This window comes from Dendrobates tinctorius, unplaced genomic scaffold (assembly GCF_039654945.1).
Source record: "Dendrobates tinctorius isolate UK_male_01 unplaced genomic scaffold, ASM3965494v1 ptg000070l, whole genome shotgun sequence".
NCBI classification, from domain to species: domain Eukaryota; kingdom Metazoa; phylum Chordata; class Amphibia; order Anura; family Dendrobatidae; genus Dendrobates; species Dendrobates tinctorius.
Window position 1 is genome coordinate 100,121,257 of NW_027361738.1, and position 124,519 is coordinate 100,245,775.

The 124,519-nt window shown below is 46.4% G+C and overlaps 3 protein-coding genes across 6 annotated transcripts; 1 reads left to right on the forward strand and 2 right to left on the reverse strand.

The window, feature by feature from the left end:
- Nucleotides 1–5,238: 5,238 nt before the first annotated feature.
- Nucleotides 5,239–37,631, reverse strand: CDC25A (cell division cycle 25A). 2 transcript variants are annotated; one of them, XM_073582241.1, is made up of 17 exons: nucleotides 37,396–37,631; nucleotides 37,027–37,222; nucleotides 35,560–35,639; nucleotides 35,054–35,105; nucleotides 33,641–33,679; nucleotides 32,829–32,865; nucleotides 31,038–31,136; nucleotides 30,456–30,575; nucleotides 29,710–29,844; nucleotides 29,353–29,424; nucleotides 29,137–29,271; nucleotides 28,973–29,068; nucleotides 21,382–21,444; nucleotides 21,206–21,304; nucleotides 8,048–8,178; nucleotides 7,736–7,847; nucleotides 5,239–7,374 (listed from the first exon to the last, which is right to left on the reverse strand). In XM_073582241.1, exons 2-17 carry the CDS (start codon nucleotides 37,185–37,187, stop codon nucleotides 7,234–7,236), a joined length of 1,572 nt encoding a protein of 523 aa, XP_073438342.1. In that variant the 5' UTR covers nucleotides 37,188–37,222; nucleotides 37,396–37,631; the 3' UTR covers nucleotides 5,239–7,233. The 2 variants fall into 2 exon arrangements, with proteins under 2 accessions (XP_073438342.1, XP_073438341.1); XM_073582240.1 differs by having other exon boundaries at nucleotides 37,391–37,629.
- Nucleotides 37,632–37,837: 206 nt separating this feature from the next.
- On the forward strand, nucleotides 37,838–77,649 carry LOC141095861 (uncharacterized). Of its 2 annotated transcripts, XM_073582238.1 has the most exons (6): nucleotides 37,838–37,984; nucleotides 38,334–38,381; nucleotides 73,910–74,036; nucleotides 74,462–74,587; nucleotides 75,110–75,211; nucleotides 76,140–77,649. In XM_073582238.1, the coding sequence occupies exons 3-6, from the start codon at nucleotides 73,910–73,912 to the stop codon at nucleotides 77,588–77,590; spliced, it is 1,806 nt and encodes a 601-aa protein (XP_073438339.1). In that variant the 5' UTR covers nucleotides 37,838–37,984; nucleotides 38,334–38,381; the 3' UTR covers nucleotides 77,591–77,649. The 2 variants fall into 2 exon arrangements, with proteins under 2 accessions (XP_073438339.1, XP_073438338.1); XM_073582237.1 differs by lacking the exons at nucleotides 37,838–37,984; nucleotides 38,334–38,381 and adding an exon at nucleotides 43,608–43,765.
- Nucleotides 77,650–106,740: 29,091 nt separating this feature from the next.
- LOC141095863 (uncharacterized) lies at nucleotides 106,741–114,408 on the reverse strand. Of its 2 annotated transcripts, none has more exons than XM_073582242.1 (3): nucleotides 114,273–114,408; nucleotides 108,857–108,936; nucleotides 106,741–108,723 (listed from the first exon to the last, which is right to left on the reverse strand). In XM_073582242.1, exon 3 carries the CDS (start codon nucleotides 108,671–108,673, stop codon nucleotides 107,528–107,530), a length of 1,146 nt encoding a protein of 381 aa, XP_073438343.1. In that variant the 5' UTR covers nucleotides 108,674–108,723; nucleotides 108,857–108,936; nucleotides 114,273–114,408; the 3' UTR covers nucleotides 106,741–107,527. The 2 variants fall into 2 exon arrangements, with proteins under 2 accessions (XP_073438343.1, XP_073438344.1); XM_073582243.1 differs by lacking the exon at nucleotides 114,273–114,408 and adding an exon at nucleotides 114,097–114,228.
- Between the last annotated feature and the right edge of the window lie 10,111 nt (nucleotides 114,409–124,519).

A 124,519-nucleotide genomic window follows, 5' to 3' on the forward strand; every position in this document is an offset into this window, starting at 1 on the left:
TTCCACTTCTAATAGCAGAGTTCTCAATAGCATTTGTCAGGTGTATGGCTTTTTCTGGTCTTTTGCTTCCCTTCCCATGTTGTTCTAGTTTAAAGCTCTCCTTACAAGTGTAGCAAGGCGACTTCCAAATACCTGCTTTCCAGTCTTCGTAAGGTGCACCCCATCTCTAGCAAGTAGTCCATCGTATAAGTAGTTCACTCCGTGATCCAGAAATCCAAATCGTTGCTGACGGCACCATCGACGTAGCCAGTTGTTCACCTGCAGAATCTTATTCCACCTCCTTGTTCCATGGCCATCCACTGAGTCATGAACTGAGTAATGAGTCATGAACCCAGGTGTCAAATTCAGTCCCATTGTTAGCGATTGGAACATATTTAAAAATTTAAACTCCCAAATCTTCCTTTCTCTGTCACTATTAAAAAAAAAAAATGAAAAATGACCTTTCAATATTAGGACTTTTAGATCTGCCAAGCTGTGTCCAGGTCTAGAGAAGTGTATCCCTACAGGTGTGTCCAGCTCAGTCTTTATCGTATGTCTGTGCAGATTCATCCTTGTTTGTAGCTTTTGCTTAGTTTCCCCGATGTATGTCCCTGCATTGCACCTTGTACACTGTGTCATGTACACGACATTGAAGGATGGACATGAGAAAGAGTCCATGATCTTATAGTCCTGATTTGTGTTGGGTATGGGGACTTTATCTGTTGGTGATATGTGGGGGCAGGTCTTGCATTTCTTACTGTTACAGGGACTGTGCCTGTCTCTGAAGGTGATGTGAGGGCACTTCTGACAAGGATATTCCTTAGGTTGGGAGGCTGTTTGTAGGAGAGAAGTGGCAGTTCCGGGAATATTGCTTTCAGTCTGTGGTCTCTGTGGAATATGGGTTGGAGGTCTGCGATGTTTTTCTGAGTGATTATTATTATTTATTGTTATAGCGCCATTTATTCCATGGCGCTTTACATGTGAGGAGGGGTATACATAATAAAAACAAGTACAATAATGTTAACAATACAAGTCATAACTGGTACAGGAGGAGAGAGGACCCTGCCCACGAAGGCTCACAATCTACAAGGGATGGGTGAGAATACAGTAGGCGAGGGTAGAGCTGGTCGTGCAGCGGTTTGGTCGGTCGGTGGTTACTGCAGGTTGTAGGCTTGTCGGAAGAGATAGGTCTTCAGGCTCTTTTTGAAGGTTTCGATGGTAGGTGAGAGTCTGATTTGTTGTGGTAGAGAGTTCCAGAGTAGGGGTGATGCGCGAGAGAAATCTTGTATGCGATTGTGGGAAGAGGAGATAAGAGGGGAGTAGAGAAGGAGATCTTGTGAGGATCGGAGGTTGCGTGCAGGAAAGTACCGGGAGACGAGGTCACAGATGTATGGAGGAGACAGGTTGTGGATGGCTTTGTATGTCATGGTTAGGGTTTTGAACTGGAGTCTTTGGGTAATGGGGAGCCAGTGAAGGGATTGACATAGGGGAGAAGCTGGGGAATAGCAGGGGGACAGGTGGATTAGTCGGGCAGCAGAGTTTAGAATAGATTGGAGGGGTGTATTGCTCTGAATATGCCATTATACTACTTTCTATTTGGATACGGACATATATGTAGTTTCTGGTTTTCTTGCAATATTATTGGCTTATAAAGTGAAATGATGCTATTGGTACTTGAGAACCTTGCATAATTAAGCAAAAGATTATAAAAGATGTGACTAAAATAAAGGGGCTTAGTGATCTGCCTCGATCCTCCCGTACAGAGACCCCGTCTCCGTGTGGTCATTTGAGTTGCTAGCAACACTGGAATAATTTGGAAATCACTGGCTCAACCGTGAAGGGTTAATTTAACTCTCTCCTTATCACACTGAGCCATCGTGCTGCTATATATAACACACACACACACACACACACACACAGGTGCTTCTCAAAAAAAGTTGATTTCAGTTCTTCAACCACTGCGCCACCGTGCTGTAATATATTGTACAGTGCTAGCCACTGAGCCACCATGCTGCCAATTGAAACCTGGGCAGGGTGAGTGCTTTTGCGTGCCTTGATACTTAGAAGTCTTTTTATTCTACATGACAGGTGGCACATGCTCCATAGATTCCCACTTTTCTTCTGTAGTGGTCATCCTCGTTACTTTACAGTGATATTGCACATGCGTGGTTGTACTGTCCCCACTGCACAGGGTGGACATGTGCACTGATTCCAGTCAATGGAAGAACATCCCCCTCCTCCCCACTGACTACACCTTTCGATTGTGTAGTCAGACCTTTAATTCTGTGTGTTGCTTGGTGCAGCCTGCACGGATCAAGCATCTTGCTTGTGATCAAGTGAATGGAGATTTGGGAACATGGAGACACGCAGTCCTTGATCTTTCCATCAAACTATTATCCTGCCATTGGGGAATCCCACTGATGTACAATGTTAAGTAGGTGGTCTCATTACCATGATGCATGTAGAACATTGCACCGCTCCCCCTGGCAGACCTTCATCCCATAGTGGATCCTAGCACCATCTCATCACAGATGTGTTGTGCATAGCCAGCGCCACCCACATAGATGGGAACCATAATCCATCAGACCGGGCCACCTTCTTCCTTCGCGCCATACTCAAGTGCCCATTGTAGGTGCTGACAAACATAGATAAGGCTCAGCATGGACGCAGTGACCGGCCCGCACCTGCACAGGGGAAGTCACTCTTCCGTAGGATTGGACGAGACGTCTTTCCTCTAGACACACGAATGATCCCCAGAACTCTGTCCCTGCTTCTTTGGTAATCCTTCCATGGTCTACACAAACTACTGCATACCAGGAAATTGACTTAAGACGCCCCCTATACACCAGAAGCCCCCCACAACACCTGCTCTTCTGGAGACAGACCCTCCTACCAGTCTAGTCATCAATGTTTGATGCAAGACAGATCCTTCCGCTTGCTCATATTTCCTGCTTCCAATAAAACGTCAAGAAGCAATGCCGTCATCCCTGCGGCTGATGGGTGTTATGTTTTTCTGCATTCTAATGATTATTCTGCTGTATTCTTATTTATAAACTCTTTCTGAACAGCAAACAGTGCAAAATGTAATTGTGAAAACTATCTTTGCTCAAAATAAATGCATTAAAGAAAACAACAAAACGGTGTTCAGATTATTTAACCCCTTATAAAGCCATTTAATCCATAGGGTAAATATCAAACCGTTAACATCAGAAATCTCAGGTGAAGGTGATTGATGACCACAGTCCATACACCCCACCCTGGCCCCTGACGTGAGCTCGTGAGTAATGTCATGCTGGTGAGACAATTCTTCAGAATGGACCAAGAGCCGTCTCAAGCAATCTACTCCGATAATTGGAGCTTTGTATGAGCACTGCCCAGAGGGAGCAACTGCAAGTATGCCAAAGAGGGAGAAAATATATATTATCTGACCTGTATACATCAAGAGCACGAGACTTCACTTGGGAACTGATTGCAAACTTCTGGGAGTTTCACAGTGGCAAAACATTTCCCCGATTGGCAAGTCCACCATCACTACCAAAGTTTGGAAGCAGGATAAAAGTTCTTGTTCTACAAAAGGGCTCTATTAAAAACAGTTGTATGGGATAAGAAACTCACAGTGATCTGAGGACAGCGGTGAGATCTATGGCACATTCAACACCACTGGAGGCTCCACAGACATCCAGGAATATGAGAGGACAATCGAGAGTCCATCATCATTGCCACCAAGGGAAAGATCTGTGAGCTGGTAAGATAAGAACGTGGAGATATGGAGGTGTAGAAGGGCCATAAAGTAGCCTGGGTGAAGGCTAGACATTACTGAGATGATGGTTCCTAGCAAACTTCTCAGCAGGAGCTTTTACAAGTAAAATACAGTACACGTCGTCTTCAGTCGTGGCGACCACTTGAGCTCTGCTCAAAACCCTTATCAGGAACAGGTTAGCGGAAGAAAAACAAAACTAATTCCTGCCCCTATTGGCGGTCAGAGCACTGGATTCTGAGGACTTAGAAATCTGGACTTTAGATTAGAGACCATCTTGTCTATTATGAATAAAATCCAAGACTATGAAGTGTTTAGAAAAGACCAAGTGGATAGGAGGGGAAATAAACCCTGCTCAGCCATCCACCCACGTGAGTCACAAGTTGTTAGATTCTGCTTGGTCGGCTTTTTTTGTGCATATTGGAGTCCACACTTTGGAGTGGACATTCCCCATCCTGAGAATATTTTTCTGCCTCGTCTCTGTGCCTTAAATTATCAAAAGCTGGATTAAAAAAAAAAAAAAAAATTGTGAAAATATCTGTGAAGATACACAGGGCGTCTGTCCCTCATACACCGGGGTGATATGAACACAGATTTGCAAGTAAAAAATAAATCATGTCTCCAATTTAAGGAAACACTTGTCTAAGTCGTAGAGGTAATTTCTATCATTAACTATTTCTTCTGTTGATTATGGGGCAAAGATGATCACCCATCATGATGTCCAGGGAAAGTGAAGGCTGGGGCAAAAAGAAAAGAGTTGCCGTGTGTTTCAAAGAAGGTTGGTCTCCAGGATGTTGTCCAGGTATAGACTGACAAAGTCGACGGCTGGAAGGATGGAGGTGCAGACGTCAGCAGGACTGAACGATGAGAAAAAGCCTGTTCTGAGTGGATTGGAAAAGTTTTAAGATCTGAGAAGCAGAACCTTCACAGCTGGAGTAAAGTTCAAGCGGTCTCAATCGGGATCAGCAATAATCCTGTCCACGATGGAGACTATATAGGGTTTTTCCCTCCTCAATCTCTAGGTCTTAAGGTCAAAGATCTCCTGATACAAGGACATGCAAGTGGAAAGTGTAGAAATCAGTAGAAGAGGGGAAAATGAGTGTTCAGCAGTGAAACCTCCAGGTAAAATTGTTCAGGTAGTCCAGCGTTTCCCCAAACGCCAGTCCTCAGGATCTCCCTAGTATCACACAGGGATGACAGTCTGCAGCAAGATGTGATGCCTCGCTGGTACTTCTATCACCTGTCCAATACTATGTGAATCTTGAGAACTGATCTGTTGGGGCTGTGAGGACTGGAGTTTTGGAAACACCAAGCTGAAGTCCAGACTGCTCCACCACCAACAATCATTTCTAGACCCATCCAGGGGTGCTGGGTCTAAAGGTGAAGCCACAAGAGGAACAGTGGGGGGGGGGGGGGGGGGGGGGAGAGAAGGTGGTCTCATTAGGAGCCTGGACCGGCCAAGTTATGCCATCCCAGTTATTACAGAGATGCAGACACATGAGTGGTGTTTTATGTTTTTTTATTTTCCTGTAAGAAAAATTATAAAATATGCAGAGATACAAGATTGCATATTCCTACAGGACGCTGCAGACCTCGAGCAGTCACCGGACAGACATGAACTCCGTGACATCACATACAGACTAAACGTACGCAGATCAGCAAAACCCAGATTACTCTTGGGAGAAAAAAAAAAAAAGTTACTAATCATCCATAAAAGTTAACTTAATCAGCTAAACCGGGGCAGTAATATCGCTGCCGACATCCATCTAGTGGCGTTCACCAATCCTTGTGTAGGAAAGATGGAAGCACCGACATGGATAACCGCAGCTCACACGCTGCACGTGCTCATCAGGTAAAGTGGTTACACAAAAGATGGGTGCCTATTCCAAAAAAAAAAAACTGGTAAGTGAATGTGGTTACAGCAGGAGTCTGCACAGAACGACCGACCAAACCAAGCACAGGTGCTCAAAGCTCCCAACAGCCACACACTTACATGCACCTTCCCACTCGCTTGTTTTCCATTTATCTCCGCTCATAAAGTCAAAGAGGAGGAACATGGGGGGGATAAATGGAACAACAAGTGGGAGTGTGCACTTAAGTGTTTGTTGGTGCCATGAAGCACTGAGTGCCTGCAGCGAAAGGAACAGTCGTTCTGTGCCGACAGAGTCCCTCTAAGATGCAAAGTGACCGCACACCACAGTGCAAACAGGTGGTGCCGTTTCTGGATGAGAACAGCCATGACTTTTTTCCTGGACTTTTATGGAGAATACAGCAGTTTTCTGCAAGTAGTCAAAAAAAAAAAAAAAAATCCCCAGTATAGGTAAACTTCATGTAACAGCATGATAACCGAGTCTACACAAGTGGGCACTACTTGTACCCTGTACTGATCCCAAGATACAGTCTGTATTATACCCCAGAGCTGCACTCACTATTCTGCTGGTGATGTACCGTTGCACATATCACAAATAAGATCAGGCAGAAGTTTTTTTTTGCACTAGGGTATGCTTTTTGGCCACTCAGAAGGAAAAAAAAAAAAAAAAGTAAGTGCACTGGATTAGACAATGACTCCACTAGCAGAATAGTGAGTGCAGCTCTGGCGTATAATACAGGATGTAACGCAGGATCAGTAATGTAATGTATGTACACAGTGACTGCACCTCTGGAGTACAGTACAGGATGTCACTCAGGATCAGTAATGTACACAGCAGAATAGTGAGTGCAGCTCTGGAGTATAATACAGGATGTAACTCAGGATCAGTAATGTATGTACACAGTGACTGCACCAGCAGAATAGTGAGTGCAGCTCTGGGGTATAATACAGGATGCAGCTCCAGGTCAGTGCAGGATGACTACAATGCACAGCAGTTCTGTTTATGTAGGTTAATATATAAAGTGGATGAGACCCGAAGATTAAGTGCACAAAGTAAAAAGCAATTTGCTTATTAAGAAACCCCATAATTAAATTTGGAGACCTTCTCTGGCCCTGGGTCACACACAGTTTGAACACATCATTACTACATAAGCAGGACTTCAGATTTATCCCCCCCACCCTAATCTAAAAGGGGTATAGGTTAAAACCTTAAAAAACCTTGCCTATAACACGAATCCTTGATTCAATAAGAACTCCCAAACTGAGAAAGGGTAAAAAAAGATAAAAATATATAAAATTTGAATACAGGATAAAACTAGCAAGACCTCCACACGTGTTCCCTTGTGGGTCTCTGCACTAGTCACAGCTAGTTAAAAAACAGGATGGATCCCTGAAGATCCCACTGTGCGTCGTGTGATTGGCAGGCTTCACAGGACGAAACGGGTCAAACAGGAGTCAGCGGTAGTTCAAGAGTGTAAGGTGCAGACAGAACAGCCCAGAGTTTAAAGATTTACACGTGGCTGCACCAGGTAGTCCCAAGTAACTCCACTTTCTCAGCTCTGTGCACCTCCGGGGTCCGTTCAAGTCTGGAACATTTGTGAAGGTTCCCGGGCAGTGGACAGTGCGCTCAGAGCTTCTTCAGACGGCTGTATAGCTCCCGCTTACTCTTCTCTCCTGCCCACGTCCGGCTCTTCATGCGAAACCTCCGCAGATCTTCTTTAAAGTCTTCGTGGTGCATGGGACGGTAATTTTCTGGATCACAATGAGCCTGAAGGGGAAAAAAAAAAAAAAAAAAAAGCATTAGGCAAGAAAAGATAGTCCAGGAGGGCCGACGATGCACCCTGATCAAGGGGACTTGCACTATATGTAGCAGATCTATGGTAGACTGGATGACTGTGGATGTAAAGTACTGGGGGGGGGGGGGGGGTTCTAATCCACACATTACATTCTGCAAGCATCAGAGCAGACAATCCTCACTGGGCAGAACCTGATCAGAAATTGCATTTAAAAGGCAACCTGAAGATTTTAGAGATTCTGTACAAAGACAAGATTCTAAAATAGTCAGAATATCCATGATAAAGTTCAAAAGCTGAAAAACCAGAAACGCTGAGAACTACAATAAAAGTTACCCTGCACTTCTGGAAGAAGTCCTTGTAGCCCCCCAACAGGATGTACAGCTCGGGGTAGTGCAGGTGGGGGTACTCGTTCAGGTCTCGATCTTTCTCGCGCACAAACTTGCACCTGTTAAAGAGACGGAATATTCAGATTATAAACTGGAGAAGAACGACAGACTAACAGCAGGCGATGACGCATTAATCTACACAATGACCCAGATACAGGACTAGATCTGCAGGCAGCCTCGGAGAACAAGATACTGCAACCACATTCACTGACAGCAAGATCCTGAAAACAGCAAGGAATTGGAAAAAGCCACAACTCACATTCTGGGTCCTCGCTCAGAGGAGAACTCGCAGTGGAAGATGATAATCACTCGATTGGATCCTTGCGGCAGGATGGGATTCTTCAGGAGAAGATCTTCCACCTCTTGTTCCATATACAGATTGATTGCTCCCTGCAAAAGAATGATTTATTTTGTGTTTTTTAATCCTGAATCGGCCAAGATCTACAAAATGCTGACATCCGGTACCACAACTATTTATGCTAGATTCAGTGTCCTCCTAAGACACTATGAACATTGCTCTGCTTTCACTAATAAAGCTTATTGTGCATCTACAAATAGAAAAATAGGCAACGACTATTGCTTGAACCAAAAAGGTAATGACTGCAGCCATCAGCAATGATCTTGAAGACAAGCAATGGTCTATATAAACCTGTAACTTCATTAAGGAGCTCCTTCTATAATCCGACATTGACAGTCGAGTGGTTATTTTCTGTATACATGCATCATTTGAAGATTGCAAATCCCTTGTGTGCCCCCAAAACATCTGGCGCCCAACGTGGGACTAGGATAAGTAGTCTAGAACGGAGGGGGAGGGGGAGTTGAGACTGCAGCTCTGCATGAGGCAAGAAAATGCTTTATCTTGCCTAGCAGCCTCCTGTGTCTCCGTGCAGGGATAGAGACAGTAGGCTGTCACTGACGAGTCCTAGTCTGAACCCGGTCATAACAGTTTCCTTTTCTGCACAAGTGAATGTCGTCTTCTCCAGCCTGAAGACAGAAACGTTCTAAGTAGATAATCCACAATCACTGGTTCCAGCCTCTGATACGGCTGATAATGTTTCCCACTGGAAAATGCTCAACTAAGGTCTGTGTCCCAGCTGCAGTAATAAGGGTGGAAGGATTAAGATGTAGTGACTGCCATTTCCCCGCTTTAGGAGGTGTATGTTGTGCCGGCAGGATGCCGAACTTGTTACTTCAGCCCCAAACTGGCGGATAGCGAGGGCTCCGGACACATCTTTTGCAAGAGAGGAGACCTGTTATAAACGGTTCTCAGATAAGTATCCAGGACTAAATGTTCAGAGTCCATAGTTACACCCGGATAATGTTAGTGAACCCAAAAGGGACAAGATCCAAAGAACGTGCCAAGATACCAGGTCTAAGTCCAGAGGGAACTTCACTACAGAGAGATGATAGATATATGACCTCGGAAGCCGTTCAGAGCGGAAACTGCCTTAAAAGCAGAAACACTGTCCTTAGGACTCAGATAACATGGCGGCAACAGCCAGTCAGAACCCAGAGTACATGCCAAGTGCACTAGCGGCAGAAAGAAGGGAGGAAGCTTGTGACAATTGTAAAGACCCTCCTCCTCACATTGTCAGGGCCATTACCCCCTGGAGGAGGGCTAGATAAGGAATAGAAGGTGGTGTTAATAAAAGGGGACTCCTCTTAGGGATCATGAATCTCTAGAGGAAGCCAAGGGATGCAAGACGACAGAAAAAGATGTTCCACTTATCAGCCAGAGAATGGCACTGGCTGCACAAGCTGCACCCAGTCCAGACTGACCCCACACTCCCTGGAAGGCTGGACACGGTCTGCCAAATGCAGAACCCAGACTGGCGTGACACCCTCTCCATCTGTGGGGTGCCACATGCACGCAGACCTGCCTCCTTGTACCCAGTTATCAACGTACATGGCACACCTTACACCCCGGCAGCCATTGTAGCTGATGGCACATCCGCCCCAGCAGTTCTTAGCTCCGTGACTACCACAATGATGAGGTCTCTAGCACCGTTGGAGAAGATTACAAAGACAACAGCAACCTAGGGCTATAAAGAAAAGGGAAACCGAGAACAGGCAGCTCAGGCTGACAAGTCACCCCTGCAGAGGCTACTACATTTAAAAAGGTCACCACATGAGGTTACGTGGCCCTCCTCACGGCATTAAACATAGTGTCAAGGTGAAAATATATTTTCTTATATAACTTTTATACTTTTATACTGTGAAACAATAAGTTTTTCCTAATTGCTTGCTAATGCAAATGTAACTATTAAAGATGGCTGCCAGTGTTCACTTTCACTTAAATTCAGTGTCTAAAGAGTTAAGTTTCATTTCTCCTAAAAAAGATAACTCAGGAATGTGAAGAAGTAACCATCGGGAGACGTTTTGACGAATCAGAGAGAGACTGGACACTAGATGTATACTGCATAAACCCCGCCTAATGCACGCCTTCCCCTAACACTCAATATAGTATTGTGTATTTGTAAATAAAGCCAGTTGTTGTACTGCTCCTGACAGGTGTGGATGCAGGACATTAGCTAAGACTGAATCAGCTGCGTGTCTGAGTCATTCTTAATTGGTACCAGATGTTTTGCGCTCGCACAATGATTTGGAATGACTGGTGAATGAGGATTTATTGTCGTTTACGACCCCGACAATTGAGCCCAACGGGGGGCGTGGACAGTGATCCGAGGCTCCTCTGGACCCATGCCTGGATGTCTGTGGATGATACCTGTAGTGGCTGACCTCAAGGACTGATCACCCTCCAAAACACGGTAAGTGAGATCATATACACTGTATGTGTCACACTTGCTAGTGTCTCAGCCGTTATTGGTTTGTCTGTGGTCTCCTTGGGTCTGAGGGGGTGACCGGTCGAGTGGTGAGACTGAGTGCGATCCTGTGCCACGCTCTGAACCAGCAACTGAGAGACGTCGCATTCTGCGCGTCCTCGTGTACACCACACCTCCTCCACCGGTCATTGTACTCCATTCAACCACCCTACCCGTGACTATTGTCTAGTAGTGAAGTGGAGTGATAAATTGAGCTAGTTGCAGATTGTGGGGCAACCTAGAGGAAGGGATAGGAGACGCAGCCTCTGTGATATTGTACCAGCTAGGTAATTAAGACGTCCCGAGAAGGGACCACCTGTATTTCTGTGGAGGGCTCTCACTAGGAGACCGCCTCCCGACTGTTGGAATATCGTGGCAGGATAATCTGTTAATCACTGCTGTTCAAGGTTAGGGAAAGGAAATATTGAGCGCGAGGCTCTTTTCCTAGTACGTCGAACGTGAGGCTCCGTACTGTGGAACATCAGTGTTGATATCGCTACCAGTGGTTTTTCTGCAGAGAACCATAGTATTCTGTAAGAGTCATGCTGCGTATCTTAAAGCAGAAGAAGTCTGTGCCCCACAAGTTAGATGAGGATGCTGTGGAGGTCAAGGCAATAGTAGCGTCACGGGAAGGCAAGAAGGCAGTCAAGAATGTTGAGAGATTGTATAAGCATGTAGGATTGCCCTCGTCAGGGAGATTACAGCCGGCTATGTGGCATAATCTCATAGAGAACAAACGAGGCATGTTGAAAGATAAAGGATTGTTAGAACAAGCACAAGCTCATCTGCGAGTTGCGCGAGGCTTGAAGAATGAAGGATGGAAAGAGATTGATGGGGAAGGAGGATCAGACAATGCGGAACCTGTGTTTGGTTATAAAATGCCTTTGAACTGTGATAATAATAATAATAAATCTTTATTTTTATATAGCGCTAACATATTCCGCAGCGCTTTACAGTTTGCACACACATCATCACTGTCCCCCGATGGGGCTCACAATCTAAATTCCCTATGAACTGTGATCTTATAGATTGTAAAATGGCCGCCGTGCCACTGATGATGAAAATGCAGTCCCAACCACCGCCCTATAATGGCGACAAGACGAGCTCTCCAGAAACGTGGGTGTGTCCTGTTTGTGGCGTGCAGAATCCAACCTGGGTGGAAACCTGCCGTGTGTGGGGCGGGCCGTCCTTGGGGTTCCGCCCAGACCATGGACGGAAGTGGGGCATGCCACGCCTCCACCGGCAGCCATCTTGGTGCACCCGGAATTCCTCCCCAGCCACTATGTCCGCTGGTAACACTTTCCGGCGAGTACTATCAGGGACCACCACTTCCTGAGAAACCTCCGGCACCGACCGATGCTGTTCCCACCTCTAATGTTCCTGTTCCGGCCTCTGGGCCTAGTCTCCCGGTGCAACCCACTGTGATATTTGTAAATACACCTGGTCAAGGTCCCTTCACTCTTGATGCCCTGACCTGCAGTACGGCTTTCCGGTCCGTAATGCGTATGAGGCGCCAAGCTATCGGAGATGATGAGGGATCAGAAGATTCTGACAATCAGGTTGCTACAATTCCCCCTGCCCCGCCACTGCTATTAGGTCCGTTCGAATCCCCCCGGCCCGGAAGGAGCCCACTACCTACCCCTCTCAACAAATCCTCTAGGTTGCCCCATGACCCTGAAATCTGGTTCCCCTGTCATTCACGCTATTACATCACACCTCAGGGCTCCCAGGTTCTTTTCTCAGTGGGGTATGGGGACATAGTTACCCACCAGGTAGGAGCCATAGTGAACCCAGCTAACTCTACCCTGTCGCATAGAGGTGGTTTGGCCCAACAGATAGCTAAAAAGGGAGGCCCAGCCATAACCCAAGAGTGTCAGGCCTACCTTACCAATTATGGCCCCTTGCATCCAGGAGACGCTATGTCCACCCAGGGAGGGAATTTGCCCTGTGATATAGTGTTACACACTGCAGGCCCTATATATGATTACAGGACACCCGAGCATTGCCGTACAATATTGCAGACCGCCTTACAGACAGTGCTTATCTTTGCAGGACGGCTAGGGAGAGATACACTTCCTCGTAGAACTTTGGCTATACCATTGATATCTTCAGGACTCTTTGGATACCCACTGGGCCCCTGTATGAAGGAACACGTTGAAGTCATCAAGAATTGTCTCCAATCAACCCCAGATCTCGATTTACAAGAAGTTAGGATCGTCTGTTACCATGAATCCGGATTAGAGGGCATCATGCCCTTGGTAGCTGAATACATGATACCACTGATGCACACAGGTATAAAGCCCCTGGATGAGGTAATACCCACAGCACCCCCAACTGCCCCGAAGGATGAGGCAGTGACACATGACGAAGAAGAAGAAGGGCTGAAGCTGAAATACAAACCCTTCACTCCGGTACAAATTGATGCTATTGTTAACAAGTTACCTGACCCGGACAAATTTCCCATGCAGTATGTAAGGAAACTGGAACAGACTAGGAGCATCTACGGGGCTACATGGTCTGATCTATCAGGCATCACCTCAATCAAAGCCTCCAAATATTTTCTCCCCACCATCATGAAGGAATTGAACCCCACTAAAGCAGGACCTCTCAACAAGTTCAAGTCTGGAAAGGAGTTTATCGCTCAACTCACAAAGTGGGCCCAGGATCGTCTCTGTGACGAAGCAGGATCAATACAGGATATAAAACAAGAATCTGGTGAAGCTGTGGAGAAATACACTGCCAGACTAACTATGCAGTTTGAAGACTTGGGTTATTCAACTCATGTGAAGACGCAGGCAGCCTTGTTGGTCCGTGCTTTTATTGATGGTCTGGAAGATCCACTGAAGGATAAGGTCATGAAGCTTCGTCCCGAATTACCTGATGGTCCCCTAAAACAGGCCCTCACTGTTGTGAAGAGTTATCAGAAAATGCTTCAAAGGGAAGAAAAAGAAGCAGAAAAGGAAGCAGAGAAGGAAGCACAGAAGGACAAAGGCAAGAAGAAACCAGCCATGTATATGGCAGAAGCCTCAGAAGTACCTGTTATGGTGTATCAGGCTCAGGATCGGTATGGATCACCACGCTTGAGGCCGAGAGGGTCCCAGGGCCAAAACTACAGGGACAGACCAGTTCGTGATGACCAAGGGAGACCTCTGTGTTGGGAGTGTGCCAGCCCTGGTCATATGAGAAGAAGTTGTCCTCGCAGGGGGCACCCTCAGAGACCTCTTCCTCCTCCACACTCATGAAGTTCAGGCCAACCGGTGCCCACTTTTCCCGCCACCTGTACTTCCTCGTCTTGTGGTACAGTGACCCTGGAAGTGGACAATCAACCTCTCAAGTTCTTAGTGGACACTGAGGCGGCCACCTCTGTTATCTCTTCATCTCAGCTGCCTCCTACAATCTCCCTGTCTTCAGATTTCCTCACATGTATTGGAGTTGAAGGTCAACAAACCTCATCACCACTCACTGTTCCCGTCCCAGCTGGCCCATTCTCTGGTGTCTTTGCCAAATTTCTGGTGTCTGAAACCTGCCCCGTCAACCTTCTAGGAGCGGACCTCCTTCAAAGGCTTCACGCTACCATCATCTTCGGTGATCAAGGGATGGAATTGCAATTACAAGATCCTGCCTCACAACAAGGCACTGAAGATCGTTGTGTCCTTAAGGCTTTCCCTCTGATGATGATGACTCTGCAAACGACACCTTCCCCGGATTTGCCCAATCTACCTACCACTCTGTGGTCAACTGGACCTGAGGATGTGGGTCTGCTCAAAGTGCCTCCAGTAAAAGTCCACCTCAAACCTGGGCACCCATACCCCAGACTACCTCAGTATCCGCTTAAGGCTGCCCAAGAGCGGAGCCTTGGAGTTCAGATTACCTCCCTCTTACATTCTGGAGTGCTAATCAGATGTGTTTCACCCTGTAACACACCCCTGTTTCCAGTGAAGAAGAAGACAGCTCCTGGAGACCCTCCGAAGTACAGACTTGTACAGGACCTCAGAGCAGTCAATTCAGCCACCATCTTGGAAACTCCTGTGGTACCCAACCCAAACACCTTGCTTTCTCAAGTGCCTACTTCAGCAACACTCTTCACCGTTATTGACCTGGCTAATGCTTTCTTCAGTGTCCCGCTTCATGAAGACTCACAGTTTTTATTTGCCTTCACGTTTCAAGGATCTCAGCTGACCTGGACCAGGACACCACAGGGTGCCCAGAACTCCCCTAACCAGTTCACTCATGCTATGAAGATGACCCTGGATCCGTGGGTGTTACAGAATCTTCATGTCACGCTTCTCCAGTATGTTGATGACCTACTCCTCTGTGGAACTGAAGAGAATCTGTTTGCTGCTTCTGAGTCCTTGCTCCTTTTTCTTCATTCTGCCAACTGCAAAGTCTCAAAGGCCAAGGTCCAGTGGTGCAAAGAGAAAGTCGTCTTCCTCGGACACTGCATCTCTCAAGGCTCGAGACACCTCACCGAGGACAGAAAACATGCAATCGAGGATATCACTTATCCAAAGACATACTCTGCTATGCAGTCTTTCTTAGGACTCATTACCTACTGCAGACAGTGGATTCCGGATGCCTCAAGACTCATGCAACCTTTGTATGATTGCCTCAAGACTGGAGGACCGGACTGGGATCATGCTGAAAATCCGTATATCTATGCTCAGCAAAAGGACTGTTTCCTGGCTCTCAAGGAAGCTGTTGTCAGCGCCCCTGCTCTGGGTCTCCCTGACTACACTCAGCCGTTTCATCTCTTTGTTTCAGAATCTGAAGGACATGCCTCTGGTGTGCTGGCACAGAAACATGCTGATCGTTTCCGTCCTCTGGCCTACTACTCAGCCAGGCTAGACCCTGTTGCCAGAACTGCTCCTTCCTGCCTCAAGGCTGTGCATGCAGCCCATGTTCTTCTGGATAAGTCTGCTGACATAGCACTTGGTCATGACTTGGTCATTCAAGCTGGACATGATCTCTCTGCTGTCCTCCAACAAACATCTCCTAAGCATCTAACGAGCCAAAGACATCTCAGACTTCACTGCTCTCTACTTCTGCCCTCCAACATCACCTTCCAGAAATGTACTACCATCAACCCAGCCACTTTGCTTCCACATTCTAGGGGGGAGTTCCCTGACGGGTATAAGGATTTACCAGACGGGAGGTCACCTGATGACCCGCATGACTGTGTAAAAGCACTGGAACAAGAAGCCTCTGCACCACAAAATGTGGTAACTCAAGAACTTCTCAACCCTGATTTGCAACTATGGACTGATGGATCTTGATTTGCAGACTCTTATGGCAAGTTCCACACTGGATATGCGGTCACCACTGAAACAGAAGTCCTTCTGGCTGAAGCCTTGCCACCTCACCTTTCGGCTCAAGAAGCCGAACTTGTGGCCCTACAACAAGCATGTTATCTAGCAGAAGGGAAGACGGCCAATGTCTACACTGACTCAAGATACGGCTATGGAATCTGTCACGATTTTGGATTCCTGTGGAAGTCCCGAGGGTTCATTACGGCTACAGGAACCCCTGTTAAACATGCACTAAGGATTAAAGCCCTGATGAAGGCATTGGAGCTACCTGTACAAATTGCGGTGATCAAGGTCAAAGCTCACGGGAAAGTCAATTCGAAGGAGACTAGAGGAAACCATTTAGCAGATCAAGCTGCCAAAGCTGCTGCCATAAAGAATGTCTCAGCAAAGTGGGAAGAAGAAGAAACAGCACCAGAAAAACCCTGTTGGGAAGGCACTGATACACCTGTGATGCCTGTGCTTACCAGAGCACAAACAAGAGAACAGGCAACCAAAGAAGCTACCCAAGCCGAAGAAGAACGAGACTTTGAGAAGTCCGAAGCCCGAAGAAAGAAGAGGGAGTTGATAGAAGACATGGAAATGGAATACCCTGCCACCGGATCTGTCTGGAAGCCAGCCCGACCACCTGAAGAGAGATTGTGGGAAGAACAAAAGTTGACCTCTAAAGAAGAAAAGAAGCAGTGGGAAGCTGCAGGAGCCATTCATGGGAATCGTAGTTCTGCCGGACAATACCAATTTCCTAGACTCTATAAGGTGGATGGGAAACCCTGTCTACCCAAAAGAATGTATCCAGCCGTTGCAGCATGGGCTCATGGATCAACTCATCGAGGAAAGAACCAAGCTCTGGCCTGTATCAAGAAGCTCTACTGGGCCCCAGGAATCTACCACTGTCACAGCCTACTCAAGAGCCTGCCCAGTCTGTGCCATCTGTAACCCAACAGCCACCGCCAAGGTTCCACTTCAGCATCTTGCCAAACCAGACTACCCTTGGCAGAGAATCCAGGTTGATCATATTCAGATGCCCAAGTCAGGAAAGTATGAGTACGTCCTAGTGGCTGTGGATATGTTCTCAGGATGGCCCGAAGCCTACTCAGTGACCAACATGACTGCCAAAACTACAGCTAAGAAGCTCATCACTGAAATTTCGTGCAGATTTGGAATTCCCGAAGTTGTTGAATCAGATCAAGGCCCAGCCTTCACTGCCAATGTCTGCGAGGAATTGTGGCACATGTTAGGGACAGATTTGGGTCTGCACACCCCCTATCACCCCTCCAGTTCAGCCAAAGTTGAGAGAATGAACTCCACAATTAAGACCCAGTTGCTTAAAATGAGCCAGGACCACCCACTCCCATGGCCAGATTTGCTCCCCGTGGTCCTATACCAAATCAGACACACCCCACAGGGAAAACACGGCCTGACTCCCTTTGAGATTCTTTTTGGTGCTCCACCTAAAATAGGAGACATTAGGCCACAAGAGTTGTCTGAGACAAATGATAAAGTTGTACAATTTGTGATTGCATTGTCTAAGGAACTGTCTAACACCCACTCTACAGTTTCTGCTTCTCTTCCAGAATCCACAGGTGACGTGGTCCATGACTTTGTGCCAGGAGACCTGGTGTATGTGAAAAAGTTTGTGCGCAGAGATTGTCTCCAGCCGAGATTTGAAGGACCCTACACGGTGATCCTGGTCACCCCCACTGCAGTAAAACTTGAAGGAAAGAGCACCTGGATTCACGCTTCACACTGTAAAAGAGACCGAACCTGTGTTTAGTCACAGTAGTGACTGAAGGGAAATGTTGCTGTTGTTTTTGACCTTGGGACTGGGGGCCATCCTCGCCCCTACCTCTTCGGCCCCTATTGTAAATAAGAATTCTGGTCCCTTTATTCTCTGGGTAAACCTGACAGCCCCGGTGAATATCTGGCGATTTGATTTCTGTGATGTAGTCAAGTGCCTTGAGACTGAACGGGTGGTAGAGGGGATCATCCAGTTCTATATGTGTGTTACCAGACAAAACAATAATTGTCATTATTGGACAGATGCTGCCTGGAGTACGGGGAATGATTGGGGATATAAACCTAGCGAAGCCATGTTCCCCAAGGATGGGACGGGTAGGAGTCTTCGTGAGAGAATGCATCTAACAGCCCTTCTGCAACCATTTAGGGGCTGTAAATGGGGTAGAAGCTGTCACCCCCTTCTCCTAAATCTTGAAAGCCCTCAATCTGCTGATCTGCAGACGTTCGTACTAGGAAGGCATTATAATTATGTATTTAGTGCTGGACCTTATGCGTATTTAGGCCATATACGGCTTCAGGATATTAGCTTCAGACCAACCAAGGCCCCCGTTACCAGTACACCTAAAATAGGCCCAGGTGAGCGTTTGCAAAATGTAGTTAATGAAGTGATCCCCATTCCAGGTCTCAGTTGGCAAGAGGTTTTCTCCATAGAAACACAAACAGCCCCAAGGAAAAATTTGTGGTTAGAATGGGTGAGGTACAATGTAAAAGTCCAGAATATCTCTGTAGGATGTATTGCTTGTGCTGCTGCGAATACACACCTATACACACATGCATTGCTTTTCCCTGATGACAACACCACTGCCTGTGTCATGAATTTGTTGAAAGGTTTGAAGCCCACTGATTGCCCAGATTACGTCCCACTAATTCATAAGGAACCCAAACTAAAGGTCCCAGGAGAAGTAACTGTATTAGCTGACAATTACACCTGCTATAATTCCCACGACACCACAGGTACACCAGTAGGGATCTTCGAGACAGGTTTCTGCAAAGAGAATAGTTCTCTAGATACTGACTTGTTAATCAAACATACACAATATATGTATGACATTTATTGGTTATGTGGAGATGGTAAGCTCCGTCCTAGGTTGCCAAATGCCTGGACAGGCCAATGCACCCTTGTTAAACTAGCTATGCAGTTCAAGATTCTACCCTGGGATCCAAAGATACCTGATGAACCTACCAGGAAAAGGAGAAGCCTCGATCAGCTCCATATGAGTTATGAAGATCCACTAATATATTGATGCTATTGGAGTGCCAAGGGGGGTGCCTGACCAATTTAAAGCCCAGAACCAGATCTATGCTGGCTTTGCTTCTATAATCCCACAGGTGCAGATGAATAAAAATGTTGAATGGATCAATTACATATATTACAGTGAACAAAGGTTTGTCAATTTCAGCCAAGATGCCTTCCAAGGTATAGTTGAAGAATTGGGCCCTAACACTAGAATGACACTCCAAAATCGACTAGCCCTTGATATGATATTAGCTGAGAAAGGAGGAGTTTGTGGGATGGTGGGAGAGGAGTGTTGTACCTATATCCCTCAGAACTCTGGAGTGAATGGAAAAACCATGATAGCCCTTAAAAAGATAACTGGGTTAGCAGCAGAATTGAAAACTAATGCTGGAGTAGGCACATCTTTCTTTTCCGGCTGGTTGGGTGGACTCAAGGGATTCCTTCAACAAGCTTGTATAGTACTGATTGCCCTCCTTGTAATTGGATCGATAACTCTTTGTTGTGTTATTCCCTTGTATAAAAAGGTTATTGCCAAAGCAACTCCGACTGGCACCTTCCTCAATCAAGAAGTAGACCCACCAGAGTACGATGGTACTGATCTAGGGGAGATCCCTAAGTATATTCCCCTCAAGAGAGTAGACAAAACCCCCCCATTCTCAGATGATGTTAAGAGACTTAGTTTAGGGACAGCGGGAGAACTCCATGTAAGGTTAGTGAAGGGTTCAGCTGCCTGGAGGCCTCTCGCTAGGGGAGAGCTTCTGAGGTGTCTGGATGAAGAAATCCACCTCCCCTTTTCCCATCGCATGGACAGTCTCGAAGGATCTTTCATTAAGGGAAAAACTTAGTGTTTAGGGGGGATTGTCAAGGTGAAAATATATTTTCTTATATAACTTTTATACTGTGAAACAATAAGTTTTTCCTAATTGCTTGCTAATGCAAATGTAACTGTATTAAAGATGGCTGCCAGTGTTCACTTTCACTTAAATTCAGTGTCTAAAGAGTTAAGTTAAGTTTCATTTCTCCTAAAAAAGATAACTCAGGAATGTGAAGAAGTAACCATCGGGAGACGTTTTGACGAATCAGAGAGAGACACTGGACACTAGATGTATACTGCATAAACCCCGCCTAATGCACGCCTTCCCCTAACACGCAATATAGTATTGTGTATTTGTAAATAAAGCCAGTTGTTGTACTGCTCCTGACAGGTGTGGATGCAGGACATTAGCTAAGACTGAATCAGCTGCGTGTCTGAGTCATTCTTAATTGGTACCAGATGTTTTGCGCTCGCACAATGATTTGGAATGACTGGTGGATGAGGATTTATTGTCGTTTACGACCCCGACAATAGCTCCCGCCATTTCCTCTGGACAACTCAGGAGACCAATACTCTGGTGAACTGTTCAGCAGCCCTGGACTCACATCCCATGCCTTTTTACAGGAAAATGACCCACATGCAGAAAACACGTTCTGCCTTAGGGATGGAATTGTTGAAATCAAGGCAGAAGTTTTTGCCCATTGATGCAACAGGCTCAGGAGCCGGACTATCCACAACATAGGATTTCCTTCGTAAACTTTATAGCTGGGCTAGGAACCACTTGGCGGACCAGGTCAATTTCTTTCCTGACCTGCAGCGGAGGAGACTGGAGAAGTTCCTCCACCGATTGAGATCTACTAACATCTGATTCAATCGAGTCAAGGACCGTGAGATTTCCCATAAATGAATCTGGATACCGGCTTTCGTTCAAGGCCTTCGCCATCCTATACAGAAAGTTACAGACTACAAGACCTGAATTCCAAAAACTGGATATGGACTTTCCTCTTCCAACTGGCAAGAGGGGTGGAGATGAACCAAACAGCCAAGCCTCCTCAACCAACCTACTGGTGGCACAAAATGTTCTGTGGATCATGGAAGAGTCACGTGCTATAACTGCAGCAAAGTAGGACACTGCAAGAGGAACCTGGACAGCAGAGACAAGGATCCCAGGGACCACAGGGCCCCAAAGCACAAATGCACATCCAGAGCTGCATTCAAAACGCATCCACTCACCATAAAACTGACAGATTTGGCCAAATAAATAAAAGTGAGCAGATATCTTAGCAGGGAGTGTTCACTAACGTGATGGCACAAGCCTGAAGGTGACCTGAGAAGAACCATCTCAAAGCTGCAGTTAACCCCTGGAACAATGGGTGAGGAGGGTCTAATAAAGAGGTTAAGGACCTAAAAGGTTACACAGCAAAATACTAGACCAGAGACTCACCCTTATGTGTCCCCCATCGTACTCGTACGGGTATCTGCAGTCAATGATCACACAGCGATCAATAAAAGTATCGTACCGCCCGCTCAGGATCAGCGCCATCTGCAGGAGAGAAGACGTCAGTACAGGAGCCACAATCCAGCTCACAGGTGCGCGCCTCCGCATGCCGATGCACTCACCATCTCCGGAGTAATGTACTTCAGCTCCTGATGTCTGCCGCTCACAGTTGGAAATAAAAAGGCCTAAAGCGTGGAGGAAAAAAAAAAAAAATAAACCGGGGAACAGGGTTATAAATCCAGAGAACAAATTCTGATAATAGTCATTGCCCGAGATCATTTGCTCTTGGACGTTTCATCACAAATGCGGGTAAGAAAAAGACTCAAGACAGTTAAAGGGAAAGGAGTCATCGGAAAGAGACCGACTGTATAAATCAAGTGTTACATAATGTGGTGAAGTTTGGCATTTCACTCTACCACCATCTTTAAATAAAGTAGTTTTCACACTATTACTGTTCAGTGAGATTCACATGTACATTAGCAGCAATGAACAGACTGACGCATCTAATGAGCATGTGCGAGGGAAAGGAAGGTGAGCTGTGACAACCCCTATTGTGACTGGTGGATCCTGTGTAATCTACTGTATATAGAGGTGTCATCATTGTACAGGAGGAGTAGGTGAGCTGTGACATTCCCTATTGTGACTGGTGGATCCTGTGTTCTATATAGGTGATGAATGACTATTATAATGCAATAAAGTTCCTGAGCTTTACAGGACAGGACGGTCTGTGAACAGAATGGTTCTTGGGACATCTTGTGAGAATATGTTAATATTCGTCTTTACATGTTATCTACATGGTCTGACCCCACAAATGGCAAAACTGCGTCTATCCAGACAGCCGCAAGTCCGTGCTTTGGGCCAAGGAGGAGAGCATTAATACAGGTTCCAGGGCAACCACTTTTAAAAGTGAATATACACATTTAATGTGATGCATCTACTGCTCCAACCACTACAAGCCAACTATCAAGTCTTCTAGAAAGATGCACGACTGTAGGATCAGAATATCCTGGGTGTGTTACTGTGGAACCTGACTTATCGGAGCAGCGAACAAAAGTGTAAGGATTTTACTGCCTGCCGAACACCAAGAAGAGACCATTACATTTAAAGGAAAGCCGTCAAGATTAGTGATGAGCGAGTATACACGTTGCACGGGTGTCCGAGTATTTTGGCGCGCTCGGAGATTTAGTTTTCGGTGTCTCAGCTGCATGATTTGCGACTTGTAGACAGGCTGAATACATGTGGGGATTCCCTAACAAACAGGCATTCTGCACATGTATTCAGGCTGTCCAGCAGTCGCAAATCATGCAGATGAGACGAAATCTAAATCTCCGAGCACGCCAAAATACTCAGAGGACACCCGAGCAACGAGTATACGCGCTCATCACTAGTCAATATATTTAGCATCTAAACTGTTCCCAGTGCGTTGTTAGTGAAGCAATCCTGCGCTGGTGCAATGTCGAGCGGGCAGTCACGCTTGCAGTGTGTAGTAAGAATGGCTGCATTCTACACAAGCGCAGGATTTTATATTGGATTCGAGGGACATTGGTGCAACCCAGAACATTAAGATGCACCGGCAGTGATGCCCTGGGCGGAACAGAAATGAGGCACACCCCTGTGCCTAAATAACGAGCAGGTCCAATAGAACTACGGTATTTTACGCATCATAAGACTCCCCCCCCCCCCTCCCCCACATAAATTAGGGGGTGAAATGGATGTGCACCTTATAATGCGTAAATAACTCACTGGTACCATTGCTGCAGGCTGGGATGAGGGGGTGCCCGCCGCTGCTGCCCAGGGTGTCCAACGTTTTGTGAAAGGCCAGAGCCCCCTGCAGTTCCATGGTTTCCTGTGTGGCGACTTGGGAAGATGGCCACTGGGGAGCGGCGCACGAGCAGATAGAGATCTCAGCGCTGAACTCTCATCTCTTGAGATGTCCATCTGCACATGCGCCCCAAAACCTCCCCCCCAGTTGATGAAATGTCGGCAGCACACTACATATCGGACACCCCCTAACCCCAGCCTGTGGCATCACCCCACTCCTGCCTCCTCCAGCAGCGACCCCACTTTGCAGCCCCCACCCCCAGTCAGCAATAAATCACATGGATTATAAGCAGCACCACCATTTTATTAAAGAAAATAGGTATTAGACCTACCGGTAATGATGTTTCCAGGAGTCCATCCTGACAGCACCATGGAGGACGTCCTCCTCCTCCTTACAGGGACAGGAAAGCACACGAGAGGTTAAAAGGCCATGTCCCACCCCCTTTCCCTCAGTGATTTGACAAGTACCACAAGGTGGATGATGCTAGTAACGGTTTAATGAAACAATCATATTACAGCATATGACATAACATAATACAACATAGTATAACATAACAGGGAGGGAACTACCCGTGCTGTCAGGATGGACTCCTGGAAACATCATTACCGGTAGGTCTAATACCTATTTTCCAGGACGTCCACCTGACAGCACTATGGAGAGTACCAAAGCACCTCCTCAGGGTGGGATTACTGCTTGGAGAACTTTTCTCCCGAATGCGGTTTGTTGGCCAGCTAACACATCTAGTTTGTAGTGTTTGCAGAATGTATTAAGACTAGCCCAGGTTGCCGCTCGACAAATTTGATCAACTGACGCCCCCGCCCGCTCGGCCCATGAGGCAGATACCGCCCTCGTAGAGTGGGCTTTTAAAGGAATCAGGCGGGCTGGCTCCTTCAGCCTGGTAGGCATCCGAGATTACTGAGGTAATCCAACGCGCGATGGACGCCTTAGAGGCCTTCTTCCCTTTATTCCTACCTCCAAAGAGAACGAACAGGTTCGGGTCGACACGCCAACTATTGGTGGCCTCTAGGTATTCTATAACTGCGCGCCTCACGTCTAGCGAGTGGAGCCGCCGCTCCTTCTCATTTCGGGGATTATCGCAGAAAGAGGGTAACACTACCTCCTGGTTCAGATTTCTTGTAGAGGCTACCTTCGGGGTAAATGCCGGGTCTAACCTTAGGATTATACTATCCTCTCTTATCTGGAGGTATGAATCCTTAGTGGATAGGGCCTGGATCTCCCCTATTCTTTTGGCCGTGGTAATGGCTACTAGAAAGGCCGTTTTACGAGTGAGAGCAGGGATGGCTATCTTCTCACTAAGGGCGAAAGTGTCCGAGCAGAGGAACCGAAGTACCAGGCCCAGGTCCCATGGCGGGGTGAGCTGCCTAATCGTGGGGCGCTGGCGCTGTGTGGCTTTTATAAACCTTATCACCCAGGGATGTGCAGCTAACTGATAATCGAAGAAGGCGCTCAAAGCTGAAACCTGGACTTTTAGAGTGCTGGGCTTGAGGCCTTTATTAAAACCTGCCTGCAGGAACCCTAGTATGTTAGGGAGATCAGGGGTGCCTGCCACGAGCTCGGACCTGCCACCCTCCAGACAGAATCTTTTCCATATCTTCCGATAAATTGCCGACGTCACCGGCTTCCTGCTGGCCTGTAGGGTGGATATGACCTGCTCCGACAATCCTTTTGCCTTCAGGATGTCCCTCTCAGGATCCAAGCCGATAAATGGAGTCTTGCTGGGTCCGGGTGGTGGATCGGGCCCTGGTGGATGATGTTCTCCCACAAGGGCAGCTCGACTGGATCTTCTACTGCCATGGCTCCCAGAAGGGAAAACCAGCTTCTCCTCGGCCAGTATGGCACTATCAATATCACTCTTGCGTGGTCCTCGCGTATCTTTCTGAGCACTGCCGGTATGAGGGCCAGTGGTGGGAACGCATAAGAGAGGGATTCTCCCCAAGTCTGACTCAGGGCGTCTACGCCTTCTGGATGGTCCATCGGATTTAGGGAGTAGAATCTGGGAACCTTCGAGTTCTTCCGGCTTGCGAAGAGATCTATACTGGGGTTCCCCCAGCGCTGACAAAGCTGGTCGAAGATCTCTACGTTCAATTCCCACTCTGTCGGGTGGATCTGTTGTCTGCTCAGGTAGTCTGCCACTTCGTTTTGGGAACCCTCTAGATGTACCGCGGTCACGGATCGAACTGTCCGTTCTGCCCACGTGAATATCTTTTCCGCCAGTGCCTGTAGTGGTTGATGTCTGGTTCCTCCTTGGTGTTTCAGGAATGCCACTGTCGTTGTATTGTCGGATAAAATGCGAACATGACGACTCTTTAGTACCGACCGGTTTCTCAGCAACGCTTCCCAGACCGCGAAGAGTTCCTTGAAATTGGAGGATCTGGCCTTGATACTTGCTGGCCACTTCCCCTGGAAGATCTTCCCTTCTATGTGGGCTCCCCATCCCCACGCACTTGCGTCTGTGGTGACTACCACGTATGGAGAGGTTGTCCAATGCACGCCCACCTGAAGGTTCCTGGCCTGTAACCACCAGCGAAGGAACTCCTTTACTCGTCCTGAGAGCCTTAGGGGTTTGTCTAGCGACGCCTGACTCCTGTCCCACCTCGCGAGAATCTCTCTTTGTAACAACCGCGAGTGGAATTGGGCCCAACGGACACACTGGATGCAGGCCGTCATGAGGCCCAGGACCTCCATTGCTTCCCTTATGGAGCATTGACGCTTCAACAGGCCTCTGGTTCTGGCCTGAATGGACTTCTGCTTCTGCTCGGGTAGCCAGGATATTCTGTCGGCTGAGTCTAGGAGGACTCCCAGGAATACCTTTCTGGTGTGAGGTCCGACTTCTCCCAGTTGATCACCCAGCCCAGGAACTCCATCACAGTAGTTGTTCGGATCCTGTCTCGGATGAGCGCTTCTTTGGATCTTGCCACCAGTAAGAAGTCGTCCAGGTACGGCACAATCACAATACCCTGATCTCTCAGGTAGGCCACCACCTCTACCACCAGCTTTGTAAAGATCCTGGGAGCTGAGGCCAGCCCGAATGGAAGACCCTGGAACTGGAAATGGCAGGTCCGGGCTGGTGAACTGATCGAACCTTAGTAGGCCTTGAGATGAGGGATGAATAGGAACCTGATAGTATGCCTTTTTTAGGTCTAGGGTGCACATAACTGCGTCCCTGTCTATCAGAGGAATTGCGGATCGGATTGATTCCATCCGGAACCTCCTGTATCTGACCCAAGCATTTAGTGGTTTCAGGTTTATGATGGTGCGGGCCTCGCCGGATTTCTTTGTGATTGCAAACAGGGAAGAGTAGTGCCCTTTCCCTCTTTCTGACGGTGAAACTGGTATTATGACCCGAGTCTAACATGTCCTGAAGATCCGACCACATTGCGGAGTCCTCCTGGACGACAGTGGGGGCAATATATCTGTCGGGGGGAGGAGAATAGAGCTCTATCCTGTAACCTTCCCTGATGGTTCTGAGGACCCACTGATTGTTGGTGACTCGTGACCAGTTTGCTGCAAAGTGGCGAAGTCTCCCCCCAATGCCTATGGCGTCATTGTCTCCTCGATCTAGATGTCGATGCAAATGGGGGACCTCTGTTCCTCCCACTTTGGATGAAGGAGCCTTTGTAGGAGCTTCTATTAGACCTCGCCCGGCCCCTAAACTCTGACTGTCCTCTGAAGAAGGAGCCTCTCCGAAAGGACTGGGACCGCCTGGGCTTTTCTTCCGGGAATCCCTTATTCTTATCGGACACCAGCTCAAGGATATTATCCAGGGCTGGACCAAACACCCTCAGACCCGAGAAAGGGATGGCACATAACTTTGCTTTAGAAGGGTTATCCCCCGACCAGGATCTAAGCCAGACTGCTCTCCGGGCCGCATTAGAGAGGGAGCTGTTTCTGGCCGCAAACCTAACTGATTCCGCCGACGTATCCGACAGGAACGCCGTGGCTGATTTCAAGAGAGGAAGAGATGCTAGTATCTCTGACCTCGGGGTCTTGTTGGTTAGGTGTTCCTCCAACTGCCCCAACCACAGGAACATAGACCTAGCCACCGAGGTGGCTGCTATGTTGGCTCTAATCAGGGCCGCCGACGTCTCCCATGCTCTTTTTAACAAGACGTACGCCTTTCTATCCATCGGGTCTCGAAGACCGGATGAGTCCTCGGCTGGGATAGCCGACTTCTTAGTAACCTTGGCGACTGGGACGTCGATCTTAGGGACTTCTTCCCACGCCCGAGTTTCCTCGGGATCGAAGGGCAGTCTATTTTTAAAGTCTCGGGAGAGTGTCAACCAACGCTCTGCTTCTTTCCACTCCTCCAGGATCATTGCTTTGATGTGCTCGCTTACAGGGAACACCACCTGTTTGCGGGACACCAGTCCTCCAAACATTAAGTCCTGTCTGGACTGTGGCTTAGGGACTTCTTCCATCTGCATGGTATTTCTGACCGTGTGTACCAGCTCGTCCGTATCCTCCAGTCTGAATAGGTACTCTGTTCTGCTCCTGACTATCCCCCAGGATCTCGCCTTCTTCCTCCTGATCTGAGTCCCGGAAATCGGATTCCTCGCTAGGGCTCGATACTGGGACTGGTTCCCACCTCGGACGCTTGCGACTTGGCCCAGGGCTGGGGGATCGACGCCGGGTTGTAGAGGCCTGAATCTCTTCCCTTATCAGCGACCTCATTTCGGAAAGTAGAGATGGCTGTTCCTCGCCTATGACCCTGGAGGTACAGGGACCGCATAGGTTCTTGCTATAGGTGTCTGGCAGCTTTACTCTGCACACCGGACATCTGACTGATTTGGAGGTGGCTTTCGCCGGGTCCTTCCCCGAGGGGGACTCTGCCGGGGTTCCCTTTTCCTGATAACATAAGGGGCACCTCATCAGATCTGGGCTGTGGGGACGGGTGGGGAGGGTGGTCTGCGCTATGCGCACTTACCCCTCCACCAGATGCAGTGTTGCCTTCCATCCCCTGGCGTCCGATGCAGTCACACAGCCTGGAACGACCTGTGACGACTCTGGAGAACGCTGTGGTCCAGGAGCGCGCGCGCCCTGGATTTGAAACCGGCGTCTGACGTCACCGGATGCGACGCTGGTAAGCCGCGCCTCCACTTCCTGCCGGGCATCAACGCGCGACCGCACTCGGCGCGTGCAGGGAGCCGCCTCCCCGCCTGCTATGGCGCTCCGGCCTCCAATGCCCAGCCGTCGGCGTCGTCCTGCGGGTACTCGGCCCGCCGCGGCCGATTGCGCCCACTTCTGACGGTGCCCGCACGGCCAGCCGCCTGCGGGGAGCCGACCCGTCCTGGAGCCGAGAGCCCCCCCACCGGGAGGAACAGCTCCCTCCAGGAGCGTCGTCCTGCTCCTGGCCTTTGGAGCCGAGGGACTCCCCACCGGGAAGTTTCGGCCCCGGGACCTCTTGACAGGGGAAGGATTGGACCGGCCGCACGATCCCCTGGGCCCCTCCGGTAAGCTCTCGCGTGTCCCTCCGTGCAGGGACAGGAAAAACACTGAGGGAAAGGGGGTGGGACATGGCCTTTTAACCTCTCGTGTGCTTTCCTGTCCCTGTAAGGAGGAGGAGGACGTCCTCCATGGTGCTGTCAGGTGGACGTCCTGGAATATTCCTATTTTTCTCCTCAAAATTTGGGGTGCGTCTTATAATCCTGAGAGTTTTATAATCTGAAAAATATGGTATAGAAAGTGCTTTATGGACATTACAGTGCTAGATGGGAAAAAAAAAAAAAAAAAAAACACACACATTGGTGAAGCAATGTGCATCACTAAAAATGCACTGGGGACAGTTTAGATGCCAAAAATGACATGATAGGTTCATATAAAACAACATACATATTTGGGGGCAGAGAAGATTGAACATCAGGTGTCTTTACCTTTGAGAAGTCTCCAATAAGATCCCTTTGGTCACCATCTAAGATGGTTTCAATAGTTTCTTTAGAGAAGGATTTGGAGCGCATTAGACACGGACCCTGCAAGATAAAGGAGGTCAGTCACCAAGTTGACCAGCAGCCCACCTACTATCATCTCAGACCCTCACCTTCTCAGGCTCATTATCTTCTGTCACCTCGAACATGCTGCGGCGCCTCTTGATTTTCTCTGGAATATCTCCGTGAGCAATCTCTGGCCTCTTTGTAGCAAGTCTACCAGAAGGACAGGACCCAACCTCGTAACACTGGAGGGGCAGAAGCGAACAACTTACAAATGCTCAACATGAGCGGTATGTAATAAAGAAAGAAGTGATGCAAGAACTTACCAACTTGGGGCGACTCAGAACCAAGGGAGCGGTCCAAAGACTGGCAACGCCGCAAGGGATCTCCGCATCGATCTGGAAGACATTTCAGTGTAAAAACCAGCTGCAAATCCATAACAATCCTGAAGAGCTTCCTTAAAAAAAATAACACCCCCCATCCTCTCAAAAAGCCGCTCCATAACTGTCCATAGCTTTATTGAAGCAAATGCAGATATGGCACTTTTATTAGATACTGCAAAACTTTGATTTGAAGCACTCCGGCTATGCTATGGATGAACATCTGCTCATTTACATACACAATGATTAATACCCAGTGCACAAGTCATTCTGGAGACTCTCGTACTACCTGCAGGTCCTTACCTCCTGATCATCTCCATCCAACATGTCCAGGAAGCCATCATCACTGCTCTCCGTTGTGGTAGATGTGCAAGAGGACTTTCTTGGCAAGGCCAAATCGTGCCTTCTGGATGCAGTGTCCTTCCCAGGAGAAGAAAACTGCAAATAAAACCCATGTTGTCAGACATATCGCAAGTGCCGAGACAGGCACATCCGTAGATTGCAGATGTGACTGGCTCCACATGCAGCAGTGCCCTTATCTACATGGCGGATTTGTGCAGGAGCCGCATGCCATGCACAATTGTAGCCTGGAAATCAGATGAGACTGACTATTGCATGCTGCAATGTTCTTCCACATGGACCCAAGGTCTGTGTGGAAAGAAGTAGGCCAACAAAGATTCTGTAATGAGCCTATGAAAGGCAAGCAGGTGGAAATACGCTCATACGGACTTAGTATAAGGCTGTGTGCACAAGCTGCAGAATCTGCTGCGGATTGATCCACGCGGATTTTGGAAAATCCGCAGGTCAAAAGACCTGCGGTTTATCATCTCCACAATGGAGATGGTAAACCGCTGTGGAATCCGCAGAAAGAATTGACATTCAATTCTTTCTGCGGCTTAGAAACCGCAGCAAAAACCGCATGGACAATTCTGCAGCATCTGCACTGCAGTTTCCATTTCCCATAGGGAATAATGGTGCTGCGGATCCGCAGGGCCAAAGTGTCCCAGCATTGGCGGGTCAGTCACAAGGAAGCATTGCCAGCAGCTTACCATACAGCCTGGAGCAGATTTCTGCCTTTGCACAAGCACTTCCTTGCCCTCTACCTGGCACAGAGGGCGTGTGAAGCTTTGGAAATTTGGTCTGGCTGGGATCTTGAATTGGAATGGTTCCTAAAAACAAGGGGAAAAAAAAATTAAAATAAAAAACCTGCAAAACACAAGAGTGCACAGTGTGAACCAGCATGGAGCTGTGAAGTCCGGCCATCTTTGTAGAAATACAGAACCAGATGAATAAATGGATTCTGTGCACAAAGAAGTGGTCGGTGTAAATGGTACGTTTGCAAGTAGCAGATCAGATACAATATATACTTATATTAATGCACCATCAGTATTGATCCTTGCTGTCAGTGATTGAAAAGTCAAAGCTGAAGGTTTGATGCAATACATCAGTAAGACAAAGCCTGGAGCACAGGATGAGATCCCTGCATTGCAACAAGATCTGTCATACAAGCAGGACGACACCAGAGTCTTCACGTGAACAGGAACGAGGAGATTCACCGACCACAAGCAGAGATCTTACCAGTGGAAAAACTGCAGCAGATTTCAGCTACTGTATTGTAACACGTTACTCACATTTTCTTTGTTCTCGTCATCACCAAAGTGAAACACTTCACAATCCAGAGAGTCAGACAGATTTCTCTTGAAGGCCGGGCTGGAACCAAGGAATTTTTGCTGCAGGAAGAAAAAGTAAATCAGAAACTCAGCAATGATTCACATAAGGAAAGTGGAGTCTCTACAACACAAAGCTGAGCGCCAGTCTAGCACTAAATGCGTAAGTGGCTCATGAAGAGTTTATTGTAGTGAAGATATCGGCTTTTACACAAATCTTAGACAGAATAGATCATATAATAAAACATCACATTTCCAGATCTTCAGGACTCCCTCCCAAACCAACCCCCCCCACCCCCCAACTTTTCCCCTTACCCATCTGATTATGCATTTGACTATCATCCCTCCTTGATGTACAAATACCAAGAGTATCATGAAGGCCACAACCCATAAACTACGGTACCTTCTATCCGGTCTATTGTGTTATATTTAATCTGATTGTTCTTTAAGACTTTAGTCAACTCATCCGTCAACACTATGGATTTAATGCAACCCCCCCTCCCTCTGCCAAATTTAGTCAGGCTCCCACTTTTTATATAGACACTCTAAAATAGTACTGTTTAGACCTCCCATCAGCTCTTCTACTAGGGGGACATTATTTGTCAACCAAAGCCTATAGTCCCTCTAGTCTGATAAAATCTGGACTATTGGAAGGAGTTGTATAGGAGAACCCCTAACCTCCCCCCCAATGGTATAGGAGGCAAACCCTTAACCCCCAATGTATAGGAGGAGAGTCAAACCAGAGATTGTCCCAAAGGTGTTAATTTCCATTATGATTGGAAGTGAATCTGATCTTAAAACAAGTCTTCCACAGAGTGACTGCTTTATTCCCATACCTAAACCCTTCCAGCCCAGGAGGTCTGATTTCACAAGTTAGGGACTCAACTGGCAGAGTAAAGGGGACAGCGGACACCCCCAGTCTTGTACCCCTAAATAGCTCTAGATTAAAAGCATCTCCTCCATTCACTTTGACCATTATGTTAAGATACTATACAAAGCTCCATTTAATGAAATTAGGTCTAAACCCCATTTTCTCCAGCGCCGCCCTGACGTAACACCACAGTAGTGAGAGCTTTAGTGGCATCCAGATATACTATTGCTTTTTGTTTAGGGTCCACCTGTGCCGACTGCAAAAATCAAAATAAGCCCACAGATTAATAGCTGTCTACTTAAATGGCATAAACCCTTCCTAGCCCGGATAATTAGTGACCCGACCACAGTGCTCAGCATAGAGGCAAGAATTTCAGCATCAATGCGAGGCGTGACCTCAGCCTGCATGAGTCAGGTAGCTCTTTATCTACCCCCAGAGCTTTATCTCTGGCCATTATCCCTACTGACTGCTGTACGTCTCCCAGGGAAAGTGTCTGATACAGGAATAGTCTATCCTTGTCCTTTAAGCCACCCCAGACAAAATACCCCAACGAGTCTCCCTGAGAATATTCAGCCCTAGATAAGTAATAAGAAGACTGCGCTCATCATCCAATCTGTCAGCAACATTACCGTCTGCACCTCAGATGTAGGAAAGCTCTCTTCTGGGGCCTGCGCCATCCTTGCAGGTAGCTGACCAGTGGTCTCGCCCCCCCCCCCATAGAAGTGCGCTATAGACATTCGTTTATTATCGGCTTGTTCTTTATGTAAAGATTTTAGTTGACCGAAGTTCCTTCAAGGATTTGATCATACAAAGTTAAACCGTCTCAGCAGAGCGCTGTAAACCGGGATAAAAAGATACGAGAAAAGTATATGACGACAACTTACCGGCAGTGAGCGTCTCCTTCCCAGAGGCAACTTTGCACTAGAGAAAAAAAAAATCATACATAAACCATCTTTAGATTAAGGGAAGAGGTCTCAGGCCGGAGTCACACATTTGTGTTTTACTGTTCCAAGCACAGAACAAGTCCCTCCTTATCACATGTGCCCACATTTCCAGGTAGACTATCATGGGGGTTTATGTAATTATAGGTACAAAGAGTCACATCCAGCGTCTCCCCAAGTGTCTTCAGATAGTGAAACCTATGTGGGCATCATGTGCACAGACCCCGGGGGACCTGGGGTTATAGGATGAGGCAGATAAGAGCGCCTCAGTGTAACACGAGGAGCATTGGCACGCTGCATCCATCCCTCCACATCTGGTTTGCCTCCAAGCAGTGGACATTGAGGATAACCCCCAGGCGCAGCGGTGTAGTTTCCTTTGGTACCTTGGAGGCACAGAGGACTGCACAGGAAAAAAAAAAAAAGTTTATGAAGGGACGCAATTTTAAAAAAGTCCTAACGCCAGTACAAGTGTCCAGCGATTGATCCTATGCCAAGAGGGCACAGGGCAATATGTAGGGCAGCCCAAGGACAATGATGCGCCCCAGAGCATCCTGTGAGCCACTGCCCTTTGTAAGGAACAGAAAAAAAAAAAAAAAAAAAAAAAAAAAAAAAAATATAGCAGCGAGATCAGCTCTGGAGGCACATGGTGGAGAACAGGAAAACTCAGTAAGAAACTCAGTAAGAGGGAAAGAGCAGGAATAAGACAAGAAACCGGCAACAAAAAAGCAAATTAAGACTGAACTTGTGTCACCTACTTTATAACTCGTCCAGAGTCGTGCAGAGCCTTATCAAACCTGGAAGCAGAGGACGAGTGTTAGTCACGAGCGAAGCGCTGGCTTACACGGCACCATAGGCCGCCCGCACTGATCAATCAGTAAATGGTGCAGCCATCATGGTGCCTAGCAGCACATACTGGTTACACAGGGCGACAGACCGGTCAGAGAAGGATTTGGGATGAACCAATAGTTTAACGTAATGAAGCTAGATGGGAAACGCGCGTCAGGTGCGACCTTCAATGACCTGGAGAAGTTCTGTCGCATTACTACCACTGTACTTCACACTTATGGACTTTCATTGCCTGCTACTCTAGGAGAATTGGTTGGAGGCAATACCTGTAAATATTAACATGTATTATGCGATTCCCTTATTACACTGGAATCTAACATCTAGATTGTATATATAGAATATTCTCTTTATTTTTCCTTTATCCTGACAATAAACCTTGTGAGGTATAGTAAGCTGCTTAGGCTAGTTTCACATTAGTGTTTAGCGCTGCGCTTCGTGCGCAATAGAAACACATGCAAAAAACGCATCATGCTTTTTGCATGTGTTTTAACCAGTTCCTAGCCATGTTAACTCTTAAAACAGGCATGCGCACACCTGCGTTCCCATAGACTAATGTGTTATTTTTGCGCACGCTTTTTTTTTTTAACACCGTTGGATGGACACAAAAATGCCTAAGTGCACAACAAAAAACGCATGTGCATGAAAACGCTTACGAACGCTAAACCATGCGCCCGCCATATTAAACATAGGGGCGCAAGGACGCGCTGCGCTAAAAATCGCTAATGTGAAACCAGCCTTACATCTCAGCCGTGAGTGCTAGGTAGGTAGATATGATGCATCCATATTCCCACATCTTGCACTTTCCTTCTGTCGCTTTTCTTAGTGCCACATCTTACTTTTTTTATCTGCAAAATTCTTCAGATCATTCAACTCCACTGGGAAAAATCTGCCCATAAAAGGCATAAAAACTAACCAGTGATGACCGGCACAGGGGTCTTCAGCAGACCCCCGTCATGACAAGCCATTATCACACCCATGTTTCCTACTAGGAAGTACTGCAGACCCGGCCAGGGACCATTTTGGGGGAGGGGGAGGCGACTAGTCCTAACCCCATCTCACTCCATGACTGACAGGCGACTGTAGGGGACGGGCCCTGAACTAGTTATCTGTACCGCAGTCCCCATCAGTCCTCCCTGAAAGCTGCAGCTTCCTACAGAGCCACGGCTGCAGTAATGCAGCTAGACCCGGATTCACACTGCCCGTGGTCAGGACGGCATGAAGATGACGAGATCCTTAGTTTAATTTGGGGGATCCACCACAAGTGTAAGGTGGATTTGACAGGAGGGGGGCACAGAAGCAAACCTACTTCGGGAGGCACTTACGTCTCTTCTAGCTCCTTTAAGTTCATTGTCCGGGGGGAATCAAGACAAAGCCCTAAAAGGAAAACAAAGGAAATCCACTGACATGGCTGCCAGGTGAGGAGACTGTCCATGTGACTGCAGCTCTGCAGGGATCCCTACAGGACCCACAGCAGCCATCCGCTAACACTGCACCTCAGGACACAGGTTACTTCTATTCCCTGGGAAACCACATGCAAGAATTACAGATATGATGAGAATTGCTGCAAAATAAATCTCCCCCTCACACATCTGCTGCTGCCCCAGCACCAGAGCCCTAGACAAGCTCACAGCCTCCGGGGTCCTGGAAGGCTCCACTGGTCACAGATCGAGGGATTCCCACAACGGCAGGAAAGCAGCAGAGACATCTACATCACCCCCCCACTCTGCATGATCGATGGGGAAGAAGATCCTGCACTAGAGCTCCGGCCGTCTACTGCAGAGATTATACCGAGCCCCTGGGAGAAAGAAAGAAAGTTATTAATTCTTACCGGCATCCACAGAGTCAGAGGAGTCCGTTCTATGAAAAGAAAAGCGGTCGGAGAGCTTCCTCTTAGGGGTTTCACACTGACTGCAAGAAAAATAAGAATATAGAGCTTAGAATAGTGAGTGCAGCTCTGGGGTCTAATACTGGGGGGGGGGGGGGTCTCTTGGGGGTCTAATACTGGGGGGGGGGGGTCTCTTGGGGGTCTCATACTGGGGGGGGGGGTCTCATACTGGGGGGGGGGTCTCATACTGGGGGGGGGGTCTCATACTGGGGGGGGGGTCTCATACTGGGGGGGGGGTCTCATACTGGGGGGGGGTCTCATACTGGGGGGGGGTCGGTCTCTTGGGGGTCTAATACTGGGGGGGGGGGGTCTCTTGGGGGTGGGGTCTCATACTGGGGGGGGGGTCTCATACTGGGGGGGGGGTCTCATACTGGGGGGGGGGGTCTCATACTGGGGGGGGTCTCTTGGGGGTCTAATACTGGGGGGGGGTCTCTTGGGGGGGGTCTCTTGGGGGTCTAATACTGGGGGGGGGTCTCTTGGGGGTCTAATACTGGGGGGGGGGTCTCTTGGGGGTCTAATACTGGGGGGGGGTCTCTTGGGGGGGGTCTCTTGGGGGTATAATACTGGGGGGGGTCTCTTGGGGGTATAATACTGGGGGGGGGTCTCTTGGGGGTATAATACTGGGGGGGGGGGTCTCTTGGGGGTATAATACTGGGGGGGGTCTCTTGGGGGTATAATACTGGGGGGGGGGGTCTCTTGGGGGTATAATACTGGGGGGGGGGTCTCTTGGGGGTATAATACTGGGGGGGGGGGTCTCTTGGGGGTATAATACTGGGGGGTATAATACTGGAGGGTCTAATACTGGAGGGTCTAATACTGGGGGGTCTAATACTGGGGGGTCTAATACTGGGGGGTCTAATACTGGGGGGTCTAATACTGGGGGGTCTAATACTGGGGGGTCTAATACTGGGGGGTCTAATACTGGGGGGTCTAATACTGGGGGGTCTAATACTGGGGGGTCTAATACTGGGGGGTCTAATACTGGGGGGGGGGGTCTCTTGGGGGTCTAATACTGGAGGGGGGGGGTCTCTTGGGGGTCTAATACTGGAGGGGGGGGTCTCTTGGGGGTCTAATACTGGAGGGGGGGGTCTCTTGGGGGTCTAATACTGGAGGGGGGGGGTCTCTTGGGGGTCTAATACTGGAGGGGGGGGGGGTCTCTTGGGGGTCTAATACTGGAGGGGGGGGGGTCTCTTGGGGGTCTAATACTGGAGGGGGGGGGTCTCTTGGGGGTCTAATACTGGAGGGGGGGGGGTCTCTTGGGGGTCTAATACTGGAGGGGGGGGGGTCTCTTGGGGGTCTAATACTGGAGGGGGGGGTCTCTTGGGGGTCTAATACTGGAGGGGGGGGGGGTCTCTTGGGGTCCACTCGCCTCCCCTCTCCCTGGAGCGTATAACATGTGCTGCACGTTACCTCCCGAGGCCTGCTAGCCGGTCCATGTTGAGAGCCAAGTTGGAGACGGGAGAGGAGGCGGTGTCCGCCTCACGGGAGAACAGCGCCTTCACCACGGGCAGCCCTGATAGGCGGCCGCCTTCCCGGACATGAGCTGGGGCCGAGCGGTACGTCGTCTCCATCCTTGCACAGAAAGCTCTGCGGCCGGGCACAATAACTATAAAGCAAAACATCCACGGAGCAGAGATAAATCTTTTGTGTCACATACACGCGGTCGGTCAGAAAAGCCAATTAAACATTTTGTTTCACAGCTATAAATAAGCTTATTTGGCAGTGAGGTCGGTCACAGAAAAATAAGGAGAGGCGGCCTCCGTGACACACGTACCTTACCGGTGTTAACCGCAACCTGTGAGGTCTCAGGTGCACCAGGACTCAGCAAAGCAACCACACGGCCGGACGTACGAAGACTCTACCGAGCTCGGCCCGCAGCTCCCTTCTTAACTCTCACCGACCACCATTTCCACCGCCCAGCCCGCCTTGGATTTGGCGCCATTAACGAGTAACCAATCAGAACTCAGAACGACAAAAACCTCCAGCCAATCAAACGCTAAATTAAAAGACATCCCTACAGCCAGGGTCTAATCGATGGCGGCACTCATCGAAGCCATTGATTGGCTAATCAAGGAGAAAAGTCTTGAGTGGCAGTCACTGTAGCCAATAAAATCTTAGAGCCTCTATCACGTGACTTGTGAGTGACATAACATTTATCCAATAGGTAATGTTGTAACAACGAGAGCCAGATAGCGTCACTGTCCAATCACTGCTCACGTCGCTTGGCGAGTAAACGCGTACTCCGAGGGTATGTGAAGCGTCTGCTACGGCCGCTGGGCCAATGACGTGTCAGAGGTTGCGATGATTGACAGAAGGTGGGAAGTCAGAGAATGCAAATAGGCCAGAGCCGAGCAGCTGTCAGCCTGAGGTAATGATAGATAAGCCATGAAGCTGAACAACCAATCAGATTTCTGCTCTCATTTTTTCACGCTCTGACGTGAAGATGAAAGCTGCCGCCTGATTGGTTAAGAAGAGCAACACTGTTTTCCTTTGTTCCCCCAGTCCCTTACTGCTCAGCAATGCCCCCTTGTGGTCTGAGCGATTAGTGACACGTTTTACCATATGGAAATAGCGATGAAATAACGGAGCGGAAACGGGGAGGAAACGTGCGCTGGAGGAATCCGGGCGGGAGCGGCGTGACGTAATAACGGCGTGACGTAACGATCGCTCTTCTGGTCACAGCTTCACTAATGAATCCTTTCTTTTGTGTTTTACAGAATAACGCAACAAATTCTGCTCCGCCGGCCGAGATAGGAGGAGGAGAGGTACGTAATGGTGCGACTGGTGCGCCAGGAGCCTAGGAAAGCGTAATAACATCGCCTGTAGGGCAGTAATCAGGGCCAAAGGCCGCACGGGGCCCATCTGGACAAGTCCACTATACCTGGGGGCCCCTCAGCACAGGCTTCAGTAGACGACGTCCCCCGCAGCGGTTTAACCCCTTAAATGCTGTGGTTAATCGTGACTGCAGCATTTAATAAGTTGGAAACGTAGGGGGGAATTGGTCCCTTATGATCCTCCCACAACATATGGCAGGGTGCAGATGGCGTTGTGGCAGCAGGGTGCCGATGGCGTTGTCGTGGCAGCAGGGTGCCGATGGCGTTGTCGTGGCAGCAGGGTGCCGATGGCGTTGTCGTGGCAGCAGGGTGCCCATGGCGTTGTCGTGGCAGCAGGGTGCCCATGGCGTTGTCGTGGCAGCAGGGTGCCCATGGCGTTGTCGTGGCAGCAGGGTGCCCATGGCGTTGTCGTGGCAGCAGGGTGCCCATGGCGTTGTCGTGGCAGCAGGGTGCCCATGGCGTTGTCGTGGCAGCAGGGTGCCCATGGCGTTGTCGTGGCAGCAGGGTGCCCATGGCGTTGTCGTGGCAGCAAGTTGTCCGCCGTGTTTTTATATTACATTACGACACGGTTTTGTTCTTTTGATTGCAGATTTGAAAAAATGTAAAAAAAAAAAAATATAGATATATATTTTTTTTAATCTAAACGTTCCTTTTTCGAAACATAAAATGAAGGTATTCGTCATCGTCCCCGGCATAACTGTCCCAAATAATAATATATCAGAAGATTAGTCACATACGGTGATTGCTGCAAGAACAGCAAAAAAAATGGAAATGGTAAAAACGACGCGTTTTAATCTCTTGACCTTTTTCTGAAAAAAAAATGAAAATGCAATAAAAAGAAATCAGAAAGTGAATCAGGCGCCAAATGGTAAAATAAGAACCGCAGATCGTCTCACAATAAAAGTCCATTAAAAAAAATAAGAGAAAAGGGGCCCTGTGGAGCCACGCGATGGCGGTCATATTGATTTTCCACTTTTTGGGGAGTCATTTCTGCAGGAGTTTTGCGGTTTAGGACCCTGTGGGTGTGTGCACACGCTGTAGATTCTGCTGCGGATCCGCAGCGGTTTTGGTCCTGCGTTGTACAGTACCATTAAAATCAATGAAAAATGAAAACCGCAGTGCAGACTGTGCAGATTTTTCCGCTCGGATTTGCTGCGGTTTCAAAACCGCAGCATGTCAATTCTTTGTGCGGATTCCGCTGCGGTTTGGCATCTGCTCCATGACAGGTGTTAAACCGCAGGCTAAAGCGCAGAAAACATGCAGATAAACCGCAGGTCTTTTGACTTGCGGATTTACCTGTGGTTTTTGAAAAATCCGCGCGGGACATTCCGCAGGACAACCACAGCCTGAGACGTCAGGATATGAGGTCGGGGTGACTTTTTAGAGTTGTGTAGCAGGGGCCCTGGTACACGTCTGTGTTGGGACCCCCAGAGTTTCCAGTTTATCAACATTTTTTTTTTCAATTCCCTTTGTGTCCTCGGATCAGAATGTGAATGTGATTGTTTTACATAGAAGGTGTCCAACATTGAGGTGGAAATACCTGGGCCCTGTTGTCGGGGTGGAGTGACAAGGCCGGGGCGGAGAGGGGGCTGCCACTGGCAATAGTACAAGGATTTATGTGCAAATCCCATTATGTTAAATCTCTGCCTGCTGTGCGCGGAGGCCATTAGATGCAGGAATTCACTAAAAAAACTCAGTCACCCCCCATGGTGTCAGCTTGTTAACTATTTACTGACAGACAACCACCAACATGGCTGCAATCAGTCCTCTCCCTCTATTGTCATCCAGCTTTCCTGGGGGGCTTAAGGCTGTGTGCACACGTAAGCGTTTTTTTCGCGTTTTTTAAGCGTTTTTACCTGCAAAAACGCTTATAAGAAACATCCCATTAATTTTAGTAAATTCTGCACTTTTTGTGCATATTGATGCATTTTTTTCCGCGAAAAAAAAAAAACATCGCGGTAAAAACTGCAGCAGGCTCATTAATTTTGCAGAAAAATCCGCATTTCTAGCTGTTTTCTGAGACTGGGAACTCGCGGAAAAAAACGCATAAAAAACGCTTGTTTTCTGGGAAGGAGTCCGGTTTTCATGCAGAAATTTTCTGCATACGTGTGCACATAGCCTAATGGTTAGTGGTGGGGTCTAATCACAGCCGGGTGTTCGGCGCTGTAACGTCAGCCATACTCGCCCTTGTTTCTTGAAGTTTCATCAGTACCGCTGCTTGTTGTCAGTGAATAGGAACATTCTGGTTCTTCTCAGTGCTGAGGGTTTGTTACAGTTGTATCCTGCCTAGACCTTCCTGTGTGATGTGAACACATCAGTAGCACAGATCTCTCCTCGCTGAGGGTGTGTTACATCAGTCTACGTGACCCATAAAAAAAATTCTAGAGTGGGGGATGCAATTGTAGCAAACCTTCAGCTGTGACAGACATTAGGGTATTTAGCAAAGATGAGCAGCAATGTTTTGAACTGCGGTGTACCAGCATCCGGCGTCGGCGCAGCGTGAAGTTATTTCTGCCGCTTACTGGGCCCCCGTGACGTCAGAACATGGCGGGGACTAGTAAGATGCAGAGGTTCCCAGGCGCCGGGCAGAGATCTTGGAAATGGTGAGGACATCAAGCACAAAAGGGAGAGTTTATCATCCCTTCTACGCCACAACGTGGTGCACAAAGCTGGATCAGATCCCCCGACATCTGCTGAAAAGTTGGAAAAGTTTTCAGGTTTCGACAATAAATTGGCATCAAAATAAAACCTGATTAAAGCTACAAGTCCTGTGCGTGCTCCGTGTCCTGCGCAGGGGTCCTGAGAACACTCCGGGGCACTGCAGCTTCCCTGGGGGATCCGGCAGGCGAGCAGCTGCCATCTGACGCGTCTCTCGGGAAGTGACTGCTAGTTTTTCCTTTATGAGTGACTACATGAAATAATAACGGAGGCGCAAGAAGATCCGGGACCGGCGACAATGACCGGCTACCGACAAAAACGGGTGGATCGTCAGGAAATGGGGAAAAGGGTGAAATCCTATTAACTACATACAGATCTGCAGATGAATACACCTCATATACAGCGGCGTCACAGCGTAGCAGACCCTTCACACTGCAGTGCGGGGGCTTTACTCCCCATCTTAGGCTTTTTTTAGCTTTTTACAATCCCGGTGAGCGGCGCTGTGTCGTCTTCGTCCAGGTGAGCACATTGGGCGATACCTCTGCCCGTTCACCAGCACAACGCTCCCCATCACTGTCCATATCTTCTTTCATCCTGACGCCTTGTGGAGTAAATCAATACCCGAGCATGTCGGCATCATATGTTTCTATGGCCTCGGCCAGTCCGAGCATTGCAGCCCGATCCCGGGGTGATTTATGCGGTTGTCTGACGACGCTCCGACCTGGAGAATCACAAGAGCCGGCCATTGTTACTGCACATCGCTTACCGTTAAAACCCAAATAAAAAGGCAGAATTGTGGGTTTTTTTTCACCATTTCACCGCCCCTAGAAATGTTTTTTTCCGCTTCTCAGCTCATTATATGGGTGAGTGAATGATGACATTGAAAATTAACTCTCGTCCTGCAGAAAAGAAACCTCGATCACCGATGGGGACAGAAAAATAGGGAAAAAAAAAACATACGGCTCTTGGAAGACAAAGACGAAAAGATCATAGGAAAAACATACTATGGGCAAACTATTGGAGCGGCTCGTCTCCTCCGCTCACGTCGACTCCATTGTTTCTGTGTTTTATCCATCAGTCACCCGGTGGGAGGTCGGACGTCTCGGTAGCGGCAGAAGCTGCTTTTCCTTTTTTGCTCATTTTTTTTTTTTTTGCATATTATTGCCAAGTTATGTGATTTTTTTTTTTTTTTTGTGTCACATCCAAACATGTAACTTTCTAAAGACTGGGATCTGTGCAAGACCCCCAGTAAGGAAGAGTCTCCCAGTATGTACTGCTGGCGTCCAGTGCCCTACTGGGGACGTGTACCACACCATACAAAACACGTGAGGAAAAGAGCATAGTCCCATCACATCGTCTCCACCTGTGGCGGATAATAAGATCCTGCACACCATATGGCGGCACAATGTTCTCGAGCCGTACGCCAACACTTTATAGTTAGTGTGAGCGGCCTGTATGGTGCCCCGATCATTAAATAGTTCAGTCCCGTAAGGGGTCGTCCACGCTGCATTGTGCAGCCGGATGCGCTCACGTCTGTTTTGGAGGCCGAAGAAAATGGAGATGTGATTTGGATTTAAGTCACAGATCACATTCTCAAATCAAAAAGCCTCTAAAAAAAAAAAAAAGAAGAGTACGCCGAGGATTAGGAACTTACTCACCGACCAACGATGGACGAACATGGGTCCTTTACGTCCTCATCTGCACAAGACCCTACAGGAGACCATCAGATCCGGATTCAGCAGATTGTCCATGGTTTCCCTGCAGGAGCAGCAGCTCCAGATCTGGATATGGCTGTGCGTGACATCTGGTGACGCCGGCCCCAGACAGACCTGGAGCAAAAGCAAAAACCGCTGCAACAGTCTGCTGGTGACAGATCTGAGGCTCCTGCTGACAGCAGGTCGTGGATAGTACGAGGGGCTAATCAATCGTCCAGCTTATGGTCCCAAGGCCGTATGAAGCAGACAGTATTGCACGCAATGGCTGGGGGGGGGGGGGTCTCGCGTGTATACGGCCATCTGACTGTGCCTTTAAATAGAAGCTCCATATGATTTTTCTGCAACAGCTAGCCTACTTTTTGATGGTTTCCAGATCTTGGCAGCTAGCCTACTTGTTGATGGTTTACAGGTATAAACACCAGGCTTGTGGTATTTGGGGCTGAACGAATACAAGGTGCAGAGACGAACCGTGGTCAAATGAGCACGTCGGATCATGGAAGTAGAGACGAAGACCCCTGAGAAGACACTGGCAGGCTGGAGGGATAGCCAGAAGAGTAGGGTAGTGTTTTTGCATTGTGGCGGTTACGATGATTGCAAACAAGACTGTATGGAAACCAACAAAGCTCGTCCACCTCCATTCAAAGCTACGACTTTAAGAAAATGGCCACCTGCTCTAGAGACGGCGCTGCTTTATATAAAGCCATACGTTGCATTAATATTCACACCCCACACAGACACCAGATCCTGCAGGCGTTGCTCCACTCTGTATATATACCCTCCCGCACGGTCGGTTGTAACGAGCACTCCACCCGCACGCTCAGTGGCAGTTGGAGCAGCTGCCGGTAATTGAGGCAGATTATATAGGAGACGGCTGGCCCTTGCTCCGTAACCCGGTGGAGTCGGCAGAGCCTGTGCGCCATGGCGAGAACGCTGCCGCTGCAGGTAACGCCGCCACTTCTGATGTCCTCACGTCTCGGTTAATTATTGGTACCCGGGAGCCGAGAAAAAAAAAGGGTTTTTAATGTGATGTATGCAGGGGTTATTGATTATTGGGGGGGATAAATATCATTAATATCAGCCAGTGTGACCCCCCGGCGCCGCTCTGGCCGGGAGGACGCCTCTGTTTGCCCTTGCGCCATCACTCCATCGGCGCCGGCTGGAGATGGTCGGTGCCGGCAGCGCGGTTCCTCCTTTTGCCCCAATTTATAGCGAATGTGTACGGAGCCTTATTCTGTTTTCGGATACTAATGTCACATTAAGTTTTATTTTCTGTATCTTTGGGGTATTTATGAAAAATGCAACTTTTCCGCTCCACCTGGATAAAACCTTTACTCAGTAATGAAGCGGCAATCTCCGATGTGCAAATATAACATTATGGGATTTTGCAGAAAAAAATGCCGAAATATCGACGCTGCTAATATTGGAGACGGGGATGATGTTACTCTGGTTTCCAGTCGGCGCCCCCTGCAGGAAGTAATCCAGCTATGTACAGTTAACACCCACAAGGGGAACATCCAGAGTCTTTGTTTTTATTTCTACCCCAAAGCTGCTTCCATCCCCCCCCGCGCGCCCGCCATGGTGCGGATTCAAGACCACCGAGCGGCTATATGTTCTGTGATTGACGGTCAATTAGAGGCCGATCACAGAGCAGTCTGTGCACATACGCTGCATTGTTCTCGGCAGCACATGCCGGTCCTACAGGATGTTGGGCTGCTGAGAATCAGGATTAGTATGCAAGCTTAAAAATTGTTGCATCCAACAAGCGAGGTTTGTGCTCGCTCTCCAAGTGATTATCATTCTGTCTGAACAAGTCCGCAATCGGGAAACGTCCTAGGAGCACTCGTCCTCAATTATCACCAGTGGAAATGGAGACTTTGCAGCACAGTGGCTCAGTGGTTAGCAGTGCATGATGGCTCAGTGGTTAGCAGCACTGAAGCTTTGCAACACTGGGGTCCTGGATTTATATCCCACCAAGGACAGCATCTGCAAGGAGTTTGTATGTTCTCCCCGTGTTTGCTTGGGTTTCCTCCTACACTCCAAAGACTGTGGGAATGTAGACTGTGAGCCCCGATGGGGAAAGTGGCAATGTACAGCATAAATAATAGGCACACACTAAGGGGGGGGGTAAAGTATCCTCTACTAAAAGACTTAGCAGACCGTCCCACGTGTGTGGGGGAACGTGTGTGGGGGGGCCCGGCAGAGTGATAGCGGACATATTGACCGGGAATATCAGATAATCTCCGACAGAAACAACTGGTGACGACTTTCCCATAGAGGACACCGGAGTGCTCGACCAAACAAACCTGTGTATGCGAGAGACGAATGAACGGACAAAGCTTTGTTTGGCCAATAGCCATTCAAAGTGTATGGTGGACTTAACGTCTTGCTTTTTAGTAGCACATCTAGGCTATGTGCGCACGTTGAGTATTTGCTTGCAGAAATTTCTGCACGGTTTTTGCATCTCTTGGCAGGAAAAACGCTGCGGCAAAAACACGAGTTTTTGTATGCGTTTTGCATGTACAGCAACGAAGGCTTTTATGAGCTAAATAAAGATATTTACAAAAAAGTTGTGATGTAATTTATTGGTTATACACCACCTTTTTCATGCTGATGCAGTGGCATCAGAATAATGGGATTTGGGCCTGGTGTCAGCAGTTGTCATTGACACCTAGCTCTAGGCTTATTAATGAAAAGGTGTCATTGTCACCGGCTTATTAATGAAAAGGTGTTATTGTCACCCGCATATGTAGGAGCGTAAACAGAACTAATGTACATAGGCTATAACCAGACAGCATAATTTTAAAAACCAGCAGAGGGAAAGCCGACGGCTGGGGGCAGATGTTTATAGCCTGGGAAGGGGGTAATACCCATGGAGCTTCCCAGGCTCACAACTGTATACATAGCCTTTACTGGCTTTCAAAATGGGGGACCCCCAAAAAATGACGTGGGGTGCCCCTATAATTAATAACCAGCAAAGACTAGGCAGACAGCTGCGGGCTGATATTAATTGCCTAGGGAGGGGCTATGAATATTGGCCCCTCCCAGACTAAAAACAGCAGCTCTCTGTTAGGAGTCTGAGTTCTCCCTTCCCTATGGTGAGATCTAGACCCTTACATGCTGCAGTCTCCTGCGTTTCATCTGCAGTAGAAGAGATTGCAGAGGAGAGTGCCTTGCGGCAACTCTCTCCAGAGGCTAAGTCCTCTGTTCCCTCCACTGAGCATGCTCATGGGATGAGCTCCCATTGAAGTTCGGGAGTCACATGCTCAGGTCCTGTGTCTAATCCTATTGGCTCCTCCTGGAGCCTTGGAGATTTCCGGAAGGTCCCGTTTGGTATAAAAAGTGCGCATGGCTGTTCCGCCATGCGCTAGTATTTCATACTTGCTGCTGTATGTATGGTGATGGATGCTTGGACTGGTGACTGACTTATTAAGAAACCCCTTCCCTCTGATAATACGATTGTGTGAGTGTTTGGGTACAGCCAGTAGCAGCGCTAGCGCCAGCGCGCATATACTCCATCTTGCTCAGCAGCTTAACGTCTGCATTGCGCCAGCGTTATTGCAGCGGCTCAGTGGTTGCCGCGCTGCAGTTGCAGCTTTACTCTGCGTCCGCGGTTGAGACGCTTTGCAGTGGTTGACGGTAGGTTTAGACGGAGTAGTCCTTCTGTTTGAGGCTACTCCTGTGACCGCGAATACCACGACTGTATCGCTGTGAGTCTGTGACTCTTAACAGACTCAGCGGCTAATTTAAGTTTATTAGCCTGCAGCTCTGTGAGTATAACAGAGCTTGCTTTTGTGCACTGGGTGTCGTTTAACCCTTGTGCACATTACCGCCTTGTGCTCTGCCTCTCTAGCAGCGTTTTTTCCATCCACCGCACGGTGGACCCCGGGTGGCGAAGGCACTTTATTTATTTTTTATTTAGTGTCTTCCGCCACTCCTAACACTCTCAGCCGCCCCAGAAAAGGCGCATCTATAAGATATGCCAATTCTGGCACTTAGCCTCGCTCTTCCCACTTGCCCTGTAGTGGTGGCAAGTGGGGTTGATGTCACCTTTGTATTGTCAGTTGACATTAAGCCCACAGTTTAGTAATGGAGAGGCGTCTATAAGACACCTCTCCATTACTAACCTCATAGTGATATTGTATAAAACTCATAAACCCAGAATAAAGTACTTAATTTGAAATAATGACAGACTCCTTTAATGAATCGTAATTAAACCGTACTCGCCGAATGCCAAATCCACCGAAGCCAACGTCTTCTGCAACAAAAATAAAATAATCACAATATTCCTCACCAGTCCACCGAGAAGATAATCCATAATGTCCCATGACGATCCTGATCACTTTGAGAGCAGTCTCATCAGTAGTGATGAGCGAGTATGCTTGTTACTTGAGTTTTCTGAGCATGATCGGGTGTTCTCCGAGTATTTTGGGCATGCTCAGAGATTATTTTTGTCGCCGCAGCTGCATGATGTGCGGCTGCTAGACAGCCTGAATACATGTGGGGATTTTCTAGCAAACAGGCAATCCCCACATGTATTCAGGCAGTCTAGCAGCTGCTAATCATGCATCTGCGGCGACACAAACTAAATCTCCGGGCACGCCCAAAATACTTGGAGAACACCTGAGCATGCTCGCTCATCAGTACTCATCAGTGATGTGACTGCTCTCAAAGACAGCCAGCGATACACTGACAGGAGGTAATCGCTCCCGCAGTGTATCACTGAGCTGCCGTGAGAGTTCACCAGAGTTCATCAACTGATCAGCTCCGGTGATCTCCCTTACGGCACCACTGCTGCATGGGAAAGTTCTCACGTAGCGGTGCCATAAGTGAGAGCACCAGAGCTGATCAGCTGATGAACCCCGGTGAACTCTCACTGCAGCTCAGTGATACACTGCGGGAGCGATTACCTCCTGTCAGTGTATCGCCGGCTGCCGTGTAGAGTGGTCACATCTCCCAATGTGACTTATACATGTGAGATCACTGTGGGACACTCGGCAATACGTAGACTACTGTGGACAGGTTGTTTATTATTTTACATTATTTCTAGGAGACGAGGGCGTCGGGGATTTGGTGTTAGGTGAGTATAATTAGTTTGTTATTTTTATTGGAATATGTATCTAATTTTACTTTTTTTTTTCTGTTAACTGTGAACATAGGAACCGGCAGATGAGACTACGTCTCCCATCAGCGGCACCTGCTGACCTGCTGTCACTGTTATCAGTGACAGCAGACGTAGCCCGATGGGAGCAGTAGTCTCTTCAGCCCATGGCTGCTGACCTGCGGTAAACTTTTTACCGCAGGTCACCGCTGAAGGGTCACGCTGACATCTGCCAGCATAATTCCGCAGTGCTCTGACCGACGGTCTTACCGGCGGTACTGTTACTGCCGATAAAAAACCACAGCGCCAGTGTTTCCCACACTGTCACACATATGACAGCGTGGGAAACCCCATAGGAAGATGGTAAAACGCAAAACAAAAACTATGCAAATCCGCAGCAAGTATTTTTATACCTGCGTTTTTGCTGCAGATTTGACTGATTCAGTTGAACTCAATGGGTGAAAAATGCTGCAGAAACACAAAAAGAATTGACATGATGCAGAAAAAAAACGCACAGCAAACATGGACGGAAATTTACTGGTCATATGCAAAACACTTTAGGATTGTCATTGAATAAGCTTGCATAAGGATTACATAACTCATTTTTAACATTTCCGCGCGGGAAAGAACGCTGCGAAAATGCATCAAAAATGCATTGTGTGCACATAGACTTAATATAAAAAATAGTCAAACCATCTGATATCTGCAAAGCTTACTGAGTTATGTGCAAAAAAAATAATGGATTAATACATAGCAGCAGTATTATAGTAGTTATATTTTTGTACATAGGGGGCAGTATTATAGTAGTTATATTCTTGTACATAGGGGGCAGTATTATAGTAGTTATATTCTTGTACATAGGAGCAGTATTATAGTAGTTATATTCTTGTACATAAGAGCAGTATTATAGTAGTTATATTCTTGTACATAGGGGGCAGTATTATGGTAGTTATATTCTTGTACATAGGGAGCAGTATTATGGTAGTTATATTCTTGTACATAGGGGACAGTATTATAGTAGTTATATTTTTGTACATAGGGAGCAGTATTATAGTAGTTATATTCTTGTATATAGGGAGCAGTATTATAGTAGTTATATTCTTGGACATAGGGGGCAGTATTATAGTAGTTATATTCTTGGACATAGGGGGCAGTATTATAGTAGTTATATTCTTGTACATAGGGAGCAGTATTATAGTAGTTATATTCTTGTACATAGGGGCAGTATTATAGTAGATATATTCTTGTACATAGGGACAGTATTATAGTAGTTATATTCTTGTAAATAGGGACAGTATTATAGTAGTTATATTCTTGTAAATAGGGGCAGTATTATAGTAGTTATATTCTTGTACATAGGGGCAGTATTATAGTAGTTATATTCTTGTACATACAGTAGGGGACTGTATTATAGTAGTTATATTCTTGTACATAGGGGCAGTATTATAGTAGTTATATTCTTGTACATAGGAGGCAGTATTATAGTAGTTATATTCTTGTACATAGGAGTAGTATTATAGTAGTTATATTCTTGTACATAGGAGCAGTATTATAGTAGTTATATTCTTGTACATAGGGGCAGTATTATAGTAGTTATATTCTTGTACATAGGGGCAGTATTATAGTAGTTATATTCTTGTACATAGGGGCAGTATTATAGTAGTTATATTCTTGTACATAGGGGGCAGTATTATAGTAGTTATATTCTTGTACATAGGAGCAGTATTATAGTAGTTATATTCTTGTATATAGGGGGCAGTATTATAGTAGTTATATTCTTGTACATAGGGGGCAGTCTTTTTGTAGTTATTTTCTTGTACATATGAGCAGTACTATAGTAGTTATATTCTTGTACATATGAGCAGTACTATAGTAGTTATATTCTTGTACATAGGGGGCAGTAGTATACAAGTTATATTTAGAGATGAGCGACTTTGCCTTTTTTCAGGTCGAGTCGAGTTTCATGAAATCCGACTTTCGCAAATGTCGGGTCGAACGCAATCGGCCGATTATCGTGAAAAGTCGAAGGCCGACTGAAACACGAAACCCAATGCAAGTCAATGGGGAAGAAAAGTCGGCAGTGAGTGGAGGACAGGAAACACACCTACAGTGCCCATTTTAATGCCAAAAACATCAATTCTTATTACTTAAGCTTGTCAACCTTAATTTACTTTATAATAATAGTTAGGCATTGAAAACTGGGGGTTATTTGGCTAAAGTTGTGTGGGGGAGGGGTAGGGCTGGCTCCAGATGTTCGTGGGCCCAGGGCCAGAGAGTGTCACTGGGCTCCTTTAACACATGCCACAATTCATGATCCTCTGATACGGCAGAGAAATAGCGGTATAGTACAATGAAAAATACTTCACTTTTTACATCTCATGACTGATGTCCATTTTAAATTCTCCAATAACTCCAAAAACGGACAGTATATTACTCCATACAGTATTATGGCCACCACATAGTGCGCCATACAGAGTAATGAAGCCCATATATTTCTCCATACGGAATCATTGGTCCCATATAATGTTCGATACAGTATATGATGAGCTCCACATAATGCTACCTACAGTATATGTTGGTCCCCATGGATGAAGCTCCACTGTCTTATGGGCCCAAATAATGCTCCATATATAATGGGCCCCATTTCTAATGCTCCAGTGTATAATGGGCCCTGTAAATGCTGCTCCAGTGTCTGATGTCCCCCATTTGGAAAGCTCCAGCATATGATGGGCCTCACGGATGATGCTCTAGTGTACGATTGGTCCAAATAATGCTTCATATATAATCTGCCCCATTTACAATGCTCCAGTATATGATGGGCCCCATGGATGATGCTCCACTGTCTTATGGGCCCAAATAATGCTCCAGTATATAATAGGCCCCATTTCTAATGCTCCAGTGTATAATGGGCCCTGTAAATGCTGCTCCAGTGTCTGATGTCCACCTTTGGAATGCTCCAGTGTATGGTGGGCCCCATATATCATTCTCCAGAGTATAGTGCTCCCCAAAAATTGCTCCCAACCTTTAAAACAAATAAGTCTCCTCGCTAGGAAATCCCTGTACTCTGGACTCCTCGTCGTCCCCATCTTCCATCTCTCTGCACTTGGACTGTTTAGGCAGAGGGCGTACAGACGTGATGTCGTCTCGCTCTCTGACCAGAATGTCACTGTCAGGAAACGCGGAAGACGTCACGGCGGTGGAGCAGGGAGAGGTAAGTATTTCAACTTTGCAAGTGCTGTGATCCTGAGCAAGCGGGGGGGGGGGGGCCCACTCGTTGGCGACGGCACTGGCACAGGGCCCCTCATAGTACGGCGGTCTCTCTAGCAGTTAAACCAACACACAACACAGTTCCCACTCCAGGCCAGCAGGGAGAGCTCTGAACCTGACTGCTGAGGAGCTGCTCTCTGTGGTCGGGAGGCGGGAATTTAGGGCAGTCTTTGAAGGGAAGGGGAAGTGTGTGGACGTGAGAAGGGGAGCTGAAGGATGAGCAGGGTTAAGGCTCACTCCTAGCTGGAGCGCATGGTCCGGATTCCGGTCTCCGAGTTTGTAGGGACACTGACGGTTCTGCAGCAGAAACCGGAGGAAGTAGCAGCTGTAAATGCTCTGTTCCCAACTAAGGCTCGGAGGCCCCAGCAGCAACATGTGGGAGCCTGAAGGAAAAGGCTACGGCTGCCTGCCATACGAGAAAGTTCCAAAAGAGAGTCAACAGGGGGAACTTCAGTGAACTCAGTACTGCGAGTACCTCAGATAAGTGCTAGAACGGAGGCCACACTACCTATCTGCAGAGAGAGAATTCCTAATTTGCTTCCATGCTGACCAACTCCTCCATCTGTAATCTGGGTCCTGGACGGCACTTAACAAGTACAGGTAAAGGAACTGCACGACTGTGTCTGTCATCTTTCTCCTGCGCCTGGCGCACGGCTCTGCTACATCCTGCACTGCACACCATCTACCAAGTCTTTCATCTGCCCTGTGACTACGGCTCTACCTGTGCAGGGCTTCTACATCTTAGCTGCACCACAACATCTGTCCCAGAGAAGCGACACTGCAGCGCTGGTCAATCTGATCAGAAACCACAGGTGGCGTCACATATCATTCACCTATAAACGTAATTCACCAATTTGCATGGACACCCAGGGCCACGGTCCGGGTCACCACCACCGTGACACATCCCTCTGAGACAACGGCCCGGTACCGATTAACCCCACTGCCCTGGCTGGCGACCCACACTCCATGTCAGATTCATCTTGGACTGGGGAATTCACGAGCTACATGGACTAATGTGAAGTGTGGCCTGCTGCATTAATCACTTTTGGTTGGGGTGAAGGACACAAGGAAAGGGGTTCTTCCTGACCAGTAGCCAGCACTTGACTACTCAGTGCTTGCATTTTTTGAAACTTCAGAAGAGGAGGGCATATTAGCTGGAGTCTGTTTCGGCAATGTAAGCCAAAACCAGTTCCTGATGCTCCGGCTTTAAAAGTGGTTAACCTACTCCCAGAAAAGGTAGCCTTCGAGGCCTTCCGGAGCCAGACCATGATGCAACACCTCCTGCCTTAGCTGCTATTGTGCTTTTGCCACTACCAGCAGATGCACCACCACCATCAGTACCAGCTGGCCCCCCCACGTCCGCGGCCTCTTCCACCATACTTCCAAATTTTGGAGAAAATGTACCCAAAATAACATCAGATATATGGTACTGTATCAGAAGCGTACAGCTGTATACCTGTATACAGTCAAAGGATAATTGTAAATCTCCTTATATATTTCATGAGTCACACAGACGCTCACAGGCTCAGTATGGATTAGACAAGAATATAAAAAGTAGAAAAAGGGTACAGTATCATCAGATAGCAGGTATATATAGTATAGTTTAAACATTCTAAATCTCTGTATATATTTCAGGAGGCAGACACAGACGCTCTCAGGCTCAGTATGGATTACAACACAATATAAAAAGCCGTAAAACGGTAATGGATCTGAAGAGTACAGCTGTACACAGTGTAGGGGTCATTGTCAATCTCAGTATTTATTTCCACAGTCAGAAACAGGCTCTCACTTGGTCAGTTTGGATTAGACCAGAATATAACAAGCAGTAAATGGGTAATGTATCACAAGCGTAGAACTGTATACAATGTTGGGGTAATTTTTAAATCTACATATAAATTGCAGGAGTAACACACAGACTCTCACAGGCTCAGGATGGATCACGCCACAATATAAAAAGATCCGCAAGAAATAATCACACATGTGGGCTAATGTTCCAGGTGTCAATGATACACTTAGTGGTGGGTGGAGGAGTCCTTTCTGGCAGAAAGGGTACAGTATCACCAGATACCAGGTGTATATATAGCATAGTTTATACATTAAAAATGTACGTCTATATATCAGGAGTAGTGTTGAGCCACCCCGCTAGTGTTCGAGTTCGGTTCGTCGAACAGGAGGCAAGTTTGTCGAATGTTCGACGAACACCTTTGAACCCCATTGAAAACAATGGCAGGCAAACACATACAAACACATACAAAACACCTTAAAAGGTGTCCCAAAGCAGACAAAATGCTCAGAAGACTTTTTTAACCTTGTGTGGTTATTGAATTCGTCTGGCAGCGCACTCAAAGTCCAAGAATTTATTCCTTATTGAACAGAAGACACAAATAACATATGGAAAAGGGCAATTACATATAGAAAAGAGGTGGAGGAGTAAAAGGAGGAGACACAGATATAGGCATGTCATGCCCTTATAAAGTCAAGAAAGGCTGGAATAAAAATCTAAAATACAAAAAATATTCTAAAATCGAAGACGATCATATACCGTCCGACTTCCCACCATAAATTTTGCCAACTGCCGATTGGGCAGCGTTATTCCCACGACCCTCTGAACAGCATCCATAAAGGCAAAGTGTTTGGTTTCCGTGGGCAGTATGGTTGCAAAGCTGAACCTTAAAGGAATGTCCAGAAGGGCACCACCACAAGGAGTGGAGCCTGCGGCTTAATTGGACTCCACACGGGCAACCTCAACCATGCCAGCCATGGAAAAGATGGACAGATTGCAAGCTTTCTCGATTCTGTGGGTGGTGGTGCATGGCCGTTTTTAGTTGTGCTAGAGATTTGTCAGCTTAGTTCCGTTAACGAACGAGACTCCGGCATGACCCCGCGGTCCGCGTCCAGCTTACTAGAGGGACACGCGAGGCTCTGGCACGCGAGATTGAGCAATAACAGGTCTGTCATGCCCGGGGCTGCATGCGCGCTACACTGAAAGGACCAGCGTGTCGCTTACAGGTGCGAATAACCCGCTGAACCCTGTTAGTGATGGGGATCTGGGATTCCAATTCTTCCCCACGAACGATGATTTCCCAGTAAGTGCAGGTCAACCGGAATTAGGCCTAACCGGCATTCCAGAAAGAATGTGCAAAAATTAAGTGTCCAAACCACAGGTGCTGTAGCTTGCTTAACAGCTGGGCCCCTCTGCTGAGTAGCACGCAGTTCTTACATAAACAGGTGGCATAGCTTGGTTCACGGGTGGGCAACTCTGCTGAGTAGCAGACAGTGCTTACATAAACAGGCGGCATAGCTAGGTTCACGGGTGGGCTCCTCTGCTGAGCAGTAGACACAGGTACTAGGCCCAAAGTATTTACTGGGCTAAATGGAGTTAAAAAATCGTTCTTAAATAAACAGGCGGTACAGCTTGGTTCACGGGTGGGCTCCTCTGCTGAGTAGCAGACACAGTTACTAGGCCCAAAGTATTAACTGGGCTAAATGCAGTCAAAAACTGGTTCTTTCATAAACAGGCGGCATAGCTAGGTTCACGGGTGGGCTCCTCTGCTGAGTAGCAGACAGTGCTACAAGGCCCAAAAGGATTTCCTGGACAAGATGCGGTAAAAAATTATTAGAAACACACACGGTGTAGCTCCTTGACAGGTGTACTACACCGCTGGCTACCAGACACCGCTACTATGCCATGAAACTGTCTATTAACATTAAAAACCATTATTAATGTGAAAATAAAGTTACGCTTTTGGTGAACAAACCGTTCTCGAACGGAACCTCGAACAGCCGAATTTTAAGGAAAGTGTTCGAGTTCGACGAACGGCTCGAACACCGCCCAAAACATCTCGAATTTGAACTTGGCAAAAAGTTCGACTCGAACACCGCTCATCTCTAATCAGGAGGCATACTCAGACGGTCTCAGGCCCAGTATGGATTCGACAAGATTGTTGAAAGTTGAGAAAGGCTACAGTATCACCGGATAACAGGTATATATAGCATAGTTTAAACATTACAAATCTCAGTGTATATTTCCGGAGTAAGATAAAGACACTCACAGCCTCAGTATGGATTAGACAAGAATCTAAAAAGTAGAAAAAGGGTAATGTATTCGAAGCGTACACCAGTATACACTGTTGGGGTATTTTTAAATCTTCATATATATTTCAGTCTCAGTAAGACAGTCCAGACTCTCCGCAAGAGGAAACGAGATGGATAAAAGTACAGACGGAAAGTCGAGTGATTGCAGAAATTTTGGAATTACTAATCACGGGAAAAACTCCTGGGAGAATTCTCAGAGGCGATGCTGACCCTCAATTTCTTTGTCTGTAGAGACAGAGAAAACAGTTCTTTGTGAAGAAAGGTTTGCTGTATCGCAGTACCGTGGATCCCATCACCGTTACTCATCTCCATCAAATTGTGATCACAGGGAGAGATGTAGACATGGTCCTCACTGCCTATCATGATCTGTCAGGTAACTTTGGAGAGCAAAAGACAGAAGCCACAGGCCGTAGGCGATTCTATTGGATTGGCATGAGAGGACACATTTAAAAATGTGGGCAGGAATGTCACACGTCTGTGAGTAGGAAAACTGTGAAAGCTGATGATAAACCACCACTGCATCTCATTGTGAGTCGACGTCCATAACAAATGGAAGCCATTGATCATCTGAAGATAGAGCCCAGCAGGACAGGGCATAGCTACATCTTAACCATCATCTATCAGTTCACCAAATTTGTAGTGGCAGTCCCAGTGAAGGATTTAACAGCCCAGACTACACAGTGGTGGAGCAGGGAGAGGTACGTATTGCAAGTGCTGGGGCCCTGAGCAAGCAGGGGGGCCCCACTCGTCGGAGGTACTGGCACAGGGCCCCTCATAGTCCTCCGGTGTGTCTGACGGTGGGTGTGCACCCCCACCGTCAGAGACACTTGATTGTACTATGAGGGACCCTGTGCCAGTGCCGTCGCCCAAGAGTGGGCCCACCCACCTGTCCAGGGCAGCGGCACTCGCACGGGTGCGTGCGCCAGGTGGTGACCTCGGCCCTGGGGGGGAGGCAGCCCAGTTAGGGAGGTTGAAAAAATGGCATATGTTGATGTTGGACATTCAGCAGCTGAATATGGATAAATTGGAGAAGTCCGAGGAAGAGGAGGACAAAAGCGAGCCATTTTTCTGGCAACCTATGTGTCAGCAGGGGAAGGTGGGACAAAATCCTTTGAAACCCATGCATGGTTCATTTTTATGAAGGTTAGATCATCAACATTTTGGGTCGACAGACGGGTCCTTTTTTCTGTCAGGATTGATCCAGCTGCACGGAAGACTCTTTCCGATAGCACACTTGCAGCTGGGCAAGCGAGCTCCTGTAAGGCATATTGGGCCAATTCAGGCCAGGTGTCCAGTTTAGAGGCCCAATAATCAAAGGGGAATGACCTGTGTGGGAGAACATCGATATGGGAGGAGAAGTAGTTTGTAACCATAGTTGACAACTGCTGTCTCCTGTCACTTTCAATCGATGCAGTATTAACTGTCGTGTGAGCGGTACTTGAAAAATCAGTCCACAACATGGTCATGAAACTCCTGTCTCCAACGCCACTTCGGATGTGTGCACCACGAACATCTCTTCCATGTTGCCCCCTACAGCTCGTGTGAGAACCATCACCGCCGCTGTGTGCTGTGAATGCCTCAAACAAACGGTTTACCAGAGTAGCTTGTTTGTTAGCCAATATTAACTCTAGGTTCTCCTGTGGCATGATATTTTGGAATTTGCCTTTATAGCGTGGCTCCAGGATGCTGGCCAACCAGTAGTCGTCATCGTTCATCATTTTGGCAATGCGGGGGTCCCTTTTTAAGGATCTGCAAGGCATAATCACACATATGGGCCAATGTTCCAGGTGTCAATGATGCACTGCGAGTGCTGGGTGGAGGAGCACTTTCTGGCAAATCCACATCCCTCCAGTCACGCACAAACCCTGTACCTGACATGCCAACATTTTCTCTTGCCCCGAGAAGCATCCTCCTCCCCTAAATAATCATCCCCATCATCCTCCTCTTCCTCCACCTCGTCCAGGAGAGTTCCCTGAGCAGACAATGGCTGATTGTCATCAAGGCATCCCTCCTCCTCTTCCTCCTCGGCTGCAGACGCCTGCTCCTTAATGTGCGTCAAAGTTTGCATGAGCAGACGCATAAGTGGGATGCTCATGCTTATGATGGCGTCATCTGTGCTTACCAGCCGTTTGCAATCCTCAAAACACTGAAGGACTTTACAGAGGTCTTTCAGCTTCGACCACTGAACACCAGACAACTCCATGTCTGCCCTCAAACTGCCTGCCCGTGTATCCTCCCACAAATGCATTACAGCCTGCCTCTGTTCGCACAGCCGCTCCACCATGTGCAGGGTGGAGTTCCACCTTGTTGCAACGTCGATAATTAGGCGGTGCTTGGGAAGGTGGAGCAATCGCTGCAGCTTCTGCATACGACTGGAGTGTACCAGCGACCGGCGGATATGCGAGCACAGTCTTCGCACTTTATGGAGCAGGGCTGTTAACTCCGGATAATTATTGCGGAAGCACTGCACCACCAGGTTCAAGGTGTGAGCCAGGTAAGGTATGTGTCTGAGTTTTGAAAGGGCTATGGCTGCCACAAGATTCCGGCCGTTATCACTACCTTGCCTGCCTCAAGATGTAGACTGCCCAGCCATAACTCAGTTTGTCGCTGCAAGTAGTCGGCCAGTACCTCCGCGGTGTGTCTGTTGTCGCCCAAACACATCATCTTCAACACAGCCTGCTGACGCTTTCCACTAGCTGATCGATAGGGGGACACCTCGTGTGCAACACTGGCAGCTGTGGATGGAGTGCCCGTGTGACTGCGCTCTGTGGAAGAGCTTTCGCTTCTGGAGGAGGAAGAGGGTCGAACGCCTACAGCCAACTGTTTCCTATACCGTGGGCTAGGCAGGCACTGTCCCACCTCCGCTGTCCCCTGTGGACCCTGAATCCACCACATTAACCCAGTGCGCAGTGATGGACACGTAACGGCCCTGGCCATGCCTACTGGACCATGCATCTGTTGTGAGGTGCACCTTTCCACTCACTGATTGCTTGAGTGCATGGACAATGCGGTCTTTCACCTGCAGGTGGATGGCTTTTCGAGAAAAGAAGTGCCGACTGGGTAGGTCATAGCGTGGTACTGCGTAGGCCATGAGCTCGCGGAGAGCTTCGCTTTCAAACAACCGGTAGGGCATCATCTCTAATGAGATTAGTTTGGCAATGTGGGTGTTGAAACCCAGTGTACGCGGATGAGAGGATGAGTACTTTCTTGTCCTACTTAGTCTCTGGTAGGGTGAGCTGGACTTGAGAGCTGCATATGCTGGAACTAGCGGTGGACATGGCGGACTGAGAGAGGGATGGTGATGGTGTTGGTGGTCTTGCTGATGGCCTAGATTCAGTCTTTCGTAGCAATAACATTGTGATTCCCTGACTGCTTTGGCCTTGCGATGACACCTCAATATTTGCTGCTGGTGGTGTGCTAACCGGTGGGCTTACAGTGGGGGAAGCGATGTAGCGTTGCTGACTACCTTCATTCGGAGCAGATGCACATGTGGTACGTGAGGTTTGGTGTTGTGTCCACGCTTGCAAGTGCATGGTGGTTAAATGTCTAAGCATGCAACTGGTATTCTAATTTCTCAGATTTTTCCCTAGGCTAAAGGTCTTTGCGCACTTCTTACAGATAACCTTGGCCTGATCATTAGGATTTTGTTCAAAAAGTGCCACACTGCACTCTTCCTACTATGGAAGACATTTTGAGGCCTTGCACGCTGTGCTAATTTGACCATCTGGCCAAGCTGTCCTGCAACTCTTTTGGTTTTTGTAACCCGGTTTTGCACTGCTACGGGCCTTCCAGCTAACAGCTGTTGCGATGTCGATGCCCGCTGCGGATCCTCCTCCTCTTCTGAGCTATTGGCAGCGGCACCCTCTTCCCCCAATGGATGCCAATCTGGGTCAACAACTGGGTCATCCATCACCTCCTCTTGAATTTCATGTGCACCTTCCTCTGTGTCACCGTGTATGGTGGTATAGTGTGCGGGAAGGGGCACCTGAGTCTCATCAGGGTCAGAATCTGGCTCATTACACTGCGAGGACAATGTAGTGCTCTGAGTGAATGTACCAGCAGAAAAATCTAGCAGTGGCTGTGCATCAGTGCACTCCATGTCAGATTCTTCTTGGACTGGGAAATTCACGATTTGACTTGATAATCCTGCAGCATCCTTCACTTTTGGTTGGGGTGAAGGACACAAGGAAAGGTGTTGTTCCTGACCATGAGCTTCCAATGACGACTCAGTGCTTTAATTTTTTGAAACTTCAGAAGAGGAGGCGATAAAGCTCCGGCTTTAAAAGCGGTTTACCTATTCCCAGAAAATGGAGCCTTCGAGGCCTTGTGGAGCCAGACGATGACGCAGGCTCAACACCTCCTGCCTTAGGTGCTATTGTGCTTTTGCCACTACCAGCAGATGCACCACCACCCCCACCACCATCAGTACCAGCTGGCAACCCCCGCCCACTAACACGGCCTCTAACACCACACTTCCTCATTTTTGGGAAAATGTACCCAAAATACCACCAGCTATATGGTACTGTAAAACAAGGTACAAGGTGTATATAGTATTGGGGAGAATTTGAATCTCCCTAGAGATTTTAGGAGGCAGAACTATTATCTCAGGCCCACTATAGATTACACCTCAACAGAGGTCGCATTAACGCCTGTCTGGGCGTCTATGACGCACAGGCAGGCGAAGAAACGCCTTCAGATTAGTACGATACGTCCACGGGACGCATCGTTCTATGCTACAGTGGCAGCGAGTTGGACAGAGCTGGGGAAAGGGCCCTGCCCCCGCCCGACCATGAATGTCACTGAACAAGCCCGCTTGCGGCCCGGCCGCTCATACCTGTGAATCAGATCATCCAAGTCAGTGGCGTAACTACCGGGGTAGTGCAATTACATACTCAGTCACCTCTCCCCCTGTGCTTATTCCATCTTCAATCTCAGCGATGTTCTATCTTCCTGTATTCAGCGGCTGCTCATTACCTATGCGCATAAGTAATGAGCAGCTCATTACATATGCACATATGAAATGAGCGGCTCAGCGGAACCACGTGGACGCTGAAAGCAGGAAGAAGAACAGCGGTGAGATTGAAGATGGAATAAGCACCGGCCGGGGGCTGCAAGAGACATGCTAGGAGAGGTGGTGAGTGCCTCTGTCCTATCCCTGCGCTCTGCCCTGTCCCTGCACTCTGCCCTGTCCCCTCAGCTGCGCTCTGCCCTGTCCCTGCGCTCTGCCCTGTCCCCTCAGCTGCGCTCTGCCCTGTCCCCGCACTCTGCCCTGTCCCCTCAGCTGCACTCTGCCCTGTCCCTGCAATCTACCCTGTCCCCTCAGCTGCGCTCGGCCCTGTCCCCTCAGCTGCGCTCTGCCCTGTCACTGTGCTCTGCCCTGTCCCCTCAGCTGCGCTCTGCCCTGTCACTGCGCTCTGCCCTGTCCCTGCAATCTGCCCTGTCCCCTCAGCTGCGCTCTGCCCTGTCGCTGCGCTCTGCCCTGTCCCCTCAGCTGCGCTCTGCCCTGTCACTGTGCTCTGCCCTGTCCCCTCAGCTGTGCTCTGCACTATCACTGCACTCTGCCCTATCCCCTCAGCTGCGCTCTGCCCTGTCACTGCGCTCTGCCCTGTGCCCTCAGCTGCGCTCGTCCCTGTCACTGCGATCTGCCCTGTCCCCTCAGCTGCGCTCGTCCCTGTCCCTGCGCTCTGCCCTGTCCCCTCAGCAGCGCTCTGCCCTTTCCCTGCTGCCGCTCTCTTCTCTTTGGGTATGTGCACACGTTGTGGATTGTGCTGCGGATTTGGCTGAATCCGCAGGTAAAATGACCTGTGCTTTACCTGCAGATTTAGTGCAGATTTTGTGCGGATTTCGCCTGCGTTTTTACACCTGCGTATTCCTATAATGGAATGGGTGTAAAAACGCTGCGGATTCCGTACAAAGAAGTGACATGCTGCAGAAAATAAACCGCAACAAATCTGCGTAGAATTTTCCGCAGCATGTGCACAGCGGATTTGGTTTTCCATGGGATAACATGGTACTGTACAACGCATGGAAAACTGCTGCGGATTCGCAGCCAAATCTGCAACGTGTGCACATACCCTTCCTCTGCCTGTGCCAACGCTCTCTTCTCTTTCTCTGCCTGTGCCAACGCTCTCTTCTCTTTCTCTGCCTGTGCCAACGCTCTCTTCTCTTTCTCTGCCTGTGCCAACGCTCTCTTCACTGTGCCGCTACGCTCTGCATGCACCTGAGTTTTGTACAGGCCACAATATGTTTTGCGCTGTACACAAGAAATGGCTGTCAGTGTCAGTATAACTTCAAGGAAATCTATCAGCAGAATTCACATTCCAATCTGCCTGCATTAGCGGACCTGATGAGGCTGGTGAACTGACTGCAAATCCATGTCTGGTTGGCTGGATAATCCTGCATGAAGGTTTCGCTGCCTGAATCTCCGCTGGGCGTTTTCTGAGCGCTAGTCGGGTTGTGAAATTCTCATCTTATAAGGTCCCAGGATTATACAATCATTCCTACAAGCCGTGCACCAACCGGAGGAGCACAGGAGGGAGCGCTGAGTAATTACAGGGGGTGGGAGGGTGAATGCACAGGTTACACAGCCTGGAGCTGTAATACTCCTATGTCACGGGGAGCGCTGCTCCTGCACCTGTACATTCTCTCATCCCACAAGGGAGAGACGGATGTGAACTACAGCTCTGGAATGTAATACAGCAGGTAGCTCAGGATCAGTAATGAAATGTTATAATTCTGTATGGAAGACTATGTGGTGCCCGTAATACTGTATGGAGGAATATGCAGTACCCATAATACTCTATGGAGGACTATGTGGTGCCCGTAATACTGTATGGAGGACTATGTGGTGTCCATATTTCTGTATGGAGGCCTATGCGGTGCCCATAATTCTGTATGGAGGACTATGCGGTGCCCATAATACTGTATGGAGGACTATGCGGTGCCCATAATCTGTATGGAGGACTATGCGGTGCCCATAATTCTGTATGGAGGACTATGCGGTGCCCATAATTCTGTATGGAGGACTATGCGGTGCCCATAATACTGTATGGAGGACTATGCGGTGCCCATAATACTGTATGGAGGACTATGCGGTGCCCATAATTCTGTATGGAGGACTATGCGGTGCCCATAATACTGTATGGAGGACTATGCGGTGCCCATAATTCTGTATGGAGGACTATGCGGTGCCCATAATTCTGTATGGAGGACTATGCGGTGCCCATAATTCTGTATGGAGGACTATGCGGTGCCCATAATTCTGTATGGAGGACTATGCGGTGCCCATAATTCTGTATGGAGGACTATGCGGTGCCCATAATACTGTATGTAGGGATATGTGGTGTACTGTATGCTATGCCAGGCCTGCCATTGCCATTAATGATCCCTCTTCTGGATTCTTCTGTTTGGTTCTTGTATGTGCGGTGATGGCGCTGACATCCTTGTGTTCAGACATCTTTTCGCCAAGTCTCTAAATTAAAATGTCCACTATTGTACTAATGTACGGCGAGGGGTTCCTTCGGTCCCCGCAGCTAATCGCATGGGTACCAGGAGGCTTTCGCCGCTAAGACCGGCAGGCAGCAACGCGAATTTTAGCCCCCCCTGCAGATCCGAACGCTTCGATTGGCTGGGCTGTGTAGCATCTACCATGGAACGCTTGTAGGGACAAAGTGATCACTATACCCCCTACGTCAATCATTGGGGGTGTAGATTCCAAAATGGGGTCACTTTTTAACTTCAAAGTAACACAGGTCAGATTTGCAAAAAATGGCCTGGGCATTAAGGTGAAAACAGGCCTGCGGCCCTAAAGGATTAAATGAATCGTAGTGCGGAAAGATCTGCAGCATATGAACAACGGTGCAGCTTTTAGTAGAATTAGGATGCTGAAATGATGCAAATTTGGCGTGGGATATACGGCAAAAGAACCCATGGTGTAATTCCGTGGTCTCAAAGCCTAAATGTTGAGTTGTACATTACTGTAGGTGGGCCCCTAAAATTAATTCCCTTGGTGGGCCCTAGACACCCCAGTCTGACCCTGATCTCAGCGTGTGTAGCATCAGTCGGCCTCTCCGCGGCCAATGGCAGCCGGCGGCAGGGCTTGCTGGCTGTGCGTTATTGGCGGCATGTGACGTGGGCGTCACTCGTACGGTGGTCAGCACTATTATGGAGATGGGGGTGCAGTATACGTTCTAATAACGTTTCCTAATGGGTTTTTTTAATAGCACGGTAATGTATACCCCTGTATGGCCAATTTTAATTCATACAAATTGCGTACTCCTCCGTGGTGAAAAATACTCCTCAGAAATATTGGGAGTATTTTTACTCCTCTGAAAAATATGTAGCGCGACCTCTGCACCTCAATTTAACAGGCTGAAAGTGGCTGGTAAAAAAACCTACAAAAGACAAAATGAAAAAAACTCTGCTATAATTAAATAAGTAAAAAGCAAAAGTGCATTTAAATCATACAGAGTTCTTAGTAATACTGTATTTGATCAAACATAGCATAAAAGCCGTCCCACCATCGACAAGGTGACTGTGGTCGGGGCAGTCCTACACTGTCTAGTATTAATAACCTTATCATGTGTCAAAGTTGATATCTGTGTGAATAAGGGCAGACAAGGACCCAACCACTGGACCCCAGTCAGGGGAAGCCTTTAAAAACAATTTCCAGCTCAGGAGAGGGAGGCCACACCCCGGCTTGCACAGAATGCAAAAATACAAAGAAAAAAACCCACAAAAATTGATCTTGATTTGATTTAAATGCACTTTTGCTTTTTACTTATTTAATTATAGCAGGGTTTTTTTCATTTTGTCTTTTGTAGGTTTTGTCTGCTTTTTGGCCATGTGAACATGCATGTATATGCTGCATGTGTACCAACTCAAACCAAGCTCAATTTTTGTGTTTTTTCTTTGTATTTTTGCATTCTGTGTAAGCTGGGGTGTGGCCTCCCTCTCCTGAGCTGGAAATTGTATTTAAAGGCTTCCCCTGACTGGTGTCCGGAGGTTGGGGCCCGGTCCTTGTCTGCCCTTATTCACACAGACGTCCACTCTGACACATGATAAGGTTATTAACACTAGACAGTGTAGGACCGCCCCGACCACAGAGTCACCTTGTTGATGGTGGGACGGCTTTTATGCTATGTTTGATCAAATACAGTATTACTAAGAACTCTGTGTGATTTAAATGCAGTTTTACTTTTTACTTATTTAGTTATAGCAGGGTTTTTTTTCATTTTGTCTTTTGTAGGTTTTGTACGCTTTTTGGCCATGTGAACATGCATGTATATGCTACATGTGTACCAACTCAAACCAAGCTCAGTTTTTTGTTTTTTTAAAGTGGCAGGTGTATGACAAAGTACAAGGTATATATAGTATTGGGGAGAATTTGAATCTCCCTAGAGATTTTAGGATGCTGAACTCTTATCTCAGGCCCACTATAGATTACACCTCAATTTAACAGGCTGAAATTGGCTGGTGTATGACAAAGTACAAGGTGTGTATAGTTGTTAGGAGTTGGATTTCTGAGTTTACTCAGGGATCCAGATCCTCACATTCTGCAGTCTCCTCCTATTTTTGCACTGCAGAGGAGATTGCCTTGCAGCAAATCTCTCCTGAGGCTGTCCTTCTGTCCTCTTACTGGGCATGCTCATGGGGCGATCTCCCATTGGAGATCAGTAGTCAAGTGCTCAGGTCCCGCTCCAGTTCTCATTTGTCCATCTCAGAGATCTGGAAGCATGCAGAAGGTCCCGGCTGCTATAAAAGGCACGCATGGCTGTTCCGCCATGCGCTAGTATAGACTTACTTGCTGCTGTGTGTATGAGGACGGATGTATGATTCTGGTGACTGACTCATTTGAAACCCCTTCCCTCTGATACTACGCATGTGAATAGGGACTGAGTTAGAATCCTCTGCTGTGACATCCACAGCTGCTAGCGTCCGACATTGCGCTTGCGCCTCGCCTTTGTCGTTTAGCGGCAGTGTCCACGCCGCGCTGCAGTAGCAGCCTTCTTTGCGTTCGCAGTTGCAACGCCGCGCACACGGTAGGTCTAGACGGACGTAGTGCCGCCGTCTTGGGCTACTCCTGTGACCTGATACCGTGTGTGTATTTATACTGAGTACTGTGACTACAACAAGCTCATCCATTTGTGTTTGTACTTTTTTGCATCTCTGTAAGTTAACAGAGATTGCTCTGCGCACCTGGGTGAAGTTTAACCCACGTGCGCATTACCGCCATATTGCTTGCCTGCCACCACTTAGCAGCAGTCATATCATCTACTGCACAGTGGACCCCGAGCGGCGAACGCACTTTATTATTAATTTTTATTTAGTGCGTTCCGCCGTTCCTAACAATAGTATTGGGGAGAATTGGAATCTCCCTAGAGATTGTAGGAGGCTGAACTATTATCTCAGGCCCACTATAGATTATACCTCAATGTAACAGGCTGAAATTGGCTGGTGTATGACCAGGCACAAGGTGTGTCTATAGTATTGGGGAGAATTGGAATCTCCCTAGAGATTGTAGGAGGCTGAACTATTATCTCAGGCCCACTATAGATTATACCTCAATGTAACAGGCTGAAATTGGCTGGTGTATGACCAGGCACAAGGTGTGTCTATAGTATTGGGGAGAATTGGAAGCTCCCTAGAGATTTGAGGAGGCTGACAATGATGCTCTCAGTCCAAGTATGGACGCAGGCAGCCTAATAAGCAGGACTGCTGCACACAAAAGGGTGGAAAAATGAACGCTTGGTAACTGTGCAGAAAAGAGGAAGAAAAGTATTTTTGCTTTTAAAAAAGCAGTTTGCACAGCAGTGTGCGAACAGCAAGGCAGCTATCAGGGAGCCTTATAAGGCAGCCTAATAACCAACAGAGCTGATGCACAAAAATATATCCTCCCCGTCACCGCACACAAAGTGTTGTGTTGTACAGTGGAAATCGCTAACAGCAGAAGCAGTTTTTTGGTTCTTCTTCCCTGCCTAACGCTCTCCCTTATTCAGCAGCAGCAGCTCTCCCTATGCTAAGAACGGCAGAAGTAAGATGGCGGTCGGCGTCCCCGCCCTTTTATACCCCCTGTGACGCCACACAAAGCAAGCCAATCACTTGCATGCCCTTCTCAAAGATGGTGGTGACCGATGCCTATGTCATCGCGTTGCCCACAGTGTGCGTCCTCCATCATTGGCTGAAAAAGGGCGCTGGAAGAATCTTTTGAAACGCGACTTTGGCGCTCTGGTCGCCGACCTCATGGCTGACCTCACGCTATGGTCGGGATTCGTTTCATGAAACTCGACTTTAGCGAAAGTCGGCAACTTATGAATTTGACCGACCCTTTTCGCTCAACTCTAGTTATATTCTTATACGTACCGATGAGCTTATCAATGGCCCCTATTTAGTTTCATTCAATATATCCACAACCCTCACAGTTTTGGGTTGTGTATATACTGACGCACTTAGGGTGGTTTCACATTAGCGCTTTTTAAGCGCACGCACGGCCGGGGGTAGCTCCGCCCCCGAGCCGGCTCTCTGCCCGACGTGCCCGCCCCTTGCTTGTAGCGCCGCCTCCTAGCGCACAGCGGCCCCTGCGATCGGCGCACCCTATCTTTAGCATAGGGTGCGCAGGCCGTGCGCTAGTTGCGCTTTGACCTGCGCTGCGCACTTTTGACGGTGCGCCGTGCGCGCCAAAATCCGAAAAGTTTGATTTTGGCGCGCACGGCGCACCGTCAAAAGTGCGCAGCGCAGGTCAAAGCGCAACTAGCGCACGGCCTGCGCACGATCTGCGCACCCTATGCTAAAGATAGGGTGCGCCGATCGCAGGGGCCGCTGTGCGCTAGGAGGCGGCGCTACAAGCAAGGGGCGGGCACGCCGGGCAGAGAGCCGGCTCGGGGGCGGAGCTACCCCCGGCCGTGCGTGCGCTTAAAAAGCGCTAATGTGAAACCACCCTTACCTCTAAGGCTGTGTGCACACGCTGCGGATTAGGTGCGGATTCATCCGCACGGATTTTGTAAAATCCGCAGGTGAAACCGCAGGTCAAAAGACCTGCGGATTGCTCTGCGGTTTTGCCCTGCGGTTTTCCATCTCCTCAAATGGAGTAGATGGCAAACCGCAGGAGAATCCGCAGAAAGAATTGACATGTCAATTCTTTCTGCGGATTGAAAACCGCAGATAATCCGCGAGGAAAATTCCGCACCGTCTGCACTGCGGTTTTTGATTCCCATAGGGAATCATGGTACTGTACACCGCAGCAGAAACTGCTGCGGGTCCGCAGCGGCCAAAACCGCTGCGGAACCGCAGCAAAATCCGCAGCGTGTGCACACAGCCTTATACTGATCAGTTGGATGCTGTGATTAAGATTGTATCTTAATTTTCCCAGACAACAACCATGTTTTTGCAAACCAAGAAGAATTTACTTGCAAGCTGTTATATCATATTCCGTAATGTGTTTTATCTTTGACCACACTGCGCAACAAATTTCAGGGAAGTTCTTTTCCCCTGAGAATATTTTATTGTATCTCATAGATATTTTGATATGCTGAACACGAATATGTGGTCCAAAAGTCTGTATCATGCATGTTTTTAACCCCTTCATGACCGAAGCTTTTTTTAAAAATTTTTGTTTTTCGCTCCCCTTCTTTTCAGAGCCATAACTTTTTTTTTTCCCATCAATATGGCCGTGTGAGGGCTTATTTTTTGCGGGACGAGTTGTACTTTTGAACTCCAGGTCATTACGAGTTCATAGACACTAAACATGTCTAGGTTCTCTTTTATCTATGTGGTGAAAAAAATTCCAACGTTTGCTTAAAAAAAATTTGCACAATTTTCCGATAACCGTAGCGTCTCCATTTTTTGCGATCTTGGGTTGGGTGAGGGCTTATTTTTTGCGTGCCGAGCTGACATTTTTAATGATACCACGTTTGCGCAGATACGATCTTTTGATCTCCCATTATTGCATTTTAATGCAGTGTCGCTTCGACCAAAAACACGTAATTCTGGCGTTTTTTGATTTTTTTATCGCACCGCCATTTAGCGATCAGGTTAATTTTTTTTTTTTTTCATTTATAGATCGGGCGATTCTGAACACGGTGATACCAAACATGTGTACGTGTAATTTTTTTTATATATATTTTATTTTAATTAGGGAGAAAGGGGGGTGATTTGAACTTGTATTTATTTATTTTTTTTGTATTTTTAAACACAGGAGGCTAGAAGCTGCCATAGTGCGATCGCCTCTGCTACATAGAGGTGATGCTCAGATCACCTCTATGCAGCAGAATTACAGGCTTACTATGATCACCAACCACAGGGTGGCGCTCATAGCAATCTGCCATCAACAACCATAGACGTCTTGAGGAGACCTCTGGTTGTGATGGCAACGCAGCAATGACCCCCGATCACGTGACGGGGGTCGTCGCTGCGCGTATTTCCGGACCGGCGTCCGGAAGTTCATTTAATTGCCCTCTGTCACTACTTAATAGGCGCTGGTGGATCGCGATTCCACTCGCGCCTATTGTGGGCACATGTCAGCTGTTAAAAACAGCTGACATGTCGCAGCTTTGAGGTGGACTCACCAACAGAGCCCACCTCAAAGCGGGGGATACTGCCAGCTGATGTACTATTCCATCAGCTGGCAGTAAGGGGTTAAGAAACAATAGTTTAGAGTCTACATTATGACGCCCGAGACACTACATACATGTGCATCGATGCCAGAAGCAAAAGCAATTGTTCAAAAGTGTTTTGCAGACGACTTTCGTTTATAATCCGTATCAGATGCTTCTCGAATAAGATTCCAGCAGTAGTCAGCCAGCATTGACGTACTCCACTTTCCCTGGTACCTTTTCTCCATCAGCGCAATGTCTTGGTGAAATCTTTCACCGTGTTCATCGCTAATGACACCAAGATTGTCTGGAAAAAAGTGCAAGTGAAAATGTATAAAATGCATTTTTAGTGACATATTGCATTTCATCAAATGATATGCCGTGAGCATGTTCTCCACGAGTTGTTCAAAGTTCGGTGCCCTGCTGTTACCAAGGAAGTTGAAGGCCATATCTTTAAAGGCTCTCCATGCCACTTGTTCAGCACCTTGGAAAAGACCATCAAAGCTACTGTCATTCATTATATTTCTGGTCTGTGAGCCAATAAAAATACCTTCTTTAATCTTTGCATCACTTATTCTTGGAAATTTCTGTCGCAAGTAAGAAAAGGCTTCTGACTCTTTGTTCATCGCTTTGACAAAATTCTTCAGAAGCCCAAGTTTAATATGCAAAGGAGGGAGAAATATCTTTGCTGGATCAATGAGAGGATTATGTTTAACATTCTTCTGTCCAGCAACCAGGTTTTCGTGGAGTGGCCAGTGTCCCACTCACAAATAAAACAGCAATACTTGGTATATCCAAGCTGCAGTCCAAGAAGAAGTGCAACAACTTTTAGATCACCACATATGTTCCAGTTATAATTTCTGTTAATGTGGGTCAACAGTAACTCCATATTCTCATACGTTTCTTTCATGTGTACGGCATGTCCAATAGGTATAGAAGGATAGATATTTCAGTTGTGTAGTAAAACAGCCTTCAGACTTAAAACTGATGAGTCAGTGAACAGTCGCCATTCCTTCGGGTCATGTTCGCATCCAAGAGCACCAAGCAACCCCAAGACATCGTTGCAAAAGGTTAAACTGTCGACATGGTTGAAAAATTGATTAAGGTCTTGACGACTGCGAAGAACAGGAACTCTTATTTCTCGTAATAAGAGATTCCGTTCTTGTAGCCTTGATCCCAATAATTCTGCCTGCCTCTTTTCAAACCTCTGACCAAGTCACTCAGATCAGCTTGACTGAACAGATGTGGATTAGATGTAGAAGGCTCAAAGTCTGGGTCTGCAGCAGTTTCATTTTCCACTGACATTGTTAGTTCATATTCGTCGTCCTCCATTGTCCATACTTTGGGCAGCTTTGGAACACAAAGACTTTCATCATGTGGCACTCGTCTTATGGCTGAAGGAAGATTAGGATATTCTGTTGATTTCTTGTTCTTTGCTGAATATCCTGTTACATTTGTAAGGCAGAAGTAGTAATCTGTTACATGATCTCTCTGCTCTCTCCATATCATTGGTACAGGGAATGGCATTGAAGGTCGTGATCCATTCAGCCATGCTCTAAAGGGGGCTTTACACATAACGATGTCCCAACGATCCGACATGGATGGGATTGCTGGGATATGTTAGGCTGATCGCTGGTGAGCTGTCACATAGACAGCCCCTCCAGCGATCAGGACCAGCGAGCAAGCTGGTTTCCAAGGTAAACATCGGGTTTCTAAGAGCTGCAGGGCTCTTAGAAACCCGATGTTTACCCTAGATACCAGCGTGCACTGCAGGGCGGGAGGTGGAGGCAGAGCGGCGCACAGACCGGAGTAGCTCTGCTATCAGTAGCTCTGTTATCTGCTACTCCGGTCTGTCAGACCGGAGTAGCTCTGCTATCTGCTACTCCGGTCTGACAGACCGGAGTAGCAGATAGCAGAGCTACTCCGGTCTGTGCGCGCTCTGCCTCCACCTCCCGCCCTGCAGTGCACTCTGGTATCTAGGGTAAACATCGGGTTTCTAAGATCCCCCCGCTGGAAGCTGGTATCCAATGTAAATATCTTCAGAGATATTAGATACCACGCTGGTATCTAAGGTACACAGCGGGTAGCTAAGCGACACGCGCGCTTAATTACCTGATATTTACATTGGATACCAGCGTCCTCTCTGGTGCTGATCGTTGGTGAGTCTGCTTGTTTGACAGCTCCCCAGCGATCATGCTACGATGCACCAGCGATCAGGCCCGGATTGGCAATATAACCAACCGGGCATTTTCCCGCTGGGCCGCTGTCATGTGGGCCGCGGGCGGCAGTGCCCGATCATCTGGCCGCTTGCCAGCGGCTGCGGCCACTGTGGCTCCTGCCGCCGGCCCTCTGTGGGCACGGCGGTGATAGTTTCCAAGTTCCTCCCGCACAGCAGGGACTGGGAGATAAGCCGCCACGCCTCCCCCCACGCACCCCATCCTCGCCGTAGCATGAGACGCCCCCGCCCCTGCAGCCACTCACAGTGTCGCTTGCCTTCTCTGTTCGCAGGACCTGTGATGAGGTCACAGGAGGGGAGGAGTCAGGGGGTCACATGATCAGGAGCCTTTGTCCAGACCCCTGATCATGTGACCCCTGACTTCGCCCCACTTGTGACCTCATCACAGGTCCTGTGCGCACAACCTTGCCTCTTGGTGTCTGCAAGACTCTGCTGTGCTGTTGCCTGTTGTCATGGTGCTGGATGAGATAAGTATGTGTGGGGTCAGGAAGGGTTTACAGGGTAGATGTAGCAGGGCTGTATGTGTATGGGGTGTACTGAGCGGAGCCGTGTGTGTACGAGGTGTACGGAGCGGAGCCGCGTGTACGAGGTGTACGGAGCGGAGCCGCGTGTACGAGGTGTACGGAGCGGAGCCGCGTGTACGAGGTGTACGGAGCGGAGCCGCGTGTACGAGGTGTACGGAGCGGAGCCGCGTGTACGAGGTGTACGGAGCGGAGCCGCGTGTACGAGGTGTACGGAGCGGAGCCGCGTGTACGGAGCGGAGCCGCGTGTACGAGGTGTACGGAGCGGAGCCGCGTGTACGAGGTGTACGGAGCAGAGCCGCGTGCGTATGAGGTGTATGGAGCGGAGCCGCGTGCACGAGGTGTACGGAGCGGAACCGTGTGTGTACGAAGTGTATGGAGAGGAGCCGTGTGTGTTTGGGGTATACGGAGCGGAGCCATATGTGTACGGAGCATACAAAGCGGGCTTTTCCCACGGACACAGGAGTACACGGCGGAGCCCCGAGGAGCATTTTAAAACACACACGTGATGTTCCACCTGAAGTGATGTGCTGGAATCTGACCGGAAATGAGATAATTTCTTGAGGAGATTGTAACAGAACCAGGAATGCTTCAGATCCATCACAGTGTCCTCCGACAGCGCAGACAGCAGGATCGCCTTGAAATCGGGGATGCCGGCCATGTGAGTGGATCATGATATGTCCTGCACAAGGAGGCTCTGGTGGGCACTACAATGGGTGCCGGGCTGCTATAGTATCTTTATAGAATCTTTCTTTATTTCTTTCTCTCTTTCTCTGTTCTTTCTCATTCTCTGTTCTGTCTTTCCCTCATTTTCTTTCTCTCTCTCTCTGTTTTCTTTCTCTCTCTAATCTTTCTTTTTTCTTTCTCTCTCTGTTCTTTCTTTCTTTTTCTTTCCTCTCTTTCTTTCTGTTCTTTCTTTTCTTTACTTTTTTCTCTCTCTATTCTTTCTCTGTCTCTCTCTGTTCTTTCTTTCCCCTCTTTCTTTCTCTCTCTGTTCTCTCACTGTCTCTCTCTGTTCTCTTTCTTTTTTCCCCTCTTTCTTTCTCTTTTTTCTTTTTTCTCTCTCTCTCTGTTTTCTCTCTTCCTTAGTGCCAGTCAGTGTGCCCATAATGCCAGCCACTGTGCCCTCAGTACAAGTCAGTGTGATCAGCAGTGCTAAATGGGTGCGATTAGGCGTGGACATGGGTGTGACTAGTTGCGGAATGGGTGTGGCCGGGCGTGGCCTAAAATTTGCAGCGGCGCGCAGTCTTTATCACTCTTACCCTTCCTCAAAAGTTGGGAGGTATGATAGGGGCGGCTATGACCAGGGGGTCTGGTTGCCCAATGGATAGCAGTTCTGCCAGGAATTCTGTCACCGTGTGTACAAAAGGGGACAGAGATTTGGGAGGAGTACTGTACCTAAAAGCAATAAATAGGACTGAGCTGAAATACTGGGCACAGCTGTGACTACATGTTATATAGTCGTGTTAATCTCCTCTCACTGCTTGTAACCTACAACTGTACAAAGATATTATATAGTCACCATGTGACTAGTGGGCCTGTGTAACTTCAAATGCCAGGGCTGAATTTTAGTCCCAGTCCGGCCCTGCCAGCGATCCTGACCAGGTCGTATCGTTGTCGGGATCGCTGGTGCATCGTTTAGTGTGACGGCACCATATCACAGTGTTATTGATGTTTGCTGATATGCTAATTGTGTATTGTATTCTGGAACCAGTTTGTTGACTTTGAAGGTAGATATGGAAAGGCTGTGAGGGTGGACTGAAGGACACTGGGTAAATCTAAGAATAGATCACCTGCCTCGGATATAAAAGAGACTTCTTTTCTTCTGGTTGGTGTCACTCAGGGTACTTTGGACTCCGCTGAAAGAACACAGGCCTGCTCTCGGTTATCTCCCTACGCTTGTCGTTACCTCCTCTCTGCGTCCGTATCACAGGTGGAGTAGCGGTCCTGGGAGCTCGGACATAACATCTATCATTATTCCGGCGAGTCAGCGGAAGGGAAGGGTCAGACCCTGTGGTGTGCACCATCTTGGGGTAATTGCTGGGACTGTTCTGTTTGCTGTTGGGTGTTGTGGTTCTATAAAGTATTGCCACACTGTTCTACCCTCACCCTGTGTTGTCTGTGTAGTGTTCTGCCCATGGGGAGAGAGCGCGGCCTTTCAGTGGTATAAGCCCTTGCTAAAGGCAGCCGTGCCAGCGGACGAGAGCACCCTCTGATCCTGTTTCTCCACAGACGCCATCGGTCGGTTTCTGTCTGACGCTTTTTCTCTTCTCTCCGAAGATGCATCTGACGTTTGATGACGTTGCCGTGTATTTCTCAGAAGAAGAATGGAGAAGTCTGAGCCGAGGCCAACGGGATCTGTACAAAGAAGTCATGAAGGAGAACTACATGAATCTGCTGCTCTTGGGTAACGATATCACTAACATAAGTCAGGATTGTGTATATTGGGGGGCGATCACCAGAACCGAGGTTATGAGGGGTTCTGTAGATAATTACACCCAAGGTGCAATCCTGAAAGGGTGAAGGTGAATTCACAGATGTCATCATCCACCACAGGGGAGCACTGATTAAGCCGCAGTTAGCTCTGCCCTCCATTAGTGGGCACTATTGTGGTGTTCTGATCTAGACGTGACACTGAGGATCGGACGCACCTAACGGACCACTGGGCTTAATGAGAAAGCAACGAGGAGCCTGGGATGCCGGCAGGTAGGAGCCAACTCGCAGGTCTCCCGTCTGGTGGACCAGGACCTGTGAATGGATCACTCATCACTAGTGCGTTACATCGTGATCCTCCGTCCCCTGGTGAATGTGAATCTGCATTATGTATCTCAGGATGTGACATTGACCTCCCAGACGTCTTCTATCAGATTGAGATATGGGAAAACTCGGGCGCCTCTGACATCAAGACACATGAAGGATCCCGATCCTCATCGCATGCCCGATCATCGTCACATGCAGGTATGGATGTGATCTGCCCCGATAGTGTCTGTATTGTGCACCGTTTCCTGGTTCCGGCCAATTATAGCGGTGTCATATTTTGATTACATTTGGTTCATGCCGCTAATTCTTGAGGTCGGCAGCTCCATCGATGGGGCTGCGTCGGGGCTTGATTTCACCTCGTCAATTGATTTATTTATTTTCCTAATTTTTATTCATACAATTCTGTTGCACACAAGGCTTTTTATCACATTTGATCGCATTTACTTCTGGCTGTGCGCTGACCAAAGAATCTGGTTTGCCCAATCCTTCTACTGTATATTTTGGGTGATTGGAGTTTTACAGACGCGACAATATCAAATATATTTCCTTATTTTCAGAGGGAGATTATTTTCTGTTTTTTTAATATTTCTTTATCTTTAAAAACTTTTATTTTGTGTCACTTTTTGCTTTATTTTTTGTCCCCCGGGGATGTGAATCTGTGATGATTTGTTCCCTTGTACTTTATATCTTATTGAATCCATATGTGTTTTTATTTCTTAGAAATCAAGAGGCCGAAGACAAAATCATTCCAGATATCCATTAGACCGCAGAGTAATATGACTTTCTTGGCCATACAGCCCGTCCCTGTTTACACGCTCATCCGTAAGTGACTCTAGAACAGCGGATCGGCGTTATCTGACATTCTGGGATCCTTTAGACGATGGGAGGGAATATTGTACATGAGACCGAGATATCGCAGGTCCAGGTTCCCTAAGGGGACTAAGAAAATAAAAAAAAATGTATAAACATTTGGACTGCCCACTCGTTCCACCTTTTAAAAATAATGAAATAATTTGTTTTTTCCTCACTTCCATAAAAGTTCAATCTTTTCAAATATCAATCAATATATAAAACAAATTAAACCATAAGGTAAAAAAGAAAAGAATCAAAAGACCAGAACTGCATTTCTTCATGTTGCCCCTCCTTAAAAAAAATCTGTAAAAATTTATTCTATTTGTTTTTTTTTCTACAAAGATCCAATTTTTTTCACCACTAAAATAAATAATAAAAAAAATAATGCAAGTTTTATATCGCTGTAATCGTACCGACCCAGAGAATCTTACTACTGTTGCCGCATAATATACATAGTTTAAGCGACATCTAAAAAACCAATGATAGGATTATATATATTTTTTTTCCACTATTTTAATATGTTATATGTGTTTCAGTGCAAAAATAAAAATTGGGCACGTCGGGAAGGGGTTAATATGATCATTTTGTCCCCATACTTCATGCGTAATGTCGGAAGTGCACCCCCTGTGTAACACGATCACGTCAGATGGGGAGTCAGCTGATCGGCGCCATGTTTCATGGTCGGTGATCGGGTTGAGCCCTTGTATGAACTCTCGTTCTCCGACTATCCCCCGTGTACACGGACCTCTTTTATCTTACGCCGCTCCCATCATATAGGCAATGTTATTAGCCGGTGAACTGGTAGTAATGTATCAGCATTTAATATGTCGAAATATCGGAATTTCACGGGGCACAATCACATTTTGATTTAATGGTGTCCTCCACATTTGCTTTTTAGAAAGTGTCTCCACCAATGAAGTCCAACCCCAGAGAGAAGCGGTCGGTGACTGTGAAATTCCAGCTCAGAAGATAAGATTAAAAGATCAGGAACCGCAATGTCTGACGTGCAAAGGCGTCTACAGATGCTACTGCAGCACCGCCAAAGGCAATAAACAGTTCGTCTGCCTCGACTGCGGCAAAGGTTACAACCACGAGGGGCATCTCCTTGCCCACCAGAAGACCCACTACCGCAAGCAACCCCATCAGTGCTCCTTGTGCGAGAAGAGCTTCAAGAAGCCTGGCCATCTCAAGAGACACAAGAGGACCCACCAAGTCATCGAGTACAAGTGTCACAAGTGCCAGCTGGTGTTCCATAGCGGCAGCGACCTGAAGAATCACAAGTCGACCCACCGTGAAGTGAAGATGTGCGAGAAGTGTGACGAGAAGTTCATGAGTTTCCAGAAGCTGAAGCTACACATGAAGGAAGCCCATTCACCGCTATTTGATTGTCACCTGTGTCACCAGCGCTTCCGTTTCAAGACTGCACTGGTGAACCACCAGCGAGAGCACATGGGAAATGAGGTCTACAAGTGTCATATGTGTGAGAAGGTCTACACTAGGCTTCCTTACCTTCTCAAGCATGCCAAGGTTCATTTCCAGGACCAAGGTGGTGACGGTGACCTTCAAACTACGAGTTCACCGATGGAACCAGAAGCAGATGAAAGCCGTTCCCCAGACTACATCCAGGATGTAAAGCCACTGCCTACCCAAGATGATGGGGCCACCAGTTGGTCATCTGAAGAAGTTCCCCCCTACATCATTCCGTCAGATCCCATAATGGCTGTGGACTCTGTAAAAGATCATGGCAAGAAGTTGAAGAAGAAGGTTCATTATTCAGAAGAGCTTCTTAATGGTCTTCATGTACATGGGCTCTTCATTTGCAGGACCTGCAAGAAATGTTTCCGTTACAGGTGCACGTTAATGAGGCACCGCCTGTCCCACAGCCAGGTATTTGTGTGTCATGACTGTGGGCAAAAGTTTGGAAAACTGCTAAATCTTTTCCTTCACCATTGTAAACGTGAAAGGAGGAGACCATACAAGTGCAAGTTCTGTGAGAGATCCTTCAGCTTCCAGTCCCTGCTTCATCTGCACCAGCACACACACAATTTTACCAAACCCGATCCTCCTGGGGCAAAGTCCTCCACACCCTCCGCGTTCCCATCCGAGAAGGACTCTCCAAACGTGAGGGAGATAACATCACTATCAGGTTGTCCTCTGAATCAGAAATCCCATTGGATCCAGGAAGCTAATAGCTCATCAGGTCCGGAATCACAAGACGACAGCAATATTCGGATATCTCCGACTTCTAGTAAAATTGGACAAAAGAGACCGCACCAGGAAATGGTGTCCTGCAAAGACTATGTGAAACGCGTCTGTTACCGGCCATGTGAGTCCAGTTCCACCATGTGACGTCTGACCCAGTCTATTTATTAAGAGCAGAGAAAATGTAATAAATACATAAAGCGCAATGTCTGTCCATCACCAGGTCATGTCTGTCATTACAGCTCTGTCCAAAAAGACGCCTGCAACATCCTCAACCACGACCCCGTCCATTTACTACACAATACTCATCTGATGTATGGAAAATTGTACGTAGTGAGTGCAGCTCTGGAGTATAATACAGGATGTAACTCAGGATCAGTAATGTAATGTATGTACACAGTCACTGCACCAGCAGAATAGTGAGTGCAGCTCTGGGGCATAATACAGGATGTAACTCAGGATCAGTAAAGTATGTACACAGTGACTGCACCAGCAGAATAGTGAGTGCAGCTCTGGGGTATAATACAGGATGTAACTCAGGATCAGTAAAGTATGTACACAGTGACTGCACCAGCAGAATATTGAGTGCAGCTCTGGAGTATAATACAGGATGTAACTCAGGATCAGTAATGTAATGTATGTACACAGTGACTGCACCAGCAGAATAGTGAGTGCAGCTCTGGAGTATAATACAGGGTGTAACTCAGGAACAGTAATGTATGTACACAGTGACTGCACCAGCAGAATAGTGAGTGCAGCTCTGGGGTATAATACAGGATGTAACTCAGGATCAGTAAAGTATGTACACAGTGACTGCACCAGCAGAATATTGAGTGCAGCTCTGGAGTATAATACAGGAGGTAACTCAGGATCAGTAATGTAATGTATGTACACAGTGACTGCACCAGCAGAATAGTGAGTGCAGCTCTGGAGTATAATACAGGATGTAACTCAGGATTAGTAATGCAATGTATGTACACAGTGACTGCACCAGCAGAATAGTGAGTGCAGCTCTGGGGTATAATACAGGAGGTAACTCAGGATCAGTAATGTAATGTATGTACACAGTGACTGCACCAGCAGAATAGTGCGTGCAGCTCTGGAGTATAATACAGGGTGTAACTCAGGAACAGTAATGTATGTACACAGTGACTGCACCAGCAGAATAGTGAGTGCAGCTCTGGAGTATAATACAGGATGTAACTCAGGATTAGTAATGCAATGTATGTACACAGTGACTGCACCAGCAGAATAGTGAGTGCAGCTCTGGGGTATAATACAGGATGTAACTCAGGATCAGTAATGTAATGTATGTACACAGTGACTGCACCAGCAGAATAGTGAGTGCAGCTCTGGAGTATAATACAGGATGTAACTCAGGATCAGTATTGTATGTACACAGTGACTGCACCAGCAGAATAGTAAGTGCAGCTATGGAGTATAATACAGGGTGTAACTCAGGAACAGTAATGTATGTACACAGTGACTGCACCAGCAGAATAGTGAGTGCAGCTCTGGAGTATAATACAGGATGTAACTCAGGATCAGTATTGTATGTACACAGTGACTGCACCAGCAGAATAGTAAGTGCAGCTATGGAGTATAATACAGGGTGTAACTCAGGAACAGTAATGTATGTACACAGTGACTGCACCAGCAGAATAGTGAGTGCAGCTCTGGGGTATAATACAGAATATAACTCGGGATCAGTAAAGTATGTACACAGTGACAGCACCAGCAGAATAGTGAGTGCAGCTCTGGGGTATAATACAGGATGTAACTCTGGATCAGTAATGTTTGTACACAGTGACAGCACCAGCAGAATACTGAGTGCAGCTCTGGAGTATAATACAGGATGTAACTCAGGAACAGTAATGTTTGTACACAGTGACTGCACCAGCAGAATAGTGAGTGCAGCTCTGGAGTATAATACAGGATGTAACTCTGGATGAGTAATGTATGTACACAGTGACAGCACCAGCAGAATACTGAGTGCAGCTCTGGAGTATAATACAGGATGTAACTCAGGAACAGTAATGTATGTACACAGTGACTGCACCAGCAGAATAGTGAGTGCAGCTCTGGGGTATAATACAGGAGGTAACTCAGGATCAGTAATGTAATGTATGTACACAGTGACTGCACCAGCAGAATAGTGAGTGCAGCTCTGGGGTATAATACAGGATGTAACTCAGGATCAGTAATGTAATGTATGTACACAGTGACTGCACCAGCAGAATAGTGAGTGCAGCTCTGCAGTATAATACAGGATATAACTCAGGATCAGTAATGTATGTACACAGTGACTGCACCAGCAGAATAGTGAGTGCAGCTCTGGAGTATAATACAGGATGTAACTCAGGATGAGTAATGTAATGTATGTACACAGTGACAGCACCAGCAGAATACTGAGTGCAGCTCTGGAGTATAATACAGGATGTAACTCTGGATCAGTAATGTTTGTGCACAGTGTCATGGGGCAGTAGTGGGAAAACAGGGAACGAGGAACCTGGGCTCCTGAACTAAGGAGGTGCCCTGACTTTCCTTAACTTGGGGGTACACTTGATGGTAGTGAGGCCCAAGTCACCGACCTGTCCCTATTTCCTGTTTAGCCCTGAGCTAAACCCCCAACCCTCTCCCCAGGAGGTGAGACAGGGAAAAAAATGAACTGCACCAAAAACCAAAGGAAAGATAAGACATCTTGGGGTTAAATCAACTAAAAAACAAAACTTAGCTTTATGTACTGCAATGCACCGCACAGCAGAGTTAGGCATCAGACCAAGGTAATAGCTGAAGCGCCACTGCACTCAGCCAGCTCCTGACTCCAGCTTGGTTGGTCTCCAAAGAGGAAGTGTATCACCAACACCAGCTGATGCCTCAGGTGACCTTTTAAAGGAAGGTGGGAGTGGTCCCAACTTGCATCAGCAAACTCACCTAGCAATGCAATTACACCAGTGGCCACCGGGGAAAAAAACTGATATTAACCCCCGATGGCCTGAAAGGAAAAAAGTTTATATATGAGAATCCAGAGTCTGACACAGATCCAAAAATGGATCGTGACTCACAGTGACTGTGAGTAGGGAAGAATCAGCAGAATAAGGAGTGCAGCTCTGGGGTATAATCAGCACAAAATATAGATGTAAATTGCAATTCATGGTCCTATATAAACTTTTCACACAAGGGACAGTTTTATATAAACACCATAACGAGGATACATATATGGTAAATACTTCTCGATCTGATGATCGTTCCTTCTGCCTTAGTGGTAAGGTGAGAGCCCTGCATGGAAATGTTCACCCTGATTCTTCTTCATATTATGGGAGACATTTAATGAGCAAAGTGTATCCAAATTAGAAAACTGTTTTTATTATTGGTCTTATGACCGGAATGGAGATTAGTGAGAGGGAATGATCGTGTGTGGCTCGTCAAATCAAAATGTACATAACGATCGGAGAAGTGTGCGCCTCTTAATGAGACTGGGGCATATTACTCCAGCAGACCAAGTTACGGGGGGCAGTGTTCGGGGTAGCCTGGCAGCTCTTGTTAGTAGTGACCAGACACCTAAGGTCCGTGCACGGATCCCGAACAAGGACTTCTCATGGACGTTTGTGTAAGGCCGGGGTCAGACGTATGAGAGCTATGCGAGAAACTCGTGCATCAATACCCGGCACTCAAGATTGGAGTGTGCGGCTGCATAGAAATACATGTAGCCGCACACTCCAGTCCCAAGTGCCGGGTATTGATGCAAGTTTCTCGTGTTGCGCTCGCAAGTGTGACCCCGGCCTTATCCCTCTCTCGCTTCATCAAACTCATTGTGGATAAATCTGAACTCGTCATATTTCCACCATCTCGGCGACCTTCCCTGTCTGATCTGCTGCTCAGAATACCAGCCGTGCAGTATGACTGACCGGATTATTCCGTTTTTGGTATAAATTATATCATCACACAATTTACCAGTTGGTGCCATAGATTGTAAGAGAACCGCCAGACTCCGCATTCATAATCTGCAGGTCTCTGAGGCTGTGGATTAGAATAATTGTGTTCTCAATAATATCAGTGTCGGGATCAATCAGTGAGGTCAATCATTCTGTGAAGAGACAGGTGGGAATCAGGTGGTCCTTATCTAAGGGTGAAGCCAGGACATGGTGTACATGCATTTCTCCTGGAAAGCCTGAGAAATATGGGGCGTTCCAGACATTGTTCAGAACAGCGGACCCTGATTATAAGTTTTACCCTCTCCAACTTTTTAAAGTTGATTGGAGAGGATAAAACTTATAAAGAGCAGACAATGATTTATAATGGAAATCCAAACCAGAGAGATGTGCAAGAAAGCGGAAGATGACCATTCTAATGGATGGAAGAATGGCCAGAATGGTAAAAGATCCCCCGATGATCGGCTCCAGGATGACCACAGTCTCACGTTACCTGTGATCGGCTCCAGGATGATCACAGACAGTCTCACGTTACCTGTGATGGACTCCAGGATGATCACAGACAGTCTCGCGTTACCTGTGATCGGCTCCAGGATGATCACAGACACTCTCACGTTACCTGTGATCGGCTCCAGGATGATCACAGACAGTCTCGTTACCAGTGATCGGCTCCAGGATGATCACAGACAGTCTCACGTTACCAGTGATCGGCTCCAGGATGATCACAGACCATCTCACGTTACCTGTGATCGGCTCCAGGATGATCACACAGTCTCACGTTACCAGTGATCGGCTCCAGGATGATCACAGACAGTCTCAGGTTACCTGTGATCGGCTCCAAGATGATCACAGACAGTCTCGCGTTACCTGTGATCGGCTCCAGGACGATCACAGACAGTCTCACGTTACCTGTGATCGGCTCCAGGACGATCACAGACAGTCTCACGTTACCAGTGATCGCCTCCAGGATGATCACAGACAGTCTCACGTTACCTGTGATCGCCTCCAGGATGATCACAGACAGTCTCACGTTACCTGTGATCGGCTCCAGGATGATCACAGACAGTCTCATGTTATGATGAGTCACCGAAGGAGGAAAAAACAAAATACCAGCTAAGTCCAGAAAAAACAGAGAGGTTGGCAGCTATCGGATTGCAGACCCCTGGACCTATCCACAACAACTAGCAGTAGCCGTGGGGGGTTCCTACGGTGCCCTAGACCCCTCGATCACAGCCGGAGAACTACATAGCCTAAAGACAGAAAGGGGAAAAACTAAACTGCCCCAGAGCAGACCCCAAAGCAATAGGCAGCCCCCAACATATAATGACGGTGAAGCAAGATGAAAACACAGATAGAAAGATAGGTTGAGCAAATGATGGGGCCCAAGCTAACTACATAGGACAGGATAGGAAAGCTGCTGTCTGCCATCCGCAAAAACCCTATCAAAATGAGCCAACTGACTGATAGGAAAAACAGGCCCTGAAGTCGCTAGGCTTCAAAAGACTATATCAGCACTCAGGTATGTTCTGAAGACAGAGCAAAAGATCAACAGATCAGAGACAAAAATGGAATTCAGCCTCACCCCCGGACGGGGATGGCAGAACTCCCAAAAAACAAGGCAAAACAAAAACAAAACTGAAGAGTACAAAGCAGAGCAGAAAAACTTAGCTTTGAGATGCAGGAATCAGACTGGTCTCCAAGAATCCAGCAGGAAAATCACCAGCCAGGAAGAAGGGCGTCGGCAGCCTTATATCCAGTCCTCAATTCCAGCCACCCAGTCATCATCTAGCTGCCCAGGTGTTTGATAATCAGCCTAACTACCTTCCTTCACCAGAGGATGGAGTTCATCAGACCTCAATGGTGAAGGGAAAAATGAACACACAACAGTACCTCCCCCTTGAGGAGGGGTCACCGAACTTTCATCCATGCCACCAGGGCGATCCGGGTGAGCCCGATGAAAGGCATGCACCAATCTTGCGGCATGAATATCAGAGGCAGAGACCCAGGAATTATCCTCCTGACCATAACCCTTCCACTTAACCAAATACTGGAGTCTCCGTCTAGCCAGACGGGAATCCAGTATCTTCTCTACCTCATATTCCATGTTACCTTCAACCAATATAGGGTCAGGAGGTGCCACCACAGGAACTACTGGTTCACCAAACCTCTTCAACAAGGACTTATGAAACACATTATGAATTTTAAATGTGACAGGAAGAGCCAACCGAAAAGAGACCGGATTAATAATCTCCAAAATCTTGTAAGGTCCAATAAATCTAGGCTTAAACTTAGGAGAAGCCACCTTCATAGCGATATTTTTTGATGACAACCAAACCATATCACCCACCTTAAACTGGGGACCAACGGTCCTACGCCGGTTGGAAAACCGCTGGGCCTTTTCCTGGGAGAGAGACAACTTATCCACTACTTGGTCCCAGATCTGGTGCATTCTCTCCACCACAGTGTCAACACAAGGGCAGGCAGAAGGCTCCACCTGCCCTGAAGAAAATCGAGGGTGAAAACCAAAGTTACAAAAAAAAGTGACATCAAAGTGGCAGAACTAGCTCTATTATTTAAAGCAAATTCGGCCAAGGGCAAAAATGAAACCCAATCATCCAGATCGGCAGAAATAAAACATCTCAAATACGACTCCGAAGTCTGGTTTGTTCTCTCCGTCTGCCCATTGGTCTGAGGGTGAAACGCAGAGGAGAAGGACAACTGAATTCCCAGCTTAGAACAGAAAGTCCTCCAAAATCTAGACACAAACTGAACTCCTCTGTCAGATACAATGTTCTCAGGAATCCCGTGCAAGCGAACCACCTGTTGCAAAAACAAGGGCACCAACTCAGAGGAAGATGGCAACTTAGGGAGTGGTACAAGATGGACCATCTTAGAGAATCTATCACAAATCACCCAAATAACAGTCATTCTCTGAGAGACAGGCATATCAGAGATAAAATCCATTGAAATATGGGTCTATGGCCTCCTGGGCACCGGCAAAGGCATCAACAAGCCACTAGAGCGAGAACAAGGTTTAGACCGGGAGCAAGTCCCACACGACTGCACAAAATTCCTGACATCATGAGACAAGGCGGGCCACCAAAAAGACCGACTCACCAGATCTCTAGTACCAAAAATATCTGGATGACCAGCCAATGCAGAGCAATGAACTTCAGACATCACTCTCTTCCTCCACTGGTCAGGAACATATACAACTTTCTACTGGGACAACGTTCAGGTTTGTCCTCCTGAAACTCTTCCAGAGCACGTCTCAAATCGGGCAAGATGGCAGAAAGAACTACCCCCTCGCCTAAGATGGTAGCAGGCTGGCTTAGTCACAACAGGAGAATCAGCAAGGAAACTCCTAGAGAGGGCGTCTGCCTTGACATTCTTAGTGCCCGGAAGAAAAGAGACCACAAAATCAAAACGTGTGAAAAACAAGGCCCACCTAGCCTGTCTAGGATTCAAGCGCTTGGCCGACTCCAGGTAAATCAAATTCTTGTGGTCAGTAAGGACCACGACTTGGTGTTTGGCTCCCTCCAACCAATGTCTCCACTCCTCAAATGCCCATTTCATGGCCAACAGTTCCCGATTCCCTACATCATAGTTACGTTCGGATGGGGAGAACTTTCGGGAAAAGAAAGCACAAGGATTCATTTTAGATGTCACAGGATCTTTTTGGGACAACACCGCTCTTGCACCAATCTCAAAAGCGTCCACCTCCACCTGAAATGGGAGTGAGACATCAGGTTGCCGCAAAACCGGAGCAGAAGTGAATCTTCGCTTCAGCTCCTGAAAGGAAGAAACAGCCTCCAGAGACCAATTCAGCACATCAGCACCCTTCCTAGTCAAATCAGTCAATGACTTGGCAATACCAGAAAAATTAGCTATACATTTCCGATAAAAATTAGCAAAACCCAAAAACTTCTGGAGGGCCTTCAAAGAAGTGGGCTGAACCCAATCATAAATGGCCTGTACCTTGGCCGGGTCCATTTCAATAGTTGACGGAGACAAAATAAATCCCAAAAATGAAATCCTCTGTACCCCAAAAAGGCATTTCGATCCCTTGACATACAGGGAATTCTCCCTCAAAATCCGGAACACAGTCCGAACATGTTCCACATGAGAGTCCCAATTCTTGGAGAAGATCAAAATATCATCCAGATAGATAATCAAAAATTTATCCACAAAGTCTCGGAATATATCGTTCATGAAGCACTGGAAGACAGAAGGGGCATTAGTGAGCCCAAAAGGCATCACCAGGTACTCAAAATGTCCCTCCGGAGTATTAAACGCCGTCTTCCATTCATCCCCATGCTTAATGCGAATAAGATTATACGCCCCCCTGAGGTCAAGCTTGGTAAACCAGCAAGCACCTTTAACTCTGGAGAATAGATCAGAGATCAGGGGTAACGGATACTGATATTTAACAGTAATCTTGTTGAGGGCACGATAATCAATACAAGGCCTTAATGAACCATCCTTTTTAGCAACGAAAAAAAACACAGCACCTAAGGGTGAAGAGGATGGTCTAATATGACCCTTCTCCAACGCCTCCTTAATATAGGATCGCATAGCCTCGTGCTCGGGTACAGATAAATTGAAAAGCCGACCCTTGGGGAATTTACACCCCGGGTTCAACTCAATTGCACAGTCATAACTCCTATGAGGAGGCAAAGACGCAGACTCATTCTCACTATATACATCATAAAAGTCAGCCAAATAGTCAGGAACATCATGCGACTGGGGAGAGGTGGAGAAAACAGGAGCATCACTAAGGGCACACCGACAACCCCAACTCACCACAGACAAAGATTTCCAATCCAGAACTGGATTATGGATTTTCAACCAGGGAAACCCCAGAACAATGGTATCATGCAAATTATGCAACACCAAAAATCTGCAATTTTCTTGATGGTCTGGGGCGACCCGCATTACCACCTGGGTCCAAAACTGAGGTTTATTCGCCAAAGGAGTAGCATCAATACCCCTCAAAGGGATAGGCGTCCGCAGAGGTGTCATAGGAAATCCACAACGTTTAGCAAAATCCAAGTACATCAGGTTTAGAGCTGCTCCTGAATCCACAAAAGCCTTGGCGGAAAATGTGGACAGGGAGCAGATCAGAGTAATTGCCAGAAGAAACTTAGGTTGAACACCACCCACAGAAAACGTGTGTGCACAACGTTTCTCTCGTTTAGGGCAGACAGAAATAATATGCGAGGCATCTCCACAAAAAAACACAGTTTATTACACCTTCTGAACTCCTGACGTTGCGCCCTAGACAAAACTCTATCACATTGCATAGGTTCAGACATTTGTTCAACAGGTGGCAACATCTCTCGTGTAGTTTTGCGTTCACGTAAACGCCGATCCACCTGACTGGCTAATGACATAGAATCGTCAAGACCAGAGGGAACAGGAAATCCCACCATAGTATCTTTTACAGTTTCTGACAATCCCTTCCGAAAGAGGGCTGCTAAGGCACCATCATTCCAGGCCGTAAGGACCGCCCACTTTCGGAATTTTTGACAGTACAACTCTGCCGAATCCCGACCCTGGCTTAATGCCAACAGGGTCTTTTCAGCGTGATCAATAGCATTAGGTTCATCATACAACAACCCCAAGGCTTGAAAAAATGCGTTCACATTATTCAGAATAGGATCATCAGGTTTCAAAGAAAACGCCCAATCCTGGGGATCGCCGCGCAGCAAAGAGATGACCATTTTAACCTGCTGCGCGGAGTTCCCCGACGAGTTAGGTTTCAAGGCAAAAAATAATTTACAGTTATTCTTGAAATTCAAGAATTTAGACCGATCCCCAAAAAACACATCAGGAGTGGGAATCTTTGGTTCAGCAGCATGTGAATGAGCAAGATAGGCGGAAATTCCCCGCACTTCATCAGCGAGCTGCTCCACACGATCAGACAATTGCTTTATCTCCATTGAGAGAAAAATTCCCCCTACGGCCTCAGAGATATAGAGGAAAAATATGCACTCAAAAAAAAATAAATTTTGACACTTTTTTTTTCTTTACAATTCTCTCCTGCTATTGAGTACCCTAGGATCTGCGGTATGGCTGGTGATTCTGTTATGATGAGTCACCGAAGGAGGAAAAAACAAAATACCAGCTAAGTCCAGAAAAACCAGAGAGGTTGGCAGCTATCGGATTGCAGACCCCTGGACCTATCCACAACAACTAGCAGTAGCCGTGGGGGGTTCCTACGGTGCCCTAGACCCCTTGTTCACAGCCGGAGAACTACATAGCCTAAAGACAGAAAGGGGAAAAACTAAACTGCCCCAGAGCAGACCCCAAAGCAATAGGCAGCCCCCAACATATAATGACGGTGAAGCAAGATGAAAACACTAACACAGATAGAAAGATAGGTTGAGCAAATGATGGGGCCCAAGCTAACTACATAGGACAGGATAGGAAATCTGCTGTCTGCCATCCACAAAAACCCTATCAAAATGAGCCAACTGACTGATAGGAAAAACAGGCCCTGAAGTCGCTAGGCTTCAAAAGACTATATCAGCACTCAGGTATGTTCTGAAGACAGAGCAAAAGATCAACAGATCAGAGACAAAAATGGAATTCAGCTCACCCCCGGACGGGGATGGCAGAACTCCCAAAAAACAAGGCAAAACAAAAACAAAACTGAAGAGTACAAAGCAGAGCAGAAAAACTTAGCTTTGAGATGCAGGAATCAGACTGGTCTCCAAGAATCCAGCAGGAAAATCACCAGCCAGGAAGAAGGGCGTCGGCAGCCTTATATCCAGTCCTTAATTCCAGCCACCCAGTCATCATCTAGCTGCCCAGGTGTCTGATAATCAGCCTCACTACCTTCCTTCACCAGAGGAGGGAGTTCATCAGACCTCAGTGGTGAAGGGAAAAATGAACTCACAACAGTCTCACGTTACCTGTAAGGACTGTGACAATGAGAAGACACCTGTGTGACGCTAATCTCTTACCAAGAAGTCCCCGCAAAGTCCCACTGATAAAAAAATGACATGTACTGAAGCGGGTACAATGTGCCAAAGAACACGTCACCCGGCCAAAGAGAAATGGAGAAACATTTTGTGGACTGATGAAAGTAGAATTGTTCTTTTTGGGTCTAGGGGCCGCAGACAGTCGTCAGACGACCCCCAAACTCTTTTGGAATCAAAATATGTCTTAAACATTAGGGTATCAAATTAGAAAGAGTCATACAGAAAAAAACCCAATTATAAGATATGACCTTTATTATTATTTACTAAAAAAAAACACCTGAACAGGTGATCTGTGCCCACCAAAGAAACAACACACCGTGACATAAAACCCAACCCCCTGGGGCTGCTATGAGTCCCTATTCATTCCCTATATAATGCCCTGCCTGTCTGCGGAGGTTGGCACCCTAGGGGGGTAGCGTTGTGGCGCCCCCGCTCAACGATGGCTGCCCCTATAGATCCCTGGACGCACCCTATTATTGTATGATCCCCGCACCCTCAATAGGGAGCCACTATTTCTATACAGAGCTCACTCATTCTAAAGGAACCCTATAGCCCAAAACCCATGAAAGATATAAATGAACATAAACTGCGTTTTTTGGCTTGCAGAGAGTATAATGATGGCTATCAAAAGATCAAATACGGACCCACAGTATTGATGCACTCAATGCCTATACACCCATATGATATCAGTCCCCTATTAGACAGGACTAGGGAGCAGCTGTCTGAAAATATCAGTATGTCTCAGGTATAATATATGGATCACCAGCTGATCACATGAATACGTGTGCTGGACAATGAAACAGCAATTATCCCCGGTATTAACAAACACTTAGGTCTCTACATACGTTTGATTTCAGCTCCTTGCTTAGACAAGTCTAGGAAGCTGCCACCTGTCAATATCCACCGTATTCAAAGGCACTGTCACGGTCCTGTTAAGGTCGGCGTGCAGCCTCTGCTGAGCAAGGACTCGCCCACACTGCAGAGGGGCCCGGGGTCAGACACGGCCGGATAGTTCAAGCAAACAGGACCTGGAGAAGCTAAAGTCAGTGAGCAGTGAAGGACCTACGGTCATGTGACCACAAGGGGGCGGGGCGTAGCGTCCTGCTGTCAGAGATGGGCAGAACACTAATACAGGAATTCTCAAAGTCAGACAAACCGGTCTGTTATGAATGGGAAACCGAGGAGGAAAAAAAAGACAACAAGCTAAGTCTCAGAAAACCAGAGAAGTTGGTAAGTAACTATGCAGATTGCAGATCCCTGATCTTAACCGCACAACTAGCAGCAGTAGTGTAGCGTTCCTACGTTGGTCCTAGACGCCTCGTCACAACCGGAGAACTACATAAGCCTAAAGCAGGAAAAGAGGAAAACTAACTGACCCAGAGCAGACCCCAAAGGAAAGACAGCCCCCCACATGTATTGACGGTGAAACAAGATGTAAATACAAACAAAGGCAGGAAAATAGGCTGAGCAAACGATGGGGCCCAGCTAACTAAAAAGGACAGAAAAGGAAAGACACTGTCTGTAATCTGCCAAAAAAAACTACAAAAATATTGTCACACACTTCTGATAGCAAAATTAACTCTGAAGTCACTAGACTTCTAAACCTATATCAGCACTCTGAAATATTCTGAGACAGAGCAAAAAAGAGCCCAATCTAATAAGGGACAAAAAGCAGATTGGCAAATACTGAAAAATAGGAGTGGAATTTCAGCATAGCCCCAGCAGGGGCAGGCTGATTACACAAAAAACTGAATTGACCAACAAGCTCAAGTGAGAACAATAGCAAAAAACAAACTTAACTTGAGAAGACTGGAAGAGAGCTGAAGTCCAGGACCTGAGAAGCAGACTGAATCACCAGCACCCGGATAGGGCGTCGGCTGTCTTATATCCAGTCTGATACTCTAGAGATCCAATAGTTATCTTCCTCATCAGGTGGCAGATCACTACCACTTAAACCAACCGCACTACCTCCTGTCACCACCAGAGGGAGAACGGAAGGGGAACGCTCAACTGGTGGAGCAGAAAATGAGTTCATGACACCGGTCATACACAGAGATAACAGTAAAGTACCAGGGATGAGACAGAACGGAGAGTCGGGGACAAGCAGTGGTCAAAGCCAAACAGACATAGAAGGTACCAAGCAGAATCCAACAAGCAGTATCCAGAGAACAGGCCGAGTCATACACAAAGTATCAGATAAACAAGAACACAGCACAAACACACTCAGGGGTCACCACACTATGCCAAGGACGAAAGTATAACTGACAGGGATGGGAGCGTCCTGAGGCTATAAGAAGCCTCTCCCAGAACCAGGGAGAGGCCACAATCATAAGCCCCAGGTGTGCAGGTAAGCCTGCACTGGGATCACAACCTTTAACCCCAGAAATGCCAGTCATCAGCACTGGTTCCAGACATTAACCCCATGTGTGAGAGTCAAACCCGCACTGAGATCATGACAGTACCCCCCTCTCAACGGGGGGCCTCTGGACCCCCAGGCTTGCCCGGGTACTTAGCATGGAAAGCCCACACCAGGCGATCGGCATGCATCAACCGGGCCGGAACCCAGGACCTGTCTTCCGGTCCATACCCCTTCCAATGAACCAGGTACTGTACCGACCGCCGTACCAACCTGGAATCTACGATATGACCAACCTCGTGCTCCACCTGCCCCTCGACCAAAACAGGAGTCTCCCCGTACTGCTTCAAAAGGTTTCAGTAGAGATTTTTGGAAGACGTTAGGGATCTTGAAAGAGGGTGGAAGGCACAGCCTGTATGCCACTGGATTGATTTTTCCACAATCTTGTATGGGCCAATAAATTTGGGCCCCAACTTGGCTGAAGGAACCTTCAACTTAATGTTTCGCGTGGAGAGCCAAACCTTGTCTCCAACCTGAAATGTGGGCCCTGGTGTTCGTTTCCTGTCCGTGAAAAACTTATACCTACCCTGAGACCTAGATATACTCCACTGAACTTCTGCCCACGTATTCTGTAATCGCTGAACAGAGCCCTCAGCCCCGGGACACCCCGAGTCCAGACAAGAAAACTCACCAAAATGACTGAACCCATAATTGATCAAAAAAGGAGTCATACCCGTGGATTGACTCACCCGACTATTGAAGGCAAATTCAGCCAACGGCAGTGCATCGCACCAGTCATTCTGTCTAGCAGAGGTTAGACACCTGAGGATCTGTTCCAGGGACTGGTTAGGGCACTCCGTCTGACATTGCTCTCTGGATGGTATGCAGACGAAAAGGACAGAGACATCCCTAATTGTTTGCAGAAAGCACGCCAAAACTTAGCCACAAACTGCACACCACGATCAGACACCACATTCAGGGGTACCCATGCAACCAGATCACATGCTGCACAAACAACCTGGACAACGTCTCAGCTGACGGTAGTGCGGACAGGGGTACAAAATGAGCCTGCTTAGAAAACCTGTCCACCACTACCCATACCACTATATTACCCTTAGATGGAGGGAGATTGGTAACAAAATCCATGGATAAGTGAGTCCATGGTCTTTCGGGAACTGCCAAGGGCATCAGCTCCCCTGCCGGCCATCTATGAGAGCTTTTAGAACGAGCGCAGACCCCACAACCAGCAATGAATTTTTTTATGTCCGAACCAAGGGTAGGCCACCAAAAGATCCTAGCCACCGCCAGATGCGTGGCTGAAATACCAGGGTGAGCACTCAGCTTGGATTCATGGAACTCCTGCAAGAGTTTCAGGTCAAGTTGCTCTGGGACAAACTTCCCCTCCGGCTTGGCCGCCAGGGCCCGCGACTGGGCCCCCTGAATCTCCTGTTCCAATTCAGACGAAACCTCTGCTATCACAACCCCAGGGTGAAGAATGGAGGACGGTGGCTCAGGGGGAGACACCGGCTGAAAACTGCGATAAGGCGTCAGCCTTGACATTCTTAGACCCTGGACGAAATGTAATCGTAAACTGAAAACGGGAATAAAAAAGTGACCAACGGGCCTGTCTGGGCGTTAGTCTTTAGCAGACTCAATGTATGACAAATTTTTGTGATCCGTGATCACCGTAACCGGGTGACTGGCCCCCTCCAAAAAGTGCCTCCATTCTTCAAACGCCAATTTGACCACAAGAAGCTCTCTATTGCCTACGTCGTAATTTGTTTCCGCAGCAGAGAACTTCTTGGAAAAGAAAGCACATGGCCTGAGGTTGGTTAGAGTGGCAGGCCCTTGGGATAACACCGCCCCCACCCCCACCTCAGAGGCGTCCACTTCCACGACGAATGGTTTGGACGGATCTGGCTGTACTAACACAGGAGCAGACATAAAGCTTCTTTTCAGGGTCGCAAAGGCCTCTTTTGTGAGCGAGGACCAGTTTCTCACATCCACACCTTTACAAGTAAGATCTGTGAGTGGTTTGACCACCTGTGAAAACCCCCGAATAAATTTGCGGTAATAATTGGCAAACCCCAAGAAGCGCTGAAGACCCTTAAGATCTCGGGGTTGCACCCAATCCGCAATGGCCTGCACCTTCTTGGGGTCCATGCGAAAACCCTCACAGGAAACAATTAATCCCAAAAAAGACAATTCTTGAACAAAAAACACATTTCTCCAATTTGGCATACAGATGATTTTCCCTCAGTCTTTGGAGAACGGTTCGAACATGATTCAGATGAGATTGACGGTCGGGAGAGTATATCAGAATATCGTCTAAGTAAATGACAACAAAATGACCAATGAGATCCGAGAATACCACGTTGATGAAATTCTGAAATATGGCTGGGGCATTGGTAAGACCAAACGGCATGACTACATTTTCAAACAGTCCTCGGACGTGAGGAACGCGGTTTTCCATTCATCCCCCTCCCGGACCCTTATCAAATTATATGCCCCCCGAAGATCCAGTTTGGAGAACCATTTTGCCCCTGAAAGTTGGTTACACAAATCGGGAATCAACAGAAGGGGGTACGTATTTCGTACAGTAATCTTGTTGAGCTCACGAAAATCGAGGCAGGGACGTAAACCACCATCTTTTTTCTTTACAAAAAAACCCCTGCCGCCACAGGTGAAACTGGGGACATATGTGTCCTTTGCGAAGACTCTCAGCAATGTAATCTTTCATGGCCAAGCGCTCAGGGCCAGACAAATTAAACAGACGGGCTTTAGGCAATTTAGTCTCCTGGACTAACTCGATAGCGCAGTCAAAGGGTCTATGTGGCGGCAACGTCTCGGCCTCGCTTTCAGTGAAGACATCTTCGAATTCTTTCAGGTACTCTGGAATACCTTCCAGCTCGACAGATGACACAGATACAGATTTGACGGGTTCAACCAATAGTGCAGACTTATCACATAACATCGAATCATTAAACCCCCACTGAACAATCTCCCCCGTTTTCCAGTTAATGACTGGGTTATGGCGTTGTAACCAGGGCATGCCCAACACCAATCCTGCAGGTAGATTGTTCAGAACCTAACAACTTAAGTTTTTCACATGGGTAGCGCCCACTTTGAGCGAAAACATGTCAGACATAAAGAGAATTCCCTCCTTAGTGAGGGGGGAGGAGTCAATGGCCACCACTTTGATCGGAACCTTAAGTCTAACTGTCCCTATCTTACAGCGTGTGACCAATTGAGAGTCAATGAGATTGATGGATGATCCGCAGTCCACAAAAGCTGTAGAGGGAAAAAAACAACCGTCCACTAACAGTTCCACATGAAGCAACACTTTAGAAAACGAGGAAAAGGGTACCTGAGGGTCTGAGTAGTCTCCCCGCTGACTACCCAGACCTAGTCGTTTCCCGTCGACCGGGTTGAGGATGGACAATCAGGACACTCCCTTTTCCAATGTCCCGTTTTACCACAGTAGAAGCATAACTGCTTTTCTCCGGTGTTGTCTCTCCTTTTCCTTCAGGGAGAGAGCCCCTACGTCCATGGGCACAGAAACAGTCTCTTTTCCACTAGGGAACAATGGAGTTTCCACCTGCATCAACCCTCTGGCCTGCAGCCTGCGGTCCATCCGGACGGCCTGAGTCATAGCGTCCTCGAGTGAGTTAGGTGGGTTATGTAATGCCAAGGCATCCTGTAACCGCTCGGACAAGCCTTTGCGAAAGAGTCCTCGAAGTGCGGCGTCATCCCAAGAGACCTCTGCGGTCCAGTGGCGGAATTCTGTACAAAACCACTCAGCCGAGTGTTTCCCCTGACAGACACTCAACACCATGTCCTCTCCCAATTGCACTCGGTCCGGCTCATCATATATGTGCCCGAGGGCCTCAAAAAACGCATTCACAGACACTCTCTCAGGGACAGTGGGAGGAAGGGAGAAAGCCCAAGCTTGTGGGGACCCTCTTAACAGAGACATAATGACCCCAACCTTCTGACTTTCGAACCCAGAGGAACATGGCCTCAAACTAAAGAAGAGTTTGCACCCCTCCATGAAGACCTTGAACTCCTTTTTGTTCCCAGAAAAAAAGTCAGCCAGTTTAACAGGTGGTTCCGGGAACACCAAAACAACATCACTCGCCCCAGCCCCCAGAGACCCAGCAGCTAAAGCCCCCCGCACTGTCTCAGAAACCTGCTGCTGAGAACGAGCCGGAGCTTGCTGCTCCAGAGATAAACCCTGAAACATCTGACTAAGATTTTTCATTTGTTCAGCCAGAGATTGTATGGGATCCATATTTCTCAGCAGAGAAAAACCAAAAAACTTAACGGTCAGTTATAATGTCACGGTCCTGTCAGCACCGGCATGCAGCCTCCGCTGAGCAGGGACTCACCCGCACTGTAGGGGGGCCCGGGGTCAGACATGGCCGGATAGTTCAAGCAAACAGGACCTGGAGAAACTAAAGTCAGTGAGCAGTGAAGGACCTACGGTCATGTGACCACAAGGGGGCGGGGCTTAGTGTCCTGCTGTCAGAGATAGGCAGAACACTAATACAGGAATTCTCAAAGTCAGACAAACCGGTCTGTTATGAATGGGAAACCGAGGAGGAAAAAAAAGACAACAAGCTTAGTCTCAGAAAACTAGACAAGTTGGTAACTATGCAGATTGCAGATCCCTGATCTTAACCGCACAACTAGCAGCAGTAGTGGAGCGTTCCTACGTTGGTCCTAGCCGCCTCGTCACAACCGGAGAACTATATAAGCCTAAAGCAGGAAAAGAGGAAAACTAACTGCCCCAGAGCAGACCCCAAAGGAAAGACAGCCCCCCACATGTATTGACGGTGAAACAAGATGAAAATACAAACAAAGGCAGGAAAATAGGCTGAGCAAACGATGGGGCCCGGCTAACTAAAAAGGACAGAAAAGGAAAGACACTCTGCAGTCTGCCAAAAACAACCTACAAAAATATTGTCCAACACTTCTTATAGCAAAATTAACCCTGAAGTCACTAGACTTCTAAACCTATATCAACACTCTGAAATATTCTGAGACAGAGCAAAAAAGAGGCCAATCTAATAAGGGACAAAAAGCAGATTGGCAAATACTGATTAATAGGAGTGGAATTTCAGCATAGCCCCAGCAGGGGCAGGCTGATTACACAAAAAACTGAATTGACCAGCAAGCGCAAGTGAGAACAATAGCAAAAAACAAACTTAACTTGAGAAGACTGGAAGAGAGCTGAAGTCCAGAACCTGAGAAGCAGACTGAATCACCAGCACCCGGATAGGGCGTCGGCTGTCTTATATCCAGTCTGATACTCCAGAGATCCAATCGTTATCTTCCTCATCAGGTGGCAGATCACTACCACTTAAACCAACTGCACTACCTCCTGTCACCACCAGAGGGAGAACGGAAGGGGAACTCTCAACTGGTGGAGCAGAAAATGAGTTCATGACACCGGTCATACACAGAGATAACAGTAAAGTACCAGGGATGAGACAGAACGGAGAGTAGGGGCCAAGCAGAGATCAAAATCAAACAGACATAGACGGTACCAAGCAGAATCCAACAAGCAGTATCCAAAGAACAGACCGAGTCGGACACAGAGAATCAAGCAACCAGAACACAGCACAAACACACTCGGGTCACCACACAATGCCAAGGGCGAAAGTATAACTGACGGGGATGGGAGCGTCCTGAGGCTACAAGAAGCTTTCCCAGAACCAGGAAGAGGCCATAATCATAAGCCCCAGGTGTGCAGGTAAGCCTGCACAGGGATCACAACCTTTAACCTCAGAAATGCCAGTCATCAACACTGGTTCCAGACATTAACCCCACGTGTGCGAGTCAAACCCGCACTGAGATCATGGCAGGCACAATGTACAGGGTGGGCCATTTATACGGATACACCTAAATAAAATGGGAATGGTTGGTGATATCAACTTCCTGTTTGTGGCACATTAGTATATGGGAGGAGGGAAACTTTTCAAGATGGGTGGGGACCATGGCGGCCATTTTAAAGTCGGCCATTTTGGATCCAACTGTATTTTTTCATTGGGAAGAGGGTCATGTGACACATCAAACTTATTGAGAATTTCACAAGAAAAACAATGGTGTGCTTGGTTTTAACGTAACTTTCTCTCATGAGTTATTTACAAGTTTATGACCACTTATAAAATGTGTTCAAAGTGCTGCCCATTGTGTTGGATTGTCAATACAACTCTCTTCTCCCACTCTTGACACACTGATGGCTACACCGCAGAAGAAATGCTAATCTAAGGGGGTCAGATTCCTTGTAGGAATGCTCGGACCTTACACCCATAATGTGGTGGTGCACCATCTTGCTGGAAAAACTCAGGGAGCGTGCCATCTTCAGTGCATAAAGAAGCAACACATCATCATGGAGCACTATCAGATATCCAGTGGCATTGAGGTTTCCATTGATGAAGAATGGCCCCACTCTCTTTGTACCCCATATACCACACCATGCCATCTATAATGGGTGCCAGGTCCGAGCATTCCTACATGAACAGTTTCCTGGACAGTGGACTGGTTGTCGTGGGCCAGTTGAATGGCCACCAAGGTCTCCCGATCTGACCCCCTTAGACTTTTATCTTTGGGGTCATATGAAGGCAATTGTCTATGCTGTGAAGATACGAGGTGTGCAGCATCTGAAACAACGGACACTGGAAGCCTGTGCTAGCATTTCTTCTGCTGTGTTGCCATCAGTGTGTCAAGAATGGGAGAAGAGGGTTGTATTGACAATCCAACACAATGGGCAGCACGTTAAGACATTTTATAAGTGGTCATAAACTTGTAAATAACTCATGAAAGAATAAAGTTAAGTTAAAACCAAGCACACCATTGTTTTTCTTGTGAAATTCTCAATAAGTTTTATGTGTCACATGACGCTCTTCCCACTGAAAAAATAAAGTTGTATCCAAAATGGCCAACTTTAAAATGGCCGCCATGGTCGCCACCCATCTTTAAAAGTTTCCCCCCTCCCATATACTAATGTGCCACAAACAGGAAGTTGTTAATCACCCAATCACTTCCAAAACTTCTCCGAATATCCCCCATCTAGAATTTTGTGCTCCAACATGTCTAATTATCCAGCACATTCGGATCTTTCAGATGGAATCTGAAAATCCATCTCTTCAAGAAAGCTACAACCTTCAATGACCACACTGCCTCCTCACCAACACCGGAGCTACTGCAACCTCCAACCTACGGTCTCCTTCCCCATCGTGCTGTAGACTGTAAGTTTGCTAAAGGTAATAAATGGGTAAAAGAGGGTCAGGGAGTGTTTTTTATAATTAAAGGATTTTTTTTCTGTGTGTGATTATTGCTTTTGACTACGGTGTTAGTAATGCGGGGGATTTTATAGACGCCTTTCCATTACTAAACCCTGGGCTTGACATCAGCAGACAATACACAACTGACATCAAAACCATTACCAGACTTGCCAATGCACCAGGGCAAGGGGAAAGAGGGGAGGCTAAGTGACAAAATTAGCACATCTAATGGTTGTGCCATTTCTGGGGAGGCAGAGGGCTGATATTAGTTTGTGAGAGGGCCAATATCCATGCCACATTTCCAGGACATTATTATCAGCCCGCAGCTGTCTGCTTCGTCTTTGCTGGCTATTAAAAATAGGGGAACCCCACCTCATTTTTATTTTTTTTCAGACCCCCTGTTTTATAACCAGTAAAGACTACACAGACAGTTGTGAGCTGTTATTAAAAGGCTGTGAAATGTCATGGCCCTTTCCCAGAATAACACCAGCTCACAGCTGTCTGCTTTCCCTTGGCTGGTTATTGAAAATAAGAGCCCCACGTCGTGTTTTTTTTTTTCATTTTTCATTTATGTATTAGTAATAAATAAACAAATGAAAAAAATGGAGTGGGTCTCCCACTAATTTTAAATAACCAAGGTAAAGCAAACAGCTACAGCTTGTACTAATAGGCTGGGAAGGTCTACGATTACTGGGCCATTCCCAACCTACAAATATTAGCCTGCAGCCACCCCAGAAGTGGCACATCATATTTGATGCCCTGTTCTGACGCTTAGTCTCAGTTCTTCCCGATTGCCCTGGTGCAGTGGCAATAGGGGTACTTGTTTTTGAGGTTAGTAATGGAGAGGTGTCAGTCAGACACCCCAATTATTAACCCAGTAATAAAAATAATTTCACGTCCATCTTCTTTGTCTCCGATGCCTGTAGATAAAGCAACCGCTATGCACAGGTGCTGGCTGGTAAATACTCTGTGCAGGCCCCACATCCCTACTCAATGGAGCTTCCATGGACAGGCTAAGGGCTCATACTCACATGCGAGAAACTCGGACGAGTCTCGCAAGTCAATACCCGGCACTGCCGCCATCACTTGGATCGGAGCGTTCAGCTACATGTATTTCTATGCAGCAGAACGCTCCGATCTGAGTGCCAGCAGCAGTGCCGGGTATTGACATGCGAGACTTGTCCGAGTTTCTCGCACGTGAGTATAAGCCCTTAGCTATGGCCAGTCAGACTAACGGATCCCGTGGGTTGCCCTCGGCGTCATCCTTTAACCCCTGTACAGGAATCTAGACTTGCACAGGACACTAGAGGCCATGGAATAGGCTGCTGGCCAGTGGAGTGAGCTGACATAGGGTAGTCAGAGCGTTGCGTCAAAATCGGTAGGCTAGAAAGCAGAACAGAATCTTTAAGGTCTTACAATTCATTGGGATAAGTCTTCTCCTATAACCCTAGGCCTGAAGCCTCCAGCATATACATAACTCTCAGGTCACCTAGAAGTAGTGTCGTCATTTAAGTATTTGGGAATTAAAATCAGAGAAAGATTATCAGACTACGAAATGTGAAATCTATTCGCAATTCTGCTCCGATTCCAACAAGGAAATGCTGTAGATATAGTATATCTTGACTTCAGCAAAGCATTTGACAAAGTCTCTCATACAATCCTTATTGAAAAAATGACTAAGTATGGAATGGACAAGGCAACTGTTAGGTGGATTCATAACTGGCTTAGTGATCGGACCCAAAGAGTGGTCGTAAATGGCTGCACATCCAGTTGGAAGAATGTCTCAAGTGGGGTACCACAGGGCTCTGTCCTGGGCCCTGTATTGTTCAACATCTTTATCAACGATTTAGATGAAGGAATTGAGGGTAAACTGATTAAATTTGCTGATGACACAAAGCTAGGAGGGATAGCTAATACTAGAGAAGAGAGAGAGGATTCAAAAAGATTTAAATAAACTGGAGAAGTGGGCAGCAACTAACAGAATGGTTTTTAACAGGGAGAAATGCAAAGTACTACATCTGGGCAATAAAAATGAAAAAAGCATATATAGAATGGGAGGAATAGGGCTAAGTGACAGCACATGTGAAAAAGACTTGGGTATACTAATAGATCACAGACTGAATATGAGTCAACAGTGTGATGCAGCAGCAAAAAAGGCAAATGCAATTCTAGGATGTATTAACAGAAGCATACAGTCTAGATCACGTGAAGTCATTATTTCCCTCTACTCCTCTTTGGTCAGACCTCATCTGGAATATTGTGTCCAGTTTTGGGCACCACATTTTAAAAAAGACCAACAAACTGGAGCAAGTTCAGAAAAGAGCGACCAGAATGGTGACCGGTCTGCAAACCCTGTCTTATGAGGAAAGGTTGCAGGATTTGGGAATGTTTAGTTTGCAAAAGAGAAGACTGAGAGGAGACTTAATAGCTGTCTACAAATATCTAAAGGGCTGTCACATTGTAGAAGGATCAACTTTATTCTCATTTGCACAAGGAAAGACTAGAAGCAATGGGATGAAACTGAATGGGAGGAGACACAGATTAGATATTAGAAAAAACTTTTTGACAGTTAGAGTGATCAATGAGTGGAACAGGCTGCCACGAGAAGTGGTGAGTTCTCCTTCAATGGAAGTCTTCAAACAGAGGCTGGACAGACATCTGACTGGGATGATTTAGCGAATCCTGCTTTGAGCAGGGGGTTGGACCAGATGGCCCAGGAGGTCCCTTCCAACTCTACGATTCTATGATTCTATGAAAATCCAATGCATGGAGTAAACTCCCGATGTCTACAGTAGGGCGAGCAACCGAATTAGAATGGTTCTTATGCCACAAGCCCCCTATAGTCTGTATAATGCCCCAGTCCGGCTCCTCGACATATTTTCTAAAAAAAAACTGACCGTATTTTTCATGACTTGATATAGGAGGAGATTCACTGGATAAAGCTCCAAGAGAAAGATCTACTGATAATAGGCGCCACTGAGCCTCATTAATGTGGAAAAACTCAACCTACTTGGCACTTAATAAGCGAACAGTATTTGATCTTTGGGAACGAAATGGTATCTGCACAATAACCCAAAAGTGAAGTGAGGGGGTTATAAAACATGTGAGAAGCTCAGGCGAGAATGTGATTTACAGAGTATTTTTTCCAATACTTAGACAAGACTGCGGCTTAAGACAAGTCTAATGTATTGACCCCAATGATATCTGCCCCTTTCTGGATTTGGTGTTGACTGAGGGAGACACAAAAGGGCGAACTCTCTCTATTATAAATATTCAATGGAATATATAATGAAAGATGTCAGCCCTATAAATGATGAGACAATGGATGATAGTGATAGCCAGTCGGCGGGCCTCACTCAAGCGCAAGATAGCCAGTTGGCAGTTCTTCATGCCAGATAGCCAGTCGCTGGCTCTCACGCAAGATAGCCGGCCGCTGGGTCTCACGCGAGATAACCGGCCGCTGGGTCTCACTCACGCGACATAGCCGGCCGCTGGGTCTCACGCGAGATAGCCGGCCGCTGGGTCTCACGCGAGATAGCCGGCCGCTGGGTCTCACTCACGCAAGATAGCCGGCCGCTGGGTCTCACGCAAGATAGCCGGCCGCTGGGTCTCACTCACGCGAGATAGCCAGCCGCTGGGTCTCACTCACGCGAGATAGCCAGCCGCTGGGTGTCATTCACGCAAGATAGCCGGCCGCTGGGTCTCACGCGAGATAGCCGGCCGCTGGGTGTCATTCACGCGAGATAGCCGGCCGCTGGGTCTCACTCAGGAGTTTCAGCTCTGTAGCCAAGAACACAAGTCAAGGGTTCAGGAGGAATCTGACATTTGGACATTATGGTGGGAGGGAGGAGTGGGTGGGGGGGTAATGTTTGTAGTTTAATTGTACTTTTGAAAATGTTTAATAAAATTTCTGTTAAAAAAAAATCTGGCCATTTCCACCTTCAGAGCAGCGTTTGAGTGTTCAAGAACTTGTAAGAGCTGCGCTCCTTGGCTAGGAGACCAGCCATCACCGATAAGACCGCAGAGGAGGCTAGGAAACGAGATGTGCACAACATGAAAAAATCCCTCCGATCTCGTGGACACAGAAGATTTTTAATAACTAGTAAATTGTAAAGTTGCTTATTTTTTCCAAGCACTTCTCAGTTTGAACCATTTATGATAGTCGTGTAAGTGACAGAGGAGAGCGGATGTAGAAAAAGAAGCCCTGGCAGCTTATACTGCAAGTCTAGCATCAAAGTGAAAAATCACAGTGATCATCCTGCTCCATCGGTCAATGCTGATCGCAGCCCGTCACCCTCCAGTTTCTGATCAGGATCCCAATTCTACAGTGACTCCCACTGGCACTAAACATACGATCACCATCTCTCCGATTGTGCAGATGTCTCAGAAAGTGATCAAGAAGTGCGCCCAACGCGAACCACAAAGGCAGAAATGTAGAAGCTTTAAAAGAAGTCTGTGAGCCCAAAATAACTGTCCAAACCAAGCTATTTAAGTGTCCAAACAAGTCAGGGCCCCGAGCTGTTTAGTTTCTGCACCCGCACTCCTTTTTATTGATTTACAGAAGTCAGGATAAAGATATTTTGACGAAAAATAGGTGGGAAGGTGCACTGCTCAGCCACATGTGCATCGAGCACTTGTGCTTGGTATGAACAGTCCTTTTGTGCCAACAAATTCCCTTTCAGGTGGTCATGGACATTAATGTCAGCTGACCAGTGAAGCTCACCTCTACATTGGGAGATGGTGCTGCTGACGTTGCATTTTCACATGCAGGCTGGGGTGCATGCACAATCTGCAGATATTTGGAAACAGGATCACTGCTCCAGGCACGTCGCAGAAATGAGCAACCGCAGACGAAAAAAAAGGGTGAAAAGTTGTAGCTGGGACCCCGCGATCGAGAGCTCAAACCGCTAATGTGTCTCATTAGAATGAAGAGTTGCCAGCGCGCGCGCGCATTTATTGTTTGCAGAACGACCGGAGATCCTGAGTGATAGACAATAGGGGCAACACAGTGGCGCAGTGGTTAGCACTGCAGCAATGGGGTCCTGGGTTCAAGTCCTGCATTTTGTATGTTCTCCCCATGTTTGTGTGGGTTTCCTCTGGGTTCTTCAGTTTCCTCTCACACTCCAAAAGACATACTGATAGGGAATCTAGATTGTGAGCTCCAATGGGGACTGTTCCAATTATGTCTGTAAAAAGCTCTGGAGATAAAGATGCCATACAAGTACACTCCCTGACAGAAGTTATGTCGCTTATCCATGTTCTGTAAATAAAAGCTTATAACCTGACGTTAAATTCATCCATTGGTTGTATAAAATTATTCTTTTGAAAGCTGAAACCCTCCGAAATGTGGTTTAGGTTAAGAAAATAAATTGGCATCAATGCAGAAATATTGATCATTTAATGGACACAGAATGGTCACATTGTGGCAAGACAAAAGTTTTGTCGGCCACAGAAAGTAATGTGATATTCAAGCAAATAATTAACTTAAAATACAAATATATGTGGCATAACATTGGTGAAGTTGTGGTGCTAATGGAGTCATATTTAATATTTTGTGTGACTTCTATGAGCTTGAAGGACGGCATCCATGCGGTTCAACAATGATTCATACAATTTATTAATGAAGTCATCAGGAATAGTAAAGAATGCAGTCTCACCTGCCTCCAAGAGTTCATCTAGATTCTTTGGTTTTGTCTTCCAAGCTTCCTCTTTCAGCTTACCCCAAACATGCTCAATGATGTTGATGTCTGGTGACTGGGCTGGCCAGTCCTTGAGCACCTTGATCTTTTTTCCAGGAGGACCTTTGTTGTAGAGATGGATGTATGAGATGGAGGACCATCCTGCTGCAGAATTTGACCCCTTTTACGATTTGGAATATAAGAGGTAGCTAATACTTCTTGATATTTTAGGCTATTGATATTGCCTTCCACCTTGCAAATGTTTCGCACACCCCCATACTGAATGTAACCCCAGACCATGATCTTTCTACCACCAAATGTAACTGTTTTCTGGGTGTATTTTGGATCCACGCGGGCTCCAGTAGGTCTCCTGCAATATTTGCGGCGGCTGTGGTGTAATTCTACTGAACATTCATCAGAGAAATCCACCTTCTGCCACTTTTCCAGCGTCCATCTGTTTAGCAGGCTGTGGGACTTTTTTTATTTGCCTTTTGTTTAGTGCTGGCTTCTGGGCACTGATTCGACCATGGAGGTCATTTCGAGACAGAATCCTACAAACTGTTCTAGTTGACACAGGGACTTGAGGTGACCAGGCCTGTTGGAGCTCAGCTGCAGTGGAAGTGTTGGATTTTCTAACCAACAAACGATCCTCCTGAGCATTGTCTTGCGGGGTCTGCCGGACCTGGGCTTGTCAAACACATCTCCAGTCTCTTTGAATTTTTTTTTTAATTCTTTGTACTTGACGCTCAGACACATTAAAGGTGCCAGCCACCTCTGCAGTGGATCTGGTCTTCAGCCTCTTGATAATCCATGCTTTGGTCAAAGGGTGGATTTTGGTATGTTGTCAGAGCTCAAGTTGCAGCTCAAGTGAAGGTCTGGGGTGCTGGGTTTCTTTTTATATACACCCACTAATTAACCGATCATTTACTGAGCACAGGTGAGGATGTAAACTAGGATTGGGTGCATTATATGACCAGGCGACAAAACTTTCGTCTTGCCAAAATCTGACCATTCTGTGTCCATTAAATGATCAATATTTCTGCATTGATGCCAATTTATTTTCTTAACCTTAACCACATTTCGGAGGGTATCAGCTTTCAAAAGAATAATTTATACAACCAATGGATGAATTTAACGTCAGGTTATAAGCTTTTATTTACATAACTTCTGTAAGGGAGTGTATGATCAATATAAATAAAATAGATGATGGCGCGGTTGTCACTTTTGGTCTCTCTGCTCCGTTAAAGCAGTGCTCTTCACAGATCAAGACCGTGCGGCTCCCATCGGTCTCACAGTAATCTTGTATTTACCATTTCTCCAGTGGGTATAGGAAAGTCCCTACATAGGCTGGTGTGAGATGATGGGGCAGCAGAACATTGAAATGACCGATCTTTAGTTCTTCCAAGAGATAAGTCATTCGGTGTCTGAACAACTCCACTCCCCATTGTGAGCTCAGTGAAACGTGGAACAGTATCAGCGAGAACTATGCCAAGTGTAAGGCCAGCTGTACACACATGTACAATAGCACTACAGCAGTGAACTACAAACTCCAGCATGCTATTAAAATGAAGGCTGCCATGACATCCCGATGTAAAAATACAATGCAGAAATAAAACATAAGGTCAGTAGTGATGAGCAGGCGTGCTCAGGTGTTAGCCCAGCATCCCGGCGTGCTCGTATATTATGTTACGAGTCCTTGCAGTTGCATGATTCATAGCCGTCAGACAACCTCAACACAGGCAGGAAGGGGGGGGATTAACTGTTTGTTAGGGAATCCTGTGTTCAGGCTGTTTAACCGCAAATCATGCAGCTGCGGGGACTTGAACATAACATATGAGCACACCCAAGATATACTATAACAACCGAGCACGCTCAGATAAGACCGAGCATGTTCACTCATCACTAATGGACAGTCATAGACTGGTCCCACTAGAAAATTATATATTAGGAAGAAATACTAGGATGGCTAACTGCGTGAAAGTCCAGCTGTATGGCTGTGTGCCCACATTGCGTTTAATGCGGTTCCGCCACAGCAGAAACACTTTAAAAAAATGCATCCCCATGCAATCCTATGGGATTTTGCAGTTGCTGTGCCCATGCTACGGATTATTCCGCTGCGGAATCGCATAGCGGTAAAATCCGCAGCATGTCTATTTATTCTGCGGAATCGCAGCGATTCCACCGCCATAGGATTGCATTGAAATGCCCACTTTACGCATATGGCTATGCCCACCATGCGTAAAGTGAGTGCTTCATGTGCAGATGGTACCCAGGGTCTGGAGGAGAGGAGACTGTACATGCCCTGGGTACCATATCCCTGTAAAAAATAGAGATAAAAAATAGATATATACTTGCCCCCCCCCCCCCCCCCCGAGACCTTCCCGCCCCCATTGGCGCTGCATCTTCCGTTCTCAGGGATGCATTGCGCGAATGACCTCTGATGACATCTTGGTCTCGTGTGATGCTACGTCATCAGGTCATTGTCGCAATGCATCCCTGGGAATGTAAGTTGCCACCAGTGCCAATGAGGGCCAGGAAGACTCCGGGAGCCGCCAGAGGGCAAGTATATCTTTTTTTTTTTTTTTTTAACATCCTATTTTTACTATTGATGCGGCATAGGCAACCTCAATAGTAAAAAGTTGGTCACACTTGTCAAGCACTATGTTTGATGAGTGTGACCAACCTGTCACTTTTCCAAGTGATGCTTCAAATTGCTTGGAAAGCGCAAGCATTCTGCAAGCTAAAAATGCTTACAAAACGCTTGTGTTTTTTGGGAAAACACAAGCAAATTCTGCATGCGTTTTACCCGCGGCAGGGAGTTGCGGAAACGCTGCGGACATTTCCACAGCATTTCTGCAACGTGGGCACTTAGCCTAAAGTTTCATCTTGTAGCCATTCGCCTCATTCACACTTTGCATTTTTATTGTCCCCTCTTTCCTCCTAGATTGTCAGCTCTTGTGAGCAGTCACTCAATCTGATGTTTCTTCTACTTGCACCCCCTGAATTAGAAAGTGTTGTGGAATGTATATATACAAAAAATGAGACAAGAGACGATGTAGAAAAACAACTAAAGCAACTTTATTGAAGAGCCCATGACACACACCCAGCGTTGGCTCCAGATCACTGGAAATGCACAGAATTCAGATCAAGTGGAAACTATAGAACAAGCTGAACAAACAATTCTCGTGGTGTCGTATGGACTGAAATGAAATCTTATTATCGCTTCCTCTTCTGCCCCCCGAATGACTATGTAAATAGATCCTCACTAACTGCTACTAGCATAAACCTCCAGTAAAGGAGAACCAAGGCGACGAGCTCCGCTGCGGAACGTAGTGATCGATGAAGCCGCAGAGCAAAATGCACGAAGATTAAAGTCTTTAAGAAATGAGAAAAATCAGCGATCAAGCTGCTCGTTCACCTTATGCGTCTCCATCTCAGAAGCAGTTGATAAATGTCCAGTTTTTCTTTACCAGTCCCCCTAAATTTTATATCCTTGCATTGTGACTGGTTCCAAAAAGTAACTCCCCCCCTCCCCCCCCCCCCCGAACAAAAAAAAAATATGAGTACTATTATCTACAACTGGAGAAGTCTAGTATGTTGACCGGTTGGCATGCAACTCTCTCCATCCAAAACCCCCAGTGTCTCATCAGAAGTTCCTCCGGCTGACGTCCCCCGTCCAGTGAGCGTGTAACATGGATTAACTATAGGAACGTTCCTTGTCCTCCCGCTTAACGATTACATGGTGGACAAGTAGATAACTTTGCCAATGAACAAGGCATCGGACGGCTCGCTGGAAGAATGATGGGGGTTCGCTTGAAAATTAAAAACTGCGTGTAAAAGCAATTAATTAAAGGATTTTGGCTTTTCGGCATTCTGCATGTTGTGCACCCGGATGTGCGCCTGCAACGTCTCCTCTTTGTTGAAGCTCCTCTCGCATTGGTTGCATGGGAAGGGTTTGTCAGGGGCGTGAGTGGCCTGGTGGGCGACCAGCTGGGTTTTCAGGAAGAAGCTCTCGCTGCATTGAGTGCACTTGAAGGGCTTAGTGTCTGTGTGTACTCCCTCGTGGGTGATGAGCAGGGACTTGTCATTGAAGCTCTTCTCGCAGTGCCGGCATTGGTAGGGTTTGGGTTTCAGGTGGCACTCGCCGTGAGCTTCCAGGCTGCTACGGTTCGGGAACCATTTGTTGCAATGGTTGCACTTCTGAGGCTTTTCCCCGGTGTGGGTTCTCTTGTGGGCGACAAGAAGAGACTGGTCATTGAACTTCTTTTCACACTGGTCACAATGGAAGGGTTTTCCTTCGCGATGGATGTTGCTATGAGCCGCCAGCAGAGCCGGTTTAGAGAAGCTCTCATCGCACAATGGACATGGGTAGGCCAGTTTCCCAGTATGGATCCTTTGATGGGCTTCCAGAATGGACTTATCCCGAAACCTCTTCTCGCAGTAGTTGCACTGATGGGGCTTGTCGTCCGGATGCAGGAGGAGGGGGCTGTTGCTACCACTTGAGTTAGAGTTATCGGTCACGGTTCGGATGATGATAGAATTGGTCACTGGAATTTCAATACGATTGACAGTATTGATAGTATTGATGGAATTGATGGGAGTAATAATAGTTTGCTGATGGATCTGGCGATGAACCATCAGGTCAGACTTGGAGAGGAATCGAGCGTTGCAGACATCACAGGCGTTGTTCTTCTCGGCTTTGTGAATCTTGCGGTGAGCTTCCAGAGAGGCGCTGTGCTTGAAGCACTTCTCACACTCAGAGCAGTAATACTGTCTACGTCTCCTCAGGTTCCTCCCGTGGGTAGGGGGAGAGTAGTCGCTATCTTCATCGTCATCATGAATGTTGTCCTCATCCAATTCCTCATCTAGTGGAACAAAGTCTTCGTCCCTACGTGATCTCTTCACCGGCCTTCTAGTCTCCTCCTCCTCTTCCGGGTCCGGCTCAATGTAGACATCAATGGTTTCTACATGAGTGGGACTGTCGTCCATTTTCCTGGGATTTCAGACTTGCGTCCTGGCGGCCGCTTCTATAAAGACAGCTGAAATTGAGAAGATAAATCAGGTTAAGTCGGCAACCGCTCTGAGGATCCACCGGATAATCTCCGCGTCACTAAAAAGCAAACGACATTTATACAACTCCACATATAAACTACAGCAGAGTAATGAACTCACCGGGAGAAGCGGGGGAAAAAAAAACAAAAAAAACCCACAGTAATGAACACCACGGATCACAGCTCCGAACTGGAGGCAACCTGCGGAAATAAAGGAGAATGACATTAACCCCTTAACAACCAGAGGCATTTTTGGTTTTGCATTTTCGTTTTTCACTCCCCTCCTTCTCAGAGCCATAACTTTATTTTTTTCCGTCAATATGGCCGTGTGAGGGCTTATGTTTTGGGGGGCGAGTTGTACTTTTGAGCGACACCATTAGTTTTACCATGTCGCGTACTCAAAAACGGGAAAAAACTCCAAGTGCGGTGAAATTGCAAAAGATGTGCAATCCCACACTTGTTTTTGTTTGGCTGTTTTGCTAGGTTCACTAAATGCTAAAACTGCCCTGCCATTATGATTCTCCAGATCATTACGAGTTCATAGACACCAAACATGTCTAGGCTCTTTTTAATGTAAGTGGGGAAAAAGATTCCACCCTTTGTTAAAAAAAAAAAAAAATAGCGCCATTTTCCGATACCGGCAGCGTCTCCATTTTTCGTGATCTCAGGTCGGGTAAGGGCTTATTACGTTCTTTCAATTGCCTGTTATTGCATTTTAATGCAATGTCACAGCGACCAAAAAAAAAACAAAAAAACATAATTCTGGCGTTTTGACTTTTTTCTCGCTACGCCATTTAGTGATCTGGTTAATCCTTTTTTTTTTATTGATAAATCTGGCGATTCTGAACGCAACGATACCTAATATGTGTATGTGTGATTTTTTTATGGTTTTATTCTGAATGGGGCGAAAAGGGGGGTGATTTGAACTTATTTTTTTTTAATTTTAAAAAACTTTTTTTCACTTTTGGCATGCTTCAATAGCCTCCATGGGAGACTAGAAGCTGCCATAACCTGATTGGCTCTGCTACATAGAGGCGATGATCAGATTGTCTGTATGTAGCAGAGTTGCTGACTTGCTCTGAGCGCTGACCACCGGGCGGCGCTCAGAGCAATCAAGCCCTGACAACCATAGAAGTCTCCAGGAGACCTCTGTTTGTCATGCCAACCCATCGGCAACCCGCGATCACGTGACAGGGGTCACTGGTGGGAGGATTTCTGGCACGATTGCCGGAAGAGCGTGTTAAATGCTGATGTCAGAGTTTGACAGCGGCATTTAACGGATTAATAGCCGCGGCTGGATTGCGATTCCACCCGCGGCTGTTCCCGACACACGTCAGCCCACATCAAAGAGAGGGAGTCCGACATTGGCGTACTAATACGCCCAATGACGGAAAGGGGTTAAACAACGGAACGCAGACATAAAACGTAGCCTACTAACACGGCAATAGTCTGAAACTTTCAGTAATCAGGTATATGGTAATCATGGATTACTGCTACATTTTATACCTTGTAAAGCACCAGTAAGGGACTGAGTTGTATTAAGTGCATGCAAACATCCAAACTACATGAATTCAATACCCCAGAGCTGCACTCACTATTCTGCTGAAGAAGTCACTTGTAATGTATGATGTATACACACTCCATACATATACACACAGAAATAGACGCCAGATCGTTCACATGCTATAGTAAGGATAGATATGTGAATTGACAAAAAAGGGGAATAAAACTTAAACTTTTAATCAACCATTAAAAAGTACCAAGACTCAACAAGCATAAAATCAGTGCCCTAAGAGGGCTCGTCAACCAGATTATCGGGCTGTAATAAGGTTCCAATTGTCTACAAGTGACTGCCAAATGCCAGTGCACTGGCATATAGTGGAGGGACCTGGCAGGGCACGATACAGCAGTAGATGGCAGCAATGTCACCCAGTTCTGGGCCACACTTGGGATCTCTGGCAGGGATCTTCAAAACACTCGTGTGGATCTGTAGGCACCGAGCCATTAAGCGGGGATCCATCTCATGGGTCGAAGTTACAGGATTATAAGCGTCTCCCGGTGGCAATGATTAAAGATGAACCGCAGCCTGACGCGTTTTGATTCATCCAGGGACTCCTCATGGGATAAGGCAGCCTGAGCGGAGGACTCAGCCGTGTTAGGTAATATTACAGGAGGCTCAGCTGTAGATTGCCTAACACGGCTGAATCCTCCACTCAGGCTGCCTTATCCCATGAGGAGTCCCTGGATGAATCAAAACGCGTCAGGCTGCGGTTCATCGTTAATCATTGCCACCGGGAGACGCTTATTCTCCTGTAACTTCGACCCATGAGATGGATCCCCGCATAATGGCTCGGTGCCTACAGATCCACACGAGTGTTTTGAAGATCCCTGCCAGAGATCCCAAGTGTGGCCCAGAACTGGGTGACATTGCTGCCATCTACTGCTGTATCGCACCCTGCCAGGTCCCTCCACTATATGCCAGTGCACTGGGATTTGGCAGTCACTTGTAGACAATTGGAGCCTTATTACAGCCCAATAATCTGGTTGACGAGCCCTCTTAGGGAACTAATTTTATGCTTGTGGAGTCTTGGTACTTTTTAAAGGTTAATTAAAAGTTAAGTTTTATTCCACTTTTTTGCTGAAAGTCTTAATTACCTTGTGAGATTACAAATTTTGTTGTTTTTTTGTTAAATCAAAATTGCTATTCTGTGTATATGTGAATATTGCCAAAAGATGGCACCACACGTCAGGGACAAGTAGAGGCAACAGATCAGTGTATTAAAGCTCACCCACGAAGTCCAGAGTAACCTGTGTGTGTCAGCCGATGCCCAAAGCGCGTTTCATGTCGGCTTCCTCAGGGTGCCTATGCGTTCTGTGTGCATGTGATATATATATATATATATATATATATAATCTATTACCTAATATCTTTATATAATACCTGTGCCCACAGATGTAACAAGTGAGCGCCGCACTGAGTGGACACATGTAGGCAGTGCACATAGCCATACGACCGACCTGGCGTCTACTTCTGCACATTTATACACTCCATACACGAGACTTCCCAGCATTGTTTCGGTGCACATTTGATGGTCATTCTCCTCACACGTTATTCTCCTGAGGCTGTGTGCACACGCTGCGGATTAGGTGCGGATTCATCCGCGCGGATTTTGTAAAATCCGCAGGTGAAACCGCAGGTCAAAAGACCTGCGGTTTTACCTGCGGATTGCTCTGCGGTTTTGCCCTGCGGTTTTTCATCTCCTCAATGGAGGAGATGGCAAACCGCAGGAGAATCCGCAGAAAGAATTGACATGTCAATTCTTTCTGCGGATTGAAAACCGCAGATAATCCGCGCGGAAAATTCCGCACCGTCTGCACTGCGGTTTTTGATTCCCATAGGGAATCATGGTACTGTACACCGCAGCAAAATCCGCAGCGTGTGCACACAGCCTTAGGATCAGTTATTGCTACACACTGACGTCTATTAGAGTATTGCGGCATATAAATATACATGTACTCTCCTCACTACCGCTGAGTTCCAACCGCCTGCTTGTATTGTCATGGAACTTGTGCCTTCATCAACGGGTCACTATAGTATTAAACATACTAAAAAGTTAAGAAACATGTATACCTTCTATAGGAATTAAGCTTTTTGGGGCACAGGCTCCATATTGTCTCAAGTATTATCGCCACTGTTTTGGGACCTTCCCTCATAGACTATGGTCGCTACTCTTGTCTATGGCTTTAGTAAATTTGTATATACTTTACATTACTGATCCTATGTTACATTGTTATATCCTGTATTATACCCCAGAGCTGCACTCACTATTCTGCTGGTGCAGTCACTGTACATACATTACTGATCCTGAGTTACCTCCTGTATTATACCCCAGAGCTGCACTCACTATTCTGCTGGTGCAGTCACTGTGTACATACATTACTGATCCTGAGTTACCTCCTGTATTATACTCCAGAGCTGCACTCACTATTCTGCTGGTGCAGTCACTGTGTACATACATTACATTACTGATCCTGAGTTACATCCTGTATTATACTCCAGAGCTGCACTCACTATTCTGCTGGTGCAGTCACTGTGTACATACATTACATTACTGATCCTGAGTTACCTCCTGTATTATACTCCAGAGCTGCACTCACTATTCTGCTGGTGCAGTCACTGTGTACATACATTACTGATCCTGAGTTACATCCTGTATTATACTCCAGAGCTGCAGTCACTGTGTACATACAATACATTACTGATCCTGAGTTACCTCCTGTATTATACTCCAGAGCTGCACTCACTATTCTGCTGGTGCAGGCACTGAGTACATACATTACATTACTGATCCTGAGTTACATCCTGTATTATAGTCCAGAGCTGCAGTCACTATTCTGCTGGTGCAGTCACTGTGTACATACATTACATTACTGATCCTGAGTTACATCCTGTATTATACTTCAGAGCTGCACTCACTATTCTGCTGGTGCAGTCACTGTGTACATACATTACTGATCCTGAGTTACCTCCTGTATTATACTCCAGAGCTGCACTCACTATCCTGCTGGTGCAGTCACTGTGTACATACATTACATTACTGATCCTGAGTTACATCCTGTATTATACCCCAGAGCTGCACTCACTATTCTGCTGGTGCAGTCACTGTGTACATACATTACTGATCCTGAGTTACATTCTGTATTATACTCCAGAGCTGCACTCACTATTCTGCTGGTGCAGTCATTGTGTACATACATTACATTACTGATCCTGAGTTACATCCTGTATTATACTCCAGAGCTGCACTCACTATTCTGCTGGTGCAGTCACTGTGTACATACATTACTGATCCTGAGTTACATTCTGTATTATACTCCAGAGCTGCACTCACTATTCTGCTGGTGCAGGCACTGTGTACATACATTACTGATCCTGAGTTACATCCTGTATTATACCCCAGAGCTGCACTCACTATTCTGCTGGTGCAGTCACTGTGTACATACATTACTGATCCTGAGTTACATCCTGTATTATACTCCAGAGATGCACTCACTATTCTGCTGGTGCAGTCACTGTGTACATACATTACTGATCCTGAGTTACCTCCTGTATTATACTCCAGAGCTGCACTCACTATTCTGCTGGTGCAGGCACTGTGTACATTACTGATGCTGTGCTATCCCTCAGAGCTGCACTCTCTGTGCCGCTGCCGGCAGTCTCCCTCCATACTCGCGAGGCCCCGGATGTGCTCGGTGCCGGCGGTGTGGTGCGGCCGCCTCTCCTCATTGTGCTGCCGCCTTCCCCGCTGCCTCCTCTCTTCCCTCCCCGCGCTCGGTCCTCGCGGCCCGCCGTCTGCTCACCACGTTCCCCCGCCTCCCGCCTGGGCCTTCCCTGCCGCGCTTTCTGGAGGCGGACGCAGCGCCCTGGCTCGGAGCGCCCTGTACAGGGTGATATACCGCCCCGATGCCGGCACCGCCGCGGTAGAGCCGGAGAACCGCGAGCTGCGGGCGCCGTTCGCTCGGTGCTGGTCACCCACCCGGAGAGCGGCGTCCTCCGACCGCGCAGCGAAGAAGACGAAGCGCCAAAGAGAGCGGCGGCGAGAGAAAGAGAGCGGAGGTGACGACACCACACGTCTCTGCGCCATGACGTCACCGCACGCCCCGCCCACCGCCTCTCTGTGTGAGGAGACTGAGGCGGCGGCGCGGGGCTGCACTGACAGGAAGGAAGCGTGATGGCGCCGATCCTGAGGGCGAATCGTGAGAGTGCCCGAGTCCTGACAGGTCACAGGCACAAAGTGTCACAGCAGTCACCCTGTATACCCATATAATAACAAAGAGTCCTCAGAATGTCAGAATAGTGTGATAATAGTACAGGAGCGACCGTTATATCAGAATAGTGTGATAATAGTACAGGAGAGACCGTTATATCAGAATAGTGTGATAATAATACAGGAGAGACCGTTATATCAGAATAGTGTGATAATAATACAGGAGAGACCGTTATATCAGAATAGTGTGATAATAGTACAGGAGCGACCGTTATATCAGAATAGTGTGATAATAGTACAGGAGCGACCGTTATATCAGAATAGTGTGATAATAGTACAGGAGCGACCGTTATATCAGAATAGTGTGATAATAATACAGGAGCGACCGTTATATCAGAATAGTGTGATAATAATACAGGAGCGACCGTTATATCAGAATAGTGTGATAATAATACAGGAGAGACCGTTATATCAGAATAGTGTGATAATAATACAGGAGCGACCGTTATATCAGAATAGTGTGATAATAATACAGGAGCGACCGTTATATCAGAATAGTGTGATAATAATACAGGAGCGACCGTTATATCAGAATAGTGTGATAATAATACAGGAGCGACCGTTATATCAGAATAGTGTGATAATAGTACAGGAGAGACCGTTATATCAGAATAGTGTGATAATAATACAGGAGCGACCGTTATATCAGAATAGTGTGATAATAGTACAGGAGCGACCGTTATATCAGAATAGTGTGATAATAATACAGGAGCGACCGTTATATCAGAATAGTGTGATAATAATACAGGAGCGACCGTTATATCAGAATAGTGTGATAATAGTACAGGAGAGACCGTTATATCAGAATAGTGTGATAATAATACAGGAGAGACCGTTATATCAGAATAGTGTGATAATAATACAGGAGAGACCGTTATATCAGAATAGTGTGATAATAATACAGGAGCGACCGTTATATCAGAATAGTGTGATAATAGTACAGGAGCGACCGTTATATCAGAATAGTGTGATAATAATACAGGAGCGACCGTTATATCAGAATAGTGTGATAATAATACAGGAGCGACCGTTATATCAGAATAGTGTGATAATAATACAGGAGCGACCGTTATATCAGAATAGTGTGATAATAATACAGGAGCGACCGTTATATCAGAATAGTGTGATAATAGTACAGGAGCGACCGTTATATCAGAATAGTGTTATAATAGTACAGGAGCGACCGTTATATCAGAATAGTGTGATAATAATACAGGAGCGACCGTTATATCATAATAGTGTGATAATAGTACAGGAGCGACCGTTATATCAGAATAGTGTGATAATAGTACAGGAGAGACCGTTATATCAGAATAGTGTGATAATAATACAGGAGCGACCGTTATATCAGAATAGTGTGATAATAATACAGGAGCGACCGTTATATCAGAATAGTGTGATAATAATACAGGAGCGACCGTTATATCAGAATAGTGTGATAATAATACAGGAGCGACCGTTATATCAGAATAGTGTGATAATAATACAGGAGCGACTGTTATATCAGAATAGTGTGATAATAATACAGGAGCGACCGTTATATCAGAATAGTGTGATAATAATACAGGAGCGACCATTATATCAGAATAGTGTGATAATAATACAGGAGCGACCGTTATATCAGAATAGTGTGATAATAATACAGGAGCGACCGTTATATCAGAATAGTGTGATAATAATACAGGAGCGACCGTTATATCAGAATAGTGTGATAATAATACAGGAGCGACCGTTATATCAGAATAGTGTGATAATAATACAGGAGCGACCGTTATATCAGAATAGTGTGATAATAATACAGGAGCGACCATTATATCAGAATAGTGTGATAATAGTACAGGAGCGACCGTTATATCAGAATAGTGTGATAATAATACAGGAGCGACCATTATATCAGAATAGTGTGATAATAATACAGGAGAGACCGTTATATCAGAATAGTGTGATAATAATACAGGAGCGACCGTTATATCAGAATAGTGTGATAATAATACAGGAGCGACCATTATATCAGAATAGTGTGATAATAGTACAGGAGAGACCGTTATATCAGAATAGTGTGATAATAATACAGGAGCGACCATTATATCAGAATAGTGTGATAATAATACAGGAGCGACCGTTATATCAGAATAGTGTGATAATAATACAGGAGCGACCGTTATATCAGAATAGTGTGATAATAGTACAGGAGAGACCGTTATATCAGAATAGTGTGATAATAATACAGGAGCGACCATTATATCAGAATAGTGTGATAATAATACAGGAGCGACCGTTATATCAGAATAGTGTGATAATAATACAGGAGCGACCGTTATATCAGAATAGTGTGATAATAATACAGGAGCGACCATTATATCAGAATAGTGTGATAATAATTCAGGAGCGACCGTTATATCAGAATAGTGTGATAATAATACAGGAGCGACCGTTATATCAGAATAGTGTGATAATAATACAGGAGCGACCGTTATATCAGAATAGTGTGATAATAATACAGGAGCGACCGTTATATCAGAATAGTGTGATAATAATACAGGAGCGACCGTTATATCAGAATAGTGTGATAATAATACAGGAGCGACCGTTATATCAGAATAGTGTGATAATAATACAGGAGCGACCGTTATATCAGAATAGTGTGATAATAATACAGGAGCGACCGTTATATCAGAATAGTGTGATAATAGTACAGGAGAGACCGTTATATCAGAATAGTGTGATAATAATACAGGAGCGACCGTTATATCAGAATAGTGTGATAATAGTACAGGAGCGACCGTTATATCAGAATAGTGTGATAATAATACAGGAGCGACCGTTATATCACAATAGTGTGATAATAATACAGGAGCGACCGTTATATCAGAATAGTGTGATAATAGTACAGGAGAGACCGTTATATCAGAATAGTGTGATAATAATACAGGAGAGACCGTTATATCAGAATAGTGTGATAATAATACAGGAGAGACCGTTATATCAGAATAGTGTGATAATAATACAGGAGCGACCGTTATATCAGAATAGTGTGATAATAGTACAGGAGCGACCGTTATATCAGAATAGTGTGATAATAATACAGGAGCGACCGTTATATCAGAATAGTGTGATAATAATACAGGAGCGACCGTTATATCAGAATAGTGTGATAATAATACAGGAGCGACCGTTATATCAGAATAGTGTGATAATAATACAGGAGCGACCGTTATATCAGAATAGTGTGATAATAGTACAGGAGCGACCGTTATATCAGAATAGTGTTATAATAGTACAGGAGCGACCGTTATATCAGAATAGTGTGATAATAATACAGGAGCGACCGTTATATCATAATAGTGTGATAATAGTACAGGAGCGACCGTTATATCAGAATAGTGTGATAATAGTACAGGAGAGACCGTTATATCAGAATAGTGTGATAATAATACAGGAGCGACCGTTATATCAGAATAGTGTGATAATAATACAGGAGCGACCGTTATATCAGAATAGTGTGATAATAATACAGGAGCGACCGTTATATCAGAATAGTGTGATAATAATACAGGAGCGACCGTTATATCAGAATAGTGTGATAATAATACAGGAGCGACTGTTATATCAGAATAGTGTGATAATAATACAGGAGCGACCGTTATATCAGAATAGTGTGATAATAATACAGGAGCGACCATTATATCAGAATAGTGTGATAATAATACAGGAGCGACCGTTATATCAGAATAGTGTGATAATAATACAGGAGCGACCGTTATATCAGAATAGTGTGATAATAATACAGGAGCGACCGTTATATCAGAATAGTGTGATAATAATACAGGAGCGACCGTTATATCAGAATAGTGTGATAATAATACAGGAGCGACCGTTATATCAGAATAGTGTGATAATAATACAGGAGCGACCATTATATCAGAATAGTGTGATAATAGTACAGGAGCGACCGTTATATCAGAATAGTGTGATAATAATACAGGAGCGACCATTATATCAGAATAGTGTGATAATAATACAGGAGAGACCGTTATATCAGAATAGTGTGATAATAATACAGGAGCGACCGTTATATCAGAATAGTGTGATAATAATACAGGAGCGACCATTATATCAGAATAGTGTGATAATAGTACAGGAGAGACCGTTATATCAGAATAGTGTGATAATAATACAGGAGCGACCATTATATCAGAATAGTGTGATAATAATACAGGAGCGACCGTTATATCAGAATAGTGTGATAATAATACAGGAGCGACCGTTATATCAGAATAGTGTGATAATAGTACAGGAGAGACCGTTATATCAGAATAGTGTGATAATAATACAGGAGCGACCATTATATCAGAATAGTGTGATAATAATACAGGAGCGACCGTTATATCAGAATAGTGTGATAATAATACAGGAGCGACCGTTATATCAGAATAGTGTGATAATAATACAGGAGCGACCATTATATCAGAATAGTGTGATAATAATTCAGGAGCGACCGTTATATCAGAATAGTGTGATAATAATACAGGAGCGACCGTTATATCAGAATAGTGTGATAATAATACAGGAGCGACCGTTATATCAGAATAGTGTGATAATAATACAGGAGCGACCGTTATATCAGAATAGTGTGATAATAATACAGGAGCGACCGTTATATCAGAATAGTGTGATAATAATACAGGAGAGACCGTTATATCAGAATAGTGTGATAATAGTACAGGAGAGACCGTTATATCAGAATAGTGTTATAATAGTACAGGAGCGACCGTTATATCAGAATAGTGTGATAATAATACAGGAGCGACCGTTATATCAGAATAGTGTGATAATAGTACAGGAGCGACCGTTATATCAGAATAGTGTGATAATAATACAGGAGCGACCGTTATATCAGAATAGTGTGATAATAATACAGGAGAGACCGTTATATCAGAATAGTGTGATAATAGTACAGGAGCGACCGTTATATCAGAATAGTGTGATAATAATACAGGAGCGACCGTTATATCAGAATAGTGTGATAATAATACAGGAGCGACCGTTATATCAGAATAGTGTGATAATAATACAGGAGCGACCGTTATATCAGAATAGTGTGATAATAATACAGGAGCGACCGTTATATCAGAATAGTGTGATAATAATACAGGAGCGACCTGTTATATCAGAATAGTGTGATAATAATACAGGAGCGACCGTTATATCAGAATAGTGTGATAATAATACAGGAGCGACCGTTATATCAGAATAGTGTGATAATAATACAGGAGCGACCGTTATATCAGAATAGTGTGATAATAATACAGGAGCGACCGTTATATCAGAATAGTGTGATAATAATACAGGAGCGACCGTTATATCAGAATAGTGTGATAATAATACAGGAGCGACCGTTATATCAGAATAGTGTGATAATAATACAGGAGCGACCGTTATATCAGAATAGTGTGATAATAATACAGGAGCGACCATTATATCAGAATAGTGTGATAATAGTACAGGAGCGACCGTTATATCAGAATAGTGTGATAATAATACAGGAGCGACCATTATATCAGAATAGTGTGATAATAATACAGGAGAGACCGTTATATCAGAATAGTGTGATAATAATACAGGAGCGACCGTTATATCAGAATAGTGTGATAATAATACAGGAGCGACCATTATATCAGAATAGTGTGATAATAGTACAGGAGAGACCGTTATATCAGAATAGTGTGATAATAATACAGGAGCGACCATTATATCAGAATAGTGTGATAATAATACAGGAGCGACCGTTATATCAGAATAGTGTGATAATAATACAGGAGCGACCGTTATATCAGAATAGTGTGATAATAGTACAGGAGAGACCGTTATATCAGAATAGTGTGATAATAATACAGGAGCGACCATTATATCAGAATAGTGTGATAATAATACAGGAGCGACCGTTATATCAGAATAGTGTGATAATAATACAGGAGCGACCGTTATATCAGAATAGTGTGATAATAATACAGGAGCGACCATTATATCAGAATAGTGTGATAATAATTCAGGAGCGACCGTTATATCAGAATAGTGTGATAATAATACAGGAGCGACCGTTATATCAGAATAGTGTGATAATAATACAGGAGCGACCGTTATATCAGAATAGTGTGATAATAATACAGGAGCGACCGTTATATCAGAATAGTGTGATAATAATACAGGAGCGACCGTTATATCAGAATAGTGTGATAATAATACAGGAGAGACCGTTATATCAGAATAGTGTGATAATAGTACAGGAGAGACCGTTATATCAGAATAGTGTTATAATAGTACAGGAGCGACCGTTATATCAGAATAGTGTGATAATAATACAGGAGCGACCGTTATATCAGAATAGTGTGATAATAGTACAGGAGCGACCGTTATATCAGAATAGTGTGATAATAATACAGGAGCGACCGTTATATCAGAATAGTGTGATAATAATACAGGAGAGACCGTTATATCAGAATAGTGTGATAATAGTACAGGAGCGACCGTTATATCAGAATAGTGTGATAATAATACAGGAGCGACCGTTATATCAGAATAGTGTGATAATAATACAGGAGCGACCGTTATATCAGAATAGTGTGATAATAGTACAGGAGCGACCGTTATATCAGAATAGTGTGATAATAATACAGGAGCGACCGTTATATCAGAATAGTGTGATAATAGTACAGGAGAGACCGTTATATCAGAATAGTGTGATAATAATACAGGAGCGACCGTTATATCAGAATAGTGTGATAATAATACAGGAGCGACCGTTATATCAGAATAGTGTGATAATAGTACAGGAGCGACCGTTATATCAGAATAGTGTGATAATAATACAGGAGCGACCGTTATATCAGAATAGTGTGATAATAGTACAGGAGCGACCGTTATATCAGAATAGTGTGATAATAATACAGGAGCGACCGTTATATCAGAATAGTGTGATAATAATACAGGAGCGACCGTTATATCAGAATAGTGTGATAATAGTACAGGAGAGACCGTTATATCAGAATAGTGTTATAATAGTACAGGAGAGACCGTTATATCAGAATAGTGTGATAATAGTACAGGAGAGACCGTTATATCAGAATAGTGTTATAATAGTACAGGAGAGACCGTTATATCAGAATAGTGTGATAATAGTACAGGAGAGACCGTTATATCAGAATAGTGTGATAATAGTACAGGAGAGACCGTTATATCAGAATAGTGTTATAATAGTACAGGAGCGACCGTTATATCAGAATAGTGTTATAATAGTACAGGAGCGACCGTTATATCAGAATAGTGTGATAATAGTACAGGAGCGACCGTTATATCAGAATAGTGTGATAATAATACAGGAGCGACCGTTATATCAGAATAGTGTGATAATAATACAGGAGCGACCGTTATATCAGAATAGTGTGATAATAGTACAGGAGAGACCGTTATATCAGAATAGTGTTATAATAGTACAGGAGAGACCGTTATATCAGAATAGTGTGATAATAGTACAGGAGAGACCGTTATATCAGAATAGTGTTATAATAGTACAGGAGAGACCGTTATATCAGAATAGTGTGATAATAGTACAGGAGAGACCGTTATATCAGAATAGTGTGATAATAGTACAGGAGAGACCGTTATATCAGAATAGTGTTATAATAGTACAGGAGCGACCGTTATATCAGAATAGTGTTATAATAGTACAGGAGAGACCGTTATATCAGAATAGTGTGATAATAATACAGGAGAGACCGTTATATCAGAATAGTGTGATAATAGTACAGGAGAGACCGTTATATCAGAATAGTGTTATAATAGTACAGGAGCGACCGTTATATCAGAATAGTGTGATAATAATACAGGAGCGACCGTTATATCAGAATAGTGTGATAATAATACAGGAGCGACCGTTATATCAGAATAGTGTGATAATAATACAGGAGCGACCGTTATATCAGAATAGTGTGATAATAATACAGGAGAGACCGTTATATCAGAATAGTGTGATAATAATACAGGAGCGACCGTTATATCAGAATAGTGTGATAATAGTACAGGAGCGACCGTTATATCAGAATAGTGTGATAATAATACAGGAGCGACCGTTATATCAGAATAGTGTGATAATAATACAGGAGCGACCGTTATATCAGAATAGTGTGATAATAATACAGGAGCGACCGTTATATCAGAATAGTGTGATAATAATACAGGAGAGACCGTTATATCAGAATAGTGTGATAATAATACAGGAGCGACCGTTATATCAGAATAGTGTGATAATAATACAGGAGCGACCGTTATATCAGAATAGTGTGATAATAGTACAGGAGCGACCGTTATATCAGAATAGTGTGATAATAATACAGGAGAGACCGTTATATCAGAATAGTGTGATAATAGTACAGGAGCGACCGTTATATCAGAATAGTGTGATAATAGTACAGGAGCGACCGTTATATCAGAATAGTGTGATAATAATACAGGAGCGACCGTTATATCAGAATAGTGTGATAATAATACAGGAGCGACCGTTATATCAGAATAGTGTGATAATAATACAGGAGCGACCGTTATATCAGAATAGTGTGATAATAGTACAGGAGCGACCGTTATATCAGAATAGTGTGATAATAATACAGGAGCGACCGTTATATCAGAATAGTGTGATAATAGTACAGGAGCGACCGTTATATCAGAATAGTGTGATAATAGTACAGGAGCGACCGTTATATCAGAATAGTGTGATAATAGTACAGGAGCGACCGTTATATCAGAATAGTGTGATAATAATACAGGAGCGACCGTTATATCAGAATAGTGTGATAATAATACAGGAGAGACCGTTATATCAGAATAGTGTGATAATAATACAGGAGAGACCGTTATATCAGAATAGTGTGATAATAATACAGGAGCGACCGTTATATCAGAATAGTGTGATAATAGTACAGGAGCGACCGTTATATCAGAATAGTGTGATAATAGTACAGGAGCGACCGTTATATCAGAATAGTGTGATAATAGTACAGGAGCGACCGTTATATCAGAATAGTGTGATAATAGTACAGGAGCGACCGTTATATCAGAATAGTGTGATAATAGTACAGGAGCGACCGTTATATCAGAATAGTGTGATAATAGTACAGGAGCGACCGTTATATCAGAATAGTGTGATAATAATACAGGAGCGACCGTTATATCAGAATAGTGTGATAATAATACAGGAGCGACCGTTATATCAGAATAGTGTGATAATAATACAGGAGCGACCGTTATATCAGAATAGTGTGATAATAGTACAGGAGCGACCGTTATATCAGAATAGTGTGATAATAGTACAGGAGCGACCGTTATATCAGAATAGTGTGATAATAGTACAGGAGCGACCGTTATATCAGAATAGTGTGATAATAGTACAGGAGCGACCGTTATATCAGAATAGTGTGATAATAGTACAGGAGCGACCGTTATATCAGAATAGTGTGATAATAGTACAGGAGAGACCGTTATATCAGAATAGTGTGATAATAGTACAGGAGCGACCGTTATATCAGAATAGTGTGATAATAGTACAGGAGCGACCGTTATATCAGAATAGTGTGATAATAGTACAGGAGCGACCGTTATATCAGAATAGTGTGATAATAATACAGGAGCGACCGTTATATCAGAATAGTGTGATAATAGTACAGGAGCGACCGTTATATCAGAATAGTGTGATAATAATACAGGAGCGACCGTTATATCAGAATAGTGTGATAATAGTACAGGAGCGACCGTTATATCAGAATAGTGTGATAATAGTACAGGAGCGACCGTTATATCAGAATAGTGTGATAATAGTACAGGAGCGACCGTTATATCAGAATAGTGTGATAATAGTACAGGAGCGACCGTTATATCAGAATAGTGTGATAATAGTACAGGAG

What these genes read in the sequence shown, in the direction of transcription:
- CDC25A (XM_073582241.1), bottom strand. Translation starts at nt 37,187, where the DNA reads ATGGAGACGACGTACCGCTCGGCCCCAGCTCATGTCCGGGAAGGCGGC. An exon ending in ATGACGAGAACAAAGAAAAT is followed by an intron (nt 30,576 to 31,037) that starts GTGAGTAACGTG and finishes CCTTGTTTTTAG; the next exon opens with GAACCATTCCAATTCAAGAT. An exon ending in TGGATGGAGATGATCAGGAG is followed by an intron (nt 29,425 to 29,709) that starts GTAAGGACCTGC and finishes AATGTCTTCCAG; the next exon opens with ATCGATGCGGAGATCCCTTG.
- LOC141095863 (XM_073582242.1), bottom strand. Translation starts at nt 108,673, where the DNA reads ATGGACGACAGTCCCACTCATGTAGAAACCATTGATGTCTACATTGAG.
- LOC141095861 (XM_073582237.1), top strand. Translation starts at nt 43,742, where the DNA reads ATGGCGAGAACGCTGCCGCTGCAG. An exon ending in CCGATCATCGTCACATGCAG is followed by an intron (nt 74,588 to 75,109) that starts GTATGGATGTGA and finishes TTTATTTCTTAG; the next exon opens with AAATCAAGAGGCCGAAGACA. An exon ending in CCCTGTTTACACGCTCATCC is followed by an intron (nt 75,212 to 76,139) that starts GTAAGTGACTCT and finishes TTTGCTTTTTAG; the next exon opens with AAAGTGTCTCCACCAATGAA.